Source organism: Neodiprion virginianus, chromosome 1 (genome assembly GCF_021901495.1).
Source record: "Neodiprion virginianus isolate iyNeoVirg1 chromosome 1, iyNeoVirg1.1, whole genome shotgun sequence".
Lineage (NCBI taxonomy): Eukaryota > Metazoa > Arthropoda > Insecta > Hymenoptera > Diprionidae > Neodiprion > Neodiprion virginianus.
In genome coordinates this window covers 28475149-28619327 of record NC_060877.1, presented here as the reverse complement: position 1 = coordinate 28619327, position 144179 = coordinate 28475149, and the positions used below count along the sequence as shown (strand labels likewise).

Sequence of the window (144179 nt, the reverse complement as noted above, 5' to 3'; positions counted from 1 at the left end):
ACCCAGCTTTTGCTACTCGGTTAAAGAGATCGCGCCGGTTTGATTTCGTTACGCAAAGTTAGCGTCTGCAGACGTACCGTTATACCGGTGCTTTTGCACCATCAAAGGTTCAGTTTAACCACGAATCCGGCCTGCAGCTGACGTTCTGATACGCGGAACCGCTGTTAGAACTACTGAATCAGACCAAATGCAATTATGCAACTGCATACACAACCCGGAGTATCGACCGGTTGCTAGAAAGTCTCGTTCAATTACGTCAAATCTTACCTCTCTATCTGCGAACAGATTTTTAACTAGATATGGTAATAGAATGAGGTTTTAATACGCATTCGTGAACTGTATTGGAAACAAGTGTTAGAATCGAACTAATGAACTCAGGGAAGGTCAATTGAGTCCATAATCGGTGGGTTGGAGGAGCATCGATAGGAAAGACGGTTCATATCGAGATGGAAGCTTGTAAACGATACTAATTACAAAATTCAATGCCCATTTTTGACACAGATATGCTTTGTGCAGTACCGTCGTGTAAGTTTTCGCAAGTGCCACTGCAGAATATCCAAACGCTGCAGTTGGGTTGAGTAGCGGGTCTTGCAAGCAACTCGCATTGCCCGGCCATCTCTAAAAAGTACGTCCAGTGGATGCGACATCTCCGAGAAGTCGGTTTGTCAGGCCAGCACCGTTCTGCCAAGAATGCACAGTGGCAGCGTTCTTTGCCCCTCGGTGATATTCTATTATTCTTATCCACTTCCCATTAGCCATTGTTCTTTCAAGATAACTTCTAGAGTCACTGTGAGTACGATTGATGACATTTGGCTGTATTTCTAACTGATTTAGAGTGCATTTGAGGCAAATCCAGTATTCAGGTATCGATCAGTCAGTCGGCTAGTACGCCCTAAGAAGATGACATTAACGTGGGTAAGGCTGTTAAAGGGTTGGAAAGGATGCCGAGTGGTGTTCAGCGGGTGGTGAGACGCACGAGGTGTGAGGAGACAGAAGTATTGGGTATCCATGGCAACGTGACGACATCACAACATCAAAGCAGCCATATTAGTGCGCTCAGCCCACAGTCGAATCTGCAAGGTTGGCCGGCCGACACCCCTTCAGCTATTGATCACCGGCTACCAACAACACACCCTCTTAATTAAACCTTGCAGAAAGTTGACCTCCCTTACCTTTCGACCTCTTTCTGTCCTCGTGCTTTCGAAAATCTCAAGTCCCAGCTCGTGTTCTTCTTCTTTTTCTTCTTCTTTTTCTTTCACAGCAGACACCCCGTTTGATGACCGACCTCTTTAGTTCCGGTCCAGTCAAGTTCAAAGCCGCACTACATTGAAAGGGGTAGACCGCTATCGGAGATCCGTACCGTCGTTCAAATGATGGCAGGTGCCAGAAATTTTTCGTCCAACATGATTGTTGTTGACGGTTCTGACTCAGCTCCACAGCCTGCTCCAACGTCAAAGGTTGGCTTTAATTTATTTGCGTTTCAGCGTACTATCACAAATCAAGTAGACATTTTTCTCTGCTTCGCTGCGAATTTGTCTAACCGAACAGCAATTTAAACCAATAATACAGAATTTAATCGAATTGAACTTGATCGACAAGAACGATTTAAAGTAGACTGCTGGTACATTCCGAGGTGCTTGGTTTCTTGGGACTCTGTCCGTTAATTGCCTCTGCTGAATAATTTCAAACTGTTGAGAAAATTTACTCACGAAACTTGTGCCGTAAGTAATCAATGAATTGTTTCAACATTCCGAAATAATTGCTAGCCAACTACCCTTTCTACCTCAATTACAGACTGTTTATTGACTCTAACGCATGTTTTCGTAGTAGATTCGCGTAGGCGTGATCTTGAACGCCAGGATTCACGGTATTCGGCACCCCCAGTTTCTCCCACTCTGTTCTATATCTTTATGCTCAGGGTTTGCCGCCGCCGCCGCCGCCGCCGCGTTGTTGTCGTCATCAGCGTTAACTCGGGGCGTTTGTGACGTCGTGAATGTGTGCACGAGGTTATGTTTTCCTTACTAGTGGATTTAGTTGTCTACTCCCCGTTCAGCAGGCACTTGCTCTTGTGTTTGGCAAGTAATTAGCTAAAGCAAACGGACTTTATTTATAAGCTGTCGACAAGCTCTGAAGTTCAAAAGCAGTCACGAGCTGCGATCAGTCATTCGTCAAATGTATTTTCATGTCCATTACTTTACATACCGATCTGATGTCACAAGACGCGTTCGTGTAATTAATGATAAGAAATGCGCTGAGGGCTGGTAAAAAGTTCGTTCGAGAACTCCGTCGCAAAGGTATAGCTACCCATTTTTTAACTGTTCGGAATTGAATTTACCGTAGAACGAGTTTGATAAGGAGTTTGGAATGGTGCTTGGAACGAAAATCAGACAGACATGAATATTAACGCTTCCAAACGAACATCGGGAAATATTTCACCAAGATAAGGGATTCGGTATTAAAGGATTTAAAGAGTTGTTTTCTGTCCGTGATTCTGAAAAATTATGGTGTTTGGGTTTTTCTCTTTTACACGATCAGGGTGCGTTACGTATAATTAGAAACGATTGATATCAAGCTTTGTTCCGACGCTTTTCCTCGGTCACCGTCATTAGTTAAAAGTTCATGAGACACCACGTGCGCTGTCGCGAAACAAAGATGGTGGAATCCACTCACAAGATAGGTGATTACTTTTATAAGATTGCTGTTTTCTGCACCGGAGCCCCGAAGCGAAGTGCTTGACGGATTGTCTGTCAAACGGCGAAAGAAGCTTCGCTAGCTCGGGTGGCTTCAACTGCCTATAGAAGACGCGATAGTTTTCCCTGTGGAAAAAATTGGCTGACATATGACGTTTACTTGTCTGTCTCTCCACCGGGGACAATTAAAACGGAGAGCTTTATGCGTCGAGTGACGTTTGCTCTTTCATATTATTGTGCAAAGCTAGCAAAGCGGACCTGCAGCTTCAACTTTAGCTCAACTTTTCAGCGACTCTTTAGAAGGTTGGCTCAAATGTAAAGGCGAAACGGGGCTCCGTTGATATTTCAGCAAATTTCATGAGACAATTATGGTTTAATGCATCGTAAAATTACTCGACGGAATCTTCTTTTTTTCCAACGTCTATTGAGATCGTTATAAAGAAAGAAGCAGTAAAACTATCCTCGTAAATGAAATTTTCATTACTGGAACGTCTTGAGCTTTATGTGAAGTGGCGATGATAAAGGACTCGAATTCCATTATCCAATTGATGAGGAAGGTTATTAATATACGAATGTCCTTAGCGACTTTTCAAGTCCGAGGACATTAAGAGATGAAAATTCTCGAACAATGAAGCACCGATTCGAGGAGATATTATCTTGTAGTTCAAGAGGTTATTTACGTACGATTATACCGGTGGAAGAAACGGTTCGCACAAGAATCGAGACTCGTTATCTCCGGCTATTTTTTAACCATCCTGATATTATTCGAGTCGGGACTAAAGCGGCCCTCGAGAAAGTAATTAATAATATCGTCACACCGGTAACGAAGTTTTATTTCGTTCAAGTTTCTTTTATTCGTTTCATTTTTCTTCTCTTGTTTAAATAAAATATCATGGGACTTCATTCTTCATGTCCACCGTACTTAACTTGGAAATACGAGGAAACTCATTTAAATGAATTAATATAAAAGTTGCCAATGGACAAAAGTTTACTCGGAGGTTATTCAATTCAAGCACATCTTCGCTTAAAGCGCTGTTTCACCTTTCTGCTCAAAGCTTGCAGTACGCTAAAGGGAGGTGCACGATACAAGCTCGACGGTATAGTTCGCTAGTTTTAGCTACGAAATTCACCAACTTTTTACGTATTCAGAAGCTCACTTTGTCGACCACGAAGAGTGTAATGCGTAGACCACGGTCAACAGGTTGTTGGCAGTTGATGCGCAACTCGATACTTTGTCGACTATTTATATTACTAAACAAGAATGGTTCACTTTATATAGAAAACTTTGAGATCAATCATCGATTCAACTCACCACGATGACCCTATAACTCGTCGTTCTTGTACGAAAGTTCAATCAGCGCTTTAGGTATAGACGACACGATCCCGTCACAGCATTCATTCTGGAAAAAAAATTGCCTCGTTGTAGAGATGATTTGCTAAAACAAACAGGACTTGAGAGTTTCCAGGCTTCAAACTCCGTAAACAATGGTTTATTTTTCAGGTAAAATGAATTTTGAATCAGCATTGTTTGCATTAACTTGAGAGTTTCAGCTGTTTCCGACACGTAACTTCGACGCGAAACCTTTTGTTGCTAATACAATGAAGCAAGCTCTGCCTTCGTTATGATAATTGGTTCTGTGAAAGTTATAGCTTAAATTTTTGTATTTAATTTGTTCGTCAAGCAGTGAGCATATCTTTAATTCACTCGGCAGCTGCGATCCACTGCAAGGCTGGAATTTTCAAACCTAATTGGATATTTGTTCCGGATCACAGAAGTTGACGCGACTTTAGTTGTTTGGATATTTGCCGTTCTCCAAATATCGAAAAATTCCCCCCTAAACCCGCCCACCACCCTCTCGGTTAAACCAAGTTCAAACTTGCTTCGAATAACTTTGCATAACAGGAGGAGGTTCTGCTGACAACCCTCCGAGAATGAAAATTTAATGCTAGGCATTGTTAAGCGTGTGAGTTTAGAACTTCTGTAAAAGTTATTGGTACCCTTGAGGAGAAAGAAGAGGGTGGGCGGCGGAATACACGTTCAAGGGGGTTTTAATATTCAGATCCACATAAAAAATAGCCAAGGAATCTGGTTCAGGGGGAATAGAAGTTGAATGGTCAACTGGCAGAGTAGGCATGATATCAATTCTCGCGCTGGCACAATTTTAATTTCCAAAAATTCCAGTCGTACGAAAATTTCCATTTATCGAATGCTAGGAATCAGATGATCCGGTTGTTCCAACAGCTATAAGGGAACGTCCATTTATTACGTCACACATTTTGCGAGGGGGGAGGGGCTCAAAATTTCCTGCTCAGTCTTACTTGAGGGAGACGGGAACTCTGAAGACACTTCACGTAACATTTCTATTTCATTTTTAATCGGAATACACTCTGTGATTCTTATAAGTTTTGTCGATAGCACTATCATTAACGCTAGGGTGGATGCTGCAGAATTAAGATTTTTATGATCACTTTAAGTATTTCAATTATGTAGTATTCAATCTTAGATGAGATTTTCAGATTTTCAGGGCAAGATTTCTTACTGCAAGGGCAAGGGGGGGGGGGGGGGGGTCAAAAATGGGCAAAAATCGTCTTACGTAATAAATGGACAGACCCTAAAGTTCGAGAAGAGAGACTCTCTTGAATAGTCATTATAATTTTGAATTTGGCAGAACTCATGCGTTAATAATGGAAAAAATTGATACTTTCGATTAAACGTTAGTGATTCACTGTCAGATCTGAGGTGGAAAGCGTAACCTTTTACGTACAGGCGAACGAGCTCGAGGCGCTTCCACAATTTCTGGAAATAAATAACCATTGCGGTTGGTACGCGTTAATCCAGAGAAATGTGTGGTTCACGGCTCTATACTTCGATACTCAGAGTTATTGGCGCCATTGCTCTCCCCGCCTTCGATGAAAGTTTGCTGCCGCCCCCAGCCTCCAAATGGTTGATCTGGTGAAATTCTACTTGCGCAAATTGATATTCGCGATTTCTGTGCAAACTGACTGAATGCAGACAGAATTAGTCGTTTCTCGGTGGATATTCGGTGACTAAGATTAGTAAAAAATCGTGCCGCACAAAAACTCCGCAGCAACGAATCGGTCGATATTTATTTTCTCTCAAAGCTCATCTACGGTCATATTTTTTCCACTAATTTGAACAATTGTCAAGGAACTTCACAACGGAAAACAAAGCTTAGGTCATACCCATAAATAGAAAATACCGCGGAGTAAGAGCCATTAACTCACGTGCGCATAAATAGGTAATTTTTGTCCGTGTTCCAGCACGTTTCGTATCTTTATTTATCCCCCACCCCCCCTTCATGATTCAACCCGACGCAAAAAATGGGGCGGATTTTGCAGCAAGTATTGCAACTCGACTAGTCGGCTGCATGCGGTGCGTGATTGCAGTTGAATTGTCGATCCTATCGTTGCTAATTCCAAGCACGAGGGGCCGGTGCAATGGGATGAGGGACTTTGGACGCTCTACCCTGCATTACGAATGGAACATGGTTCGATCTGAATGAATGCGCCAGTGGAGTTATTCAGATTTAGATGCTGATTTTGAAACGATCATGTAAAAACATTAGCAGTCAACACGATTATCGAAATGAAATAAATTAACCAGTTCAAGAAAATGTTTATTCGGCTTTTACATATCTATGGTGTAAATGCAATATTCTAAGCGAACACTTTTAATTGATAAAATTATAGTTCCAAAATTGGTCCGACGTAAATATAATCGTTCCTTCGTGTGATTGATTTATATTTGCATGAGGTTTGAGTGAGCGGAAAGGTTCTCTGAAGATTTGATTCAATATTTAAGATTAATGTTTTAGGATAATTTGCTTTGTGACGAGAACTTATAGTTCCAGCAAGGCGCGAAGGAAGCCTTTGACTCTGAGGCTGTGAGGGACTAATTTGACTAGTAAGTGTTGCAGCCAAAGGTAGAGTAAAATTAGCGGCAACGATGACTCGTTCACTCTTGGGGTTACGAACGTGGAGATAATATTTGTCTAGATTATTTTCTATTAAACAGTTCAACCTAACCGAATTATGTAAAATCTCTTCAAAAACTCATAATATAACCTAACTGCTGTGAATTTGAAACCAACTTAACTTTAATAAATCTTCATTCGACAATAGATATAACTGTAACTCAAATGAAGTGAAAACGTTGCGGAGGTGGAATATTTATATCAACTCTTAAAAATGCCATCATAACATTTGCTCCGGTTTAACAATAATAAATAATTAGCTACGAAAATGAAATTGAAGATACTCATCAACGTTTGATGGTACGCGGAAGATATAAGACCATATTGAAGTGGCATCGACGACCATCTTTGATCATCGTGAATAATTTTCATCTAACTCCGCATCGAATCAACAATATTCAATAATAGTTAAATTGATCGACAATTTTGTTTCCATATTTTTTTCTTTGTAACGAAAGCAAGAACGATCGAAACGCCACCTTCTCGTCTCAACATGACTTATAAAAATAAAATATATAATTTTTTTCCAAGAGCGATTGTTTCTAACTTGTGCGTCCGAATATATGTTTTAATGTTTATTTAATTAAATATGACAAGAAAACGTACCAATATTGTGCAATACTCTGAAAATTCTGTTCTATAATTTTACTTCTATAGTCATGGAAACGAACTAATAATTAACGATGAAAAAAAACAAATTGTTGACAAAAGATTTACTTTCACAAGTGTATCTTGTGAATATCATTTAAACTTTCCTATTTGCACCATGGCAAAATAAAAACAATAAAAATGTCTCAGATATTAGAATAGTTAATAGAATTTCACAGTTTACAATCATCCCAAATGGACTTTAATTCCCGGTCTGAAAACTAGGTCGCCGTTATGAAGATAGTTTACCTCGTTAGTAAAATTTCACAACTCGTTAACGTTTAATTTTCTGCTCAAGCTAGGCCAATCTTGTATCAGCCCTTTGATGTCTGTTCCACGGAAGAGGCAAGCCGTTACTTTATTCCGATGAAAAATGTCGCTTCTTTTTCACACAACGTCTGACATTTAATAGAGCGACCTGAGTTTTCGGGTTTAGTTCGGGAAGATACCGACGTCATAGGAACAAGAAGGATAGACGAAGCAATTGAGACGAAGCGTATGGGTGTTATCTAGGAGAGGCAATAGCTCAGGCTACCGCAGTGGGAATGATAAGATAAGATTCGGCCCCAAGTGTAGATAAGCCAACGTCGGCGGTATCTCATCCCACCGAGGCTAACAACCCGTAAGAAATGACCCTTTATTCTTAACATGAACGCGGGTCGGGCTCGACTTCACACTCTGGTGGACTGAAATATTGATATACCGAAGAGTCAAGCCGCGCAGCGGCTGTTCGGTCACGTTTCTTCCTCCGAAACACGCGCAGATTCATCAGCGTCTGCAGTGATACGTTATTGCTTCAACGCACCGAAATACACCAACAAGTGAAAGCTCCGATCGAACGAAGAAGGTCGAGTGTCACCGATCCAAACCCACGAGCACCAGTGGTAGCAATTTTATGAATTAATTGAGCAGCTCTAATACCCGGATAAGTGGGCTAATCTGTAATGGGATGTACAGCTCCGGCATGCAGAGTCTTAGACCTCGTTCGGAGCCTCGGGCACGTAGTAAACTTCAATTTAACTTAAGCTGGTAGCGTAAGACGCGTTCTCTACGTAAGGGCGTACACAGATCCGTCAACTCTGCTGCAGTTATGTTGGCACAAGCCGAGGGCATTACTGCCTTTACATACTACGGGTTTAGGGTCTAAGTACCCTGGGCAAACTTTGGTTTGACTCCTGCCAAGCCAAACGAATAAATTATAACTGTACAATCAGGAAGTGCGGAGCTTGACGCTTGCAGACGGAAATGGGCGGTTATCGATCTGTGAGAGTACAAGCACGACGCAACAACCCGACGGTTCAACAGGATATTCGCATGTTTGCACCGACGGTGGCATGCGACTCGTCAAGCTTTGTTCTTCGCGGAACCCAAGTGCAGAACATTATTCAACGGCGATGGGGAGCACAATGGGCAATATACACGGAGAATAATATTGTTCAAAGTTCAAAGGGGCGGGTTAACATTCCACAGCTTGTGTTACACCTCGCGTATGGAGGAATAATAAAAAATTAATGACCAGCAGGCGGCTTCCACCTCCCTTTCGACAGCCAATGTTCAACTCCATTTGAAGTTCTCTGACGTACGTGTATTCACCTTGGTTCATGACGAGGCACGCCAGAGTTTTTACACCCCTGTGATAAACCGGTGAACGAGAGGAATCCGGAGAAATTAATTCGGGCAGTCAGTTGAAGAACACTTTTCACTTCCAACGTTTATGCAAAGTTGGAGTGATTACGACTTTTAAACGATCTTTTTCATTGCGTTTTATCAACGAACTGCGAATCACCGGACCTCTATTTCTGATGAAAGGAAACGGTGTCTGCATAACTGACAGAGAAGGGAAAAAAAGAACGACGATCACTTGATAGGTTACATTACTGCTCAAGCACTTGATAAGCACTTGATAAGCACAACTGTAGTTTTTGTAATGGTAAAGCTTTAAGGTCTTTTAGTATGAACGCCGTGAAAATACCCTGGAACTCAGGCTTCAACTCTCTTTGATTAGCGCAGTAAACCACAACATATAGTCCGCGAGACTTTAAACGGGGTGCTTGGACTCAAACTTCATCACCGAGAAGCGACAGTCCATGGAATTTTAAGTAATCCAATCGATCTTTGGTCCCAAACGTACCATCGTCTATTCTTCTTTTCTTCCTCCTCTGCACTTAGCCGGTATCACGGATCGCAATGCTAGGCTCTCCACTTGAAAAATAATCGGGATGAAGGAAGCGCTCGATCTGGTTAACGATCATCGGTAATTGGTGGCTATTGTCATCCTTTGTCAATAGCCCGGAAGTTAACGACTCGTCGCTAAAACTGATCGAAAATTTTCAACTTAGTCAGAACGATTAATCGGGACGCGAAGTAATTGAGAAATTTAATGATTACAGCCAGATTGAGATGGTATATTTCGATGAACTTCGTGAGCTATTACAGCGGATGAAATATGTAGACCGTAAAGTTTGTAAATCTGCTTTCCAGCTATCGACCGGGGAGTGCTTCCAGGTTAAAAAATTCATCGTGCTGGCTACGCGACACGGAGCTATTATGCGACGGTTATATACCGACGACTCCGCAATCTGGGACATCGTTGTAGACTGGCTGACAGAAGGTTCTAAGTCTGAAGAGAATCTGCTGACAGATAGTCGTTGGCCCGGAGAGAATGATCACTCAGCTTTACATCTTTCGGATACTTTGTCAGTCCGATAGAGCGGTAAAAGTTATCGCGACCAGCATGAGATTTACCCGGGATTTCTTGCTATGATGGTTGATCACGACGATCGATCCGATAGCCGGCTTTCGAAACACTGACAAAGCTGTCCAGATTGAAAAATCGTCTTTCCGGTTTGTTGGTTGATAGAGCGACTCCGTATCTTCGTGTTCAAATTGTTAGCATAATTAAACATCCGTGGTCCTGCTGAACCGAAACTTTGTTTTGCCTTGTTATCTAATTCGGCCGTCTTACCTCATTCAGGGTTGAAGATTCCTGAGCCATTCTTACGGGGTTGCGAACGACGGGGTTCAATGCGAGAAACATCGATATTGCAAGGGTGGGAATAATCGGATCAAATTTTCGCGGACCGCAAGTCGCTTTCAGTCGCCTTTACCGTAGCCTCAACACTCGTGCGTATAACAAATCATTCCGAACGTTGGAAGCTTCGATCCTTCGATCCTTCGATCGTTTCACGGGAAACTCCTTATATTCTACGTTCAGAGATTGGGGTGGGCCGCGAGTAATGCGGGGTGCAAAATCCTTCTTAACGTATTTCCTCGCGTGTGGCTTAAGTTTCTGCGAAACGCTACGTACCCCGGGCGTAATCAATCTCAATTTACGGAAAAGACACAGGGCGCTTTGGAACCTACACCAGATGCATTATTCACCCCCGCGAAGTAGAGACGCTTACGCAACGGTGCAGCCACGGGGTTCTGTCCTCTACGTGTCGACCTCTGCTTCCTCCCCGGCGACGCAGAGGATGCTAAATTGCCGCCATTGTACTTTTAAACGCGGACTAAGCAATTATTCAACGATGACAAACGCCTGCCCCGTTCCCCGGGGGCATCGGGGATTCGGGTGTCATCGTTCCTTCTCCACCCCAACGCCCGACATCTATTAGCTTCGCGGAGGTTCAAGCGTTCGACTCTCATTCCATTTTTTACATTTATCGATTCATTATTCACACCTTTTCGGTCAGAGAGGTTATAAGAATGGTGAAGACAATGGCTGTCGCTCGATTAAAGTTGGCGGTGTCTTCTTGAGCAAACGGGTCTCAGAGCGCATCGAAGCCCATCATCCACCAAACAAGAATCCCTCGGATGAAGCTGTGTGCCGTCTTAATTGCTCGGTGTGTTCTAGAGATTGGATGAGCAAACTTGCCACTCGGGGCTCCATCACGCCGCCGTGGCGGGTTCTTCATTCTCGTTTTCGTTGCCGAGCTATTTTCTGCCAGCCCGATACCCTCGTACATGGTATTGGATTAAGCGATTTGCCTTATGACGGAGGAAAGGCAACAAGAAATAAAGCGGCAGCGTCGGGGTCGTGAAGAGAAGAATAAAGAATCTAAAATATCTGAATATAATATAAAACACAAATATTGTATGCGATAAAATGAGTCATAATAAAGGATAAATTGAGTCGCATCTCGGATGCCGCGGCACGGAAGGGAAGCGGTGTTTATTGAAAATCATTACCCCCCCTGGAATATACGAGTCCGTTGCACGCCATTGAAATTTCACGCCAGCGCTTCGAACCGTCGAAATCTGAACCCGACTGATTTAGACTTTGTTTAAGACATCGAGTTATAAATTCGGTTCGGCAGGAGACTATTTTCCGGAGAGCCCGATTCGGTTGTGATTTCTTCATTTCCTTAGGCGGACAAAAACTGTTCGATTAGAAAGTCAAACGAAGACTTTCCTGCCGCTTTACGCGCACCATGTTTCTCGTTTCGAATGTATTGTCGTAATAAGGAATCGAGGAACCCCTGCCTGTTCCGGGAGGACAATGCGCAATAATAAATCGCGTCGCGAACAAATTGCATCGGGAGGAATGGCGGAATAGCGAGAGGACAGAAAGAGCCACTCCGCCAGATGTATAGAGTGCGCCTGGAAACCAGGACGCGACTATGCAGCTTTTCCGAACTAATTTCACGCTGTAGGTAAAAATAACAGAGTTCTTATTTTCCGCAGGTTCGTACGTTTAAATAATTTGCGTCGTCTTTGCGTACAGTTTAAAACTAATTCGAAATAATACGCGCCTCGCACCTCGTGCAACGATCGCATTCTGATCGTAATATACTCCGCGTTAATTATGTTTGCTTTCTGTAAACGGAAACCACCCTCCCTTGATCTATAATTACGTGTCGCTAAGATCTATTACGCTCACGAACAAGAACCAAAGTTTTACCTTCAAGACACATCCTCAGACACTCGGGACGTACATTTGTCGGTGAAATACCCACGCGAGGCTGTGCAGATAAAGAAAAAAATAATTTCTGCACGAGTAAATACACACAAAAGGTTCTGTTTTGCTCTGAAAATAGAGGTTGTATATTTTTGGGTAAAAAAACGTTAGGGTCTCGAATAAAAGAATTAAACCAAAATATATTATTCAGGCAGCAACAATTAGCTCAAAGCCCAAAGCCTTAAGAATTCGTTCGGCGAATAAGACCGAAGTGGGATGAAATTTAACAAAAGGAAACCGCAACGCAGATTACATCCGAAGAAATTCGAATGTCCTAAAAGCAGAAAAACTTGCGAGGCGAACTCCCAAATCTTACAATGAGCGGCAGGCGCCTCCCTTAGAATGAAACATCTTCGTTTTACCAACTGTTGCGCGATTTGAGGTAAATTTTCCTCGATGATTTCGCAGAGGTGACGACCCGCAATGTCACACACGTGGGTGCCTGGAACCTGGGTGCGAGCAGCCAGGTGGGTGGATTGCTTATTTACGTGAGAACGGGGGGGCTGAAAGAGGGGATGAAAGATGAATTTAACACCGAGAATATAACAGGTCATGTAAACCGCAGCTATTTTAACGGACAAAGGATGCTGGTGGTTGTGCGTTCCAACACAGGCGATGCGTAACGGCAAAGTGACAAATTACTCGAGTTTATCCGCAGCCTTTATCGCCAGAGCTCACAGAGGGCTGGGAGAACTCACAGCCATCCATCATACCGGTGCTAACAATACTTACAATGTGCTTCTGCCATCGTATGCTTATACGTACATACCTATATTCGCCTACTATTTATCTTTCTCTCTGCCCACCAATTTCACCTCAACGCCCAACCAAGCTGCAGTTTCGGACCATCCTGTTTTTGAACTTGAAGAACAATATTGTCATTCAGCTTGGCTTCGAGCGAAGGCATTTTACTCTTTGGACTATGATATCAACCACGCCTGTGTCTTGTTAAGGGGAAGTTTTGTCGGACAATCACCCTATCCGATTTGTTTTACCTGTACTGAAAAAGCAGGAGTAAAATTTTCGAAAACCTTCGAAGCATCGTTGTCTGTGATCCTGTTTTATAACTCATGTACGGATGTGGCTAGTGAAACACTGTTATGCGTTCCAATCAAGACTGCGCGCTTTTCAATGTTGCGGGTACCTCCACTCGGATACTACCATACTTGAACAACTATTTGCCCCGAAGGACCCTGCGAAGACTTTGACCAATTGGTCACAAGATGTAAAACAAATATCCTGACCACAGTCTCATAAGTTACGTATCATGGGCTAGCGACGGTGTGTGATTAACGATTTCGATTTCACTTGGAAATGAAAAAGATAACTGGTGTGCGCCTATGTACATAAATGATGAAAATCGAGGTGCTTCACATCTTCTTGCTTTACTGTCAACACCATCTCCAAATTCCGGGGCGCCAGGCGCCACAGCGTGCTTTGTCGGGTCAAGAAGAACAGTAGGTTTCCCGTGTCAAGGGGTCAGATGTATACGAGCTAGTATATAATTACGTCCGCTGAACCCTCGTTGTCAACTTTGATCACAGTCAGCGGGTCTCCAAGTGAAACCTTGAGATTCAAACTATCCCGGAACGTCGACGAGCTGTTTGCCGAAACACGCTTCAGGAAATGGCAATTCGGAACTGCCGGACAATTATGTACCCGCGTTCTTGCCGCGGTACTCAACGTCAGACGGCTTCGGCCCGTTTCGTTTGTTTCAAACAGGATAATGTTGTTTTCGAATTTCAGCACGCAAACGTGCCGTGAGTTCGTACAGATGGTTATATTAATGTATCATTCACCGTCGACAACGGGCACAAATACGTCACAATTCGACATGTAACGCTGTCCTGATAGTGAATAGGAATTGTCCAAGATGAAGTACATGCTGATGAAGCATAAGGGCTGGAAGATCAATTAAGCCCGGCCATTCCCAAGCTGTCGAGTAACGATAACTTTTCCCAGAGTTCGCTCAATCTCGACAATTGACGCGACGTAACGCGAAATTTTTAGGGTACAAAAATAACCCTCTCCTTTCGTATACCGTGGGTCTGTTCGAATTGTCATCCGAGACGTGTTGGGCCGAAAAGTGTCGCTTCGTCGTGTAGAAGTTATTTGCGGAATAATAAACAGTGACAGAGCAGTGAATTGGGCGCAATTAACTTGATCCATTTTCAAATAATCGTGTATGCGATATACTCTTGAACGTAGCTTCATTAGACGACGATACTGAATTGAACATGCAACGGGATGTGGCGTACATGTACATATATGCATATGCCGAGCTGATTTGAGAACCCAGATCTAACCAATTCTGAAAACTAGTCAAGTGCTTGTAGTAATATTAGAAAAATTAACCACCGAAAAAGTCACACTTTTTCTTGTGAGAAAAAGACAAAGCAAATAGCTTGTCTGATCTAAGAAACGAATATTCACATTATCGAGACTAATTTTCCTCACCGCGAGGAAGTGTTCTTTGAAAATATTGTAACCTCGAGGAAAACTTCAAAGACGTAGAGCGACTCTGCTGTAGTGAAAAGTAGCGATCTCGAATGCTTTAATTCCGTAGTATACGTAGCTATGATAAAGGTATCATAAAAGAAGTAGAAATCAATCGGAGATTCGAGCCACTCGGGTGGATGTTCCGGACGTGAAGAAAGAAAGGTGACACTGTTCGTGAGAGCTTTTATTCTCACAACCGAAGGTTCTTGAAGCTCCATTATCAGCACGCTTCATCGATTGTTGGTTGTACGAGAGAGGAGGAAAAACAACGGGCCACAATCCGGGAGCGTTCAGAGCCTTTTAAGATAAGTCTACAACCTCTGGTTCCTCGCTCTCATCTTAAGGGTATTACCCGGAGTTGCGAGAGGTATTAACTTTTATTTGGGAAGTTGGTTTATTTCTGCGTTTTACGGCAACCTTCAGCAGCGAAGAAGGAAGGTGTATAACATACCCGGGTCCGTCCAGGATCTAGAATAATCTGAATTTTATCACAGCGATCGCGTCGCCATCGATTTTTCACCATTCGCGGTCTTTACGGAAACGTTGCTGCGACTCTACACCAGAAATTCGAAGGACCAAATCCTTCCTAAATTATAGCAATTAGAGTCGAGAGTGGTTCTGATATTCTCTCCCACTCTCTGACTCGGGGAGTATTGCGCCGATTTCTGTATGGATTAAGAGGGTGCCGAGGCACGGGCACAGGCAGTGCCCAGATCCATAGAGGATAGGCTTCCGCGAGAGTTGGCTTTTCGCCAGAGTAGTCCAATATTGTAGCGGTAGACAGTCTGGGATACAGCCACGTAGCACGGCACCGAACATCGCGGTGTATACATCACGTATATCGGAAGTATATACGTGCTGTGTTATGTGTCTAGATGACGTAGCATACTGTCTTACTTAGTCAGCGCCGTCTGCACACCAGTGCAACAGGATCGAGTCTACGAGCCGGCCACGAGCATCGCCCGCTCATCGTCAGTCCCTTAATTTACTACTTGGAGAAGTACGATGAACTTTTTCCAGACACATGATCGGCGTTATATCTGCCGGTAATCAAGTCCTTGTGCCGTAAATCGAAATATGTCACACCGCTGCAGCCGGTTTGCCAAATGCTGATTGGCGATTGGATTGCGACAACTGGGTCAATGCGAAATGGAGAGACAGGCATTATATCGCGGCTGAATGTGTATGTATACATGTAGGTATGTAGCTTGCGGCAACAGAGCTCTCGGGGATTCTGCACGGTGCTATTTTATTCTCTACACATATCCCGAAGAATTCATGAAAATGAACCCCCGCGGCTTTCAGGTCCCGTAATGAGTAGGTAGATAGGTGCCTACTCTCCTGCCTACCTTTGTGATTTTTCATTCTCTGCGGAGAGATTGAACGCTCCAATGAACCTGGACACGTACATATGTGAGGAGTGCTATTGAAAATTCTATGGAGGTTAGGGCACGTTCTAGGTTTTGGAGGAAAATATTCCCAGGCCTTTGTAAAAGCTTGAGCTCGATGGGTGGTTTCTGGTAACGATCAAAATACGCTTCGTTCGAGCGATAATAAAAATGAAAAGAATTGCCGGAAGAATGATTCTCTGATGCAAGATTATCTACTTTTTTTCCAAGAGAGTGTGAGATAGAGAAAAAGAGAGAGAAGAAACGGTCAGTATGAGATATTTTCCGGGCATTTCAGAGCAATTTGAGAAAGCTTGTAACTTTCCTTCCCCGACTTCCTAAACTCGATTTCTTCTCGAGCGACGGTCTCATTCCGTCACTTTTGCACTTTCCCAAAAGTTCTCTCACCCCGCGGGTATCGAGGGAGGTCCAACGAAATGCGACAAGGCCTATGAAAGCACCGCCACGTTTTAGGCGATAAATTTTCAGGGAACAAAATTATTCGACCGAGATCACTCGGCGATACGTGAAGGACTATGTACGTATATGTATAGTCGAACGGCTGAGGCTGTAGAATTTTAAATCAGTTCCGTTGCTCTGTGCGTTACACCAATCAAATCTCAGTTCTTGGATGAATAAAAAGAAAAAATGTGACCGTTCGTCCCAACGATATAGGTACTGCATAAATATTATCCGACCATTGTTTCTTCTCTACTTTTGAACACATATGATACCGCACGTGTTTTGAGTGGGGCGTTTTTAATGATTATCAAGTCCATAAACTTTGATGTTGGGAACTGCAGAAAACTCATTCACGCCGGAATGCGTAATAATTTTCAATGGACTTTGCGACAACGGATAGAGAATCGCGAATATTGTACGACTGTAATTATAACAGCCATTGGTCGCTAAAAGTTGAGATTCTTGTCTGCAATTTTCTTTTCTTTTTTTCTTCGCCGAATGTAGAATATGAATTTGCAATCGATCATAGATTTCGTTATACGGTCCGCCATGACGGTTATTGCATCAACTAATTTCCAACGGCCGTCCGTCGATTCATCTTGGAAAGACAGAAATTCAATTCATCGAAAAAGAGTGCGAATTAAATTCCCGTTACTCAGAAGTTGCTTCGAGGTTAATAATAAAAAACTTTATTGCATGCTTGCAGAAAAATCATGCCGGTAAATCGTTTTACAATTTTTCGATCGTAAATTTGACCCCTTCTTTCTTTCACCAATCGTGAGAGTTAATCTACTGCAACAATATCTCCCAGGGATGACCCATTTCCGGTCGTATGTCAAACGGCTCTTCCATCGTCCCAACATCGTAGATTTGACATTTGGCCAAGGTTGTGGTCGAGGGATTCGCTGCAATCTGTCGCTCATCGATTTCTGGGACATAAGAGGCGCGGCTGAAAGGCAGGCAGTTGTCCCAGTGTTCAATCGAAGCGAAAATTTCGCCGAGGAAACCCTTTAGATTGAGTTGAAAATTCGCGTTGAAGCGATGAAATAAGACCGTCCGACGTTCTCCGCGGGGATAAATAATTTTCAATCCCAGTCTCGAGGGAGTAAATTGAGCTCAGACGTCAGAGGGTTAATTGCACGAAGCGAGATCCCTCGAGCGGTATTTTGCCGGTCGCATCCGGGGCAAGTCATCGAGAACTTATGCTCCTAGTCTCTTCTCATTTACCCGTCAATCAAGATGGAGAATCGGGCGGACGGGTGCGAAAGAAAAAATATAGAATAAAAAAATATCCTCCTCAACATTTTGTCGTCGGTGAAAGCTCGCGGTGATGGAAAGGCGCCCTACCTTATCGATCCATCATCCGACGTCTGTCTTATCGTGAATAATATATGTCGGCCTAAACCTATAAGCCTTGAAATATCAAAGCCTAACCTTCCCTAAAATCGGGGGTTGCCTTCACATCTGAAAGCTTTAACTAATCGGGTCTCCGATGGAAGCGAGCGAAATTAATTATTTTGAACCGACATGTATCATGCCGCGAGACCCTTTTCAATTTCTGAATCATCTCTGCAATCATCTCGTGAAATCTCATTCGTTCGGACAAACAGCTGCGTACGTCTCACTGAGATTACATAGAGACGGACATAACTTTTCTCTTGCACTTCTAAAATACTTCATTTCAATATCATTTTTTATACCGTCTGTTATCGGTATTCGTATTCTCAGGACAAAAATGCAAAATATAACTTTAGTGGAAAGTATTTCTGTGAAAATTTGAAAAACAATGTGACTTCGAATTTCCTAACCGCCTTAAATCTTTACCCAAAATAAGCATAATAATCTGTAACTGCTCTTTGATTGTACCAATTTTTCGAACCAATGCGAGAGAGTTTTAATTTCGTATTGAAAGATATTCAATATCGTCTGGTCATTTTTCTTAGGTATTTATTCCGGTTATGTTTTGTGTAATAGCTCGATAAACATTATTTGAATATTTCTCGATAGATTTTACAATTTTCGAATAAAACATTCATAGAAAGAAATAAAATCGGAACTGTGTTCACGAGACTAAAATCAGAGATCAGAGTAACCTTTAGCAAATATGTTTTTGGCAGCGTGTTTTTCCACCTGAAGACAAGTCCTCTGATTTTAGCGAAAATGTGATTACGGTGAATAAAATAAAATCCGTACGCGCAAAACAACGAGAGTTTAATGCTTGCGGCGGGGTTTCTAACACTTTTATTGCATGTGTGCGTGTCTGTGTGTACACAGCTAATGGGTACAACCATCCTGTATTTGGCAGGGTGTGCGTCGGGAACAATTAGTTAGGGAACGTAAAGTTGATGGTTCAGGTAATAGGTGCATAAAAACCCCCAGGTGCTAGAGATAAAAGAAGCGTATATAGAACAGGGTCAAAGCTCGGATAGAGTTATGCAGTGATCCGATCGAATCAAGCCGCAACATTGATCCTTACAGGATTTGAAGCTTCCGGGTATTTCATAAATTCATTTACTTCTCATCTTTGGGCTTCTGCAAGCTCAATGGAGGAGTTATTGCCCTTTGTTCAAACTTCGTTTTGTCATTGATGAATTGACAGACGTTTGTTAGTATATTTATTTCTGAATTATATACTCTGGCAATGCTCAGACACAGCTTTTCGATGAATGCTCTCATTTTCTCTGATTCCCGCCCGTGATCAAATTTGATGGCCGACTTTAATTAAGGCGAAAAGCAGTTTCGAATAGAGTCTAATCACCGTTGCCTAAGATCCCAGATTACGATAAAACCGTTGTAAGGATTATAACCGTTCAGAAACTGTATTGAAATTGTTTGGCAGCAGCGCGGCGTCCGAATCGAATCTGGCCTGAGAACTTACACGCAAATAGCTCGAGGTATAATTTTTTTTCAGCTATAGGACAAAGTTTCAGTTAATTATCATCTCTGTATAATTTTTCTTCCAAAAAATTATAACGTGCTTGAAAATTTCCGAGAAAGTTGTACTTCTGCTCCTTTACATTACGGCGCGAAATTGGTTGAGCCGTTTTCTTGCCCGGGAAAACGAGGCCAATTGTTGCTGGTAATAATTTTTCACTGTGAAACGTGAATTTCGTCCTCACGCAATTATTGAAATAAATTAAATGCGAAATCGGGCAAGTTCGCCAGGGGACCGATACATCGTTTTTAAGGGGTGGATAACGCGGGCGGTTCAACCGCCCGTTTAGGAGGCCGAAGTAATCGCAAACAAACTCAACTTTCTAACTGCCAGCACGGGACTTTGCCGCTGAAGGAATTTTGCACGCAACATGATCTCAAAAGTCAAACGATTAATCAGACCCGTGATTTATCGTCGCATTTTGTCAGATTTTCGAAACTACCGGGACCCTAAGAGATTACGTTTCTCTTTCCCCCAGGATCTTATTGCTCGAGTCGCTGATCACTTTCGCCTCGTGACTTATCTCCGAAGACCAACAACTCTGACAGTATCTTTTCAGAAGGTTGGTTGTGTCAAAAATTAATACATTTTATTAATTTTTTACGGGATAGATCTACATTCGTTAACTATCAATGTATTGTATTCGTAAGTTAAGGCGATCGTTTCAAAAATACAAGAATATAAAATACTGGAATTTGAAAAAAAATCTCACACATCGATTGTTGAAAATCTAGTAGATTCATTCGATTTCACTACACGATGACACATTTCATTCAGAAGATTATTTTTCTACAACATGACTAAGAAATTTTTTGTTGTTTTTGTATTGCCAATTGTTGATCATAACAAATGATGGTGCAATTTTGTAATAATTAATATTTAACGATTCCAGCTGGGTAGTCGAAGTGTTTCAGTTAATGAGTAGGAAAAAGTATTCCGACTAAAATGTACAATAAAATCTAACGAATTTACTGTATTTTTAATAATTTTGAAGTTATTTGAATTGAATGGTCGATATCTATTCGGTGTTTTTTGTTTTTATTATATTTTAATGAGATCTTGGTGGCTAGCGACTATATAAAATAATTTGATTAATACCCAGTGTAGAATTTATAAAAAGTATCGATTTTTGTTCAACCAGCCTCCTTAAATTAACTGTTATCAGATAACAGCTGCATACGTATCACGGTCACGTGAATAACGATGTTTCGTCTTATTTTTTGCGTACGTTTTCTTTTTCTTTTCACGCATAGAATAATATATAATATAAATATTAAAACCCACCCAGCTCTGGATCACGGAATCATGCAGAGAATACTGACAATTTTTGAATACCGCTCCAAGGATGTAATTTAAAAATATGATACATATTTACGTATTCTATAGACATCCGTAGCCCTATGTACTGGCCTTTCAATATCCCCCCCCCCCCCCCCCCTGTCTATTTCGATGAACTGATCAAATATCACGTTCGGTACACGCGACAGGAATTTTTCCGTCCGTCAATATCGCGGAGCGTATTAAAGCTACCCATACTACAGCCTCTAGCAGTCCTGAATCGATCTTCAAAAATTCGGGTAATATAATATCTGCTACCTTTTTAAACGGCTAATCTCTTTCCAATGCGTTAACGGTTCGCCAGATTTCATAACGTATTCAATAGACTAATCGCACTTTTCACAGGGTCTTTATAAGCGAGAACTGGTAGAAGGGAGAGATTTATTCGAACCGAAAACCAGATAACATGGAATAACATTGCTGATCGAAAAACGCGACTTTCACAGTCATTCGACTCTGCCTTTTTCACCGATCACGGTCGCGTTGCTATTCAGTGATCCTTGAACATCTCCACTTTTCACAGAAGGAAAAGGATGAGGAGCAAAAACAGGAATGGTGAATTAAAGGTACGCATAGTTTCGTTTTGCCGAGATGCAAGAACCATATTTAGGGAACACAAATTGTGAGAGTAATTAGTTATAAGTTTCAACTTTTCAATCCAGTAAAGGCAAGGAATTGGGCACATCGATTTACCTGAAAAGTTAAGTTACCCATTCGAAATTGGTATTAGTATTTCGTATTGCTCAGAATATAGACGGCAACAGTATAGAAAATCACATTTTTGGGGAAATTAATAATGTAAACAAATCTAAAAATAAGGTTTTAGTAGGCTGGTTGAACGGGAAACTGAAATATTTATAAATAAAAATCTCGGTTGAGAATACAATAGATCTTTAAAAATGAAGAAGATCTGAATCAAAAAGACTTTTTAACCGAAATATACAATACATTATAGAAGGAACAGTTGACACAAAAAAGTCAAAGTACAAAGTCATAAAGTTATAAAAAAATTGTAAAACCCTGATTGAACTGCAACAGCAATGAGAACTCGCGATTATATTTCTATTACTAAGGCTTCCACATTTTGTCCGTTCTCGTTCGTAATCCATCCGTGCAGATCAATAATTTTCAATAGGGTAAAAGACTTGTAAATTATTATTTTCTAACTATCGCGAAATTCATTATCCGTATATCGCGCTGTTACGCTTATACCAATACAACGTAAATCCAATTCGTTTCGTCGATAAAGAATAAGAATCACAGACTGTGGAGTACGGGAAGAGCGGGAAGCGATATAAATTTATTGACAAGCGGTCCGTATCCGGGTTCGAAGTAGACATTGAAAAACGTTCGAGGATCGTCAGAGTCCGCAAAGTGTTATATCTGTTGTAAAGTTTTTCGAGTGAACGCCGCTCCGCAGAAACAATCCCCCCCATTCCATTTCCGTTCACCAAAAAAAGATTAGTTCAGAATTACGTACTAAGCTGCGACTTGATGTCACGGTTTCGGGACACCGATACAGCCGAGCTTTGCCAAAGTGGAGAAGCATCTGGTTCCGGACTCACCGTCAGCCATCCCACCCCGAACTCTGACTCCGTATCGAGCCTTGGGGAGGAGATCGGTCTCCGCGCGAAATCCTCCCCTCCCCCACCCCCTCCTCCCCAACAACAGACCCTCACCCCTCACTCTCAGGCCGATGTGGTGTAGGTGCACCGGAAGCTTGCGAAGGCTGCGGTACCACCCTTACAGACCTTCCTGCAAATTCAAATGGACGGGGGTGGCTATACGGGTGGATGCAATCCGGTTGGGAATAAATTCCGCGGTTCGCCTCATCGGGAGATTATTCCACAATTCTAGAATGAAGATAACGAGAAAATAGTAGAAGTAGTATTAACGATTTTTATCTATATTTTTCTACTGTTTAGAATTATTCTGATACGAAATATTTGACGCGCAGTAAAATATCTCACTGTTACATCAAAGATGCGAGAGGTAAGATTTATTGGTGTGCTTTAGGCTAGTATCGGGTTATTGGATCGTGTAGCGGATTTTCACACTTCGATTCTTTTTCTTCTTAATTGTTGTATATTTTTGTGTTCGGTAAATCAAATTCCCAAAATGTATAAAGTGTTTTCGGAGAAATTCATTTCTCGGATTGTATCTGACGATGAGATGTTTCCAGTGATCATTTATCAAATATGGCGATCAAATAGGACGAAAGATACTTCTTTTTATGTAAAAAGAATGTGATTGTGACAATAATTTGGGATATTGAATGACACGACAACTGTTTGAATGAGCAGAGTATTTCTTTCAAAATATAGTTCCATTCAGCTAATCGTGTATAAAATGTGTATAGCATTCACTATACAGACAATGTATTTTTTTTTTTTTTTTGTTTTTTGTTCGTTGGCAATGCAGCGATGGATTATTTGCATCGTTCGACAAGCGGTTTGTGACTAATTTATTATTTTGGCTCAGTAGGATGAAGCATTCGTCAGCCATGTGAACACAAATTAACGGGGAGCTCGTTTTTTTACGCAGGTGAACAAAGTCCACTTACAAGAAAAATTAGTTTGGTCTCCCCCTTTGATTTTGTTGCGATTCATGTATATTGCAGAACGTCGAAGTCTCAAAAATACGGATTGTGTTTTATCGGCGGAAAAAGGATTTAACGAGGTGAAAATGACTCCCGAAGATGAGCACCGAATGGAATGGTTTCTCAATTTTGGATAGAAGCGCTTAACGTATTTGAATGAAAAAAGCGCTGAAACGTTTCATTCGTCAATATAAACATTCGAGCGTTGGTTTCATTAAAATACACAAAACTCATCAAGAAATTATCCCGTTGGGTGACCATTTTTGGGTGTTTTACCTCTTCAAACCGTTTCTCCGCCGATATGATAAAACGAATATGTGAGTATCAGTATTCAATGTTTTACAATATACGTGACTTACATCGACGTCGGATAGGGACACCAAACTAATTTTCCTGGTTAAAATTAAAATTGACGATGAGATGCTCCGCGATCTCTGGGCTTGTGGATCTCCGGATATTACGCGGGTAATACAGAAATGTACTTCCTCTCATAAGTTTTCCAGTTAACTGAGTATCCTGGCATACACCGGTTATACATAATCGACCGGACGTTCTCCTTGCCTCTCGCGATCTCAATATTTCGCCTCGTTTCTCTCCGCGCTATCCGTAGGTAAACTCGATGACGTCAGTTTTACTAAGTTCAGTAAGCTTCGGGTACTAGAAAATGGGTCCGTTGCAAAAATTGATGTCAAAATTGATTAAAATCGGACCGCGTCGACCACGAAAGAATAATTTTTGTGGGCGATTTGGAAGTGCCACGTTCACAGTGTTGGATTGACATCAAATTATAGTTTACAGCAGTCCCGACCGCATTTTTTTCACAGTCTACGCATGAAAATATGGCCACCCAATCATGGCGAGGGGCATTGATCGCGGGATTCTGCTGAGAGTCGATCACTCGAGAGAGGTTATCCAACCCTTCGAGAGGACTCAACACGTTCGTTTATTAACTACCCTCCCAATAGATCCTGGCGTGAGCCGTTTAAGCCTAATTGATACGCGTTGTTAAAGTGCGTAAATGGGGTTGGAGCTTCCCGTGGTCAGTCATGTATCAGACTGATCGCTTGTTGACCTTCGAAAAAGTTTCGATTACACTTCAACAAATTTCAATTTCAATATTTCGAAAGTCTTTACAAAGGTACTGGAGTGTTCATCACGGCAGAAATTCAAGTTCGTCGCGTTCGATTAAAAAGAGTCGAGTTTTATTCAGAGGGATAAAAATTATTCTCTTCGTTCAAATGAATGAGAATGTCAGTGATGGTCCCGTTTCATTGTAATAAATTTATTGTAATCTTAGATCCGAAACAATTAAATTGCAATTGTTGGAATATTGTCGCGTTATTAACAGATGTCTACGTGTGAAAAAATTTTAATATTCATACAGCAACGTCAATTATTAATCGTTTGGATGAAAACTGCTGGATAACTTGACAAGTTTCAGCCTTATGTGAAATGTTAAAATTGTGTTACTTCTGTTTGTCTAACCGACGGCAAATAAAAAATAAAGTGGTAAAAATTTTGTTCTCTCAATCTACTCTAAGCTCAGTTTCTCCCTCTGGTTGCCTTTGAAAATATTAATTACCGAATAAAATTTTCTAAGGTATCTATCCGACAAAAAATCTAGAACGAAAAATCAACGGGACGTATAATGAAAGCTTGAAATTATCATCATCCAACACAGAATTTCTGCTATCAATTCGCAACCAGCTTATACAAAAGCAATAATTGAAAAGTTATTTAAGAAACGAATATGGAAAAGCACACGAGTGTCTTTACAATCAGAACAATCCTTCCGTAGGAGGTAAACAAAATCCACAATTTGCATGTAATGCCCCCCCCCGTTATTGTGCTCTTATTACTTTCGTCGAGAATCGCGGCGTGGCTCGTTTCGCATATCGCATGTTCGGCCCGTTTCTCTCTATTTCTCTCGGTGAGGTCCGTGCAACGCCTCGACCACTCTTGTTTGTAATCTTCGTACTCTTGACAAATGACCTGTCCAGCCGCGTTATACCACGCGAATCCTCTGCCTTGATTGTTTTCTCCAATTCCGTTCTGCCCGCCCGAGGCAGTCGGTAGCTCCCGGTAAACCCCTCCACATGTAGTCGAGCTGCACGAATTCCCGGATAAAAGTGAGCCCAAACATGTACATGTACGCTGGTTATATCCGCGTATTTCTCGCCGGCTTGCAGCGTTGGCTTGCGAGCACAACGGAGGGTGAAATAAGTGTAAAGCTCACCCCTCGACATCAGAGCCGAAAATTTCATACGTCAAACTTCGTTGGCAAACAATGAAAAGTTTTAAATTACGCCAAAGCAAAGAGTGTGCAAAATAAGGCTAATAATAATGATCAAGCTACACAGAGAGAAACGAATTTAGTATACCAAAGTATACCGGTATACATAATAGCACGGATTGCAAAAATTGGGATATCAAAAAATAGTGTGACACAAGTTGGAAGATTCATTTGTTCCGTGTGGAAATTTCAACCAACAATCAATCTGCAATCGAATTCTCTATCAGATTTGATTGCAGGTAAAAAATAAAAAAACCAAAGTTTTTCACATTTATGACTTTTGAATGATAATGACTTTTCATTTTTATACAGGTACTTGCTTAAAGGATAAACGAAAATCAATTGCAACAAGGACGAACCGTTATTCGTATAAGATCTGCACGTTACGTCAATCGCTGGGGTATGTACGAAGTTGAGGTATATATCAAGTTGCGTGGCAACGAAAGATATGCACGGCAGGATTAATCGAAAAGTTTTGTAAAATGATTGCTCAGCGCAGTCGTCGAGTAAGCGATGCGCCAGGGTGTAATCGAGCCATAGGTGGGGAACCGTTCGCATTACACCACGTCATTCGGTTCCCTGAGTGGCCTCATTGCGTCATTCGCAATAATTTTTTATTCAATGCGGCTCGAAGTTTGCAACTCTACTCTTGTGTACACAGGCTGCATCCGCAATTATTTCTACACGAACGAAAGGGTTTTATCGTCCAACTTGACTGTACTCTAGAGCCACGAATTACCAGTGGAAAATTGCGAGTCCAGCGATCAGTTCACATATATACTTTGAAAGAACTTTTTCCCTTCCTGATATCCGGACGGATAGTAAAGTTAGTTAATTTCATATGAATTATGAGCTGCAGAAATATACATTGCTGCAAATTGAGCAGAGTATAAAATTTCCTGAAATACGTCAATGCTTATCGTATTTCTCCGGACGATGGATATAATTTTACGGCGTACAGTTTATGATGAATTTCAGTCAATTGTTCAGTCATTACAAATTTAATTTTTTATTCCCGTTCCGATTTCGATTACTAATTCCGGAAAAATTCAACAGTTTGTTGATAGTATTTTAATTGCAGAATCTAATCTTATGGTGAAAGCAGATTCAGATGAATACTCACTGGTTACGAGAATGAGTATAGCTTTGAGTTTTCACAAAACGATACAAATCTTGAATCTCAAGTCAAAATTTTGTTCCGACTTTGTTTAGAAATTTTAAAAGTTACGCTGTGAACCTTACACAAATTTTTTAATGACATGAATACATGCTGCGCGAAATCAGAGACGTAGTGAAAACGAGGTTAAGAAATTTCGTTACTTCGATATTTCTTTTTTTCGAATAGGTACGATATTACTCGGTATGTGTGAAGCAGTTTCTTCATTTTTCCAATCATAACGTATTGATATGAAAATTTTAGAGCCGCTTTTGAAGATGCCGGGGAAAAAGCTTGAAGAAAAAATTATTCCAAAGTCTTTAATGGCGCCAGGTGTTTCAATTTTCATTTCATCTTCAGGAGTGAATTTGAAATGCACCGATGTGTTGGATTCTGAGTACCTCGATCAATTCCCAATTTCGAGGAAAAGTCCACGAGATGCTTCCCGACAATGATACGAATCCCTTAATTAACGCGTTTTAATTTTCAAGTGGAGTGTAAACTGAAAGTTGATTCAACGAAATCGTTTCAAGTTCTAAGTTCCCATGCTTTTCTCCTCATCAGTTGGCAATTCGACGAGTCTTGAGCAATGAATGTTGAGTTCCTAAAGGAGCGGTTTTGTTTTCACGGAGCATAAGGGGGAATGAAAGGATTAAGTTTCACGAGGAAAGTATGAGGAAAACTTTCTCAAGTGAAGAAGAAATTCTACAGTAACTCAGAAATTTGCCAGATGACGTTTTGTTATCTGTTGAAAGAAACTTGTCGACTGTTATTCGTTGTTCGCTATTACACGTGCACTACGTCGCATTGCCTTCTGAGTGTGAGTTCACATTTAATCACTTGTCAAACTTGACCTGGAATTGTTTGATTTGCGAACGATTATTCAAATACAAAAATTACTATTCCATACATTGAATAATAACCAAAATCGTCATTTATTACTGATGCAGTTTGCTTTTGTCTTTTTTACATTGATAAATAACACCTGTCAACACGAATTTTGAATCCGGGTTCCAGACGTCAAATTGTGATTCCTTCCACGTAACTGATAACAGAAAAAAATAATTTTATCAGATAAAGTTTGATTTTATAGAAACCAAAACGATATTTCGAATTTAAAAAAAAATTACATATTCTTACATCATCGGTCGATAGAGTAAATCGGCGATTCTAGGATACAATGCGATAGAGGAATAATAGCTAAAGCTTCAGATTTTACTTCCGGTACGTCAACCTTCGCAGTCGGCTCAAGTTTTTCGGCATGAGAATGAATCTTAGAAAGGTAAACAAGCCTTCGGTGTCATCACGATGCATTGCGTCAACAGAACACTTCATCCTAAATCCTTCGCCGAGTTTACGTCTAGGTAAAGTTATAAGCGAAACTCTCGGCTGTGTAATAAAATTCATCGAGTCACGCGGCGCTATAAATATTTATCGGGCTCAATACGATCTTCGGGACCCGGCTGCCGGCGATACGTGGATTTTTATTGATGCGGGAGATCAGCCAGACCGACGAGAAAAACCTTGGAATTCATGCCAAAGTCTAGTCAAGATCAGACGGTCTCGTGGTATCCGCAACAATATTTCAGACCAAGAGCATCTCTTTTAAGGGTTGTTTCTGAAAATTTTAGATTTTATTTCTTTTCAATAACTGAAAAGTAATCAGTTCTCTTCGTCTGTTGGGTTATTGAGTCACTCGGACTGAGAATATATTATCTTCTTAATACCACGGATACAAAAACAATTTGACGCGGAGAATGCCGGAGAAGCAATGTAAACATAAACTGTTACGATGAGGTGACGATATTCGTTAGGGTGTTTCTGACCATCAGTCTCTTGGAGATATCCGAAGAGTCGAGACGGTAATTCCTTGCGCGATAAAAGTGAAATAAAATGAAATTAATGCCAATTCACTGTCTTTCTATAAATATTATTTATCTTCCTATACCGGACATCGTTGATTACGGATGTCTCTATTTTCCTCCGGCATTGGCTTCTGACGCGGTTGTTGCTTGCAGTTATGAGAAGACGTGAACTCTAATTATGTAACGAGAAATTGCCGGTAATAATTCTTGTAAAATATTTGGCATCGACGCGTGGACTTGTCTATCTCATCCAAAATAGCCTTCAGTAAAAATGATTACCGACGGTAATACCATTTCAATGAACTTCTGTAGGTATTGTTACTTTCTTGATTAATCAAGTGGCGCGTTGATTACCGGGACCACTGTCAGTGCGAATAAACGTTAAACACTCGGGAGCCGAGTGTCGGGAAATGAATTCTGTGGGACGAGCAAACACTTGGTGCAGTAGATAAAGCCCCGGTCAGGTCAGCCGCGCAGCACGGCGCATCGAGTCGTCTGCTGCAGTGGGTAAGTTCGAAAAGCTTCTTTGACGGTGGTGGACTCGTTAGTTACCAGCGGAAGTGTAAAGTAATGAGTTCTATAAGTCAGGAATTGAGAAAGTTCATGACAAGATATATACCGCTATCCAAATACTCGGACTTTTCTCGCACAATGTGTCAATTTTGATATGAAAACTTTTGCCGGCAGTAATTGTGACCGCCTTTCAACTTGGTCATCGGGTCTTCACTTGAAAAAATATCGGAATTCTGTCACGTGAAAGTATGAATGGTGTAAGGTACAATTCGGTGCTGAAATATCGTATTTTGAGAAAAGAAAAGCGCAACTGCAAAGCAGAGCTGCGCTAATACTGGTATAATTACAGATGTATCGGTTCTTCTTTTTCTCTGGGCATTCAATTTGAGCTAATGGCCGTTCTATCATGACCGTGGAGTTTGGAGTTCGTTTCACGCAGCGTGCGTCTATCTCACAAAAAGTTGTATTCAGAGGCTGAACCGTGGGATCAACTAATCATTCCGGAAATATGACACAACTCATTATTGGCATTGCGAGAACTGACAATATATTTCTTCAGAGCAAGCTCCCCAGTCTAAAAAAATCCATCAACACTCGCATCTCGAAAATCTCACCCGAGCTATCGACTATTTGTTTTATGATCGTCTCAATGCTCGACTTTCGTTGAGAGTACGTATTAATCTCAAAACTCACCATTCAACTCATAGTTAATGTTTGACTGAGAAAGCTCCTTCTAAAATCGGCTGATAGCTGTAGTTTCCGCAGATTTGGTATTTTGGTCTTGCAAGATACGACGGGACGGGCAGATGGATTGATCTCTTCTTGTCGTTCATGTTTTACCATCTGCTGTTTCCGAATTACGTCAAAACCGTCCGAGACGGTTTTTCTTAATGACTTATGATTTCCAGAAAATTCTTTCCGAAAAATACACAACCTTTCCATTTTACAACTTTTTTTTATGGAAAACGAGATCTAAAATACTTAATCCTAAACGGCAAGTGGAAGAAATCTGGAAATATTAGAAACTGTATGTTTGGTGGAGTAGAAGTAGGAAATAATTCGGCGACCGGTTCGGTGGAGGTCGCGGTCAAACCTTGTTAACGTTCATTTGGACCACCCCGCATGTAGGTATAGCGATTTTAATGATTACGTGTTCAGAGTTCTTTCTTCTTTTGTGAGATCATTTGCAACAGCTTGAGATTGCGATCCAATCTCTTTAGCTTCCTCGTAAAAAGTTCTTTTCCACGTAGGAGCGAACAAGCTTGATCAAAATAGATCAGTTTTTGTCAGCTATTTGGTAAGCCGTTATAATGCATGAGTCATTGATGTTGATATTTACTAGGCGGCAGCTTTCCAATACTGTTTGTTTTATCTTTGTTTGTAGCGTCGTTGTATTTTACTTCATGTAAAACGAGCTTAGTAATTTCATTTCCCTGATTTCTGCCAGTACATTATCGATGCTAGTTTTCTGTGATTTAGATCAAATTGAATCGAATCGAATTTTTTCACAAGTATATCTCGTGAGGTCATACCTGATATATAAAAAATTAGCCGAAAAAATTAATGAAGATAAAAGGCCTTGGTAGATACGTCATTTCAGCACTAAAATATATTTTCATTCATCACATCTGTAAATGGTACAATGTTGCATTTAAGGTTCTTGTTTAGCTCTCGTAGACGACGTAAAAATATTCTACAGATGAAAATGCTCCATTTTTAGAAAAATTTTCAAACAATTTCGTGAAAATTATAATATTAGTATTCTTCCATAGAATATAATTATATAATATAAATATTCTTCTCGTAAAAACAAAGATATGCACATCCGCATATCAGTTATTAGACGGCTATGCTTGTCTTACGGGGCTTCCCATCCGAAGCAAAGAATTTCAGATGTAAACAATTCACCTACACATTATATTCTTACTGGTGCTTGAAGAGACAAAAATTCTTGGCATATTATGGATAGTGTTTGGTAAATAATAATTACTTCGGAGTAATAATTTCTGAAACACGAATAGCGAATGATGACGATTGAAGTTGGCGGCGATTCCGTTCAACAAACCACAAAGCTACGTAATCCATAATAAGTCTTCGTATAAAAATATTGACCGACGTGCTATGTCAGAAAATGTGAAAGAAACGAACTTTTTCGTGAAACGCATGGAGAACGGCTTATTTCTCAAAATGTGTAACGAACAACCGATATCTAGGGAAAAACGTTTTATACAGTGACGCGAACGAACCTCTATCGTACCTTTTTACTTTGAGGGTCCGTTTTTTCTTCAAACACTCGGGTGATTTCAAACTTTGAAGAGTATGCAATTCTGACATAAAACTTCACCCAACTGACGGCCACAATTATCAGAGAACCGGTCGCATCAGTCCGGATATAAAATTTATGAAGCACAACCCTAACCCTTGCATCTTTGGAGGGTCTGTTACTCGCGACTCGCAGAGCAAGGCTTGCCTCACTCATACCCAGGCAACACGCAAGTTTCATTCCACACGCTCGTAGTTCCATCGGCCAGTCGCAGACGAACCTCAGCGAGAAGAGGATCATATCCTTTCGGTTTATCGGATTTTTAGAAAGTATCATCTGCGGAAACAGAAATGTCGAACAGCAGTAGGGCGAAAAGAATACTGGATCGCGATAAGTTCAGCGATCAGTTTGTTACTGCAATTCGCGCCTTACGTTGCCTTATGATTTATATGGGAATTTGGCCAGAAAAAAAAAATGAGAAGCTGTATAATTTATTGTGGTACTTCCATTCGACAATTTTTTTATTTCTACTCTCCGGTTTAGTGTGTGGCCTCGTCATAATTAGACACGACATGAATAAAGTTCTTTCCAATTTGAGCGTTACAAGTGGGTTAATATATTTCATTGGAAAGTGGTTCACCTTTTCTTGGCACAAAGTACTAATAAAGAAACTAACGTATTCTATGGATGAAGATTGGATCAACTTGGCAAATAAGACTTTGATTCAGGCTAGCGTACCAGATTCAGTACAAATAATGATGAAACACTACGGATCCTTAAATATTTACGTTTACATCATCTTGTTTGTGTTATTTATCGTCGATACAAATTTAATCGTCGATTATCTTGCAGCTACAAATCATCACGACAATCTTACAGATCTGGATAACATGTTACCATTGACTCACAGCTGGTATCCTGGTATCGATTACGATCGAGATTACATCATTCGGGTGATTATGAAATGAATAATTTTACTCAAAACTCAAATGAGATTGGATCTGATTTGTATTTGTCGCTTTGAATGCAATCTGAAGCTGTCAATCGTTCGAGATTCTGCCATTGGAGGCACCAGCAATAAGTAGTGGAAACAGAGCGACAATAGTGGATTGCAAAATTATTCGTCTGACAACGATCATTTACGAATTATTATTTCGCCAGAAGGTCCCAAAACACGATTTACCTGAGATAAACGCGGAGGCTTTCCCTCTCGGATGAGCTTTTGAAATAAAAAGTTGTCACTAACCTCTAGTTGATCTTAAGGATTCATGCTATGCGAAGATCTGTGTGCTCGACGGTGACTGGATATGATATAAATTGACAATATTTACGCATAATTATTCTGGTTGCGACAACTAAATTATTGTCTCTATCTGAACGAATGACATGTCTGCTAGTACTTTAGAATCGGCCGCTAAGCTTTCGAACTGTTATCTACAACGGGGTTTTGTAAAGGGGTTTTCAAGAGAACGAAGGATAATTCACGAAGGCCTAATAGGTGCCGGTAATATACTATTTGAAAAAATTCACCACTGCCAAACAGGCGCCGGTGAATATACTAAAGTAGAAATGGAGATAGTTTAATAGACTTTCCAGTTTGATTTACTCAAGCTTCTGAAGGTAACTTATTTGGTTAACTCGCAATATATAAATTATACACAATGATCAAGTTTATTCAAATTTAAAGTGAGTTGAGATTATAATGATTGGATATTAATATAAAATGATGGTATTCAAGCAAGAAGAGAATTACGACATTTCTTCAGAGTTATTTAATTCGTCAAGATTTGAAAAGATTCTGTGAAATACTCTAATCGAAGGCTTACTTACGACGAACTGTTTTCGTTCAAAGATTTTGTTGAACTGCTCTAGTTGGATGAAATTGTATAACTGCTCTGTTTCTGCATACTGTAACGCTGTTCTGAGCTCATTCTTTAGCGCGTGGTTTTCTAGCGTGCTCCGTAGTTAGTTCCTTCCGGTTTTATGGGAGGAGGACCAATACGAAAGATTTACGTATGTCAAGATGGTATTTTGGGCCTTCATGGTTAGATGAATAGCTGAAGCCGTAAAAGGCATTGTAAAAGAGAAAATACTTTGACCGTTAGCTTGCAATATTTAAAGGATACCAGTCGTTCTCTGATGTGGTCCATCTGGTACGCACGTGCACGTAAGTCTGTTTGGGATCAGACTGCCGTTAATATTATGTGACTATAGGATTTGCATAAACAAGAATAAACGTTTCTCAAAATGGTTGGAAGATAAAAGAAACCGAAACTTAAAGTGAAATATAAGAATGAGATAAAACGAAATTATAAAAGTTACAAGTATGAGAAAGGAATGTATCAATCCACGGAATTGAATAGGTGATGCAAAAATGAGGCTAATATTCAGAAGCGTTAGGCATCCAGGATGTGACACGTTGATGCCCACGATTCTCTCGGAACAATCGGTTTATACGATGATTCATTATTTGAACCACAAATAATTACTGACGAATGTCGGTTTTAGACCAAACATACAAGTAAAGGAACAGGACTCAGAAAGTTTGGATTTGGTACCTTGTTTCGCTTGCAAAACGGCGAAGTCAAAATGAATGAAAATAAGGTCTCGGAAAATAGCTTTGAAGCTTTGAAATCACATCGATCCGAATTTATGATTGATCAAGCTTGATCCAATACTTATTATTAGTCATTAATACCGAGTTCAATTGAAAAAATACCTCACGATGCATTGAGTTTAGCATTTCGTGTTGTCCAGATTTCGATTGTCCGTCAAGACTAGTTGTTAGAATTCGGTATCAGAAAATTCAAGATTTCTGTTAAATTTGATCGATCAAAATCTTGGGTACATGTAACAATTGAAGTCACTGTGAAAAATTAGTTACAGATCGATGAATCATATCGCTTGCACCGTTATTTATTACGCAAAGAAAGATAACTTGAGGAACGATATCGTGGTGTAAGAAATAGACAACAGAAATATATAGAATTTAAAAAAAAAAAAGAAATTAGACTGATTTGTCAATGAGTAATGGAATAATATATTAATTTTCATGTAAAATTTACAATTAAGATTCAGGCCATTTTCCGAAGGTGCTTCCCGTTAGATAAATGACAGTTGAGTGACGATTCATTCATGTAATGGTATTGTATGATTCAAGTTTTTGGCCGCTGCTCAAATACTGTGTACGACATCATCATTTGTCGTAAGCACTGCAGTAGATGGATTCTTCGTTATTACGGTTCTACACACTACCGGTCAACTCGAGATTTTGGGGTACGTATAGACGCGCGAAAATGTGGTAGGCCTTTACGTATTGGCGGGTGTTTTACTTCCCTGATAATTTTACATTTTCCAGACTTTTTATTGAAAGAATGAAATATGATTCACCGGATTCCGAATGCCACAAAACGAATGTCAAAGAGATGGTGAAGCGTCACCAAATGCTACTGAGGTAGGTTCTTACTTCTTCGTTTTGAGGAATTTCATACTATTGGATCTTGTGAAATAAACTCACTTTCAATTCCAGCGTGGCAGAGGACATACAAGAATGTTTCGGTGCGATTACCTTTATGCGTGTGTCTATCTCTTTCGTAGGCATCTGTTCCAGCGCGCACACATTTCTTGGGGTAGGTAATAAATTTTTTCATTACGAATACGTTGCAATACTCAAAGTGTATCGGTAATTCGAAAATTTACAAGTATGTGATCAGTTTTACTTGGCTCCCATTTTGATATACGATTGTACAACGAGGTGTACAACAATGTCAGTATTTCTAAATTTTAGACCCCTTCAATTTACTTTTTACGAAAAACCTCGTTGAGTGGCAGCACACAATTTCGATCGACACGCACTCAAATTCTATAAACCAAAATTCAGCTATATTCGATAAGTAAATCAAAAATCCATTCGAGATTCAAACCAAATTTCGATCACTAGACTATACAACAAACATCTTTTATTATAAAAATGCGAAACTGTCACCAACTAGAGAAAATCGTTATTTATTGAAAGTAACAAAGTTGTACAGTGAGAATGTTGATTTTCTGAATCTCGATTATCCGAATCATCAATTATTGGAATGATAGGAATAACAGTAATAATTTTTGGTGGTTATACCCTCAAGCAATTACCGTAGTAGATCATTTTTTCAATTTTCATGAAAACCAAAAGATCGTATTTACCAGTACATACGACCTTTTGCTTTTAGTCGATGAATTTATACTTGAGCCGAAGAAAGGTGAAAAGAGCTTATTTTTGCCAAATACGACCTTACGGAATTAGTCAACTCAGGTTTTTATGGCTGAATCAATAGCAAAAGATCGTATTTACCAGTATGTATGAACTTTTCTCTCAATTTCACTGCGAGTCAATTTCAACCTTTCTGACCATACTTTCATATTTTAAGTCTAGATAATATTAGAAAGAAGTGTTCACCCTTTTACCTTTTTCTGCAACAAAGGGTCGTGAGATGGCGCTTACATCCTTATACCAAACATGCGATGTGTTCTTTTGTCTGCTGCGGAGACCAGAGTTATTTTCATTCATAAATCACTATGGGTCAAATATTTTTTTTCCGACTGCAGTGAGTGCAAAAATCAATGAAATAGTGCATCAACGCGCTTCCGGTGTACCGTTGGGCCTATTGGTCCAATCGTAATATTTGGAGGGCATTCATATCGTGAGGTACCTGATACATCAAAATAGCCGTTAAATGGAACTTCTGGCGCTAGATCGCTCACCTATAATTAGCGGAATAGTCTTTGTTTAACTATTAATTTGGACAATTATTTTCAATCGTGCTTATAGTGGTTTCGAAATTGAAACCAGAGAAAAAATCAATCTTGGGCTCGATCGCAAATCATCAAATTTGAACCGGACATCTCAGTAGAGCACAATTCCTCTTCTTTATATTTGTCGTTGCGAATAATAACTCTATTCCGAGGTTCGGAATGATTTATTCTCCAGAAATATTGTTGGGAATCTTGCCCACCATCTTTCGTAAACCGTTTGTTACTCCTTTTAATTACTTACATCTCCAACTAACAATAAACAGTAACTGATCTAGACCCAATCGATGGACAATTTCTGACGTATCTCTACCAAAATTACAGTTTCTGAGTGATGCGTAAGTTTATACAGTATTTGATATAGATTTTTCAACTGCAGTGCTATCTGTTATAGGAATTACAAAAAAGTGAACAAAGTCACGTGATTGCGCTGAAATACGGGTTCGTCTGTTTCACAGCGCTGGCGAATGTGTTCGTCTACTGTTTGGTTAGCGATACTTTGACGAGTCAAGTGAGTATAACAAAGTCTGCAGAATCAAAGACTTCGGAAGAAAATTTCGCAATTCTTATGTCTGTTTTGAATTTATTATTCCGAATGAACTCGTCACGTGTGGCAAAATCGTTTGTCTAATTACGCGCTATTATATAAAGAGACGCTCACTGACCGGAAATTCAGTAAAAGCGTAGTTGAGATTGAATGGTTTGGAAGCGATTTCCGCTATTTACTGGGATACCCTTCGAAATTACTTGCTACCTACTTTTACATGCTTGATTCCGTCAATATTATAGCTATGCATGGGAAAACAGATGCACAGAATTGGTACAAAAATCACGTCCCTTCTAAGTGCTCCGCGTTTTCAACTGACGTAAGCCTTTTCATTCAAGGGTCTTGCTATCAGAACGCATGTCTACAATTCAGAATGGTACAACGCTACGTCATCTGTAAATCTCTCGTTATCAATAGTTACGATAAAATCATCCCAACCGATAATAATTAGTGCAGCCAAAATCTTTCCTCTTACGTTGCAAAATTTCACAGTGGTGAGTATTTTAATACTGACATTCTGCGCGTGTTTATATCAATGTACGCTATCTGTAAACGACAATGTGTTTGGTTTGATTTTTTCGGTGGCAAATTATCTCACATATTATGATTAATACGCATACCTACCAACATGCTTACAGATGATAAAATCGATCGCATCATATATTTCTGCACTGCGAGCAATGAGCGTGTCTCACATCTAGAAATATTCGAGTAAACCGATGGATCCATACCTACGTGACACAAAGTAAGCGATGAGAACATACATTCATCGGGTGAGTCTTGAGATACAGTTACAAATGAAATATGCAGTGCGAATAATTCATGCGAACCTAATATAATACATTTTGTTGAAATTCTAACCGGATATTTACCGGCTTGCTAAATGCTCACAACGATTTTTCTTTTAGAAAATGATTTATCGGTTGACGGTTTATTTCATTGATAGAACAATACAAATATCCAGATTTTTCCTCATACACAAACCTGGTAGAAAACACATTTATCGTATTTCAAGTTTCTTTACGATGACAGGTAATTTCTTTGGTGTCCAAAGTAGAAACAGTAAATTACGTCACACAGTCTTTTCTCATGAATATTCATCGATGTTTACTCTTATTCAACATATGTTTTGTATTTCTGCACAGATAATCGAAAATGTTTAGCGCAACCTCCGTCGTTGATAGAAGAAAATTGCACCACAGGCTGCAAAATGCACGTCTACAAAAATGTTTCAAACTGACTGACCAAGCAACGAAAATACGTGTACACGACTTCGGCTAATGAGTATAAATGTTCATTTTTAGTAGTCAAAAATAAAAATTTTACGATTTCACGCACATAAAATTTGCAAATATGCATCTACGTGAGGATTAATAAGTGTTCATTTGTATCCAAGAATACAACTTCGTTGGGAGTCAATTTTTTTGCTCAACTCCCTTTGTTTCTCTAACTCATTATTCTATTTCTAAATTCGGTCGGTATTCATCTTATCTGTCCAAGATATAACCAAGAGTTCACGCAGCAACACGACTACGTAGTGCATTTCAGTGTCGTGGACCATGACCTACAACGATAACGGTCCTTGCTGACAGGAATGCGACATCGGTTCTCGAAGATACTCTCTACTGCGATAACAATCCGAAACGGTATTATTAACAATAAGTCACGGAACCAGAGGCTGCGAACTACCATGTACGCCGTCTCCGGGACATTCTGGACAAGTGATCTCTCGGCTGACGAGAAGATTTTACATCCCTGTACGCCGGCCGCCGGAGTGGTACGAGAGGTTCCGGTAGGCGGTAGATGCTGGACCAGGTCCTTCTGAGGCACGTCAGGGACGGTCACATCGGGCAATCGGTAGATGAAGTTATCCGAAGAAGAAAACGGTAGTCATCGGTAGCTGTTGGTTCCTCGGATGCCGGGATCGCTGTTATTCTGGCACGTTGTTTGCTTGCGCCATAGCACGAAATTACAGAATTCCCAAAGAAAGAATCAGTGACTAGTATTTATGGCCTATCGAGTATCGAATTCGCTCGGATTACCCCGCCAGGAACGCGTTTTTCGGGAGTTTCCGTCAGCCACGTGCCATCGTTGCGGGCCATTCTAAAATTTCACGTTACAGCGTGCTTATCCACGACGCATAACGCGGCCCACGTTCGACCCGGAAATATCGGGCTTTTACCTCCTTGTTACAAAATATGCCATTCACGATTTGCAATGCTTCGAGCTTATTCATTCACACACTTGCAGCAAGTTGCATCGACCGGACGACTGCTCGTGCCGAGATCGAACTTTATCGTGACCAATTCTCGAATTCGGTGATGTCGACCTTATTATCCAGTACATGAAATTTGCGAACAGCTCGCATGCCAGCAAGGGCTGTTGCCCGCCACCGTATAACCCGTCAATACTGATAGAATTTAAAATCACTATTTCAAAGAACATTGGTTAACAACAGTCGTGCACGAAACATCGTAACGAGTACTACGTAATATGGAATTTTTACAGTCAGCGCGTGCCGTCACTTATGAATGAATGGATGCAACGTGGTTTCCATCGGAGTTCCATTCTATGTATAACTGTATAGTTATGTAGAAAATATTAGAACGAAATTCATGGTGGATCACTTTACGGGGGATAGTATGACGTCGGTGGCTCCAATTTTGGACCATTGATTCGCGATATTTTGACCAAAGGAAAGAGAATTTCAAGTATACAAAATGTGTTGTTTCGGCTTCCTGAAGGAGATATAAGCGCCATTAATGGGTCTTCTTTTTTTTTTCTTAAAGGTTAGAATAAGTTCAGCCTCCGTATAAGGTACCTTACCTGATTGTCCGTATCTGTGATTTTCGATATCTCGAAAAATTATCGAAACATCAACTTTTACCTCTGTTTAATCTTTGTTTATTTAGACTTGAAAACCCAAATTTCATCATTAAGATTTGGCGTCACGGAAATCGTAATCATGCGATTCTATGTAGCCAAGTAGGAAAAACAGAAACAAATTCTTGCGACAGTCGTGACGGAACCCTGCTCAATTTCATTTGAAGTCGTTCGTGCACAAATTCTTTATATGACTACTTTCCAATCTGCACATGATTCGTAGCATCACGTATGTGCAAAGTCAGTTTGGTTTGGCATGTCGAAAAGCAATGACCCTTATGGACAATGTTTTGTAAACAATAATTACTTCGGAGTAATAATTTCTGAAACACGAATAGCGAATGATGACGATTGAAGTTGGCGGCGATTCCGTTCAACAAACCACAAAGCTAGGTAATCCATAATAAGTCTTCGTATAAAAATATTGACCGATGTGCTATGTCAGAAAATGTGAAAGAAACGAACTTTTTCGTGAAACGCATGGAGAACGGTTTATTTCTCAAAATGTGTAACGAACAACCGATATCTAGGGAAAAACGTTTTATGCAGTGACGCGAACGAACCTCTATCGTGTCTTTTTACTTTGAGGGTCCGTTTTTTCTTCAACAACTCGGGTGATTTCAAACTTTGAAGAGTATGCAATTCTGACATAAAACTTCCAACTGACGGCCACAATTATCAGAGAACCGGTCGCATCAGTCCGGATATAAAATTTATGAAGCACAACCCTAACCCTTGCATCTTTGGAGGGTCTGTTACTCGCGACTCGCAGAGCAAGGCTTGCCTCACTCATACCCAGGCAACACGCAAGTTTCATTCCACACGCTCGTAGTTCCATCGGCCAGTCGCAGACGAACCTCAGCGAGAAGAGGATCATATCCTTTCGGTTTATCGGATTTTTAGAAAGTATCATCTGCGGAAACAGAAATGTCGAACAGCAGTAGGGCGAAAAGAATACTGGATTGCGATAAGTTCAGCGATCAGTTTGTTACTGCAATTCGCGCCTTACGTTGCCTTATGATTTGTATGGGAATTTGGCCAGACAAAAAACATGACAAATTGTACTATTTATTGCGGTGCTTCCATTCGGTAGGTTTAGTATTTCTACTTTCGGGTGAAGTGTGTTGGCTCACCAATGTTAAGGATGATATCGATGAATTCTTTGCTACCTTAGGCGTGGCATGTGCGTTATTTTACGTTCTCGGAAAGTGGCTTACATTTTCTTGGCAAAAAGTACTAATCAGAAAACTGACGAAATTTATGGATGAAGATTGGATCAACTTGGAAAACAACGCTTTGATTCCTAAAAGCGTACCAGATTCGAAACGAATAATGATGAAACATTACCGAACATTAAATATTTACGTCTGCACCATCGTACTTGTGTATATATTTACAGCCGGGGAGTTCGTCATTGATTTTCTCGTAGCCACAAACCATCGTGACAATGATACAAATTTGGGTAACCTCTTACCATTGACTCACAGCTGGTATCCTCTCGATTACGACCGAGGTTATACCGTTCAGGTATTTATGAAATGAATATTCTGACTCCAAATTCAAATGTATTTAGATCGAATACGCGCACTCGAGGAAATATGTCGCTTTGAATATATACTGAAGCTGTGATAGTAAAAACAAGGACCAAGAAAAATCACTCGAAACATTGAGGATTTTTCCGCTAGAGGTACTGAGTAGTGAAAACAGCGCAAGGACGATTAGTTGTAAAATCATTCGTCTCGCAGCAATTTATTTACAAATGGTCGTTCCGAAAAAAAATCCATATGATTTATTAAATTGTTGAAATTCTTGAAAAGATTATAGCCACAAAAAATCTCAGATCCGTCAGAGCACAATTGAAGGTGCAACCAAGACGTGATACATTGCACATGAAACTACCCAATATTTCAAAGATTTGAAAAAATATCGGTGTGGAAATGGTTTCGCGGCAAAAATTATCATCGACCGTGCACGTTTCGTCAGGTGCGAAAAATATGCGTTTGTTGATTGTTTCGAGAAAATCGTGTTTCAATCGGTTTAATAGACATTAGAGTAATCATTATTTAAGCTAAGAATAATTACTAACTAATGCCGATATCAGACGGAAACTTCAAGTACAAGAACAGGACTCAGAACATATGAGAATGTGAAATCTTGCTCCGTTCACAAAATGCCGCAGCCAAAATGAAAGAAGTTAGGGCCTTGTAAGAACAGCTTTCAAGTTTTGCAAGCTTCATCAAACACTCAGTCATCAATACCGAGATCCAATAATGAGAACATACGTACAAGGCTGAAATTCAGCATTTCATGGTCTCTCTCGATTTCGATAATTCGTCACAAGCTTAGTGATTGGAACTCGATATCAGTGATTTCAAATTTTTCGTCAAACTTGATCGATCGAAGATTTAGGTACATCCAGCAATTATAGTCATCGCGAAAAATTAGTCATTCAGTGCGTGAGAAAGGACAACTTAAGAAACAAGATTGAGGTATAACAAATAGCCTACGGAAATGTTTCGAGTGAAAAAAGCTAAGCCGATTTGTCAACGAGTAACAAAACAAATTCTTACATTTTTCGTACAAGATCCGCAATTAAAATCCCGACTATTTTCCGGAGGCGCGTCCCGTTAGCTATACGACAATTGAGAGACAATCCATTCGTGCAATGATCTTATTCTAAACTAAAATTTGAATGATTCAAGCTGCTGGCCGCTGCTCAAATGATAAGTATGGTATCAGCATTGGTCGGAAGCACTGTAGTCGACGGTTTCTTCGTTATTACGGTTCTGCACACTGCCGGTCAACTGGAGATTCTGGGGTACGTACAGATGCGCAATAACTTGTCCAGCGTTTACGGATTGGCAAGTATTTTACCCCTCTAATTATTGGTAATTTTTCAGAGATTTTATTGAACGAACCAAGTATGATCCAATGGACTACGAATGTGACAAGACGAAAGTCAAAGAGATGGCGAAGCGTCACCAGGTGTTGTTAAGGTAGGTTTTTACTTACATCGTTTTCAGAAGAACATTTCGAGGCAATTTATACTATCGAGTCTTATTGTTAGTAAAGGTAACTCTTTTTAAATTCCAGCGTGGCAGACGACATACAAGAATGTTTCAGTGCAACTATCTTGCTGTGCGTGACTGTCTCGTTAATCAGTACTTGTTTCCACGCGCACGCATTTCTCAGGGTACGTAATAAATTTTTCCAATACGAGCTTTCTTGGAATGCTAGAAGCGTATGAGCAATTTTGAAATTTGAATGTAAGCGATCAAGTGGCGAAATTTTGATTTAACTGTTATTTTGGTGTATTATCCGGTGGACAACGATGTGAATATTTCCAAAATTTCCAAAATTTTCTTGATTTAATCGCTTACGAGAAACCCATTTGTGTGTCAGCACACAATTTTTATTTCATTTGAATTACCATATATTCGGACTATGGCTCATACATATTGCCGACAGCAGTAAGGGCAAAAACCAATGGAATAATTAATCAACGCGTTTCTCATGAATCGTTGGACTTAGTGGTCTAATCGAATCTTAACCACTGTTTTCCTTGAACTGATTGTCACTAATATTTTAAGAAGAATTCAAACTAACAATAAATAGTAGCCAATCGAAACCTAATCGATCGACAACTCCTCGGGCATCGTTAGAAAATTTCAGTTTGTGTATTTCAGCTTTTAATTGATGCGTGAGTTTATACAATAATTCATCTGCCTTTTAAAACTGGAATGCTACCTCTTATAGGAATTAGAAAGAGGTGGAGATAATCAACTGATTGCGCTAAAGTACGGATTTTCCTGTCTGGTAGGGCTGATGAATATTTTCATCTACAGTTTTGTTGGCGACAGTTTGACTAGTCAAGTAAGTATAACGAAGTATGCAGAATCAAAGAATCAAAGACTTGGGAACAGAAAAATTTCGTTATTCTCATCTCTGTTTTTAGCTTATTAATTCAAATGAATTCGTTACGTGTGGCAAAATTATATATTTAATAACTCACTACGAAGACAAGTTTTCTGGCCTGAAATTCAATAGAAGTATAGTTGGAATGTTTTGGCAGTGATTTATGCTATGTACTAGAATGCGCTTCAAAGTTATTTGTGGTACTTTTACACTTTCGACCCCGACAAGTATTATGCACGAATATACAAACTCAAAGAATTGTTATAAAAATTTTCAATTTCAACTGTGGCGGGCTTATGTTTTTCAAGGGTCTTGTCATCGGGACGGTTACTTACAATTCAGAATGGTACAACGCTACTTCATTTGTCAAAGGCCCGCTGTCAATAATAACGGCCAAAGCATGGCAACCGATTATAATCAGCGCAGCAGAAATTTTCCCCCTCACGATGCAAAATTTCACAGTGGTGAGTAAATAAGTAAGTTTATTGATTTGTTCAGACAGACATTGTATATAAATAAGTGTCGATTTGACATAAATATACAAACATCTATTCGTCATTCCCTTGGTACGTATGAAACTTAAATTATTTTAAACTTTTGCGCGTTTTCTGCCTGAGATACATAACATATTATATAGTTAAATAAATCGGTAATTTTGTCTGTCGTACTTCGTTGTAAAATTCTTAGCCATGAGCTTTTGTACTGCTGGGATTAGTTAAATCAAGTATGCGCTCATTGCCTTCGCTATATTTTGGACATTATAAAAGAACATGCGTGAGATTTTCGCTGAGCGACTGGAAGCGCATGATTCACAATAATCGCTGTTATTTAGTTTCGGCTTGTAGTCTGTAATCTTTATCGAAGGAAGATATTGCAAACCAGTCGACATTGAGCTAGAACTCTTATAATATGGATAGGAGAATTTAGATGTAAGCAGCTGTGCTCAGTGAAGGCCACTAGTGGACAGAATTCTGGACTGGAGGAGTTTTTTACTCTACAACTGTCCATAAGCTTTATTTATTTTTATTCTTTTTATTAATCAGCGATAAGTATGTCTGCTTTTGTATTCGCGATATTATAAATATTCGATCGGTCTGCCCGATATTCAATCTTACCATCAGTTTAATCATCAGTTTTGTGCATATTTTCGGAAGTCTTTCATCCTTCCTGTTGACTATTTTTGTAATCCAGTTAAGAGCCTTCTCCAGGATATTTGCCAAAATGGGATACTACTCTATTTCGTTGCAAATAGCATAGTTAGCGCAGTGTTGTCTTGGGAGCACCATATTGATTTATGATAAGATGTTGTGTTTCGTTTGTGTATCCAAGTCCCCAGATCTCCACACTGTGTGAAAAAACGCTCTCCACCAATGCCCTGGATAAGGAGTTTACAGTTTCCCAGTCGTTAGAGTTCACTGAGCGTAAAGTATATAGTTTAGAGTTTATCACCGCTTGAGGTAAACTTTCGATTTTTTTTTTTGGTCAACTCAGCCAAGAATAACTGAGGGCTCGTTAATTAAACACTCAGGTAATCGTATTCTTTAACTATGTCTATCTTTTCATTTTCGTAATTGAATGGTCATTTTTGGAGTTTTGCAAACCGGAGTTCTTTGTGCGCTATCACGATTTTGGATTTTTGTTTATTCATATTGAGACCATTGGCGTCGCAAGATTATTAATATATTTCCAAGGTCAATCTGGGAACTGCCTGAACTGAAGAATGAGATAACTTTTCGGCCAGGTTGACTCAGATGAATTTGAGTAATCGTGTTCGGGATGAAGAAAAAATTGTGTTTTAGCTGTATTTTGCGTATTATAAGTTCGAAAGAAAACAAATCTGAAATCAGTCGCAAATTTTCCCGGGGAACACGATCCTGTTATTAGTTTTCCAATATTTCTACGTGGAAACTCGGAAAATCGGAAAACACGTGTATCAAAATTGTCGAGACCAGCATTTGGTGATTAGTCGGAAGATAGATAAACGCAAGGGATTAAGCTGTGTCTGTAAATTCATTGTCGAATCGTATTATTAGCAGCAAATTTATTTTTCGATCAAATGTGACCGATCGGAACTTCAGGTATACAATGCGTGCTATGTGTGGACGCCAATGTGTTCGCTTCTGTTTCCTCGGTACCAAATGATCTCGTATAATTTAATCAGAACGCATACCTATATGCTTACAGATGGTTAAATCGATCGCATCATATCTTTCTGCACTACGAGCAATGAGCATGTCCAAAGATGGTCGAGTCAACCGATAAATTCGTGCAAGAGTAGAAAACACGTTTATCGTATTTCAAGCTTCTGTACGATGACAGGTAATTTCTTTAATTTCCAAAGTAGAAACAGTAAATTACATCGCACAGTCCTTTCTCCTGAATATTCATCGATATTCATAGTTATTCAGCATATGTTTTATATGTCTGCACAGATATTCGAAAACGTTTAGCGCAACCTCCGTCGCTGGTAGAAGAAAATCGCATCATGGGCTGCGATGTACGCGTCTTCAAGAATGTTTCAAACTAACTGACCAAGCAATGAAAACAGGTGATGCGACTTCAGCTAGTGACTATGAATACTTATTGTTAGTAGTCAAGAATTAGACTGCACAATGTTGTGAACACTAAATTTGCAAGCATGTATTTCTGTGGAGATGAATAAACGTTCATTTGTATTCAAGAATATAACTTCGTAACGAATTGACTTTCTTGCTCAAATTTTTTTTTTTTCTTAATACGTAGTAAAAGAGCAACTCGTGTCTATTGGACTATTCAGGTCGCAAGTTACAATGGAACCTTAGGTTTTTTTCAACAATTACGGGGTGTAGACGATATTTATTGCAAAACAAAGATGCCTGCTTAAAAAACTTGAAAAAGTGTTGGGAAAATACGAAATTCTGTTGTCATTGCGATCGAAAATAAGAGGATTCACTTGTTTGTGTGAAATGTATTTTTTCTCTTTCCAGGCATCACTTTTATCGAGACACATGGTTGCACTTTTGCAAGGATTTCGTTCCATATGCATTTCGAGGTGATTTAAGGATTGAAATTCTATTCAAGTCTTATTGAAGGTCGCTTCAACGTGTCCCGCAAAAACCGTATCACCGTTTTATAGCCATCATTTTTTTTCGCGAAAATTTTTGGCTAGAGAAATATAATATCCCTTGAAAGCACCTCCGGTCCAAAAACCTTGCGCCAAGTACATTAAAGTGGAAACTGCCAACAGAAATTCATTTTGCAACTTAGAAACCACTGAAATGACAAAGTACACAGTGTTATAGTCTAAGTTTAAAAAATGTTTAAAATCAAACCTTCATAGGTGGATACTTTTCTTTAAAAAAGCTTTCTTTACACAAAGTATCGTATGAATTGTAGAGGTCACGTAGATTTTTTCCGCGTTGCCAATTTGCAATATTCGTCCTCGTCTCGTATACGATTCATATTGCAAACTTACATTCAACGTAAAAGGATCTACTTTGCTTCTTTTTCGGATAAAAGAGAAATCTGAACTTGAAAATGAACTTATACGAACTTGCTGTCCGAACAATAATGTTTTTGTCAAAACGCGTAATTTTGTCCGAACACGTAATTTCACTGTCGATTTTGAATGACACGATGAATAGTAATATTTGAAATCCGTCCGTGACCGAAGAAAGTCGAGATTAATTCTGAAGTTGCTTCAACGATTAAACGTATAATCTCATAAATACTAATTTTAGGTGGAGATTGTCAGTGGAAAGAGTTGTGTAGAATTCGTCAATCCGATTCCTTCTGCATGGAAGATGACTCCGTACAAAAACAGCCATTTATGGTGGAAACGTACCCCTAATTCGTACATATACACGCCGCTCCATGCGGTGACGTGGTCATCCTTTCATCAAGTAATTTTTAACTTGTGAGACGATTTTTTTTTAAGCTCAATAGCTTAGGTAGCCTCAAACTTGGAACTCTCGAATGCACATTCCCAATTAGTTGAACAAAGTGTACAATTCTGGTACGAAACTTTACCCTACCGATGACTACAATTCTCGGAAAACCAGTCGCATCAATGCAGATATAAAATTTATGAAATCCAACCCTAAGCGTTGCATCTTTGGAGGGGCTGTTACTCGCCACTCGCAGACCAAGGCTTGCCTCACTCATACCTGCACAATTTTCATCCTCACGCTCTGAGTTCCGTTGGCCTGTCGCAGACGAAGCTCAGTCACAGAAAGACCATTGACGTTCGGTTAATCGGGTTTTCAAAAATGACATTAGCGATAACCGCAATGGTAAACGACAATCAGGCGGTAATAATACAGGGCAGTGATGAGTTCTGCGATCAGTTTATCACTGCGATTGGTGCGTTACGTTATCTCATGATTTATATGGGAATTTGGCCAAAAAGAAAACATGAGAAATTGTACAAGTTATTGTGGTACTTGCATTTGGCAACTCTCTCATTCCTAATCTGCGGTTTACTGTGTGGCCTCGCCGATGTTAGTCACGATATGGATAAAACCATTTCTAACTTGAGCATGACAAGCGCCGTAACTTGTATTATTAGCAAGTGGTTGATATTTTCTTGGCGCAGAGTACTGATCAAGAAACTGGTACATTTTATGGATAAGGACTGGATCAACTTGGAAAACAATACTATGATTTATAAAAACGTACGAGATTCAAGAAGAATAATGACGAAATACTACCAAGCCTTAAACATTTTTATCCTCACCATATTATTTATGGCTGTTGTTGCTATTGGGAATTTTATGACCGATTCGTTTGCCGTCATGAATCATCGCGGCAATGATACAGATCAGAATCGTACTTTGATTGTTCCCTACAGCTGGTATCATCACAATGGCGACCGCGGTTACACTAATCAGGTAATTATCAAACGAATACTTTCAATCAAAACTGTAATGAAATTAGGTCGGATACGTCTTCGAAAGAATATCTCGCTTCGAATGCATGCTAACGCTGTCCTCGTAAGAATGAGGACCAAGAATTCGATCACTTGAAACATTTTATCCCCGACTCAACGATAATGTTTACTGATCTGGTAAGCGGGAGAAAATTTGCATACCGAAAAATGTTAGGTTGTACAGTGAGACAATACACTCCCGATGGTATAATTTCCTTTTCCACGGTCCATTTTTAATTCACCGCTTTGTGAAGCTCCGAAATTTTCAATGCAAACCTGGAATCAATAAGTAGCACCGAGTCGCCGATTCTGAAACCAAACCTCACCCCTCCAGCCAATAATGTTACCCAGCACATAAAATTCATGCACAGCACCCTTATTGCGCGTATCTCTGCGGGAGCCATCACTTGCCACTGATCGGCTCGATTTGCGTTGTCCGTGTCGATAGAATTTGGAATCCCCATGTGCAGGAACATGCGTCAGTCGTGAACAAAGCATCGTAGCCACTGAATTACTTTTTTTGGTCGTTCAAGCTTGTAATAGTCGGAAAGTATGCAATGCAATATGTCAAGGGATACCTTCGCCCGAACGGGGAAGAAGAACAATGAGCATATACATTAAATAGAGGAAGATGGAAAACGTTCAAGTTGAATCTAATGATTAAGGGGAATTTATGTGTTTTTTCGTAACTGGATTCAAGAAACTAAGGCGCAAAACTTGGAAAATCTAACACGTTCTCATCGTTCTACAGCGAATGAGCTTGTGAAGAGGAGATAATGAACGCTTACTGTCGTTGGAAGTTAGGTTCAATTTAAATTTTTTTGTAACAATTAAATGTATATTTGGATGCTTTTTATTTTGCGAGCAAATCATCAGTTAGAGAAGTTGTACTTACGCATGCACAATGAAATCAGCCCCATGCGCTCGCGCAAAGTTGGGGAAACAACAACGCCTAACAGAATCGAAAGTGTTCAGCTTTACCCACCAGATGCAAGTTTTTCCACACCACGACCAAAGTCTCCCCTCCATGAAATCATTCCCTCCGCCAAAGCCTACTTTTTATTCAACGCTTCGCGTCGTCTCCAACTTTTCAATACCCATTGGCAATTATTTGATCCGAGTGTGCGATTCTGACGTTCAACTTTGCCGTGATACTCCCGATTCCTTGTGCGCCAGACACGCCGCAGAATATCCAAAATTCATGAACTTCGCCCATAGCGCATGCATCTCTGCGGGGAATATCCATTGCCATAGCCTGATCGCAGTGTGCTTTCTTCGTATTGACAGTATTTCTAATCCCCACTCTGACCGCTTTGGTCAGTCGTCAGCAAAACTCCGCAGCAAGTGCATCAATTTTCGTCTTTTAACGACAAAATTTTCTATCGTAGAACAGCGCAGAACTCAATATCGAACGAGGCCGAAGTCATGATCACACCGAGCGACCATATTTTGAGCAATCAATTCACCAGGGCAATTCATAGTTTGCGTTACGTCATGATTTATTTAGGTATTTGGCCAGGAGAAAGACATCAGAATTGGCACCTTCTGTTGTGGTTTTTTCATTCGACAAGTTTAATATATCTAACCACCGGTTCGGTTGGCGGTCTCATCGTACTCAGACATAACGCGAACAAAATTATCAACAACTTGGGTATGTCGAGTCCAACAATACTCATTGTCTGTAAATGGTTCACGTTTACTTGGCGTAAAAAACTGTGCAAGAGGCTCATGCATTTCATGGATGACGATTGGGTTAACTTGGAAAAAGATACTCTCATCAATAAAAGTGTACCGGATTCCAAACGAATAATCATCAACTTCTACAAGACGACGAATTTTTTCGTCTGCACTTTCATAATTTTGGCATCTGTTGCCACCGTGAATTTCCTGGGACAATCTTTTCTTTCTCTCAATCGACGCGATGATAAACCGAACAAGGACAACATATTCCCGATGCCTTACAGTTGGTATCCTGTCAATTACGACGGATTGAGTTATATTATCCAGGTAAATATGAAACGCAAATTTTGACCAAACTTTAGGATGAAAATAGATTTGGTTCATACTTTTGAAAGTAATAAGAAATAACTTTGTGTGGTTCGTTAAATTTTCAATACTTCAAGTTCCTAGTGTTCGCTCAAATAAGTAGTATGCTATCAACGTTTCTCGCGACAACCGCAATCGATGGCTTCCTCGTTGCTACGATTCTACATCTCAGCAGTCAACTAAAGATTCTGAGGTACGAAGTGCATGTGTGAACATTGAACATAGATAACATCTGTCCATTTGAAAGAGTCGGATCCCACTAATAGTCTCGTACACTTCCAGACTTTTCGTAGAGGGAATCGTCTATGAACCGTGCCATCCTCAAAATTACAAAAAGAAAGTGAGAGAAATGGTGAAACGTCATCAAGTGCTGTTGAGGTAAGTTGAATTGCGTTGGCTATTGTTTTAAAAAAGCCCTTTGTTCACTCACCTCTCAGAAAATGTCTCTTCAATTTTAGTGTGGCAGCCACGTTGCAGGAATATTACAGTCTCATTGCTCTGCAGCATGTAATGGCGTGTGTGCTTGCTCTTTGCTTCCTTGAATGTTCATTTCTCATGGTATGTACGCAGCAAATTTTTTCAATTCTGATAGCAGCCCGTAGTCATATTTCCTTCTTGCCGATCTATTTCGCACAACTTACGAGACCAGTAATGAAAAGCGTGCTGTATTCGATTTTCATTCCACGAAATGATATCCTTACAATTTTCCGAATCGGATGTTTTAACATGACCGTCCGTTTGACATTCGATGATTTATGGAGAACACTTCTGAAATATTACATGAAATTGACTGAAAACTAATTATACTTATTCATTTTCGGTGCACTGTAAAGTTTAGCTTTGTGACTTATCTGGACTGTTATTAAAATCTACTATTCTCATGGTCCCTGAGTGATTCAGAAACGCCAAATACCACGACTCACTCACATAAACCAAAAATGTTTTCACATAATTGTATTCGAAAATTTACATTGGCTTCGATCATACACAGAATGAATCGCGTGGGTATAGTTTAAGGTGCGCGACAGATAAATCTTTCTCGTTTCCAGTCAATGTAGCATGGCAGTTTAAGCTTGTTCGTCATAAATGATCGAATGCCCAAGACACGGACTGGCTTAGTGCTACCATTGTACAGAGATCACAAAAACTGCCCCGTAAAAATTGACTACAGTATCCTTCTAGGGTAATTTTCAATGCGTCAAGCACAAGTGACATTATTTTCAATGTAATCTTTATGGCGTATTTTGATAGACAATCATCAGATTGCAAATTAGATAGCAATTTTCATTCCTAATGCTGTACCAGAATAATAGTATTATTTATTCAAACTTTCACTAGAAAATTGTGACATATGGAGCTTTTTTAAGAAGAGCAATTTATGATGCTAGAATGTCTCGACTAATATCATAAATATCTATGTGTCTGTAAATAATAAACTTGCCAACTCAGTGTGATAGTTCCAAACAAACGGGCAGAACTCCTCTCGTGAAACTTTGTTGAAAATTATAATTTTATGCCACTGGAAAAAGCCACAGGAGTTTCACTAACAATTCCTCAACACCTAAATGTGGTTTAGGAATTACAAGAAAACGAAGCGAGCAGAACGAGTCTCTTAACGTTCGGACTTTTCGCTATCGGATCGCTGGAGACTGCCTTCATCTACTGTTTTGCCGGTGATTCGTTAACTAACGAAGTGAGTAAGAATATTTAAATCACGATGTGCATTTTTATAATTTGCACAAAAATTCCACTCCCGTTAGGTGCACGGATATTGCGGGATAATCAAAACTGAGAACGATTTTGGAACAAACTGTGGATTTATTGAAATCAGAGCCTAATCAAAATGTAATACAGTACAATTTCGTTCACTCGAACGTCCGTCATCCGAACCCCTATGTCACCTAATCTACCTTTTGTTTCGTCAGAACGTTGTATAATCCGAGAAAGGATCTGAAATTTCGGAATACAAATGTGCGCTGTCAAAAAAAAAAAAAAAATTAATAATTAAAAATCGGTTCACGTGTATGAGCATTATTTCGTTGAAATTAACGATATTTTTGTCAACTCTATACGTAAATGGAGTACAAATATAATGCGACGTGTGAAAGCAACAAAGTATGGTTATACCATTAACACAAAAATATATTCACTGCTCTGTTACACGTATAAATAATAAACCTAGCAAAAAATCAATTCCTAGAAAATATCAAAGTGGTGTAACTCCTTGATTCGGATCATAGAGGTTCCGTAATACACAATATGATTTTCAATGCATGGCAATATTACAGAAGAGAAATTAATATTGGTATGATTTCTCTCGTTCCGCCAATTTTTTTTTTTTTTTTTTGTTGTAACATAATTTGAATATAAATCTGCAAACTTGCAACGATCGGCTGACAGGAATTAAATGCTTGCCGTTTATGAACGAATGTATGATAAGGCTCAAGTTAGTGACATTCACGTAACGGAACGTTGAAACAAGAATTAGTAATTTGCAGCTTTAGAATAACTGAATGAATTGAATTTACGAAATCTCAGTTTTTAATGCTCTCTTACGATCGACCGAATCTCAGGATATTCTAAAGATGCGAAGCAACGGGTTTTTGTAAAAACGCATCATTACAGTAACAATCTTGAACTTGATTATGTATTCGCCTGAAATTAATGCTACTCATCATGTTTAAGGGATTCGCTATCGGATTGGCTATCTACAGATGTGAATGGTACAGTTTTACACGATCGGCGAATCTCTCATTATCAATAGCAATGATCAGAGCACAGAAGCCGATAGAGATTAGCGCCGCCCAGATTTTCCCTCTCACGTTAGAAAACTTTACAGTCGTGAGTACTTGAATTTAAAAATTAATTCGGCCTTTATGTCTGCGTATACTCTTTACGTCTGAATGCCAATTAGAAGTTCTATTACGGCTCTTAAACGTCAAATAACTCTATGACTGGTAATTGTTTCGTTTACAGATTGTCAAAGCCGCTGCATCGTATCTCTCTACTTTACGAGCTTACAGTATGGTGGAAGCCTGAAGATAATTAAGTCAGCCAAACGGTGATGGGAAAAAGAAAAACTCGTGGGAACATTCATTGAGCAGGCTACAGAATACATTAAGTAGAACATGAAATCCAAATAATGACGTGCTTATGTCGAGACTCGTTCGAGTGGTAATCATTCGCATCTCATGAGATTTGTGCGTGACGATTCCTTTGTGCAATCAAATCGGTATTTTATTTAACGATTTAAGCAGAAAATGAGTGATTGAGGCATATTCTACACTTTACTCGCAGGTATATGAATTATAAACGTAGTAGATAATATTTTCTCGATTTTGTAATTTCGTTATTGTATTACCTGAAAAGATTTCGCAGATGTTTCTGCAAATAATATATCTATTGAACGTCAATTCAATCTTATAATTTGAAACGTTCGGCGAAATAATTGTCCGTAACCTTGTTCGAACCGTAAGTATAAGGTACAAAATCCGATTTACTTCACTCGTCGTTTCAAGAACGTTATACGTGGTCTCTGTAACAAGCTGCCATAATACAGTCGAAATTGTGAAAACACGTAGAATGTTCTTCAGCCACCGATAATTTCACTCAAGTCTTCGGAAATGCCTGCCTATCCGCCAATTCATCAGCAATCCGTCGGGCTGCAGTAGTCAAAGCTCTGGTCAAGTCAGCCGGACGCTAGAAATAACTCGTGCCTCGCAAATTCTTAACAGGCCGCATAGTGCTCAACTACTTACCAACACCGGATTATTCTCTTAATTGACTATATGAAATGAGCGACGACAAGATCATTTGCCGAGATGTAGTGTTTATTAACTACACTTATGCGTATTTAGTACACCTTGAAGAACATATTTCCAAAACTGACCTAACTCTTGATGTATTCGTACTAGCTGCTGATCATGTGGTGTAAGTACTGTGCCATTTAGTCTGATGTACGACGTTGTTGCAATGGATGAAAGCATTTTTTGTCGCACGGTAGATGTAATCAGACCCTTCGACGTAGTTTTATTGTACACATGACATCATCAAGGAGCTCAATCACCCTCCTCGGAATTACCACAAATTAATAACGCTCGATAGCCAGCTACTGAATAGGCAATGGTTTTGTGGCATTCTTTGGTATCCTGTAGCAAGTGGCGAGAGTCAGTGCGGCATTTAATGGGATTGAACTTCAACGTTCTTCGCAGCTGCACATGTCGCAAAATGAAGCAGCAACGGGACAGTCGTTAAGTTCCAAGGTGTTCATAAACGTTTTCTAAAAACTTCTACATACATAAATGCATTTCATGGCTTTCTTTATTGCTGGTGTCAGTTTTCCCAAGCACCGTAATGTTTACTGGTAATATTAAATTACACTCGGTAAAATGTTCTTACCGTTTACAGATGCGCAGCGGTTTTTAGAGGGATCCTGAAACACCGGTGACCATTTACATTTCCTCGGAACGGGATCAACGTACCCTGTGAACGCAGCTTAATCCACACACCGGACCATCATGGCGATTGTTGACACTCACGTGACCAATCCTGGCACGGATTCACCTATCATAAACTCAGGGTGATCGATTGCGGCACTGACTAACTTGAAGGACACCACTTGAACCAATTCGTAACCAACCACTCGCCGAACAACCCGTTGAATATTTCGGACACACCGGGCACGAGCTTTTCGCCATGACAACGATACCGCGTACAGCTTGCGATCAGCTGGTTCTTGAGGCAATGGGTGGCTGTTCCGGTATGCGGTGCTTCCATCTCTGAAACAGTGGTCGAAATCTTCAGGATCGTCGAGGGTGCGCTGGCCAGTATTAAATTGAGGGTGGCATCGGGGGCTGACGGAAGGTAAGGATTTCGCGAATCACTTTATCCCTGTTGACGGTACGCGGTAGAAATCGATGCGTGCTATCTGCTGCCGAGCGAAATGTGCCGTCAGGGTTTGGAAAATTCTCAATAGAGAGCATAGATGGTTATTTCAGTTTCTTACTTTTCGAGCGATGAGTGGGAAAATACCGATAGCGGGAATTTTCGCTCCTTGTCATTCGAAGACAAGATATTTGGCATTTGCTATTTGCCTGACATCATTCTCTATAAATTTGAACTTTACAGCTGATCAGACTAAATATTAAATTCAAATTGGATACTTAAGAGTCCGCATGTATGTGCGCCGGAAAAATCTTCTCCGTTCTTCGCGTATCTTGATGTTATATATTCGTTATCCTCGTAGTTCTGTGGAAAAACTTTTAAGTGTGGTCTTCGACCGTGCGAAGGATCATGTGATAAATTGGTATTCAAGCCTCGTAGTTTGATCGATGGAAAAACGATGTACGTGGTCTATGAGATTGAAATAATACTCGAAGGAAAGAGATCGAGATTAAATTGAATATTTTACTGTATCAAGGATATTTATTACATTAAACGCAAATGTACCACAGTTTTGAAAATAATGATTTATCATTTTGGAGTGTATCCGCGATTTGATTATCATCGCTGCAAACTCATTTATAACTCATATCTCGGAAAGTGTTAAATTCAATTAATAAAGACAGGATGGAAAATATTCAGTTTCATCGGCACATTACTATCAGAGAAAATTTTGTCTAATGGAAACTTGGGGTTTCAGTGACTTGTTCATTTAAGCTTTTATTCGGAATCGTCCATTTCACGGGTAGACGATCATCATGCGTTAACGTATGACTGTGCATTTATTGATTCACCCAATCCTATTGTGAGAAAGTTGCCTCTGGCAAAAAACGCACCGTGCAACTGAATCAAACCTGTATCCAGACAGGGGAAGGATATTTCCTGGATATTGCGACTCCGTCATATGCGTGATACATTTTTTATTCAACGGTCTGTCAAGTTTGAAACATTTCATTCTGGACTTGCAATTAGTTGTATCAACTGTGCACTTCTATCGTTCGAGTTTGTCGTGATATCTTCAAGTTTGGCGGACAAGGCACACTGCAGGATTTAAAATGCATGAACTTTTTACCCGGTATTCATTCAGTACGTTCGCGGAGGAAATAAAATTTAGCATGGACTGAAATCGATCTGCATGGACCACATCGATAGAATTTATAATTTGGTCAAAGTCGTTGATAACCTAGACTCAGTAATAACGATGAAACGTGTCTTTCAAATTTGTTTAGTTGATTACCCGTAAAAATATGACGGTGAAGCTTTCACCTACAGTGAAAAAGCATTCAAATGACATTGAAAAAATTTTGTCGTCAAGTAAAAGATTGTCGGATAGCAAAGATATAATGGAAATGTACTCTTGTATTGCAATAGTCTTCTTTCATACATACTCATACAAAATATGCAGTACGTTATTAAAGTAAAGTCGTTCGAAATTTTTTGAGAAAATGAAAACCTTGTGGAATAATTTTCATATTTCCTGTTAAGAACTATGACTATCAGATGAATCCTTATTTTTTTCCCAATCTTGAATGATTCAGTTTCTCTGATATACGATTTATTTGTGCTTCTGGCGATTCTGCTCTTGCACATTTTACAGAGCATTTTTATGCACACAATACTGAATGGTAGGAATTTCGGCCACTGACAGACCTCTGGTTCTACTAGCTCTAAAGAAACAGTAAATATGTCTGCAACCAAATTCTTCACGTTATCATTGAAAAATAATACTACCTTCAGTGATCCTCTATTATATGTGGATAATATGTACTCTGCGTTATTATATTATATCCACTATCCGAAATGAGAAGTATTCTTCCTCTCCCCTACAACTATCACAAGTTGTGATTACAGCTAATATAATCGAGTGCGTTTCGTCTCTTCGGTTTGCGACTAGTCTGAATCGGTGAATATTACAATAAAACTGCACCAAGAATAAAGTAAGACGTGTGAACAAACGAGAGTAGAAATCTAATCAAAAGAAGGTCGAGTATATTTTCGGAGGAAAATAAAAGAACAGAAGTTAAAGGCCCCAGTAACTTGAATGTATTAATGATGCAAGATTGAAAATACAAATTTTGATCAACAAGTTGCGACAGTCATTTTTTCTACGAATCACAAATGCTGATAGAAACGTACAGCTGTAATAATATGGCAAGTAAATTATACCGCTCTAAAATATAATTGCAATCATGAATAAAAAAATATTGCGCAGGTTACCTCAAGAATAACAATCTATTAATCGCTGTATGATTGGATTCTCAGTTATGCAAGAAACCACCTGTATTTTTACAGTTAAATTATGCGCTATTCGTCCGAATCGAGATACTTTGAGAAATTTAGTGTCCATTATTCGGCTATTATTTGTCATCGTTTATGGTCACGCAACCTCGTTTATCTAATTAAATTTAATCGCATCGGTATATTTGTGACTCGATTCATTGTCAGTGACGGCCATAAAGCGAAACTTTTGTGACAGAGATGTCGTCTCATACCAACAATGAAAGTCCGAGCTGCAGCCAAAAATCTGGGACCAAAATGCTCAAAGGAAAAGACGACTTCCAATCGAATTTTTCGAGCCATTTTAGAGACATAAAAAACCTCCGCCAGGTACACAAGATACCATGGATCAAGGAAACGAGTTTTAACACTGCAATGGGGGGCGTGAGGCACGGATTAAGTCTGATTGCATCTTGGCCAATGATGATGGAAACTTGGAGAATGACGGTGATTTGGTTGTTTTACGCTGCCGGATTTTTTGTGTGCGTGTGCGGTTGTTTGGGCGGGGCGATTACGGCTAGGAAGGACCTCCAGCGTTTGGTCGCGGCGCTTGGTCAAGCCATCCCAGTCACGGTGATAGCCATCAAATACGGGCTATTCAAGACGCAAGTGAAGCCGCTGAACCAGATCCTGAAAAGCATGGAATCGGACTGGGAAAGTGAAAACCTGAATTCACGAAGGGACGATCCGGAGGCGATACGACGCCGTGAGATAATGACGAATCATGCCCGAGTACCCAGAATTTTTTTCAACGTTTATACGACGGTCGTGACGATTTGTTGGATTTTGTTCACGATCGCGCCAGCAACGAAGAGAATATCGTCACGTGATCAATCCGCACCGAATGCCAACAAACTCCCTCTCAATTCGTGGTACCCTTTTCCCTTCAGTCACAGCCCCATTTATCAGGTGAGTTTCTGAGTCGAGAATGATGTAGAGTTTTTTTATCGTGGGTCATTTCGATGCCAGATCATGTACGTGTTCGAGGTATTCTTGGGGAATGTAATGGTCATCGCACACACCGGCATAGACAGTTTGCTAGTTACCATAATTTTTCATCTCTGCGGACAGCTGGAGATACTGCGGTAAGGATGGAATTCAATTCACATTACAGGCTCAGTGAGAATCCTTCCGAGGAATTCTACGAGTTTATTAAATGCATGTTTATACGATGGGAAATTTTAAGTAAAATAAACTTCAGGACTTTCAGAACATAATTGTCTTTATATGATTATTAAGCCACACTAACGAGTTGCACACAAACATCGAATTCTCTTTAAATATTATGAAGTGAGATCTGCTCATACTTTATTTTCGCTCTTTTGTTGATCCTACTGCAAGGAGTTGCATTGAGGAGTTTCGAACTGAGGAACGGAGTGAGGAAATGATGTGGGCCGACGTGAAGTTCATAGTTAAACGACACGAATGGATAATAAAGTGAGTGACATACGATAAAGTGACTCAGAGGAGACGAAGTATTATATTTTAATTTAAATGTTTTCCAGTTCAGCTCGTAGTCTGGAGAAATCCTTCAATAAAATTTTATTCAGCCAGCTACTTGCAGGCACACTGCACATTTGCTTGGCAGGCTTCAGTGTCCTACAGGTACGCTAAAATTTGAAATCGCCTACTCAAAAAGTTCAATCCTAATTCTGCCGTCACTACAATTGGAAAAATATCATTTACAGGCAATGGAATCCAACAACACGTCAGTTTTTGTGAAGTTCGGCCTTTTACTTACAATGGCTCTGCAGCAACTATTCATTTATAGTTTGGCTGGGGATTACCTAACGTCCCAGGTGAACAGTCTTAGATTATAGAACGATGCCCAGAATCGGACAAATCTTAATTACTTCTGATGCGATTTCTGGCATAAGTTGGTGAGCACTTTTTCAGTGATCATTCGTTTGATACAGGGTACTTTGATCCGAGTAGCTGCCTATAAAGCCACCTGGTACAAACTACCACCATCTGTGAGCAGATCATTTTTATTGATCATGATCAGAGCAACGAAACCGATTACACTTACTGCGGGAAAATTCTCGGTCATGTCATTACCCAATTTCACCTCGGTGAGTTTTTGTTTCAAATATTTGGTGGAACGGATTTTAGAATGAAACGACTATTGACGATATTTTAGTTTTAATAAAATTTCCAGCTTATCAAATCGGCGGTGTCGTATCTCTCGGTTCTGAGAGCGATGAATACGGACAATTCTAACTAGTTAGTCAGGACTGTTGAAGCAGTTTAAGATACTTGAATTCTACTTTATTGACGTAGTTAACTTTGTGCTATTGATAAATATTAGGAAATTTGTTAAAGGGCTATAGTTTACTGTATTCATGTCACAAACAATTCTATATTTAATTCTATATTAAACAAAATCATGCAATTGATACATGTCGCGCTCTAAGTAATTTTACTGATCATTTCGAGCACTCTTATTCAATTTGCTAAATACACACTGCAAGGTACTGCATTCAAATAATAGTAGCATGAACATTTGATGGTAACCATCGTCATTCAAACTTGTTCCCTAATCCATGACCAATGATCGATAAAAAAACAACTGTTTGTTGATATTTTTTTCCCAAGATTTATTCTCAAGTGTAGCTGTAAGGAGAGAGATCGTTTGATGAATTTAGCACGGTTCAGTTTTACTTCGACTTCAAAACGCAACGAATATCAAAATTCACTTCAAACATAGTGTTTCTTTTCAGACACTCGGAGTTTTGTTGAATATAACAGTATTGCTGCTGTGCTTGATAGGAAACAGATTTTAATAACACTCACAAAATGGCAATATGCGTTACTTTTGATTTCATCAAGTTCTAAAGGTTTTCTAAAGTTAATTCGTTTTACCACCATACGGTCACATCGCCATTTCACATTATCTTTCAACCAAATTAGCAAGGCGTACGATATCGTGATTGACTGGCAAGAAACAGCAACAATTAGTCTATCGATCAATAAAAATTTTCCCTATTATTGGCGAAATTTCGACCCAAGATGCTACCATAATTAATAGCAGGACCAAACCGAACCTTGTACGTTAGTCAACAAACGAATCTGTATAGCAAGTGAACACCTTTTATCAGTTTAGGAAGTTCTTGAAAGTGAAAAAGTTTATATGAAATGGAGAACCTTGCCCAGATACAGCAACCCAAACGGAACTGAAAACTTAGAAGCTGATGGTGAGTATTAAGATTAACGATACAGTTAATCTTTCTTTATTCTATCTAACCCTGGTAAAAAAATAAAAAAGCTGAACACGTTTTAACAGTTGCATATTACGAATAATTTTGAGGAAAAAAGGTGATAAGCATTTGCTACGTTTCGATTTTCTTATAACAATTGAATTCGCATTTCCCTGCCTACTTTTTTGCGAGCAAAATATCGGCTAGAAAAGTTAAGCATAGATACAAATAAATCAGCTCTATCTGTTGTTACAAAGTTAGTTGAACGTAAAAACTACACATCGTGACAAAATCGAACGTACACAGCTTTACCCAGGCATACGCAAAGCGTTCTACATCAAGACGGAGTCTCCCCTCCATGAAATCATTCCCTCCGCAACAGTCCACTTTTTATTCAAAGCTTTGCGTGTAGTTTCCAACTTTGCAATACCCATCGGCAATTATTTGAATCAAGTTTATGGTTCTGTTGTCCAACTTCGCCTTCATACTTTGAATTCTGTGTACGCCAGAGATATCTTCCAATATTTAAGATTCATGAACTTTGCCCACAGCGCATGCATCTCTACAGGGAACGTCCCTTGCCATTACCTGATCGCATAGTGCTTTGTCTGTATTGACAGAATTTCTAATCGCGAACCTGACTGCGTGGTTCAATCGTGAACGAATCTCCGAAGCTAATAGATCGGTATCTTCTTTGGCCGATGAAATTTTCAATAGTGAAGAGTGCAAAACGCAATGTTGGAACAGTCCAAAGTCATGATTGCACAGGAGAACCATAATTTTACCAATCAATTCACCACAGCGATTTGTGGCCTGCGTTACGTTATGATTTATTTGGGAGTTTGGCCAGGACAAAAATATCAAAACTTGTATCGTTTCATTTGGTTTTTTCACTTGGCAAGTTTGATATTTCTAGCTTCCGGTTCAGTAGGTGGCATCGTCGTACTAAGACACGACATAAATAAACTCATCAACAACTTAAGTATGTCAAGTCCAATGATACTCATTTTCTGTAAGTGGCTTACATTTTCGTTGCGTCAGAAACTGTGCAAAAAGCTTATGCATTCCATGGACGAAGATTGGGTCAACTTGAGAAAAGATACTTTTATTTATAAAAGTGTGCCGGATTCTAAACGTGTAATCACCAATCATTATCAAGCTTCGACTGTTTTCGTCTACACCTTTTTGATCGTAGCTACTATTGCAACTATTAATTTTGCGACTGATTCTTTTCTCTCTCTAAGCAATCGCGGTAATAATACTGATCAGGATAATCTCTTGCCAATGCCATACAGCTGGTATCCTGTAGATTACAACAGATCGGGTTATATTGTTCAGGTAAATATGAAATGTTAAATTCTTATCAAACGCTTGTACCTACAAACGTAGATATGACACGTAATGCTTAAAGCAGTAAAAAATAGCTCTCCATCATTCATCGGACCTTGAATAATTCAAGTTCTTGGTGGTCGCTCAAATAATCAGTATGGTGACAACATTTCTGGCAACAACTGCAGTAGACGGCTTCTTCGTTGCTGCGATTCTACACGTGAGCAGTCAACTCAAGATTCTAACGTAAGCTATGCATGCATGAATACAAATAACATGTGGTAATTAAAAAGAATTCGATTCCGCTAATACTTTCGTACTTTTCCAGATATTTCGTCGAAGGAATCGCTTATAGACCGTCACATCCCGAACATTACAGGATAGAGATTAGAGAAATGGTGAAACGCCATCAGGTGCTGTTGAAGTAAATTTCATTGCCTCGTTTCCTGATTATTTCGAAAAAAAACCTCATTCCCTTATCGCGCAAGTAATATACTTTTACTTCTAGCGTAGCTGCCACGCTGCAAGAATTTTACAGGCTCATTGCTCTGCAGCATGTAATGGCGTGTGTGCTTGCTCTTTGCTTCCTCGAGTGTTCATTTCTCATGGTAGGTATGCAGAAATCTTTTTCCAGTCTGACGGTACTTCATGGTGACGCCACAAGTATTTTGTAGTAAATGCAGTTACATAATTATAATGAATCGGATAAAAACTTTTGTTGTTTATGCTATCAAGGTAACCGTGAAATCATTTTCAATTTTTATAAAAGAAATCGTGACGTATGGTGAGTTTGTAGATCTTAAATCTTAGACCCCACTAATTGATCCTTTTAATACCAAAATGTTCAGGAACTACAAGAAAATGGAGCGAGCAAAACAATTTTGTTAAAGTTTGGACTTTTCGCTATCGGATCGTTGGAGACTGCCTTTATCTACTGTTTTGCCGGTAATTCGTTGATAAATCAAGTAAGCAAGAATAACTGTAACATTATTTCTATTTCTGCAAATCACAAGAAAATCCTGTGTCACATGGGCAAACATTTAGCTCAGGACTGTGGCTACAAAATCCAAACCGCGAATGAATGAGTATTCACAATCAGGATATAAGACATATTGCAAACAGTGCTACGTCAAATACGATTTACGATTTTTATCTGTTTTCCACAATATCGCACTGTAGCAGAAATAATACCTATCACCTTGACTTGCTGAGCTTCTTTTATTTTTAAAAAAGAATGCAAATCTGCAGACTACCTACAAAAAGTTAACATTAGTTTAACGCTTGCTGCGCGTAACGGCTGTATTTGCGTTCAATCAATGCATCTTTTCGCATTCAAGGGCTATGCTCTCGGATTGGCGATCTACAGTTCCAAATGGTACAATTTCGAAAGATCGATAAATCTTTCATTGTCAATAGTAATGATCAGAGCACAGAAGCCGATAGAGATTAGCGCAGCCAACATTTTTCCTCTCACGTTAGAAAATTTCACAGTCGTAAGTAATCTCATTGCATTATCAATTTGTCATTTATATCTCTGCCTACTCCGGCTGACTCTCAATCAGATATTCTATTTTGTTTCCTGAACGCTCAACAATTTTATAGTCGTTATTTGTCTATGCTTACAGATAGTCAAGGTAGCTGCATCATATCTCTCTACTCTACGAGCTTACAGTATGGCGGAAGCTTAAAAAAATTTCATTACAGCCATTCAACGAGTGCAGGACAAAACAAAACTGACGGGAACACCGATTGACCAAGCTGCAGAATAAATTAAGTAGAATATGAAGTGCAAAATAAACTCGAGCATCTCTTGAGACTTGTTTGCATTGTAATTATTTGAATCTAATGCGCTGTGCGGTTGGCGATTCCTTTCTCTATGTGCTTGAATTCCCATTCAGTTTGTCGATTCACGTACAAATTGAGTCAAGGAAGTATATTTTACATTTTAGCCATAGGTACGAGAACACCAACGTACTAAAAAAAGTATTTCCCAATATCGTTATTGTGAAATCCAAAAAAGATTTAGCACATGTTATTGTAACCAATACAGATATTAAACGTGAACTCGTTATTTCAATTTGCATTCATTCGACTAGAATTGAATCTCACGCATATTGCAATCAAAACCCACAATATGAAAATAAAAAGTGTGGCGTAATAGGTATCCACAAATGTGTTCCAACTGCAACTACATGATGCGATTTGCTTCGCTCGTCGTTTCGAGAAAATCATACACCGTCCCTGTAATTACATAATACAGTGGAAATTGTAAAAAACTGTTAGAATGTTATCCGACGACCAACAGTTTACACCCGAGTCTTCGGAAATACGCAACTTTTAATTCATAAGCAAATCGTCCTCGCAGTCAAAGTGTCAAGTTAGCCCACCAGTAGGATCGACTCACGCCTCACATTTGCCGATAGGTCACATAATAATTACAGTAACCAGATTATTTTACTGAAGAAATCCATTGCCAATGTACAGTGTATTTGAACTTTCACTTCGAAATCTGTGAAAACGATATTGAGATTTTTGATTAAGCATGTAAGCATTTCGCTTGTCTAATGGTATAAGATCGTAAACACCATTACGTATATTTTTATATATATATATATATATTTTCTGTGTTTTTTGGCCAAATAAATTGTTCACATTACCCGCTACAGAAAAAATTAACAGCGCGGTCACTAGTCGATATGTGACAATAGTCAAATACGTAAATTACGTAAAGAAATTGGAGAAGTTTCGATCCTGGCGTCAGTTCACTCTTTCGGTCTACATGGTAGAGTGATCATGTCTAGGTATATAATATCTCCGATTTAATTATTCGTCAACGTAAGGCATTTCTAAAATGTTAGTCAAAATTATCGCGAAATAAACTGGAGTGATTCACTATTTTTAGTATGCTTTGTAAAAATGAAGGATCTGTCTTAAATCGAAAAGACGTACGTTTATAAGTTTAATGGTATTGAACCAAAAAAACTATCAAGATGGTAATAGATAATTTTTAAATTTGCCACGTGATCATACATTGCATTTAATATGTATCAAAATTCATCAAAAATTGGTGAAATACACATTTTGACATGTCCTGGTTCATGTCAATAAATAGTAAAAATATTTTAGAGTTTTTTGATGTTTATATATGATCTAATTTATGAAACGATTTATATAATCGATCATTTCAATAAAATCTCTTGTTTTTTGAATCCTGTCTTTAAAATTTATAGATTAGCGTGGCCCATTCTTCTTTGATGTGAAATATTCTGATCCACGAGCATTATTCCCAATTTAAATTTCAGTCACAAAGTATCCGAGGTTTCAATAACTCATTCTTTCTTCAGACCTACCTCTAGAACAGTCCGTTTGGTCGGAAAATTACATAACACAAAAACCAGACCGTACTATGAAATTATAACCATTCACCCAGCTAAGAGAAGGTTATTTTCTGGACATTGCAACTCCACCACATACATGGTACATTTTTTATCATTCAATGCTCGATCAAGTTTCAAAGTTTTCAGCGTACATTTGGAATTAGTTGTATCAACTGTGCACTTCTGTCGTTCGAGTTTGTCGTGATACCTTCAAGTTGGATGGACAGGACACAATGCAGAATTTAAAATGCACGAACTTTTTACTCGGTATTCATACAATGCGTCTGCACGGGAAACGCCGCGTGCTATCGATTGAAATTGATTCGCGCTGACTGCATCGATTGAATTTGTAATTCATTCTGAGTTGGGTGGGTTAGTCAAAACCGAAGCTTCGCAGTGAGAGGATCATCCCTGCCAATAGCTGAAAATTTCATATTCTTCCTTTTGCAGAAGGAGAATCCATGTTTATTATTCGTCACACAGTGACTGTCGAAAACCGAAGTATGCTCCAAACGATTAAAACCACAAAGCACACATGGTGAATAAAGTGGCGGTGAATAGACGAAAATTGGGACAAGAATAAAGTAAAAGGTAAGAGTAGATAAGATCAGTAGTGATGTAATTAAAAGAATTTAAAATATGATTTGGGGCGAAAACAGAGGGAAAGAACGCTGAAGTGCCTGTGATTTGAATACGTTAAGTATCTATAAGTTACAAATATTACCTTTTATCAATTTTCCCAACAATTGTTTTTCGAGCAAATTATAAAAATTTATAGAGCCGTACAATAGCGATACGATAAACTTGCACTGCTGTTGTAGCGCTGCCATAAAGTGCTATTTAATTTGATGTCTAAAAGAATAATACACAATTTAGTTAAAGAATAATTAAGCTATCATTCAGTGTCGCTGAATTTTTAATCATGTGGGCAACCGGCTGTATTTTTACAGTTAAATTATGCGCGATTCGTTCGAGTCTAGAAGTTCAGATACATATAGCATCCATTACTCACCTATTATTTGTCATTATTTTCGATCACGCGAACTCGTTTATCTGCTCAAATTTAAGCACAACGGTATCCCTGCTGGTCCACTTATTGTTACTGTTAAAAATCAAGGGCGAAATACTTAAAAGAAAATTACAATTCAACTTGCCTAGCCATTTTTGAGAAATGAAAATTGTCCGGCAGATCCAATCGGACTAGAAAAATGGGAATCTAAATTCATCTAAGAATCATGCCCGAGTACCCAGGATTCTTTTCAAATTTACTGACGATTGTGATGATTTATTGGATATAGTTTACGATCACACCAACAACCAGGCGAATATCGTCACGTGATCAATCGCCTCGTATCCTTTTCCCTTCAATTACAGCCTCCAAGTACCAGGTGAGTTTTTTTTTTTATCAAGGTTCATTTCAGTGCCAGATTAATTACGTGTTCGAAGTATTCTTTTGGACTGTAACGGTCATCGAACACACCGGCATAGACAGTTTGGCAGTAACCGTAATTTTTCATCTTTGCGAACAGCTGAAGATACCGCGGTAAGTATGGAATTTATTTCACATCGTAGCTTCAGTGCCAATTCTACCAAGGGATTCCGCAATTCGATGTCAAATCTTCAGTTCTTAGACCAGCAATGAGGGTATCAAATGCACGGGGATGACCGGTTCATTCACAATGGCACTGCAGCTGAGTTATAGTCTGGCTGAGAATTATTTTACGTCGCAGCTGAATATTTTTTTCATGATACCCTGAATCGAGCGAAAAATTGATTACTCTTAATGTGATTTTATGATTAAAGTGGCGAGTACTTTTTCGTAGGGCGCTCTGATCCAAAGGGCTGTAAATCATCTGTAAATCCACTTGGGACAGGCTAACACCGCTTGGGAGTAGGTAATTTCTTTTGGTTCTTTTCAGAACAACTAAATCGATTATACTCATTATTGAAAAATTTTCCGACGTGCCATTGTTCAATTCCATCTTGATGAGTTTTAAATTCGAATATTTGATGTAGTAAAATCTAAGAGGGAACAGCAATTGCCGATATTTCACGTTTGGTGATATTACCAAGTGATCAAATCGGCCGTTATCATATCTCTCGGTTCTAAAGGCAATGAATACAGACTAGTTAAACTAACTATTCAAGAGTGTTAAAGAATTCCAAAATACTTGAATTCTGCTTCAATCGCGAAAATAGTTTTATACTCCACGTAAAATTTTGGAAAATTACTTATCAGTGTAGTTGTCTGTGCTCAAATAAACGTATATATAATAAATGTACTTAAATAAACGATAAAATTCGTATCACAAACAATTACATGATCAAGTCAACTTCTATTTCGATCGTCGTTACACAAAAAACATTATCAAGTTAGTCATAGTATGCAAATTAATCATTTCTCTGAGTGAAGTATGCCACCGCAAAGTACATTCAATATCTGTCCCTAATCCGAAACCGGCAATCGATGCGGCAGCTAAGGCTTGTTGACATTTTTTGCCCAAATTCACACTCGGGCGTAGTAGTGGGGGCGGGAACTATTTACAAGACTTACAAGGCACAGTTCAGTCTTAATTCACCTTCGGAACGCGTCGGATGTCAAAATTCACTTCGTACAAAGTATTCGTGTTCGAGACGGTCGGCAATTGATCGTAGCAGCAGCGTTATCGTGATTCATGGAAAACCGATTATAAAGCGACTGGTTTATAGAGTGAGAGACAATCAAGCTACCAATTGTGGTACAGAATTTGATTTTCTAGAATGGTGTTAAAAGTCGAACACTGTGTGAATCTCGTCAACCGCTTTCTCGCCAATACGCCAAAACGAAGAGTGGGCAATTCAATGCGTGCCTGTGAGAATACGCCTAAGCAACAACAAGCACACTAACTTTCACATGTTTGCAGAACGCGAAAACAGACGCAAGAAACAGTGTAGAATAGAAACATGCTTCCGGATGCATTAGCGTCCGACAAAGCTGCACCCATCTAGGGATTCGCGATTCAATGTATTGTGGAGGCAAGAAGCCTCCCATAATATAACGTTTTCTCCATAAGTGTATCCTCTCATAATTTATCACCACCAACAGTACATAAATGCGACTCGGTTTCGCGACTTTGGTCCTTACGCACGTACGTTTTTATTGTTCTTGCTCACCATAGCGAAAAGCTTATATCATCAATTCAGTGCAGTGAATGTAGTGATGATGAATCGCTGGCGAATTCGGTGGGATTTACCGGAACGAGAGGAAACATGAATCAACGACTAGAGGTGAGTGTATACAATGTGTATTCATGTATTTTATTGCGTACTTCCATTATTATATTAATAATCAGATTATACAATCGTATTCTAAAAGTTAGTTTTGATGAAAATAGAAAGAGATAGAGGAAAAAAATTGTGAAAAAAAGTGGCACCTCTACAAAAAGGTAACGCTACGATTAACATGTAATTAATATATATGTTATAAGTAAGAATGTACAAAATAGTACCTACGCACTTAATTATATGCAAACGCGTCTCAAAATAATTCCTACCTTACCGTAGCAATTCTTTCATAAAGAATAATAATTCGATTTTTTATTCAAAAATGTTTAACCTTCGCATTACAATTACGGTCGCCGTGTTCACGCTGAGTCGCATCGTCTCGGGGATGATCAGTTTTCAGTATCCCGAATGTTTTCCTACATCCGTAATGGACTTTGGCATGAACGCGATGTAAGGCTGATCACACTCCGAAGACGTTGCCCGCAAGCATGCGATTCAAGATCGCTTTGATGTGTGATCAGGCTCACAGACGATTAATTCAATATTTACTACAGTTTTGGCACTTGGATATATAAGATTTTCGATTGCACTATAAATCGGTATGCATCTCTATACCTACGTAACGCGTTATCATCGGCGATAGGCCCTTGATTGGACCGTTGCAGATCAAAACACCGACGAGGGTAGCCCCCCAGGCACCAATCATTTTTCGCAATTAAAAAGTTGCATTTTGTTGCTCTGTATAACCATTTTCTTTCAATGTAATAATCGTATTGCGGTGCAAGATAATTATTTCGCAAGAGATAGAAATCGAACGGCAAAAAGAAAAAAGAAAAGAAGAAGAATGAAGTTGGATCAACGTTACCTTTTTCCAAAAGTTGAGATACGGTAACTTCGCATTCGTTCGGGAATTTCAAATCTGTCCGAGGTTTCGTTTTCATTCGTTCGATGTTCCGCGTTTGACGAAAGGGTAAATGACTATTTTCATGTTCTGCTTCATTGTGATGCTTTGACAGACCACTTTCACCGGGAAAGCGGTGCAAAACTGCGTGGGCAGCATGGCAAGGAACTCTTGTTTCAGAGTCGGCTGATAAAACGTGCGTATATATGATTGTCGGTCCGGTTACTGTAGTTGCGATTTGAGTTTTGTTGCATTGTATAAAAAATTGAACAGCGGGACTGATGGAAACAATAGTACAATTAACTTAGGAGTATGAAACTTAAATGAATAGCTTAACGATATAGTGAACTAAACTTAATCATACGGATGACGATGGATATGGTGTGGTTTTGCCGCCCTCCACGAGCGTGTGAATAATTGTGCTGCGCTTATGACGCTAAAGCTAATTTTCGTTTCTTGTATTCTGTTTTTATATAAATAGTACATTTGAGAAAATGGGGTTTTCCGATCTGGTCGAACACTAGATGTATGTCACAGGCAACTGAGATTAGATTAAACGAGCGTTGGAATGGCTAGCTATGCGGATAAATCTAGCGGGAATATTGCTTTTTTATTTCCATCGCAAGAATTCCGAGTTTACTGGATCAATAAAAGCAAATCTGTAGGATAGCTCTAGCCTTGAAACACTTGAACAACAGTTTTGAGTATATATAATATATATCATACAACATATATACTAATCAATATAATACGGAAAAATTCCACGTCAACTTTGATTGTTTCGTAAATTTTCAAATAACCGTTAATACAAAGCTCGTATAGATTAAAAAGAATAGTATTTACATAATTTTTACTCAAACACCATTCCAATTTCATGTGACAGGAAAGCAATGATACATTCCTGGACTGGTTGTTGCAAATATATAGTATCAAAACAAAAACAAAAGGAAGAAGAAACTAATCTCTCGTCTATAAAAACTGGCCGGCGTCTTTACACTAAACCAAAATCCGTGTGAACTGGCAGATCGCAGTTATTTGGCTTTTCCGCAGCCGCCATGTTCACCTCGACCAAGGTGTCGACGCTGTTGATTGAGCAGCCCTTGAGAATTTTCTGGGCAGCTAAACTGGTGAACTGTACCTGGAGGTCGCTCAAGCTCGGATACGGATAGAGGTCACCGCGACTCGGTGATTTCTTTAAATTGGGTTCAGAACCCTGAGGTACGCGCTGTTTGGAAGACTCCAAATTTTCGATATAAACGTTGTTGAACGAACCTCCAAAACCGTCGAAGGACTTTGTGGGTGACGGAGGGTTCGAGGCCAGATTGCTCTTGGAGCCCGGTCGCAGTAAATTTCTGTAGCTGAGTGCGTCCTTTGACAGAGAGAGACTCAATTTCCTAGAGTTGTTCATCGCGTCGTTCGTGTTCTTAGAAGTCGGTATTGTGGAGGGCGGGTTTTCGTTTGGGTGAACCAGTGAGATTTTTTCAATATGAGGTGAACCGTCGATTAAATGGGCCTGGCTGTTGTTAAGATGATTCGTTAGCTTTAGTTTGTTCGGAGGATCCTCGTCGACCTTCGGCTTGTTTTCCTTGTCGGATTCAGATGCTAACCTGACCTCCTTGTAGCCATAGAGGGAGGTTGGTCTCTCCAGTTTGATCGGCTTGTAACGCTGCTCGTCCACCTTCATCGACTTCAACTGCAAGTCCTCGTCGATTTTGGTTTTGTATAATTTCTCCTCCCCCATTTTGACGATTGTCGGCTTGTAGAACTTCTCGCCGACCGTTTCCTTCTCCTGCTTATCCTTCGCTGACGTTGACTCTTTGCCGGCGTTACTCTTGTTCAGTCCGTTCTCGAAGGTGATGACAGACCTCATCGGCGAGTTGTTTTGATGCACGTAGATCTTGGTACCAGGCGCCCCCGATATCGTGGTCGTTGTACTGGCATTCGAAGCCAACGTCACACTGCTCTGTACCCTTTCCTGGGGTGGACTTGTTGGGCTCAGATTCGTCGATAGCTGAAGTGTAATCGAATTCTGCGCCTCCTGCAACGGCGTGAGAGCTCCCTGCTGGATGATCTTGAGAGGTGACGACTTTGCCGGGAGTGTGGAACTTTTCATTGGCGAAGATGAAAGCTTGCCGCTCGATGTTGACTTTCCACTAGAGTGCGTCGAGTGACTCGACGAAGTCTTCTGGAGTACCTGAAACCATCACGTATGGCATAATCAATCGCTGAACGCGTGATCATCGCATCAACGCATTCGTCATCAGCGATCGCGCGTATTCCTTACCTTATGCTGTGGAGAACTATTTGAGGACTTCGTGCCACTTCCAGTTGAGTCGTGGCTGGGTCGTCGGGAGCTGTGACGAGTGCTAGATCTACCAAGAGTACCAGTTTTCCCAGGACTTCCATTTGAGGCTCTGACGGAACCGGAACTTCCTCCACTTCTGCTTGGCGACGAGTTCGCCGAATGTTTTCCCGTCTGTGTTTGGCCTCGGTTCTGATAAATGTCCTGCGCTCCACTCGGTGGCAGGACCGACGCTCTCGACGTGCATCGACTCAGGCTGGAACACTTCGATCTGGGCAAAGTCGAACAAGGTGATCGATGACGCCTCGAACTTCTGGGCGTCGAGTTTGCGAGCAGGCTGGACGAGTCACCGCTAGCTTGGCGCCGGTGGCGCCTTGGAAGCGTCGCTGATCGGGCGGAGCTGGAGTCATCCCAGACTTGAAAACTGGCCTGAGACTGGTCCAAGCCTTCCATCATCTATGAATACAAATTTAATTGTTGTATAAGAAAACAACACCCGTATAAATGCATGACCAGTGAACTGGCCTGCTCTGATATTTACCGAAGGACTAGCTGCCCTGGTTTGGGTAGCGACGCTGTGCAGATGAACAACACGAGGGTTGAACCACTCTGTCGGTGGATACTGGGCACTGAAAGTCCCCATGAGCGGACTGCCCTTCCTGCGTGAGCTGCGTCGAAAGAGTCTCGACAGTAGTCCAATTTTCTCTGAAAATATGTTTGAGAAGCCTTAAAAAGAGAGCCGATCGTGTAGGAAAGTTAAGCGCCGAAGGATACTGGGAAGGGTTTGCTATCAGCTAAGGTGACTAGAAGCTCCGCGACCAACCAAGGTGTCATACAGGTTCAAAGGCAATTATACACAGGGCAATATAATGTAGAAAACTTGAAAAGCCAGTTTGGTATACGTTAAAAAATTGCAGAGTTTCACCACCCGTCACCAAATCAAACCCTTCCCAATGGGACTCACTCGTTGGACTGTGAGGGGTGCTGTCTGTGCTGGCGTACTCAGCACTCGAGGAGGTGTCGCTTCTGTCCGGTCTTCGCGGCAAGGATCGAGAACTGCCACTCCTGTGAAGGCGTCTGGCGGACCCCCAGAGACGTAGAGAATGCCTTCGCTCCAAGCGTCCAGGAACTGATCGACACCTGGCGAAGAGGACCTTGTCGTTAGGATTTCCTGAAAAAAAGAGGAGCGGTCAAGATCACTCGTCACTACGGACACCGCATTTTCGATTGACCCATTCACAGTGCAGCTATAAGAGGTTACGTTTTCACATTAGTAAGTACGAATGCATTATCTATAATTGCTGAGGGGCTGACCATTCTGAAACAAAATATACATACACCTGACATCGAGTCTTCGTGAATTCTAATTGCCACGTATTTCCAAATGAATTTACGTAAGTTTAAGTCCGTCTACGTAACTGCTTGACTTCATGAGAATTTTCACCAAGTACACACTTGGCTTCTATTATGATTAATACCTCACAGTTATTCGAGAAGGTGGATATCATTCGCGGATATCAGCCTCTGGGTGCCGCATCAACCCAGCGGCGGTAACTAACGGTAGAAGATGTCGTGACCAATAGCTAATGTACATCGTTGTGCTAAACGCTTTCCAAGCACACGGGTATCCGAGACTCGGGCACAGGCATCGAGCGAGACACACGTGAGATCAAGAGAGCACGGAACAATCGTGTCAGCGAACGTGAGCTCGGCACTGCCGATTCAAACGTAGATGCAGGAAAATCATGGAAATCTAGGACCTTTCGTACGGAGTATCGTATTGGTTAACGTCACTCTGTTCAATTTGCCGCCTCATAGTCAGTTAGGGTTTATACCTACCGCAGACTTTCATGGCTAGCCAGTAAATTCGTTGCTTCCAAGGCATGACCCAGATGTCACGTCGTTTCTTTGTGGAAACAAAAACGATGGTGAACGTAACGAAGTTTTATTTTTGGTGATTCAAGAAATATACGAGCAGCGTTTCAGGATTTCAGGACAGATCAATAACCTGAGAAAATGCAGTGTAAATACATAGTTCACATCATGCTCTTACGAAATTATATCTAAAAACGGGGAAACGAATCTTAATCAAACGGTGCTTGTGTGTTTTTTTTTTTTTTTGTTTTAATTGAGGTCATGTTCACAGAGGATTGTTTTATTTATTGTGTTTTTACAGTTTTTCATTGAACTCGTAAAAATTTACGACACTGATCATGTTGCAAAAATGTTGTGACTAGGGCAATCATCCTTGAAGTTCTGAGTTTTGGGAAAACAATGTTTTTTGAATTGGGCATTTCTCTGGCAGACTATGTATATTGATGACGGACTTAACAAAATATTTCGATAAAGTTTGAGATTTCCTAAATATTTTCTCCGTTAAAACAAAATTCTAACAACACTGCAAAGCTGCTATACGTGATATGCGTTCCAATTTCATCTAGTTTGTAAAGTTTCTCCAAAGAACCCCGCAGAATCCTTATGGGAATTGGCTCTTGATCGAATTGGCTGAAATTTTAAGTATGTTGTGAAATACAGGCCTCGGAAAAGGGGTGCGCGGATTTTTTGTTATCTCTGGATTACCCGATTTTTACGAATTACAAAACTTCAAGGGGACTAAAATTTATACTAAACGACATACTAAAATTTCAGCCAATTCAACCGAGAGCCGATTCACATAAGGATTCTGCAGGGTCCTCCGTTGATTAGTTTTTACTCCATACGGACTTATCGCTATTCTGCGCTGCCTTTCAACTAAAGCAGTTAGTCGAAAGTGTACAATAACGCGAACGGGATCGTTCAAGTTGGTAAAAAACCGCAACAATTCAAAGAACCTATCCACGAATCTTGTGTAACTCCCGCTTTGCACTGAGATGAAAAAAACAACTCCTCGTCATAATGGGCAAATCTCGACATTGGACATTCCTATTAAAAGCACGACCAATCCAGACCTTGAATGGACCGAGGTATAATCTCAGTCTCTCTCTTATGTGTTAACAACCGCGTATTACGAACAAGTTCCATGGTCTGCGTACGTGCCCGTGAACAAGCGTTCGTCCTATCCTATCCATGCATAAGAAGCTGTCCGCATTGCGGTATGAAGATAGGCGCTCGAAGCGTGTGACGCTACGGGCGCTTTCTCGAGTAAAGTGGTGACTGTAGAGTATGCATGAGTGCACAAGTCGGGGCAAGGTTTCAGAGTTACTCGGGAAGGAGATACTTTTTCGTCCGCAAGTTGGGTATTTTCGCTTTCTTGTGTTTAATGCGCATCACAGCGCTCGGAAGAGAGTACATACAACAACAAATGGGCACGGAGATAAGAATTTAACAGGTGAACGTACGTCAACAGGAAGTTGTCATGGACGTACATACTCGTGGCAAAATTCATATATGGCTTTATTGTTCAAGATACATTTCAAATTTAGAAACAACTTGTTCTCTTTCCGCATCTACCGATCCAGATTTTCGTTTGCTCGAAATCACATGTAGTGTCCAACAGTTTTCAGCCATTTTATAGCCGCCCACGTAACCAGGATACCATTACAAATGCTCGATTCTGCAACTTCAGGCGCAGAACTGCGGGGTTCAAATACCCGCCAAGGATACCACGTTATACTCCTTCGTGTTCAGATATAGATATAAACTGTTTAAGGTCGTGAACTCTTGTTTATTCGGCTGATTGTGGCCAAACATCTGACTGCAGTCCCACTCGTGGGATATTTCGTAATTTCGCTGCGTTTCTCTTCTACCGTACGTGACTTTTGTACCCGACCATTTACACTAATTTTCGTATGTTGATCTTACCGCATCTAACCTTCAAATCATCGTCAGCTCCTCAAAGGACAATCTTTTCCTATCTGCTTATTGAATGATAAGTAATGCCATGTTCGCAAATTCTTCTCACCGGCCGTGAGGAATTTTTTTTTTTTTTAACGATGTAACGACGCGCCGTTTCATATGGCAAGTAAAAATGCCGCAAACCGGTTATGCCGTTTAAAATAGCCAATGTTTCAGCGCTTTGCTACAACGGCAGCCCGACTTGGGCTACGTCTACCATGATCAACTAGCGCGATGTTGAACTAGAAATTTTCATTCACCTATGCGAAACGGAAAATCCGACATAATCAAACTGAAGTAGGTACATATATATTTATATCTGAATAAAGCTTTATAACTGCACGCAAAAGGAGAACTTGGGAGAAGAGGCGAAATTACGTAATTTTAGAAAGTCCGCATACCTCCACAGATTACGTCTGCCAAATTCGTCTGCACGGCCTGGTGGGTGACGTCACCGTCTCTCAAGGTCAGCATCTCGCCGTGAACCAGAGCCATAGCTTCGTCGTTGCTCATTAGCATCCCGCCTTGTCCTCTGGAACCGTGAACTTCCCTGGAGTTCCTCCTGGAACTCCCGGAGTCCCGCCTGAGCCGCCTGGTCTCGGGGGTGACGACAAAGTAGCCCTGAGAAGTGTGGTAAATTTTCCTCTCCTGCATCAGCTTGGCCAGCGCGTCGTAGACGAGATCGCGTCCAGGTCTTTGCATCGCCGGGAACGCGTTTCTCAGGGCTGTCCTAAGGGTGTCCAGGGTGGCCGCCTGCCGCTGAGACGTCAACTCGAGGATGGCCCAGCAAAGGGCTTCGGGAAGGGGCGTGAATTGGCCCTGTGACACGGGCGCGACTAAACAGTCCTCGATATCACCTGGAACAGAAGATGAAGAGAAGGTTTCATTATTAATACGGAACCTGGGGCGAGATTTTTGCTCGGTCGGTTTCCACCGCACGTTTCGTCCGTCTGCAGGAACTTGGCCTCATCCCTTCCGGAGCACGTGTCGAGACTCCCGGGCTTCCCTGCCAACTTCTGATGACATTACAGAGCCACACGAGGAGAGTCCGGAGACTCGACTAGGAAGTCTGAACACGTTTGAGACTCTGAGCGAATCAATACGTAGCGAAAACACTGCGGTGTGCAGGATGTATGAAACACGACGTATTTATACACCTAAGCCATATCAGCTGCGGGGCGAATTCCGAATGGTTCTGTTCAATGAAAATCAAGTTTCCTTCGAGAATCAGTTGGACAATTAGCTCAGATGTCTTCGGACATTTGTATCTACCTTTCGTGCGTAGAATTTTGATCCCCGCAACTGTTGTTGGATTAATTATTAATAACTCAAGGACAATGAGACGTTGGCGTTTTGGCATCGCGTGACGAATGGGTGAAATTCGTTTTTTCCATGTCTCTTACGATTATGTTGTATACATGTTGCATACGCATGTCGGATACGTAGGAGAGCAGCCGTGCGACTCTAGGCCTAACAAACCGCGCTGCAAGAAGACGGTGTGTGGCTGGGTATAATCCGGGCAGCGAAATCGTTAAATAAAACAAGACTACAAGCGCGCAATTACCAGGCCACAAGAGTTCCTACCAGGGCTCGCCTTCTTCCTAGCTCCTTAACATACGTAGTGAGTTGAAACGCAGCTTCTGGGAACACCGAGCTGCCAGCATGGACTTGTGCTTGCAGTCGACAGGCGCCGGTAGAACGCGGCTGTTGCGGCGTATGCGCGCCACCAGGACGTCTTAATTAATTATTACAGATCACGATTTATGGCGTGCGAATTGTTTCTGGGGTATAAGCCTGCCAGCGCATGCCACCGTTACGTTTTATACTTTCTAAGGACGTGCTAACAAGATCTCTGGGAACTTGTTACACCGCGCTGGTTACTCCGCAGCCTCGGCAATATCGCAAATCCATTAGATCTGACAAATGGTGCACCGCCGCAAGTGCAATAATTGGTTAGCTCTTGTCGTCGCGTTGCGCGGCGAGGCAGCCATTTGCATTCCCGAAAGAACTCGAGCCCTCCGAATACCAGCGTGACTGTCAGCTCGGCAAATGTTCGCCGCGTGCCGGAAAACGCTCGCGTGACAGTCAGCAAAAATTTGCTATGTGCCAACGTTGAGGTATTTCACACGGTGAGAAAGAGGAGAGAAGAGAAGGACACCGCAATCGTGGCTGCAAATTATCCGCGAGAATTCGTTCAAAGGCCAATCGTTTCTATTGGCTAACGTCGACTACGGGCAATTTTTCTCCGCGAACGAGGTTCCCAGAGGTTCGGTTCATCTCGCCAACGGCCACCCGACTTGCGTTCGAAATCGATAGTCGCTCTTTGGACGCATATCAAACGGTGAATTGGGGTGCGACTCACATCATGGCAACCGCGTGGCGCGGAGCGAACTGCGCCACCATCATGAAAAACACGTTCTCGTAACAGAGACCGTCAACCCCGCAAAGCCGAAATTGTTAAAACTCAGAACGTCGGCCACCCTTCGCAGTCTCTCCCTCAACTACGAACAGGTTTTAACTCCGACAATCCTGCGACGGTAGAATTTCCAATGCTTGAGGCTTAAGCATGCTTACCATTAATAGGTGCACTTATGTCCCGTCAGGATCGTACGTTATTCCGCGGAAAACACGAGTCACGAAATATTGATTTCGTCATGCATCAGCGCAAACTTGTTACAAGTACAATATAAGTTGAGGGATTTTTATTTTTATTTATTTGTTTATTATTTTTTTTTTTTTGGAATGGGGGATTCGTGACTTTAACCCTCTGGATCGAGCTCGTCACGTTCATTCTGTTCGCTGTGCTATAAAAGACCTGCTACATAGTGCATATATCAGTCTGATCCACCCTTTAATTCTTTCCTTTTCACCCCTCGGGGCCGGTCGCGTTAACAAAGCCCGTCCAACAATCAGGTGGTCGATTCGTGTCCGGGAACGAAGCGCAGGGATCGACCCCTGGTATTTGGTCGACAGTATTACGACTGGACAAGTAATAAGTTCGGGTCGGAATCCAAGAATTGGATTCACTTGGGAGTGTTTTTTTATATCGAGCATTGTACGGCCGAGGGTCTTTGCACCCTTGCAATAAAAAAAAATTGATGCAAAAAATCTCATATCGGTGGAACGTAAATATACCCTGCGCCCGCAAAAGTAGAAGGAATTGCGATTATAATAAAGCGGTGTGGCGTGTCCCTCTGCACGCATCGCTCGTCGACGTGTCTTGAATTCTTATGCACTTTGTTCCGACTTAACTAGACGCTCGGAACTGTGGAGTCTGGATATTTCCAAGCACCAATATTCAAGAGAAGAGAAGTTAAAATAAAACGAATTACAATACGGGTATATAAATCCTCTATGGATACTCGAACTGCAATTAGTTTTTTGAAAGGCTGCGAACTGGGCAGGATGAGGTCCGCAAAGTCGAACCTCGTCAATCCTGGATTTCTGTAAGTAGAGATATGGAATGCATCTAATTGATTCCCGACCAAGAGGTGCTCAGCTATCCCTGGGGAAATATTAAAACGATATCCATAATTGAGCCTGCCCAGACCCTCAGCTTCGTCATTTCTTCGAGGGATCGGATTCCCAGTAAATGGTATTCGGCAGCGACACCTTGCCGCCGTTCAAGGTCGTCGGAATAACCGTGGCGCCAGAGGTGAAAGAGGCGGATCAGAGGCAGTTAACCAGAGAAACGAATGGGAGGAAATACTGCAGGGTAGCGAACGAGCTAACGAACGTACAAACATAGGGAGAGACGGACGCAGTTCTTTCCCACGAGAATCGGTACGGTGCACGGTATGCATGCACGCATGCATGCATGCATATGTGTACGCACATATGCGCAAGTAGGCATCGTGGCACCAAGGGAGTGGCTCGCCCACGCAGGCCGTTAGACAGCGTAAAAATAAGGAAACTAAAACAGGTGCTTTGTGCCTTTGCCTCTGACCAAGTCTATCGCGCGTGTAGCTCTTCGAGAGATTTTCTAAACCGAACAACCAAATCGAACCAAACCGCGCGCGGTATCGCGTGTCGGGTTGTAGAGCCGGGCAATATCTTGGTGCTAAGTTATGATGTCAAAGGCGTAATACGCCTGCTGAATGAAATCGACGAAGTAGTAAAGACGGGTGAAAAGGTGGACCGAGGGCCTGAATTGAGGAGAAAACGGAGCGCAGGTTGAGCACATTTTCATGGTTGGAACGTCACTCGAGTTTTGTATGAGTTACGACTTCCAGTGGTGCAACTCTCCTCGATTATACCCTGAACCGCGTTATACATCGCCAGATCACGTCAGTTTTCCTTTTGTTCTTCCCTACGCGCAGCTGTTTATCGTCTCAACTGACCTGATTTATCGCCCTCAAGTACAACCTTTGGGTGTCAGGCTCTTGGGAACATTTCATAACCATCTCGCCGAACGTCCGCTGGTTGTTCGAATCAATTGTTAGGCGTTGGCGTAATTGCCACGACGCTCTTATACTTCCAACCGTCCAGCTCGTCTCTTGGTAAATTATCCTTGACACGGTGTCATAAATTTAATAAAAACAAGATTCACTCCATTTTTGCGTGTACTGATCATCCCACGCACTTTTCAACGTTATCTTCTGTTCCCGCGGTCATTCATAAATTCATCATTTCCGGGTGCTGATCTAGATTTCGAATGGTCACGATTCAGATTGACCGTGTACAGTTCTTCGAGTATTGTTGATTTGACGAATCAAAACTCCAAATGGTCAAATGGATCGTTATTGCAGATGTTTTCAAATTATTTTTGACAGATTTGTCCGATGCATTGAAACGATTTTCCCCAGGAACTTCCGAAAATCGGTACCATTGGTAATTCAAACCATTCAACACGTATACAAAAGAGATTCGGAACAATGATTGACCTGAATTTGATTCATTAGCAAATTCGAGCGGCACCGACGTTGCAGCATCTCGCGGTAGGCGGCCAAATATAAAAAACTGCGGCAAAAGTTGAACCCAATGGAATTTCGCTCGAAAGCCTTCCCACCCTCAGAAATTGACTCGGTACCTGGTTACAGATGGGAAAAATGGTGCCCGGCTAATGCAGGAGTACGTCTGCAGGTCCGCTGCGGACGGCTTCAGACTCGGTCGTGACTGTAAATCACTTTTCCTTTCGTAGTCCCGTCGCCGTATAACTGACAACAACCGGCCTTCGACATAGTTTTATGGATGCCACAACAGCACCGACCCACCTAAGAGAACAGTGTGTATGTAATCACGTAATGCGGTGCCGGTTGCAGCGGGGTACGGCTGACGTGAAATCACGAAGAACTCGCGCCCGCCGAGAGCAACTGTCCGTCAGATTGTTCTGGTGCCTTATAATGTGCAGAGCCGGAATTCCGACGTTGCAAAACAGTCTATATACCATTCGTGGATCTGGCGCGTCGATCCAAACTCGCGCTAAAACCGTTTTCTAATCCTGCGGTGACGCGCCGATCGTGATCGTCGTTGTACAGATCGGGTTGACCGTATCTAAAGAGACACTTTACTGTCATGATTAAGGCCGACAGCCACCGATTGATAATGTCAATAATTTGTACCGCGGATTCAGCAACTTTTCAGGGAGTTATATCCCGGAAACTTTTCTTCTTGAGTCACTCTTGAACGACACGGCTGACGATGAAACAGATGAGCTTTTGCTAAACATTGCGGCGTTGAAGAGGAAAGTCGAATTTTCAAACACCACACGAATCAACGCAAAAGGTCTTGTTTTTTATCTTCATAAGTAGGTATAATAGTTAGCTTCTTGATGCAGATTTTTTCGCACAGAATGTCAATTTCGCTGTCACAAATCTATAGGGCGTAGATACGTGTATTATACGCGTATATGTTTTTTCGAGCATTGAATTTAGAGTGGCAAAAAAGTGACTCCGATGCGTTATTTGACGAAATTTTATTGAAACCAAACAAGCTGGAGTTCGCAAACGAAGCTCACTAAACAGCCTGAGAAGTTAGCCGCGTTTTGAGCTTGATCATTTCGAACCTCTACCAGATTTTATTCTCCAGCCAACACTGCTGTTTACCTTAAACTGTAGTAATCAAACTATCTGCGATGTAAGACTCATTTCTTAAAAAACAATAATTAATGTCCATTGTATTACGATTGTCCAGTGCATGTAGTAGCTGCGTTCTACAAAACGGTAGCTCATATGAACCAGCAGCATCGTACATCCGAGCTTCTCTGAAGCTCAAAGGTCTCCCTTGTGTGCAAAGTACAGTGTTCCCAGTAACGTCCCATACAAGTAGAACAAACAATTTGAAGAAGAATTATCTAAGATCGAATCCTGCAAGTTCAATATTCTGCGACAGTGAAAACACTCGAGTCGCCACGAAAGAAAAACCAAAGACTCCATGGTGCGAGTCATTAATAGTGGCAACGAACGTGACTTTCCGGATTGAAAGTTCCCGCAAGTAAAACCATGCCGGGTTAGATTTACGCTCACAACTAAATAGATAAATATACGCACGGTGAGTTACGCTAGCGTCGATTCCGGAACGACGACACATACACGCAGACTCCGGTGGGAGGAGACCGTGTAACGTTTCAATCTAGCCCAGATCTCATACTTTCGTTGGACTGCTGCTTCCATCGAGGCAAAAAGCCTGCTCAACGCGGCAACGATAAAAGGCCACCATAATCCTTGGATAGTAAACCACATGCGCTAACGAGCTAGTCCGAAATCGAAACTAGGAACATTGTTGCCATTTCCGCGCTTTTCCTCTCTCGTACTTTCTCGCGTACTTTGCCTAACTTGCACGAAAACTTTTCACAGATTTAAGTGTTCGCACCGGCTCAATCCCTCGGGCATTGAATTATTCAGGGAGAAGTTTACTCGTGTCGCGAGGACACTTTTTCCTCCCCATTCTAACGAAAAATTATCCAACTCAACCATTACCAAGTGTATAACAAGTACTTCACTGGATTACCATTCGAATCCTGCCATGAAAAAAACTCTTTGCTAAGAAAATTTCCTTGCGTTTTTTGAATCCGTTTGCAGGTAACTCAGAAATTTCGGGACAAGACGTGTTCTTATTTCCCCGATTTGATCCCACTCTAGAAGCGTTGACGGGGTAACAGAGCTGCAGCGATGAGCAGAAAAATCCTTGACACACCTGCGCCACATACGATCCGAACGATAAAATAACACGTTCAGCAAGTAGCCAGTCATTTTCCGAGATAGAAGCGCAAAGCCGAAGCCGAGAGATGGATATTTTTCTTAAACGAGTATAAATTCCATACGATTAGCGACGCTAGCTTTGGACTCAGCAGCGTTTATCGGTTAACTCATTACACGCTCTAATCACATATATTGCATGATAGTTATACCTAGCTCGGTTTACGAGATGAAGTTTTGAGTGTGCATATCCAGTTCTCCTCTTGCGGAGGATATGAAAGTGCGCAATCAAAATGATGTTGCAACTGTTAACGCGAACGAACGTGAGGAGTCAAAAGTTCATATTAAAATACCCCTGGAAAAGTCAACCGACCTGTGATGATTTTAAACAACCGCGCGATGCGCGCTGTTCTCCACACGCTGTTTAAGATTTCTCCGCATATCCGAGCCACAATGCATGCGCAGTCTTCGGACAAAATCGTGCAGACAAATATCTACTCGGTAGAAATGTGCGCTGCGGTAGTTATGAGGCCCTGCTGATAGTAAAGACGAAGCAAAAAATGCGCGTAAGAGTTGGCCGACCACGATGGCGCACATGCGATGACGGGAAAGTCGAGTCGAGGAACAAGACGACCGGGAGGTTGACATTTTTTCATCCTTTCGTTACGCGATCATCGATACGGGGACAATGGAAGGACAGAGTGCCACGGTATAACTGAGCGATGAATAACTGCACGGTGCAGAGTGAATCTTAGTATCAACTTCCTGCGGGCGACGCGACGACTGCACGGTCCGACCTTTCGATCCGCAGAGAGTCTGAAACAGTCGGCGTGGTTTTATGCAAATCCGAGACGTGCTCTAGGATGTAAAGCAGCGTCTGTCATCTCGGCGAATGCCAACGCTGCAGCTTGAGCGGGAGCCGTCTTATGCACCCTTCCCTTGGGTACCTGTTACATGACGATATTGGCGAATCGCGCATCAATCGGTTCTGCATACCGGACGTTTATCGTTGTTATTCGCTTTTTCCTCAATTCTCGGGATCGAGAGAAAAATGAAGACGTAAGAATTTCCGGAGAAATTTATAACGCCCCGCGCAGCTCCGTTCTCATTCGCTGGGATGATTTTTTGTTCGGAAAGCCTGTTTCTCCATTGACTGACATTTCGTGACTGTGCAAGAACCACGGTACGACGGAGCTTCGGATGACTGAACGGATTACGAAAATCGTACAATCATCGCGAGTAAAATGTTCATTTTCAATTCCAACATGACGTAAAAGACAACAGCGAGACTCTTGATCGCCAATCGACGTCGGATACGAGAGAGAGAGAGAAAAAGAGAGAGAGTGATATGGGAATTTGTCACAGTATCTTCGCTTTGTTACTCGACGTGGGCGAATCAACCAGATCCCTCTCACCTTTCCCTTCGCTTCTACGTTTACATCTACCGCATGCTTATACGCGTTTTCTGTAGGCGGAACGAGCCGCTTGGGCAAAGGTTTAAACCGATAGAAAGGTTGTTTCTAATAATAGTTTACTGCCACTTGTCCGAGCAGGTGTCACCGTTGGTTACAAACCGATTTATACGCCATGCGTCAGGATATTTGTTACGTGATAAGAACAATAACGCTACACAGTCGCTTGAAAGTAACGCTCGGTTGATTTTCCATAAATTTTCGTGAAAAATGACGGAGTGATTGAGAAATATATTGTCGATATAAATCATCAATTTGCACTTCGCGCATATACTTATTGGGTTCGGTGCATGGATATAATTATGGCGATTCGCAAAGAAAAAGAGTTTCCGGGTCAATGATTTCAACGAATAGGGTATAAAATGATAACGCCCGAATTTGCTTACCAAGTATCCTGTAGTCTGAGAGTTTCGTTACGCTCTTGAATCCAGAGACGTTTGTTTGTCGAATAAATTTTCTTACGCGGTTAACTCGGAATTATATAGAAGTCTTCGATACCGTTACACACGATGCGTGCGTGCGTGTGTAATTGGCAGGGTATCGTGTTCCTTACATAAGCTATTTGCATTTGATTTGGTATCAGTGGTAGTAACAAAATGCCTTCAAGTTATCACGGACAAGTGGGACCGGCCGTTAGTATTGATTGCGGACGGTATACCGGCACGCATAAATCCCATCGTGAGACTCCACTGTATTACATGGTATATACATTTCTGTATTACATATAATCTGTATCGAGTAAACAGGCAGAGATAGATTATATTGTGCAGGGCAACAAGGCGTACTTAAGACTCGTGCGCGGTTAAACAGTAAATGGTGAAACACATATATCGGTTCCGGACAGGTGATATAGGTGGCGGGTAACCACACCTTATTCGTGAGCCGGTACATCTGATTTCAGTAAGACAATCGTAAAAATAATAAGCGACGAGCGGTGTCTGCAGAACGTTTCGCGCGCTGTGCACCAGTCGCAATGTAGGAACTGGCGATTGCGCAATTTAATGTCGAAACTGTGAAATCCCATTGCTAAACATCGCCGTGGACGTACTTTGCATTCTTCATTCGTTAAGAATATTCACCGATCAGCTGCCGATCTGTTGTTGATTTTCATGCGTTCACAGATTTCTAATCCTTCGTTATACACGTGGTCCACTCGACGAGTGACAGCAAATAGTGGACTTGTGACGGCGAGCAAATGCATTTGAATGTTTCTACGGGCAGTCCGATGCTGTATCGGTAGAAACTTGAAAGGTAACTCTAAACTCATCCCATGTACAGTGCACATGTCTGCCGTATACAGCGCGTACATACATTATACACGCAATCGACAGGCAAAACAGAGAGAATGATTTATTGCGGATGAATGAGTTGAAAGTAATGAGCACAGTTTTTACCGCTCGTTGTCCTTTGTTTTTGTCGGTAACAGGTATCGAGAGCATGAAATCTTCGTCTTCACAGGCGAAATTCACTCGCATACACGTTCTGCAGCTGCTGCTGCTGCAGCTCAGTGATCTCGAATTTTGTCCAAAAATTGTTAATCTTTTCACGGTCACGCTGTCGGGCAGTTATTCTTTAACACGACAATATTGCAGCGTGATATTGCGATGCGGTCATGGAAGAGATATTTCGTTTTATTCGCAGGATGGCAAGTGCAGCCGGTAGGTGAAAGAAATAAGGAAAATGGAGAAATCGACACGGAAATGAGGACATCGCATCTTCAAGCTTTCCACTTGAATTTGCATCGTGCAAAAGTATGAGGGACGTACGGGAATTCGGTAACTTAAGAGAAGGTAAAAAACAGATCGAGGGTGATCGGCGGGCAGGTGAAACGATGACCGCTGTTCGTATTATGCACAATTCCTAGAGCACGCTTTCGTAATTGGCGAGCTGTTGGGTTCAATGAACGAATTTCTGGGCGAACAGGTGATGCACCGAGCGACGGATGAGCGCAGGATTCATTTGCGATAATTCCGTGAGATGTTACATCGCGAATCATGATCGCTGTTCAAAGATATGAATGCATTAATTTTCCGCCTCCGCGTAATAAATTACACCAGTAGCGTTCGCTTCGTAGATGATACATAGGTACTTACATCCGCGAGTCACTGTCGAATGCAAATTTGATATAAATCACTGTCCAAGTCAATCCTGGAGTCTATGGTATAACCTTTGAGTAATCGTGACGAATGTTTACCGCCGAGTACAGTCGTGTCGTGACCACCGGTTCAAATTACAATTCCAACTTTAATCCCGTTTCTAATCGTGAGATCGGGTCCGGTTCGTCATGAGAAAAATTTACCGCGTAAGCCACCCAAAGAGACGCTCACATCCAATCGACACGGTTTCTAATGTAAAATATTTACTGGGTACAGTATGACCTTGAAATTTTCATCCTACAATTTTACTCGCTTTATAAATACCACATTGGACTGATCGAAACGCCGGCTGATGCAAGTTCAAGTCCAACATTAATCCTCAACAACTTTGTCCTCATACGTAATTCATCACGGCCATGTTATAATTACCAAAAAAATACCGACGATCCGTTTTTCGACATTCTTCTGTGGGCTGGAAGAGCTTATTTGTCACCATTAAGACTGTCGCATACTTATGAGAGTCACGAGTTGTTTTCAGACCTGTGACTACGCGAAATAATTTTACACACCGAATGACGAGAGATGTCGAACAAAAGGAACTAGAATGCTTTATAGCTTTTCGACTTGCCTACCTTATGTATTTTTAAATCATATCTCTCAGCACGTCGGCTGCAGTACAATTAATAAAGCAGTTCGCTATCCGTTTCGTGCGACATTGTGCAATTAATCACCGTTTCCAAAATTCGTTCACGACAACAGAGCACTGGTACAGTAAAATAATAATCAGGTCTCTGATGGTCTTAAATTCGGGCCTGTATTCGCGTAGAAATTATTACCATGAACTAGACGAGGTACGAAAAAAAAACGAAATATGTACAGAAAAGAAGAAAAAAACAGTTTTTGTTGCGGATGAAACGAGCCAGACTTACGTAAAATAACAGTTTTCGGTCGCAAAGGTCGTTTTTAACGGTCGTCGAAGCGGCTAAATGCGAAAAATAATACATATGCGGTATGTGGATAAAAAATTAGCAAAACAAGAAAGCCATAATTGCAAGCGATACAGCGTTTGTTACGACAAGTATAGGCGTGTATTTTTATTATTATTATTTTTTGCTGCGAAAGGTGTGTTTTTTTCCCAAGAGTTCGCTCTCAGTGCCGCGATTATGCCAATCCCTGTATGCGTGGAATTATTTATGAGGCGGCATCGCGTGGGCTGGACAAGCAAAGAGAAGTGTAACATTACTCTGTTTCACAGTATCGAAGTTGTCGAGAGAGTTAGGAGGTATAAATGTATAAAGAGTTAGAAACAACCGGGCACCGGCTACCTACACAGTGTCCATTCACACCTGGGCCGCATTCGTAAAGTCCATTGATATTTTCAGTTAAAAATTTACCGTCACCCCCGACCGTAAGGCAAGGCGTATATGTATCCTCTATATATATATATATATATATATATATATATATATATATATATATATATATATATATATATATATATATATATGTGCATATGTATGTACACATATAGAAGTTGTCGCCAAGTGAGAGAGCTGGGAATTCTTATACATTTATCCCGAAACTGGTTTCAGCGATAAATCGAGGACCGGACACGTCACCAAGCAACGATACTTTACACCGTTTCGCGCTGCAGACGCGTATTACTTGCGTAAAAGTCATTTTACAGTTACAAGCGCTTTTGCAGAAGAACAGATGATGCTCCTAGGGCGTTTCGGACGCGATATAGCAATAATGGCGAATTGTTAGGTCTCTTCGTTCTTGTTTCTCCTGCGTGACTATGCCGATCACTGATCCACGGTATACGTTAGGTATAGGATGTAACGTTTGCTATTTAACTTTTACTCCGACGAATCATTGCGGACATTTGCCACTTTCGAGATCCTAATTTTGCAACTCGAATGGAGTGTAACAACAAGTAAAAGTGACTCAGAGACCGCATTAGATAGTCGCCCGATACTCCCGAAAGAAATTGTATTATTACGAAAGGTGGGCTCCGATAGTCACCCGTGGACTGGAAATAATAGGTACTCAGATTCTAATTATTCGCAATTATACAGTTGTAGTGCGCAGCCTGTTATAAGGAAGCAATTTCTTCTCAAAATATAAACTCTCAATTGCGTATAGCGTTATTCTATTTATTTTTGATAATGAAAGTAGGTACAAGCGTGCCGCTCTGTGAGGTGCAATTAGGTACCACCGGTCGAAAAATGAAAGTCTGATATAAATTTGCGGACAGGCGCATCGCGTTAGCAACGGTGCTTTAACATTAGCTACGTATAATTGAATTCATGCTAGAATTAGTAACAGACTAGCTCAGTCCGCGCCTTGACGAGGATTTGATCTGCAAACTCTTTGCTCAGTCATATTCGTGTGGAAACAGACAAGTCAGCGATAGCGAATAATGCAGCAGGAATCATGGTTGCAAACCTGCAGTTCTGTAAATTTGCAGTTTCAGATAAGATTTTCGGATGTATTAATGCCAATGTTGACTGGCAAATGAAGTCGTCAATCCGTAATTAAGTGGACGTCATCCAGTGCGAAAGAGAAAGTGTAGAGGAGAAAGAAGTAGAGGAAAGCTCGGCTACAGTGTTACGGGATGCTGAAAAGTATAAACTTCAGCGCCATTCCTGCGTTTTGGCATTAAAAATTGAGACAAGTTGGATAGCTGAGTATCAACATCAGCGAAGCGAACGCGAAGGTTGAGTTGAGCGCAAAACAAGATTATGGTACGTGACCGTGGGCACGTTCATTTTCATTTCATTAAACCGCATTCGGCAAGATAATTGGCCACCCGTACATTTTGACCAATAAAACCGGAGAATTAACCCTGTGCCGAAAATAGAACCATGGAACTGTGATACTCGTATATTCACGGTAGCTGCTGACCGCAAAAATGCTTATTATTAAATTCATTCGCAAGACATAGACGCAAGGCACCGATTTGACTCATTGGAGGATGAAATGAGTTTGTGAGCATAGCGTTATTATCTCACACCGTATTACGAGACCTTGCAATGATTGAACCTCAGCTCATATTTTCCAGCCTGTTTTTACGATAATTGTCCTCCACCATGGTCGCGGGATGACAATAATACGCCATTTTTTCTGTCTCTCGTATGTGCAATTTTTCTGATAACACCTTCTCAGCCGAACGTGTAATGACGTTAGCCGGACTGAAAAGCTATCGTGGCTGCGACTAGTGTAAGGCGTGCATTTACATGTTATCTAGTGTTGCCCAAATTCAGTCTTGGTCTTGCAGTCTTGGTCTTGTTCTTGCGTTTTTGCAAGACCAAGACCAAGAACAAGACCGCGTATTTTTAGCAAGACCAAGACCAAGACTGACCGTGCAAGACTTGAGCAAGAACAAGACATAGCCTGCAAGACTCTTGCGTCTTGCAGCTAGGACTTAGCGCTATTTCACTGAGTATTTCACGCTTAGAAATTCTATGAGACGCAAAAAACTGTATCAAAGAATAGGTATGAAAAACTGGACCTATCTATTAAAATCAAACTGAGTGCATGCATAGTTATGTTTTAACCATCGGCACTTTGATAATGCGGCTTCAAAGGTTTTGTACTTACTTCTCAAAGAAATTTGCCGCTTTTCGGAAGTACATGGTTACGATACACGCGCCGGCGGCTTCTTTTGAAATCTAAAACAATCGTTGCCGCCACGCCGAAATCATAACATTTGACACTATTTGATTGCCGCCATAGGGCGTAGGCGTAGGTATACTCGTGCAAAATAATTTCGAATTTTAAGAGTACCTACAGGTGTTCCAAAGAATAAATAAGTTTCAGAGTGCTTAGAATGAAAATGAATACATTATACTGATCACGCAAGTAGTATTATGATTGGGATAAAATGGTAAGGATAGGTAGTAGATGTCAAATTAATTCATTCTAGTAAGTATATATTATAATATTGATTTTTTATTCAAATTATTTTTTGTATTTTATTTTTTGTTCAAATAAATGATAAATCGTAAAACTCTTTTATTAAATTTCTTATAAGTTGAGGGTTCAATCTCTTTTTAGACAGATAAGTATTGTTCTTTAAAATACAGTCAAGTTATTGTAATTAATTTGTTTTTTTACATGTTTTAGCAAATGTAAGCTTATAAATCATAAATGTTTATTAAGAAACAGTTACTTCCATGGAAAACGACATATAGGTCAGTTAATTTTTCGAATTTCTTATTAAATCTTCAGTTATTTGTTAATCTGCTTGATCTTTACTATGGCTATGTTAATTCAAGCTCACAATGTTCCAATTCTAATACGTTTTTTTAAGATTTAAAGTAAACTTTAATAAATAGTAATAGACTAATAGGTAATTGCAAGACTTGCAAGACTCTTGCTGCAAGACCAAGACCAAGACCAAGACTGGGAGCGCAAGACCAAGACCAAGACCAAGACCAGGTGTATTGGCGCAAGACCAAGACCAAGACTGGCTAAGTCTCGTCTTGTTCTTGCATTTGGGCAACACTAATGTTATCTTGAAAGGAGTAATAATACGGCTATTCATCAATCACACTACGCGCCACCGCCTCCTTGTCATACTTTCCTGGGGTATTAGCCTACATACGATGCGCGATGGACGCATGCAGGGCGGTGTAAAATTGTACCTTTTAATCGTGGAAATCTAGAACTAAGCTGCTAGGGTCCTATACTAACTGAGCGATCAATCGGATATCGAGCAAGATCTCGCTATTATGGTATGCATGTACATTGTACATATACAAAGATGCATATTTTTCACAAGAGATATAATATCGAACTTTCTTGTTATGCTTTAGACGCGTAGACGCGTGTGTATGTATTTTAGCGTTAATGACCTAGACGGTGTGAGCTTTCAATTAGGAATCCGCGGTAATTGGCTAACGTCAATTCCCTCACCTGCGACCGGCGATAATCTCACCTATCACGCAATCCGTTCACGATGTACAGTGCACTCCAAGAAAGTAATAAATTTTATCCGTGATTCAGCAAGTTGCCGACAGTGAAGCGAGCCGTTATTTATGTACATAACACCGGGACGAGAAAACAAACCTGTTGATGGCGTTTGCAGCAACAACAAGGATCGAAAAAGTATAAATAAACAAAAAAATAAAATAAGTACCAATATGTACCCACAATCGAATTTCAATCGATTCAATTGTCCTCTACCGCTGATAACAGTTTTTTTTTCTTCTTCGAAGAAAAGATACTTCGTTCGATTACAGGAATTATTTTGACTAGAGCGAGGTAATATTTCATCGAACAAAATTTATTTGTCCTTATAACAAATTGCCGTGAGATCATAACCCGCGATGCGGAAGCGCTTCGATTCAAGGCTCTACGGTTATTCATCCATCTCATTTCTTATTGTTCATTGTAGTTTGAATAGCGCAACACGAATAGAAGCGTGAAAAAATAGAAACAAAAATTGAAAATGTATGGTAAGAAGCAAAAAAAAAAAAAAAATGGAAAGAAATAAAAAAATGCGGTACACGCCGAGTTCGGGCCATGTGAAATAGTAATTCGACATCGGAGATGAGGTAATAGTTTTCTTAATGCCCTGACATAACAATGAGATCACAGCCCACGCAAGAAATTAGCAAATACGCACGGAAACGGTCGAGAGAAGGTGTGCCGAACAGGCAAGGTACATACGCTAAATTATATTTATCACCTGCAAGGAGAAGGCAGGTAGACTGGTTGGTTTGTATATTTGTTCCCGTCGTCTTGCGACCGGTCCCAGTTTGTCAAACGAGCCAACGACACGTACGAGGTTTTTTTCTTTTTTTTTACTCTTTGCCGAAGAGTGGTCCAGTATCTTCGATATACGCTCGGCTCTGATCTCTGAAGATTACGGGGCGCTGATATCCTCCTGAAATTTATGCTAATGCAAAATTTAATCCTTGACGTAAGCTGCAACCAGTTCGCGTACGAGAGTCTCTTCGTTTTCGTATTTATCGTTACAAACTCTATTTTCTCATTATTTTGTCAGTTGTGAAACGTATCTTGAAAAAAACACCTTCAGACGAAGTTGAAGCCGGTCGTTTTTTTAAAAATGTTTTCGATCAATTTCACGGGTAATTTCGCGAGGCAGAAATCGGTGGTTAGAACCAATATCGAAGTATGTATTATGTGCCTCGACCAAGGATAGGAATCCCGAAAACGCGTCCGTATTTTTTCATTTCACGAGTGATTACGGAACTGGTTTTATGGGTCACAATCGGAATTACGATGGCGCCCGCCAAAGAGAAACTCTCGGTGACTTAGTGACCAAAATGACGGGCATTAATCAAACAACACGAAAAAGATATGAAGTATGTATAGATTTTGTGATCGAGCTTGTTCCAGATCCTTGATCACGTCGTTAAATCACGGACGCAAAGGCCAGGCCTAATCCGTCGAATTCGTAACCGATGAAAATTACGTAATAGTTGAGCCATCGGAATCACTGACCTCAATGCCATGATCGGAAACAGCGTCCGAGCGTACTGAATAATAAGAAGAATGAAGAACGAAACGAGACAGTTTGTAACAATACGAGATAGAGGCATGTTCCGAGTTTGATTGATGAGAATATCGTGAGATAGTGGCTCGAGGGGGCATCCACCTTAATTCACTTCGCTGCACTTCAGTTAACTTCAGTTTGGACAGTGAAAGGCATGAAAAGCATAACGTCCTGCAGGTTCACGTATAACGAAACAAACCCTCCACCAACCCGTTGCTGAAACGGTGAGTCCAGCCGAGGTGAATAGGCTACACTTCCTTTTTATCCCCAGCACGGCTAAGCCGCGAAAGAAATAAAAACACCTTAGTGTATTCTCAGCGTGCGACTCCCAGAGATAATAGATAATGTAATCTACACGGAGGCAGAGATTATGCATCCTCGAGATTCACGACAGAGATTTCGCGGTGATCTATGGACATCGGGAACGACGCGGCGACGTAGCGAAGCTCCGGAGAGGAAAAGAAACAACAATCGCATTGCCTAGGCGTCGAGGAAGGACTGCGTTCACACCAAGTGCAGGTCTTCACCCACGTTGAGGAATTGCTTCGGCGATTTCCTCTGAGCATTGTGTGTCCGCGCGCAGCTCGAAGCTTCGAGCAATCGTACGGGTGCTGTTTCGACCGGCGAAATACGGTCCAATTGAACAATTGTCGTCACATGACAGTGGTGGGCACGAAGAGGAATGGGACTGATGGATACGTGACGTCAGACTTTCGCCGGATATTTTCGTGGGAGAGAATTAATACCGCGGAGTGACTCAGTAGAACTTGACTCCAGCTTCTGGCACGACTGTAATACCTTGAAGATGGACAGAAAGGAATTCCCCGTGATTTACGTAAGCAGTGGATGTAGAGATACGATCCGACTCTCTAAGGAATATTGTAATCCTCGGGGCTAAGAAAGATAACGTGCCCACATAATGTATACCTTACGTACAGCTACTCTCGAGTATCGTGTTTTTACCAACGGCAAATGTCATTAGCAAACCTAATTGGCTGATTGGGTGCAGCACTGCTTCTCCGGTGTTTTATGTCGTTCGAAAGGAAAAACACGCAAACCGCGCGAAATTCACCCGCCTTCACTCACTTTCGGCCAAGTCACGCACTCTCGCACCGGAGGAGAGGCTCCAACCTTCCGGCGTTGAATTAAATCTTGGAAAGTTTTCCCACACAAACTCAATCTCCGCACATTTATGCTGTATTCTAATTGATCGAACGTACGTCGGAGAGATCTTCTCACTTATGATCGCAACCGTCAAGAATTGAGCACTCTGTTCTCATTTCAAAAAGCCTATGATGACACTCGAAACTTCTCCAATTTTTTCAACGCACATTCTCCGATTCTATAGAGAGTAGGGAACTGCATAGTATCGATAACGATGCAGTCGAAACCAGGCTACGGATTGACGCGCCCATCGCTTCGACTTTATCTGGTGCAGTCCACATCCAGCCCCAGTTCCCAGGAGGGACTCTGATCGTTTACCGTAACTCTGCACGACTCTGCGTTCTCTCCGGATCAGCCATGGTTAGTCATAATCCGTTGGGTACAATTCAATGATTGTCAAATCAGTTTGGCGATTGAAACCCCGGTTTTGCAACCAGCTTGGATCTGGTACCCATCAGAATTGGTGACAGAGAGCGCGGCAAAACGTCACGTTAAAGTCGCACGTACGTATAATTATCTCGACAGATCTGCGATATCAAAACTGTTATCTTTGGATCTCGATACTTCCTAGTTGTCACATCGAATTACAGTTTTGCTATTCGCCGATCCGAGGTCTACCGCGATATGTCTTGAGAGGATAAAAAGTCCGCGAGGTGCGGACCGTCGATTCGAGGCATGTTAATTGCGGACCGTGGCCAGACCAGCATTGTTTCATCTGAAAAGTTTGTCCTCTGACTTCATCCCATTCGTACGGGACTGGCGAATCAAAGGTCAGAGGTGTCACGCCGTCGGTTAAAGGTGATTTGGCAAAACTGCGATGTTGCAAAGCGACTGCCATTAACTATTGGCGTGGAGGCAGGCTCAGTCATAGGAATGCTCGCCTATCTTGTATGATCTAAGAAATCACGTTAAACTACTGTGAAGCCCACACGCGTGTCGCGCATGACTTGAAGAGTGCATAAGGAAGGAGAAAACCAAATTCCGAGGCTGTTATAGGAGTGTCTCGATTCGGTTTCATAAGCTTAATTCATGAGCTCTCCAGCTATCTCTGTCTTGCTATTATACTCACAATTTTACACAGCTCAGGAAGACGTGTGTGCGTGTGCGTTTACAACGTGAGTATTTCGCTCAGATTGAGACTGCCACCGCCTACCGAGGCGCTCGACTATAACTGCAGCTCGGTTTAATGATCGGTCTTTAGAAAGGCGTGTATGAACTACCGGTCTTAAATAATCATTGATTTAGTTAATAATTTCATTCGACGCGGTAGACCGCCTCGGCTTGTTTAATCAATGGGTTTAGCACGATTCAGAAACACAATTAGCGCCGCTGCCTCAACGCACGAAGGCATCAATGGAATTTCAACCCAGCTTTTATCCCGTTTAAAAATTCAATGAAACGACTTAAAAGGTTCTTGTTACATATTACACCGCCTATCATTGCTCTGCATATATACACCGTGAATATTGGCTAAGTCGGATTCAGAGAACAGAGTAGAAAACGTGGTTTTCAATCATCTGCTGCTCCAGTATGGGTCATCGACTCTTTGTTGAACAAGTAGTCACATCTTTTTCCTCGATGAATTGACAATCATTTCCCACAGTCAACTCTATCAACTTTTGAGTATTTCAAATCAGTGAATCAAGATAAAGACCGTAGATCCCTGAAAATTATACACCTTAGTGAACCGAGTAAAATTCAAGGGACTAACCGTTGGACCGAGGTCGAGGAGAATACATAACATATCTCAACTTTCTTTGACCTTTTTCTTTTATCATCGTCACACAGACAAGGCTCTCCATTTCATACAAACAGCCGGAACACTCGAGTTCGACGTTGAAGCATTCACGTCGTATCCAACTCCAGATACAATCGCCGGGGAACTAGGCGAAGAATGGTGACTCTTCAAGCGCCCTCGAGTAGTACAGGCACTCGAGCAGGATCTTTCCAACCCCGATCCTCGATTGTTTTTACCTACGAAGTTCTCGTCCTCTTTATCCCGGTCTATCGAGTAAATGAAAAAATTGCGAGAGGTATGTTTAGCTCGCGTTTTATAAATCCGCTTTGCTGGTTTTAATACAGAAATTGCAGAATTGTCAAGCATCCGCGGAGTGTCGTGAGAGAGTGACCTTATGCTTGGCTACACCGTGTGGATTGCCCTAGGCCCCGCTCACAGTGTCCCACTCAGAGGCCTCACCGCACATTTGATAGAGGATCTCAGATCTGACCTAGGTAATTATTATTAGCTGGCTGGATGCACGCGTTCGCCTATGTAACGAGGGCAGGACACTTTCAAACGCGAGATGGTGCGCCGAAGGAGAGACCGTACTTCCACAACGTCGCTCCTAAGTCGTGAACAACGTCTGCGAACCGGGCTCAAAGGTCAGTGTCAGAACTCGTGTTGAACAATGCAAAGTGGATTTACACTTGGTGCGGACAAATGCACGTTGGTATACCTATTTCCATACGGCACTCACCTTTCCTGCCCAAGTCGTCGAGAACATGACCCCGTGACTCGACTGCTATAAACATTACTTGTGAGTCAACTGTCGATGCGGTAGTGAGAAATGTTTGGAAGCCTTGAACCTTCGCTCAAGCATATTACGTCTTTGGTCATTTGGACCGATGATGAAACCTCTTGAATTGAACGCCGGTACCGTGAGTTGAAAACTGACGATTGTCGATCTTTGCCAATACGCGGACTGAAAAGTAACGACAATGTATTTCATGGCGTCCGGTGATGTGCGCGGGTTTTTCTGCTTCCTGCATTGAAGTTCTTGTAATCTTTCCAGGCAATCATCTCGGTGGCCGAGCTTTAATGTTTCATGGCGAAATCACGCGGAGTACACACCACGATGGCAAAGAATGGATCGTTGCGAGATCGATCGAAACACGATATCCGTACCGAAAGAGAATTACACTCGTTGATCGCACACATGGGCTTACGAACTCTGCATGCGTGTAGGTATTATACATTGTACGTACGTGCCATATTAATATCTTGGGAATTCATCAATTTCCGAGTCAGCGAAGCGGATAGAAAGTATAAAACGGCATTTCTGGTCACACTCGAGCTCCTCTCGCTGGCCAATAAGAGACCAGGTGTATGCGATACGTCAAATACAGGCTCATACGCGATCACCGTACAAAGAGATTATTCCGAAGCGTGTCTCCGTTTGGCACGCGCCAGCCCTAGCCGCGTCTCTCAATGTAGACGTTGCATAATACAAACGCCCTCGGAATGCCGCTACTGTCTTGTCGCGATTGATTCATTGCCTGTCTAGTAAAACAGATTAAATTCCTACCGGCTGTGGTCCTGCTACCGATGCGAAACGTGTGAAGGGTGCGTCCATTGGTCTGCAGATATACCGACGGATGCGTGTTTCGCGGACGCGTTGTCGCGAAATTGAAATAGACGGATTCAGCGAAAAGATCGTTCTTCTCGTTCGTCGGCATTAACATTTGTCTACAAATTTGTCAGCTGTTATAAGCAGACGGTGAACTCGAGCTTTCGCGGAAAGGAAAAGGAACGATAGCGGCAGAAAAGGGTGATAAGTGAAAAAAAAAAAAAAAAAAAAATACCGAGCAAGCCGACGGATAAACGCAGAATAAACGCTCTGTGCAATTGTGCGAATACCTTGGCCAACTCGGTGAAGCTACAAATCCGTTGTCCATATATATGCAAATTATCTCAACCAACAAGTCGGCAGCGGTCGGCCTCGCCTCTTCGGCGATTGAACCTTAAGCTCGTTTTACACCTGCCTACTTTTGTCACGCTTTTCTCGTTTCGCTGCTGCAAATGAATTGCCAATGGCGTTTTGAAAAATATCCATAAAGCACTTTTCCCGAAAATTCAAAGACAATCAACGACATGATTTGGAAAGTTTTTCTTTTCCGTGAAATACCTACGGTAGTTTTTTTTCTCGTTGATTCTTGTTTTCTGTTTTTTTTTTTTGCAAAAATATTCACATCTCTGGTTCTTTTGGCAGCAGAAATTTTCTTCAACAATTAAATGTACCCTACACGGGCGTAATTTTCTATACCGAAAAGAAAATAATGTTTACACAAATCGTTTCGAGTAGTTGTGAAAGAAATTGACGATGAATTTTTAAGGTCTTTGCAAATAAAAAATAAACTGAATTTTGCAAAAATTGACTTTTAGAATACCGGTAAATGTAGAATTTTTCTTCCGACACTGCCACAGCTGTGTCAACTAAACTATCCATTGCGCACGTGCAGGTACAGACTTTACATTCTTCCAAATAGAGGTTCCAAGAAATTAGCATACATACTCGGTATTTCTACAAGCCGTTGCGTATTCCCGTTTCGCGACCAAGGATTCGCACATAAAGTCCCGGCTGACGCCCAAGAATTGCAGCCGCGTTTCTCTGGGCTCTCCGATAAGAAATAGGTACCCGGTTAACATTGTGTCAGCATCTTGGGCCTTATCGGTGCCGAGGCGAGGTGATAATACGCAAGCTAAGCGGTGCGCCGGATGGCCACCAGCGATAACTCGACGAGCCAGCTGCAGCCTCTCGTTCCAGGGGAAGATGTATATATATATGTATGTGTATATATATATATATATATATATATATATATATATATGTATAAGATCGAAGGCGGCATTGCGTCGAGAAACGAATCCGATTGCCGATCGGTTTCACGCTCATCATTCAACGCAGTGATTTCGATCCCTGCAATCAGCGTATAATCGCAGAGAGAAAAGAGGCGCAGATTCACACGAAGCTGTAACGCGACTTTGCCCACCTGCACGGATTGGCCATAAAATATGAACACTCGTAATGCCAGCGGGTCTTGTGACTGCAACAAAGTCGAGAGAGGCTAGCCTGTGTACTATTAGCGTTGTTGCTGATGTTGGGGGCGGGGCTTTGGTGTCATAAAAATTTCAGGAGTCAAGTTACTGCTATTACGGTTTCTACTTCGACCCCGAGTGCATCAGTAAACAGAACAATTTATTGCTGATTATGCCACTCCGTTCTTCTTTCCTTCTTCTCCCTATTTACCTTGAAGACTTTGATGTTTGCGAATATGTTGGATAGTTTTCTCATGGGTACCGTTAACGTGAGACGTGGATCAATGAAAACCCAACGTAAATGTTTAATATTTTTTGCAGACCTTGTCAAGAAATCGAATAGTCACAAGATTCTTACCAGTCAACTAAACATAATCAACCTATTTTTGAGTTGTAATTGATGTTACCAAGAAAAGAAATTTCACACTCGAGACTTTAGTTTTGAAAATATAGTTGCCATGTTTTCCAACCATCTCACGCGGAACAAAGAAAATTGCACACGATGTATAGTATTTATGGTTGATATGAAAAAGAAAAAGAAACGACTCCAATAACAAGTGGGATCGTCAATTTAAAAAATTTCAACAATTTACATTCCTTCCAGAATAATATTCTGGCAAGTTTTCAGTTTCCGAGGAATACGAAAACAGTACGAAATCCCTGCAAGTACGTCGTTCCCACCGCGAAGTGCTTCGCCTGCTGAATGCACGTGCGTTCTCATATACATGAGGTAGATTTGATCGACCGGAATGAAATGAACTTACCAAGGCAAGTTATGGCGTGATCAGCGGGCGGCCGTAGAACGTTGCGGGCCCAAGCAGCTCGTAGTACTTCGAGAGCGCAGGGAGGCCCTCCCACGACGAGCACCCCCGGGGATACGTGGCCCTTGTACCGAAGCTGACGCGCCGCGTCGACCAGGGCTGCGTTCCACCAGCACTTGGAATTCGCTTCCAAGAAGCTCTGCAATCCACAAAAAGGAAAATCAATTAACATCAAAACGAGCACGACACTTTGCGTTCAGAGGTTCAATTTTTTTAAATTTTTTCATTGATTACACTGGTCAGTGTATTTTTTTATTTTTATTGATTACGCAAACAGTGGTTTTGTTGCCCTTGATATTGGTGTGGTTTTCGTAAGATTTAATGTCAACGATCCTAGGATCAAGTGAGGTTCTTCGAAATTAGCTCTAGTTATTTATTTGATCGACATTTTCATTTATGACTGAAAAAAGCGATATTTAGATGGAAAGATCGATTTTTTTGAAATATCTATCGTTTATCAAAAAAATACCACACAGCTTAACAAGAAATAAAATTTTTTCATTCCCCTGATTTTTTCCCTGAATTTTGATGTTTGAGAACGGAGAATTTACGAGTAAAATTATGATTATATTAGAAACCATCCCCCTTCTTACAATATTACAATAACATAAAAATTACAGCCAATCTAATGGTCGTGATTTTATTCGTAAATTCTACGTTCTCAAACATCAAAATTCGCGGAAAAAATCGGGGCAACAAAAAAAGTCTTGTTCATCCGGAAATTCTATTGCACGTAAGTCACCATTCTCGGGAGGATTTGTTTAGCCAAGCTGCTTGTATGAATATTACATTCGCAAGCTTGAAAAATAACGTATGTTCGCTGTTTCAAACGATCACTGTATAATGATTTACTTATGTTACTTACTATAAATTAACGTAGTCTTTTGCCAAACTGTGTTTCAAGATTTTGGATTTCTTAATAGTTTTGAATACCTGTACGTTGTAAAGTACGTAAGCCATTACAATCAAGTACATATCTAAGTAAAAACCGCGAACTTGAAAAAAAGGATCGACAACTGCCTGAATTTTAGATCTTTCGATCTCTGACCACACGAAAAAAAAAGTAATTTAACCAAACGTGCACTGAATAAGTTGCGCACAATATTGCAAAACTGGTCAAAGCTCTCGAATTCGTTTTGAAAAATATTCAAACCTTCGAATCTGGATGGCGAGTTACACGCAGTGTTTTTCGTCGAAATTCAACAGACTTTTACATTTATCTGATTTATTACGTTAATCGTGTTTCGTGAAAGAATGAAGGCTAAAATATCTTTAAAGCAAATCGTACTGTGATATATTCGTCAAAATATTCTATTCTCGTTGAGAAAGGTGATTCGCAACTTGAAAAATATTGAGAAGCAAACTGGGCAATGAAAATCAAATTACGTGTTCGAAAGCGCCTATGCAGCAGGTCTTAGCCAAATTGCGAGTCACGAATCACGGTTGTATTATTCCAGGCAGCGAAACAAATTCCAAGTTTTTTTTACTTCTTTTTTTCTCCTCTTCCTCGTCGAAATGTCGGGGATATTTTCGCCACACGCCTTGAGTCGGTTACAAAAAGAGAATCACCGAGACGGCCGAGAAGTCTAGCCTGAGTTATCGAATGAAATATGTCGGCGCCAGTAAGTGTTTAGTGCCCGAGGGTGAGGAAGCTTACTTAGCTTCATGAGCTATTCGACTTTCCCCGCGAGATTTTCAACCCCTCGATGTGGGGCGAAGCTCGGCCAGACAATAGACCATAAACGAACGCCCTTCCATGCAGCCCAGCCTCGATAAAAGTTGTCGATCCCTTGGGCGGGTGGTTCCCTCAAGTAGGCACTGAATTAGCGAGAATTTCCTATTGATTGCCAGATTTATCGCCACTGTCCGTAACACGGGCTACCAATTTTTCACACTCTTCTTTTCCCGTACGCTGGGGAATTTCCCAAATTCTTCTCGCAGTTCTTGATTCCACGATTCGAAGGTGATTGGAAGACATCAGTTTACAAATTCTGTTATTCGAGTTCCACGAATCTTTCACGGTGATTAGAAATTGACGGAATTTATGGGAATCGTACCGCCCTGCGCGCGATCTGATTAACGTCGAAGTTGTCGCTCGATCGTTCGTCGATGTGAACCCCAACGATAGGGGATCTGCTACAAGGTAGAGTGGTCGGTAGAATAGTTAATTGATTTACGGCGGCGGTGCCGCAGAGACAGACTACTCGGATTAATTTTCCACTTGTTGATTAAACCTTTGTTTAATTAGCGCGTACACGAGGAACGCGTGACTACGTCACGATCCTGGTCGATACGTGACAGCAAGAATTTACCGTGGATTAAATCTCACCGGCTTTATGCGATACCGGTCGGGCACTTCTCATTCCATGACTCGTACTGAGCTGGGTAGTGAAGAATAAAAAAACAAAAAAAAAAAAAAGAAATAGAAAGTAGTAAATACGCGGCTGAATTTTAGCAGCACAGCTGATGAGGTAATCAATATTTTTGATATTTCCGTTAGCAAGCGAGGAATGTTTGCGGTTACTTTTTTATTTGAATTGTATATTGTTTTTAGTCTTCAGACTCTTCGGTCAAGTTTCAGAATACGCGAAACATTATACACCGAAGTTGAAAACGTTCCAAGGAAAAGTATTAAAAATATATTCACAGCTGGAACGGAACGTGAAACATGAAAAAACCCGGTACCATCACTAAAGAATTGTTTGAACGAAATTCTGTCTTAAGAAAACAGTCAGCACTTAGAGAATCCTAAGTCGAAGTCTAAAATGAGTAAATGGAAGTGAAAAAAAAAATAATCGAGTGCCTCCGTTAGTGTCATGTCTGTGCTTTGGAAGAATGTTTACATGTTTTCAACAATTTTGGGTGTTTTTCAAAAACCCCATTTGAAAAAATCGTGTTACCGGCAGTACTGCCAGCTCGAATAGACCCTGTGCCTTAACTTTCCCTCTTCTCGCATTCGTTCGAGGCATTTTCAATTCAACGGGCACTTACGTCGCACCTCGGCGGCTCCAGTCAAGCTGTAATTTCGCGTCGGCTGCTATGGACGGGACATTTTTCACCCTAACTCCGAGTGCAAAGTAGAGTTTTGACCTTGCGTAGTTGTCGATAATATTTCATCATCGTGAAGCTATTCATCCGCCGTAAGAGCTACCAAAGCAAATAACTTGTGCAGTGAAAAGCAAATCCATCGACATTTCAGTGACCCAGAATTGACGAAATCCGTCGAGCAAAAGCAGAAAGATGTATTCCGCATCATGCATTCCGACTCGCTTACTCGGATCAGTGACCTGACCCGAAGTAAGAATCTCCTGCTCTGTTCACCGACATAACACTAAACTCATCGGCATTCTGGTCACGTCACGTTAGTCTGTTCTAAAATTAAAGTGAGGAAAAAATATACCGATTTCAAAGCGATGAATACTGCAATGGAGGCATTGTGGTGATTCGAAATATTGGATGTCGATATTGCGCGTTGGAATGCTCCTGGTGAACGACTGAATCGGGATCAGCGATCGAACAGCCTTAGAATCGATGCTAAACTAGACGTCCGGTACACACAGCTGACACTTGTTCCAAGTGTATCGTCTCGGTTGCGAACGGACACGAATATCACGAGTACAACAAACAGTGTGTAGTAGAACTCCGTTCTGGGCAAATGATCACCGATAATTACTTCAATCTAATTTATTATCGTAAATTGGACGCTTTTGTCCGTTGCGAGTCCGTGTAGAAAGGTCGAATGCAGACGGATGGATTCAAGGTACTTGAGGATATAATTATTCCGATCAGCACTTGCGGGTTGAAAAAAAATTAACACCGCGATTTCGAATCGAGACAATATCGCTGCGGTTATATCCTTTAGTCGTTCGTCTTCTTCGAAAATAATGCACAGCGTTGAGAAGGTGAACATCGAAACTCCACGAAGAGACGCAGTCGAAGGCTTGGAGGTTTAGTCTTAGTAAGAAATATCTACCTACTCACGCGTGCCGTGAATCTATTCCGTTGTATTTTTTATCCATCTCTTTTTTCCACTCCTTTTCGTTTTTCGCACTCGGTGACAGGCGACAGACGCCGCGATGGAATAACATGAATATAAAACCGCTGTCATCTGCGTTTTTCCATTCACGTAGGCTACCCGCACGTTCCGATAACAAGAACGAATCTTTGTTCCGTCACGCGCCAGACGTGAACAACTCGGCTTGGAAGATCCTCAACGGTAAACACATCAAATAATGGTTGCGTCGCAGAATTCATCGCTAACATTATCGAAAACTGCAAAGGTACAGCCTTTCCTTCATGTCCGAAAAATGCGATGCGCGAAAGCGAAAAGCAGAGCCGGGTCGTTGAAGTAAGTGTAAAATTCCAAACAGCCTCAGACATGTGTGTACAAATGAAGTGAAAAAACAAAGTGGTCCTTGTGAAACGGCCGTAATATACAACCCAGCATCAATTCCGTTTTGCCTAATTTTACCAAGCGTTGATGCTAATCATCCATTACCAAAACTTCCGTATCTCTATCGACCATCCAAACAATTGGATATCAATTAAGGACCACCGCGTGAGTGAATTCGGGAAGAATGAACCACTGTAGTCTCGTGCTTCATGCTCAGTGAAGCGTCGTCACTGCAGACCATGGAAAGGCGATATTTTTAACTGGAATACCTGCTCGAGCACTGCGCGTCGTTTCACCTTCTCCCAATCACACCGAGCATCCCCCTTTTACATTTTCAGTTTTTTTCGAGCCTCGTTGACTTCAGACTGCTTATGACACGGAGGAGTGGGAACTCCGACCCAAGTTGAACCGCAGGACGCGATTTCACTTTCCGTTGTGCCTCGCTCAATTTTGCTTGTAACGTTACGAGTGCGCTGTCGAGTCTACAATTGTAATGCAGAAGTTCTGCATCACGAACGTGTCTTGATGAACCCAGGCTTGCATGGTGATATGAAATATCCTAACTTTCGATCTATCGTCTCGAAGAGATGAGTCTAATTACGAGTCACAGTTTATACGCATTGTACTCTGGGTTTGCGACGTCCCGCAGATCCCGTAACCCCGGTTTGCTTTTCTCCCAGGTGCAAATCAAGTGAATCGTAGAGCTTTATATACGCGGGTTACTTTCCCAAGTACTTATGGCTAATTTATACAATTAGACGTCCAGTTTAATCGACGCTCGAGAACGTCCTGTGAGTGTTGTTTCATTCGATGAAACATCGGCTGGAGACACGACAATCGGATATTGGCGCCACGGTTGAAGGAAGTTTCCTCTTAAGGAAGACCATGGCCAACGAGTAGGAGACGCGTATGGAAGTAATAATGACCTCTCTAACGGATCTTCCAGAGCCGTGAGTAAAACTCGGACGGGCTTTCGGGTCAGGGATGCAGCAACTGTTTTGGCTGTCCGCAAGATTGGAAATTCGCAAAGTCGAAATTCGTGACGTTGGTAGTAACCAGACATGAAAAAGATAAAGAATTTTGCAGTTTCAGAATCAGTTTTTAAAGGCTACAGTTTTAAAAAAATTTGCATCACTTGATCCTGAAAACTTCAACCTTGAGTGTGAGTCAAATATATTTTTGTAAATGGGATGAATAGGGAATCAAAAACCTTAGGAGCTTTTGTAGTTTTCATAATTTCTTTAGAAGAATTCAAACAATTGCGGTAAAAAAAAAAAAAAAAAAAACTACGGAAAATATTCGTATCGCTGTATCTTCTTTTTATAATTAATCGTGACACCAATCCCAGGCGTAAAAATTTATCAAGGACAGAAATTCAGCCGCCTTGGTAAACAAGTGCAGGTATCATTTAGAGTGAAATGAAAAAAGAAACTTCTACTGTCCCTGCAGTCGGAAATATCCATTGTCTTTCACACCTACGACCTAGACTTGGGTTATACTGGTTTAACCCTTTGAGTGCCGGGAGCCGATATATCGGCTCCTGCTACACTCGCGAGAAGTGCCAGAGCCGATATATCGGCCCGCGCCTCGTAGCGCTTCACCATTCGTATTGCGGGAGAACTCTATCTCAAAATAAATTTGTAATACGTTATAAATGATCTAATTTCACTATGAATATTTATGACAACATAATTTTGTTTCAGCAATGTTATATTACCGATAACAATTACATATTTCGAAAGAGATAATCCGCCTGGCGCCTACCGTGTACCTTCAAGTTATGTTTTATTTTTGTTATGTAATATTGTTTATCTTGTTACAAAATACATATATTGGAAATACAAAGTATATGCTTCATTATAATTGACCCATATAAAATTGTGGTGAAAAGATGGCTGTTTGTATGTGCAAACACGTTTTGTACGAGAGAACTCAACTTTTACTTCAGTTATAAACATATATACCTTTGTTTTTTCTATAATTCTCAAATGAGTACAAAAAAACTAGTGTCATTGTTTCGTTCTGTATTTCATCTATAATACGCAGCTTTTTGAATCATGTAAATATCGTTTCTCGTTTGGTTTTTATAAGCATTTTCCCGAACCCTTGTAAAACTGTGAAATTCGGCCGGTTTTTCTCGCATAGGCACCTCCATTTCGCCCGGCACTAAAAGGGTTAAACAACCTGATATATTTAGTTTTCCACTCTACCGGTGTCAAGAAAATGAGAAAGTGTAAGAAACGGGTTTATCAGATGCTTTTGATAAAATGGGAGCATTCATGTCGTGAGACAGTGAAATTAGCCAGAAATTGGACTTTCCATGTCTCTTCATTGGGTGATCCACAAAACTTGTTCCGATGGCATTTTCGGAGAGTGAACCCGAGCTCACGAGTGAAGTTCTGAAATCGCACAGACTGAATCCAAGTCGTTGTTATCACCTCGATGAATATTTTCAACGGTCCGCTTTCATGCGAGATTTACGTCGTAGGAGTATAAAAGAGTCACCGAGCGTAAAAGTAATTATCGAATGTGACAAAACAAAATGGTGACCAGAGAAACGAGTAAGCCACGCTTAATCTGGCGCTAGTAAGTGAGGATAGTTGTTTCGAAAAAATTTGCATTCAAGATCTCGTTCGAGATAATATTATAAGACAGTCAGCGTCCGCGTTAACGGCCTGTAATATACGCTTTCACGTAGAAATTGTAACCTAGCCACTTGATTTACTGACGAAGCGGCGGACGGTCATTTCCTTGCCGCGAAGTGATTGATATCGCACAGATATCTGTGACGTCGCACAGTTCTGCTGCAATATCCGCAGCTCGCGGTTTTCTTTCATTTCGGGCTTTTTTCACCCACGCACTGTTAAATTCTTCAAAGGATCTGTCAAGCGTACAGTCCGGTTGAAAAATTGGTAAATCAAAAAAATGTTAGAACAAGCGGGCTCGTAATGTAAACTGACAATGAAATTGATTGATTCGAACTCCATTGAAAAACTTTTCCTCAACACGCAGGCAAAATGATTATAAGTTTGAATAAACAAGTTATTAAGTAAACATTCTGTTCGTAAATGAAGCGCAAGAATAGAGACACATGTATAATGCGAGTAGTTACAACCTGTATTGTTTTTGCATGCAACGTTTTTTGTGCAGAGTAACTGACGATTTGTTGTACAGAATTCCCCATTTTATGATTACCATCATTATTTTCATGGCAAAACTGCACTAGATAAGCTTACAATTTCTCATAAAATGTTTTTCTCTCTATGCATGGGAAATCATCACGATACGATAATATAATTTCTTGAAAATTAATATATAATGTTTTTCGAATTAAAGCTCGTCGATTACAAATTTTCTTCATCATACGGAGATAATGTCGCGATAATATTTATCTTGATTCATTTCAATTCCTGTTTTCGAACGCTTGCTTTGCTTATTTTAATTTTTTTTCTCTGGTGGCACTAAATAATTTTAAATGTGTCATATTATTCAACCTGTGAATTAGACGGGAATTCGTGAATTTTGACCCGACCGATCCGGTTTGTGAAATTTTTCCGCGCATCTTGTGAAATATTCGAAAAATCCAAAGGAAAGAATGGAATTGAGAAAAGAGATTCCGAACCGCAACCGCCGACGGTTACCTAAATATCTATATACCCCGTGATAAACATTCGCCAGATATGCTTCTGCCCTTATTGTACCGAACGTATGAAACGCTTCGTCCGCCGTCTGCGTAGCGCGTTGCGAGCATAAATCATGATAACATAATTTATATGCTAATGCGCAAATGGCACCATCGGTACGTAGAATCGTCCCTCCGAAGGGCGAGGCGGTTGTAACGCGGCGTTCTATGAGATCGTAAAAGGCAACTTTTCACAGTCTCGCGGAACGCGCAAGCGTGGTTAAGCGTAAGTTATAGGAAATCTTGAAGGGTTATTTTTCCGTCGAACAACGGATAAAAAGTAAAGAGGCACACGGTGTATCTGTTAAGCGGATTACGGTCGTAAAACAAGAAGGAAATTTAAGTAGGTACGCTTGGAAGCCTCGCTCCTCGACTGCACCTGAGTTGAACGGTAGTGATTATATACCCGTCAATTTTCTACCGACGAGTATAATACACGTCTTGTGTATTCCTTGCCACGGGGATAGAATTTTTGGTGGATTCAATCGGGCGGCGCTGATTAATGAATCTTATCACGACCGTAGCTCTTCACACTCTACCTTTTAATCTCCAGTTTGATCTTTGTTTATTAGAACTTCAAAGACCGGCTTTGAGGTACTCGCCGGTTAATGTACGAACACCGTAGATGGTTAACGGACAATAAAACTAAAATAGCGCCAAGTGAAAGCGCTCTACACTAGGGACTTAAGCAACGCCCGAGTAGCGGATAAATGGTTCGCGACGCCCGGCGTCTCTCGATGTATTCATACATTTTTCCGCTTTGTTCGTTGCCGTGGATTCACGATTATACCGGAATAAAGAAACAGCTCGATAATACACTTTAACACTGACGGATAATGAGAGAATAATTCAAGATAATCGCTAAATGCGGCAGGCATTTGCAGCCTCTGACGTTGCCCAATCGCCTCGGAGAACAATGGGCCGTGGATTAATGAAGATTATTAGGCTGATCGTTGTTCCGATTTCTACCGGTAACATTATTCTCTTAACGGAGAAAAGTTTTACCCGAATTATGTAATGAAAAAACGCTACATTGCGGGGAATTTTTCAAATCGGTTACAGAAGAATCTTCTCATTCTCTTTCATCTTTTTCCGTGTAAAAGTCAAAATGATTACGAAAAATCGAACGCATCTCGAGTTTTATTCATGTTTATTGCGATTGTTTTCTGGTGACTTATGCAAGTAATTTGGTATTTTAAACGAAATTAGAAAATCAAATTCTATTTCAGTTGGCATAGTGTATCGTTTTTAATATCCTACGTGAAGAACTTGAACAAGCTGCTTTGACTGACGGTGAATAAATTCACAGATCCGGCTGTTGAACCTTCCCACGACTTTTCTCACCTCAGCAAAGTTGATTTACGATCTTTTTTAATTTATGGTGATCAGTAAAAAACTGCAAATTTCCCGACAAAGATAAATGATTGCATGTATATTTTTTATACGCCTACGCAAACTCGACCACAGATATCGATCTTGCAATAATAACGCTGCGTGAAAGTGGAACGTCGATAAAATTACTGCGCAGCTTGACTCGGGAAATTTTTCAAAATCACGTACAATAAAGAATTCAGGACTTGATATATCACTCAGAATAACGTCAACGACAAAACTATACAGTCGTTAAAGAGAATCTCATACTTTCCTTGCTAGTGCAAAATCAGTTTCGGCTATATGAAAAGAATCGTGCAAAAATATGTAAATTTTATCAAATGTGTAGTTCCAGTAAGGGAGAGATCTGTATCCCTGTTAAAATCGAGAATATCTCCGCATTGTCCGCATCCCCGGAGAAAACAATAGGGGATCTGCATTATTCGAGGGTGTGAAATGCCGATCGCGAGGATTTTTGCCTGCGTACAAGTAAATCATTTACTGCGAGACGTGGCGCAGCTAGTCTGGTTAAATATATTTTCAAATCAGGTGAAATTTGTTACGTCGCTGCAATGCGTGTAATCCATTCTCTCGCGTTGGCTGCGTCAGACGGCTATCATGCGTCGTTTAAATTAGTTTCATTTGTGTAGTTTTTAAACGATGCCATTTACCGAGTTATACGATGTACGCGAATCGTCACAGCGATTCCTTCCCATGATAACGTCCAATATATAAGGGAAGAAGCAAGTACGCTTTGTCTTTCGAATTGAAGCGACGACACTGTCATTTCCGGCCAATTAACCCTTCGCTAATTAACGCAACGCCGCCGCCGTCATCGTTCGTCGTTTCAACACGCGGCGCGAAAAATTATCAACTGCTCGAATTTTCACTAAATAAGACGCTGAGCGCGGTTTGAACGTTGAATGTATACTGAACGATAACGCGCAATGGACTATTATCGACAATTGTGGTGAATTATTTATTTCTAGACCTGATTAAATCGAAATGAAATATTTCAGCTACTGGACCGAAACTCGAATCGTGACGCTGCAAGAAAAGTTTTTCGGGCGAGATTTAACGTCTCTAGATATGTAGTAATTTGATTTGGTAGACGGCATGGGATCCTGTAGACAGGAAAAAGCGGGTGGGCGGAAGGACAGATCGCGGATTGGGGAAAGCCGGGTGATTTTGGAAAATGCGTTGGCGCTAGCATCCTTCTCGTTAGCGGGATATCGATTCGCCGGATATCTGATTGCAGTTCAGCGAAGCAAACCGCACACCCCATGCAATACGCCGTAGCAAAGCCCCTCTTTCTTCCTTCCTTCCTCATACCCTCCTCATACGCCGAAATGCAAGCTCACTCCCCTTGAACAAACTTTGCTCTCTCGCCTCGAGGCCCAAAGGGGGAATCCACCGTCTGATAACGTTTTATTACATTTGCACAACGTAGCGAAGTGCCCCCATCGATCCCGTATTTCGCATCACCGACCGGAAGAAACGCAGGAATCAACGCGGGAATATCATTCCACCTGACCACCGAAATTCGAGAACTAACTTGATCGAAGCTTTTTCGAGAATTCCGAAAGGCAGTGACGAGCTACGGATCTTCCGTCAAAAAATCGGAACTTTCTAACTATAGGTACCTTCGACGGCGAGTGATCAACCTGTCGCGAAATTACTCCGGCTCAATTTGCATTGCAAATTTTCCCGCAGACTGGTAATCTCGATCAAGACTAGAGTCAGCCCCAGACGCACTCGCGTGTATCGCCTGTATCGCCTATAACCGAGATAAAAAAAAAAAAAAATTCTTACCCAGACAAGACTGTATGTACAGAGGCAATCTATGTGTGCGCAGAAAGCTGCGGAGGCAGGTAATTGCTATCTTTATTGAAGGAAAACATTATCAGGAGATCCTTTCTTACTGCAGAAATAGGTACGCGATACTACATGGGTACGTAACGAATAACCGAAGAACATAAGCCTAGGTTACGTAACTGAGAGCAGGTGACGGGAATTAGTTTGTGGAATTGTATACAGACTCGCTTCAAGGTCGACAAAAGAAGTCGTTTCAGGAATAGGCGATGTAACGATATCGATTGCTCGCAACTTTTTGTTACTTAATACAGCCAAGTTTCATACAAAACACGTACATTATTCACGGGTACGGTTTTAGTCGATGATTTTATCCAGAAATATATTGACTAGGTCACCAGGTCGAAGGCGAGAGGCTTTGTTAAATATTCAGATGCTCAGCGTCGCCTTGAAGAGGGGTTGTACTCTCTTCAACCCCTATTTTGCTTTGAGAGATCGGCAAAGATTTTGAACATTGTGCTTCTCTTGCATAGGGGTCAAACTCCAAGGAGTGCTTTTCGAGTTGAAGGCACTTGTGAAATTTGCCAGTCTTCCTACGTTCAGTGGGATATCATTCTGCATAGTTTACGTAAGGTCTACAAGCTTAAAAATCAACATTGCGCATAAAATGAGTAGTTTCAGAAGCTTTGAGCAGGGTTACATCGAAGAGGAATTAATCGCGTCCGAGAGTCGCTGTTTCCTGCTCCCATAACCTACATGGAAATACCACGTCTACATTATCGAGAGGCGTTATCTTTGGTCTATCTCTCGTGTACTTGACCGTCTGCTGGACAGTTCTATTGCCCGTTTGTTCATCCACCCTCACTGCAATTATCTATAATTTACCAGAGATTTGAAACCGTAAAAGCGAGTCGGACTTGGACTAACCTGGAACAGATTGTACCCCTTGTCGTACATCCACATCTCGTCAGCCGGATGATCATTGTGCCTGTCTCTGTGACTCTCGTGATGCGCCGCGTTGAGAACTGGAGAAGGTGGTCCCCTGGACAGCTGGATTGCAAGACTCCTCTGGAGGAGCAGGAGACACCGAGCCGGTCCTGGACCACCATGAGTCGAACCATCCCCCAGCATCGAGGCCATCCTTGCGCCTCGAGCTAGCGGGTCCAGGGATTAGGAGGCGGCATAATGGGTCCTGGAACAAAAGTGAAATCGGAAATTATAATCGGGATAAGTTGTCGGGACAGCGACGCGCCTGTCTACGAAGTCGATTTCCCACCACGAGCCACTCCGGCGAGGAGAAAGCTTTCTCGAAAAACTTTGGTAATTCTCTTTATCTTTGGGGAGTAAAGTGGCGCGTCGGTTCCTGCGAGCCATCAGGCGGTGACAGGTTCGACGTTATATTGTATCAAGGCCGTCCTAACCCCGCCTTGTTCATCATCTAATCGAGTTATCCGCCTGCAGGCGTCTGAGTTTCCCTTCCTCGAACTGCGCGCAAGAATAACCCTCCTAATGGCTTCTTTGTCGGGATTATAACCCTTGCGTCATCTCGAGTGTCGAATTATTTCGATTTGGGACAATCGAGGCGTTTCACGAAGACCATTCCGCAATCGACGAACCTTGTGCCTGATCTGTACGACCGGAAGTGTCGCTCTGTCGGCGTGTGGAAAAACGGTTTCCTGTCGACTGACTCACTCGACGACTGGCCAGTGGTGACGGTCAGTGTCCGTGACACTGTGCCGATCGAATTACTCTCCGCAACCTTTTCAAGGCTGCACGAGAATAGCTCAAACATGGAACTGGGACCACGTCGGGTGGCACCGCGGTTCATGAAACAATAACCAGGCAGCATTTGCGCGAAGCCGATTTACAATTACGGGCATGTCCATTCCGCAGTCCCGATGGAATACAAGTTCCTTCATCGTGCTGGGGAGAAGGCAATTTGAATGCATTGCGTGCAACTATTGAATTCCTCGCAACGCGTCACTCGTAAGGTACGGATAGCGAAATCCAGAGATTCGTTTTCACCTCTGAGTGCGACTGGAACCTGGCTTATCTTCAGCGTCAGCAAGAACTTGTAACGACAGTATAATGATAACCTGGACAATGCTGAGTGGGTGCAGAAGGACTCCGTGAGTTAGCAAAGCGTCTGTTCCGCCGGAGCGATTATCTCGCAGCCTCGACGAAACGACATGGAATGATCGAATTCACTGGCACCGTGAGAAGGACGAGGTTCTTCTTGGTCGTCAACCGTCAGGATTATCTCCGGGCACCGCTATGCTTACCAAATTATGCGGGAACGATCGAAAGAGGGAACAACGCCGTGCCGAGGAACAAGTGGGGAGATAAGAGCTGCATGCGCAGGTGAAAAAGTAGGACACCGAACACCCAGCGCGCTGATAAACAGCTTGGCGTTTGTATATCTTGGGAAAGGTGGAGTTCGGTCCACGTTCACACCACGGAGCGAGAACACAGGTCGTATTTTTTCCTCTCCTCGTTAGTTGCTAGTCGTATAGAGTGGTTCAGAGATAGAGATAGAGCAGGTTATGCACCTCGGTTTACACCGATTCACGTGTATCTTGAGCACCAGCTACGGCACAGGAATCACCCGCTTTCGAGTCTGACAGATTCGGGTTTGAATCGTATACACAGAAAACCAAACGCAATGACGTGAGTTTGATCTCTGATCGTCAATGATGTAATCAGACCGTACAGTTTCATTTCAGAATGAACCGAAGGAACGAGAAATGAAATATTCGTTTTTTATACTCACACTGATTCGCGGCCATGGCGGCAGGCAGGCGGTGCCTAATGAGAAGAAAGATGCGTACTCGCCTGACAGCCACGTCAATTAAGTTGTCGAGGCTAGAGCTGGCTGGAAGCCGCTAAATGGGATGTGTGAGTTCGCTCGCGGGCCAACCTAGGTACACACAAGTTCGTACGAGGGAGAGGGATACCGGCCGTAATAAGATCCCAGGAAAGCCAGAGGAAGGCGAACAGGAAGAAGAAGAAGAAGAAGAAGATTTCCAAATCACTACAATCTCGGTGTGTCTCTTATATTTGGTACCTGTCAATATGACCAGAGTAAATAATAACTCAACTCATAAGCGTCTCATATAATACATTCTGGTTGTTTGTTATCTAGTTTTTCAATACCTTATGTACACAGCTACCATGAGAAAATGGTTTTGACCATGAGACCCTTGTTACGAAATGCAGATCTGTGTCAGAAAACCGTATCGCTTATTGAACTCATTTCAACTGCGGATTCAACGGGTGGTCAAAAGTGATCAATAAATGGCTAAGCAGGTGGTTCAACGGATTCAGTGACGTCCGGTAAAACAGAAGCTTCGGCCAGCACCCATTTATTAGTGATTGTTAGTTATTACCAGCGTTAAGACTCCAGAAAACTTTAAAAGCGAGGAGTACAGTTTGCGTGTTACCCGTGATGTGACGGAAAAATTGCGGCGTTGACAATGAATATCTCAATCAAACCGAAACAGAAGAATGTGACGACTGGTCAGTCATTAGTTCTCCGTAGATGGAAGCATGGCGGGTATTCCGGGAGTCGATTGACGATTGTGCTGTCAAATTGGTAGCCGAATATACATTGGGTTGAACGAAAAAGAAGAAAAAAGGAGGACCGAGTGATTTATAAGCCCTGAGTCTGCACGTGCGCACACCATTGTTATTAGCGTAATCTACCATCCTTTACGATAATCACGAAAATGACCCGTAGGATTGACTGCGAACCTTTTAAGCCAGTGGGCGTCTCCTAATGCTGAGGGGATGATTTTTACACGGTGGAAATTCGCTTTGGAGATAAATCAAACACCTTGCTTCGTAAAACGAAGTGCAGTGGACCTTTCTAACCAACAGTAAAGCGAACCACAGCTACCTGCGACGTTCCAGATAGGAGATGATAAGCTCCACGGTGTGTGTATGCAGAAATTTCATTTTCATGGGAAGATGAAAGAGCGACAGAGCTGAGGGTACGAATGACCCATGGTTGGAAGTGACGCCGAGCTTTCAACCACGAGGCACAAAGTACCAGTATGCTTGATGTACATGCCGGATGATTTATCGAAAAGTGCGATCTGGGAAGCTGTAATAAGTGACTTGGTTATAGCGGACGCAAGCCAACAACCTTGCAATGGAAGTCAGAGAGACGCCTCGGTGGTCTCGTACCCTGCAGTCCGAGCATCGTTTGTTGCCCATGCTTATTTCACCAGCAACAAACTATACCTCGGGGGAAAAATAACGCTGATAATAGTTTCGGTCTGGCTGAAGCGACGGCGTGAAACGACGTGAGCTATCGTTTGAAAGTTATGTTTATACGAGTCTAACGACGAAGATGGACACAGTGTAGCATTGGGGTTTCGAAGCGAGGTACGCACTGCTGTCAATCGTAAATTCTCTGTTACCTAAGGAAAATGGTTTTAATTAAACGATTGGCAACCTTGTGGCCTGCAGCCTCACATCATAATGATACTTGTATGTTGGTATTATTCAACGAGATTTTTTAACGCTGAATCAAACTTACAGTTCAACCATAAACAGTTTTAATTCGGAGTCTGTACGCGATTTCTTTCATTCGTTCCATCTTGAGATAATTATTGTAGGAAGTCGAATTAACTCTATCGTCTCATCTTTTTAAACCCTTTTAAACAGACCGTGTACTTTTGGCGAATATTCTTGTACATCATATGCGAAATGTGCACAATTTTCTAATCACCTAGACACGGAGGCCATGCATTCAACAGTCAGCGCGGTAAACTGCAGTCAATAAAACGGTGTATAGGAATAAATATATCGACGGTAAACGTTTTCCATTGCACGTGACAACTTAACGCTTTGACGTATGAATAATCGCCGCAATTTCAAGTCAAGTGCAGCAGCGTTGTGAGAAAGGTTAAACTACGTACATTTTGCTTTCAGGGATGAATAAACCTATCGTTAGCATAACGACGGTCAAGTTATTCTCGGTGAGGTCGCGCGATGGGAATTAAGGGGGAAAAAGGAATGGGAAGAAAATCGTGGTCTGACCATAGATCAGAATATTATCCGCGATCAAGTTTCCCCCACGAGTTTAGTTGAAAATTAATGACCTCAAAGTGAAGACAATTTCTGTGCCACGTTGCACGGACAAGTGCCTCGCAGTGATCGTTCCATGGCTGCGACTTCCTCATCAATCAAATGGGTATATAGACTCGTCGGTAAAAATTTCCTTCGGATTCGTATAATTTATCTATAATTATACGCCTTGCTCGAGTACGCTTACAGGTTGTCATTAAGCCGTGTTTAATAATCGATGCGTTGATCTACGTGCGGTGAGACACACGTGAATTCTGTTCATATAGGATGATCCAAAAATTGACCAACTGATTTAGTCCATCATTCAGAATTATTGGCTCAGATGCATTCATTCGCCTCAATAACGCAATCGAATCTGTTGTCAAAAATTCGTACGAAACTTTTCGAAGTTCTCAATAAAAAAACGATCATCGAAGCCGTGTCTACATTTATCGATCAAATTTGAACCACGTTATATACCGATATTTACGCGTCGATGATTATCGAAGGTGCGCATAAGAAGCGGATTAAAAATCGTGGTGATTTACGTACAATTTAATATAATACTTGTGCAAGGCGGACACGAAAGAAAAACGGAGTTGCCAATTTATTTTCACTTTCATTATACAGCTAAAGCACTACAGCTACAGCACTTACAAATCGAATTGAAAGTGAATTTTATACGTTGGCAATGCGCGACTCGGAAGTTTCTCTTCGTAGGGTCACCTTCTGTGCTTCTACGTGTCCACTGCAACGAACGGAAATCCAGAAGTGTTTTTACTTCACCTCTTTTTTTTTCTCATTTCTGAAAACGTTCCGATCGTACGCGGCGGAATGATGTCGAACTAAAATGCTGATCTCAATTTGATCTCAAACTTTCATAACACAAAATCGACTCCACGTGTTCTCCACGCTCAAACAGGCATTCAGAGACCATTTATGACGTACAGGGGCCAGAATCTTTGCACAGAGTCAGAGTACCAGGGTACGAGTTCCAGTAGTTGACTTGGCCGACACACGATTGCCCCATGGACCAGGTACCTCGTCCCCTTTGTCCGGATGCTGCACTGCAGCTAGGTGAAAATCTCTCCGACTGTCAGCAAGGTGATTTGTGGCGATCGAACCAGCACGTTGCACGCCACGTACGACCCTCTACTCGATTCGATGCACAGAGCGAACTGCTCTCAGCAGCTCATATATTATGCGGTACGAACAATGATCACGGCGTCTTGAAATCGTAGGAGAGAATTAACAGTACTTTTTGCCTAGACGAGGGCACCCGCCGACTTGTGAGTCGTAATCACGACGTGTCAAAACCGACGACTCACTGTGCCCGGCGAAATGATTATCACCGCGAGATACGCCGACAAGAGAAAATCGTTACAGTAGACGCCTGGTTTGCAGGGATTATTTTACACACGTGTAGCATCGCGTTACTGGGAATAATAATAGAGCAAATCCTACGGTACATTCATCCTCGGCTATCGTTCTATGAAACGAGCGCCAACTATCCTGTTACCGAAAACTTAGGTCCGTACGTGATGCGATACGGATCACGGGCGATCGTCGTGTGTGCGAAATGAGTGAAGCAGACGATACCTATAATACCCGTAGATAAAAAAACTCCTCGCGGTATGAGCTTGCACCGAGGATGTTCAGCGGTGCTCCGTGACTCTGCAGGTGTGGCCTAAAGTCACTTTGTGCGAGTTTGCTGCTCGAGAAACTAGCTACAAGATCATCGCCTCGGGCAAACTTATGCTGCACGGATGTAGAGCCGCGCGTCCAGGCAGCTTCTCCAGCCCCGTACCCAGAGCCCAGGAATCTTGATGGGTACCAACATCAAGATGCCGCACCGTGTTCACGACGCTCCTTTGCTTCGTATTATCCTCCACTGCGGGATCAATTCGCAAGATTTTATTCGCAAAAATCTACTTCACGTGTGATTTTTACGGTACCGTATATTTTAGGTAAAAAAAAATCATGAATTATGATTGAGGACTGGCAAAGCTCGCTCGCTAGTCAGTGAATGTACCGTATTTACGGCTCAATCCGACAGTCAGGTGTTATCGAAATCTAAAGTAGTTACATCTGGGAAGCAGAAATAAGTCAAAATTCTAGAAAATTTACAGTTGATTTACAACTCCCTTAGGGCGGTATATATTAAAGTTTGGAACAGCTTAAAGGCAACTGCAGCATGATCAGCGATCATCATATTTGAGAAACGTAGGAAATACACAGTCGCTATAAATATTTTCTTTTTATATGAATATCTAACAATTTTCAATTATTAACGAGAAAATCGACCACGCGAACAAAGGTTAAAGCTTCCCAAAACTGATTTCACTCAATGATACATAATGAAGAAATCAACAAAACGGAAATTAGGTTTCAAGTTGAGAATTGTTTAGATTCCTGATTTTAATGGACGTTAATTATCAAGAAACAAAGCTGATGAGATGCAGTTTTTTTGATACCTTAGAAATTTGTAGATTGAACTTGAAATGAGTTGAAATAGTTTAATTATCACAAATATTTTCTTTCAAGTATTTCCCGATCTCGTATGACCGATGAGGTTTTGTTCCGGAGATTTTGCGATCGCAGCAATTGAAATCAGACCAATATATCAATTTAAAACTTTGAGACAGTCAATTAATTTTTCTAAAAAAATATGTCACAATTTCTTCTTGTTCGTGTATATTTGTTAATCGCTGCTGACAAAAAATTGCCAAATTATATATCAGAAAGCTTCGTAAACTCCAGTGTTTTAAACACCAACTACATCTCAACTATGAATCCCATATATCGTTTCGCCATTTGATACGAAATGAGCTGATACTAATCCCGACCAAGATCACTTTCGGCATGAACATCTTCAAAGTTATTATCCTCGGCAGTTAGTTACGCCTGACAATTTCTTCTCTCGTACTCATCACGAAACTCATTAAAAGAAATCATATCATCGGTAACACACAGGAGAGAGAGAGAGAGAGAGAGAGATAGAGCCCGGGGGGTTCGAATCATTTACAGATGTATGTACACAGAGCTCGGTGTTCTATTAGCCCAGAATCCTTCAGCGTTGGTCAGCTGCTCCAGAATCCGAATCCTTTGTCAAGATAACCGATGGCACGTAGGTCCATCGATATTATTACGAGTTAACGCTGAGCCAAGTGTGCGCAATTAGACGAGTGTGTGAACATACTTCATACACAGGAGTATCGAGTGCCGGAGATACAATCATGGACCAGGGCGATTCTCTTCCTCACTTCGCTTCACTCTCACGCATATGAGTTTCATTTGCGTTCCACAGCCTGGTATCCCTCTATCTTAGACCCACTTAACCATCCATTTGGCCGGTCCTTCTCCCCTAGATCAAACTGTAAGATCACTCTCGTGTATGAAATTGGCGTGATTCATTCGACTGCATCACTGAGAGAATAGCGCGTCTAAGAATCGTCCACACTGATCGTACATTGGTGACGTTGTCCGTGGTGAGAAGAAATTCTTTATTCACTGTCGGGTCTTTCACCCAGGGAATTCAATCGAATTCAATTTATTTCGCGTGGGGAATTGATTCGCTCACTGACAATTAATAGAAAGGTTGTGAATTCTGCGTTAGAATGGGTGAAACCTCACCGTTTCGTCTTGGCCTTTGCAGATGGATGGTGTCCACTCTAAACCTGCTTTCCTTGTGTTCCCGAGAGAAAGAGAGAGAGAGAGATTGAGCCGTGATCGTTAAGAATTCTAACGCTTCTAAATTTCGACCGGATATGAACGATTCGCGGTCAACAGTCTAAATAACACAGCTTAGTACACGCGTCAATTAGGGTACTCATGTGGCTGCAAGAGCGGATGAGTGTGCGTTATACGCATATAAGTGAGCATTAGTGCACATGTGATTGAACAACAACGGAATAGAAAGTAAACACAAATTTAACATCGTTGATTGCTGCCTCGTCCAAACGTGCCGGTGTATAACATTGCGACTTATCTTTTTTTATTTTCACTGACAGTACGTTGTGCTTTTTCATTGGTCATTTGTGCCACCCGCTGTTTGTTTCAAACTGATAATCTCTTGTTGGTCTCCGGTAGACAAGAAGCACTGAGAGATTATGTTTGTTGAAATTTAAAACAAGAAAGAAATAAAAAACGTAGATACGCGAACTGATATGACAAAATAAAAAATAGTCGTAGAAAGCGTGCAAGGCACGCAGTGTTAATATTCGTACCTCTGTTATGGCTGTATTGTTAATTAATTACAAATTATTCAAATTTTTTTTCTCCTGTTTTGAAAACGCTTCTCCGTTCGATCGGCAGTCATATCGTTGAAACGTATTGTACGGTTTAATTGCGAAAAACTAGTAAAATGACGCAATCGCATCGTCCAAATTTCACCAAGAATAAAAGAGACTTCAAGTTATAGTTGAGAGACAAAAAACTAACCCGTGAAAAATTCCATTTCAAACTGACCCATACGTGCTTCTTGTTTATCCACGTATCACTTTTTTCGGGCTACTGTAGCAGGTATACGTTCATGGATTTGTGATGTATTCAATAGGCAGATTGATTCTTATAGCTTCGATATGTTGATGGTGATTCAAGATATTCAAATCATCTGCAAATCTGTTCGAATTTTCGACAAACCGTTTCTGACCCTTGAATTTGAGATTCGCAATTCTGGAATCATATTCGTAATAGATTGAAGCGAAAAATTCTATACCAGATGTCACGTCGGGAACTATTCACTAACTTTACCTCTTCTTTAAACAATCTGAGAAAATTTTGATGCCATTTTTTACCCTTCGAAAACAGTTGAAGTTGAAGGAACTTGTTACTGAACTTGAAAGTATCACACGCTGGAGAAAACTCTAACATTCGAGAACCACGTGGTAACATTAACGTAAAATGAAACTGTCTTACCGAAATAACGATTTCAAACGTTGATCGTCATTTCCACTAATCTTTGTTTATAATTAAAAAAAAAAAAAAAAAATCTAACTATTTTTAAAACCATTAGCTAACAGCGAATAAAACTGATCGATGTACCAGCTCTGGATTCAATTAACGTACTGTTTAATAGTTTTACTAAATATCCGCTCTGTTTGATCGCAGATAAAATATGCAATTGATACTCGTTGAAATTGAATTAAACTTTTTACCAAACTGAACGTACAGCGTTCGTTTTATTCCACCGAAGCGTAATTTATCGTTGAACGAGAACGCCTCCTTCGTTTTTCCGCCGCGTTTCTTGAACTCGAGGTATAAACCTGCAACCTGCGCCGGAGAAGAAAGATCTGTAGCATCCGGCGAGCGGTTGTTTCGTCGATTATTCACGGCCAGCTCTTTGTGTGAATAGTAAATAAGCCGGATACAGTCGGGGGTCGTCTGCGCCCATTTGAACCGGGGAAAGTGTAATCAACGGCCTTCTGTCACCTGCAGGCTTCACTCTCCGCGGGTTGTCACATCCCGGAGAGAGAACCACCTTTTTGTCTAATTGTCTCCGATCCATCACGTCCCTCGACCCCGCGAAGCTTTCGGCTGCACGCGAAATCGGCCCGCACGCTTTGCATTCAAATTTAAAAAGAGAATCGAATCGCCACGCACGAACACCGTTGGTCTTGTCGGCACTTTTTACAGACAAATAAGAAAATCTCACTAATGTATGGGACGATACAACAACTTTCGGACAGCTTTTTAGGGCCCACATTTCGATCCGGCTATGCGATTTGAATGTGTATACAGCTGTGCACACCAAGTTGTAAAAATTCTACAAGTTGTAAGACCTTAGGACTTATTCATGCGATTTAAGAAAAATACTTTTAACAAATTTGTATCACGTTTCCGAATTCAACCTTTGGCACTGATTCTAAACTAATAAAAAAAAAATTATTTATCGTGTTTTTTGGGTGAGCAAGAGGCTGCGATTTCCGTATTTTTCACACTTGCTGCAAATCTATATCTTGAAGTCGATTGGCAGCAAAGTTGGTGAATCAACCCCTGTACTAAAATGCTGGAGACACAAATCGCAATTGTCGTCGACTCTCTTTCCGACTTTCATTATAATTCACGGACCAGCGGTTGGATATTTTCAAATACCGATTCACGTTCACATTCATCGTGAATCCGGAGACTTCTGTGCGTGAATTTTTCAGTAGTATAATATATTGGAAACGGGTTGTGCGAAAGATCCCAGTAAGCAAACTTTCTCGCTCCTTCCGGCGTTTCGCGGTTTGTAGATAGAATAATTACAGGCCGAGCGGATATTGGGACGGCATTGTCTAAGACGAAAGGCCGAGGCCGCGGTATTTAATTGTAATTTAATTAGGCTTTGTTACCCGCTGTGTCGGCCCAAGAGGCCTGCGGCTTTTGAACGTACACTGTATCCGGAATGTGGACCAATCCGTGCGGATATTTACCGTAACGAGATCAAGAGGAAGACGGAATTAAGTCTGAGGAAAGGTTACCGCGATGCATCTGTGTAGGAGGATGCATCAATTGCTGCACGCATTGTTTCCGTTTCTTCAGGTAAGTCGCTTTCTAACTGTCGAGATACACGCGAGTGACAGAGCGAACGACGCACGCACGACTCGCCTAAATGCAGGAAGGAAAGTTGCGATGCAGTTAAAAATTCTCAATCCAATATCCACCGGAAGGTCAAGCTGTACCACCTCGGACAATGAAACCGTTTGAACGGCTCGATCATCGGATACACTGTATACTTAATTGCGACCTTACTGCCAGCGATTTGACCCTCGATTCAAACTGCCGCATACCAATGTTTCAACTGTTGCGAATGATCGGCTTGCTTCCTGAATTGGAGAGGAAACAAAACTTTTCACGCTGCACAGTGTGTTAGGAAAATTTTTGACAGACGTTATACTGAATTACCACCGTTTTATTTGAATCTTGTTTCGTAAAAAAAAAAGACGAATCTGCAATTATTGGTACACAGTCAAACAAAAAAAATCATTAGAATTTCTCTCGACATGATTAGAGAAATTCGATTAATCGAATTTACTTTTGCATTTGTTCCTTTGATTTTCACACAATTTCACGACGATATACGGATGAATTAGGCAAATATGTTTTATGTCGTTAGGTGGATAATTATTGGATCGCCGGATTTGCGAATAAGTAAATCCAAGAATTGTATATCGAGTCACGCATTAATGGCACCCGCGGTATTTGCATGGTTGCACTTCTACCGTGGTGAATATCACATATGCCGTGCAACATAGTCACAGTATTAACTTTCGGAACATACTTCCATCGCAATCATGTGAAATGCGATTTTTACTTTTCATCTTCTACGGTCATGTACGAAAAGTATTAGTTTCGGTCGAAAATAACTGTTTCTAATTTCAATAAATCTTTATGTTTACGAGGCTCTATCATCCAAAAGACGGGCTTTTCAATAATATCTGTCTACACAGAAAAACTCTCGCGATAATCTCAAAAATCGGAAATTTACAGGACTTAAACTTCAACTTATTGGCATGAAAAATTTCTGTGTAACATTTTCTTTTTTTCTTAACTTAAATGCTACTGTTGCGGAAAATTTTTTAATTCCGATATCTACTCATAAGTGATTAGATTTTGAATCCGATCAGTACAGCAGTTTTTGAGTTATACGAATGACAGAATTAATACAAAATTGAAAATTTCGCTATGTAAATGTTTTATAAGATCGAATTATCGCATCCGAGCTGAAAGTTCTTAGACTAGCCCATCAAGGTCGGCCAAGTTGACCACTTTTTCTTTTTAAGATCATTATTTGTAATTAATAGCCACGGAGAGTTGAAGCGGAGGGACCTGGTCCAATTCCTCCGATAATTTTGACGACAGAGCACATCGACTGCCGGCAAGAAAAGCTGTACAGCGATTCGCGTTCGCGTTATTAAGTTTCACTTTTATTTGGTGAATATGGTAGATGCGCGAGCAAAATTTATTCGTCGCGGTCGATAACCGTGAAGTTATAATATCCGTAGACGGGGAGTAGAGCCGTAGTGCCGCACACGAAGAATCGTACTAAATCGGATGAAGAATTTTTCAAAATAGCTACCGAAGGATACAAAAGCACGCGTGCAGCACGTACGTACAAGTTAGGTATGAACGCATATACCTACCTATAACGGCACGGTGTACCTGCGATTTGTAGATCATCATTTAATATGGATTATACATTTGCGAGGCAGAAGAGGATCATCGCTCGGCTTGTAATTTCACAGATTTTATCGCCGCGTGCAAGTACCAGAGAGCATCGGACTTCTCCCGTAGACATACCGTGCAATTATTTTGTTGAAACAATTATCCCACGAACCGCTCTTTACGTACAAATCCAATTCATTCCTACTCGTGTGTACCAACACACCGCTAAACTTTCTGCAAGACTGCGACTAATTATATTAGGAAGTTCTGTATCCGGCCTTCGGGTTCCGCGACCCGTTCAACGCGTGCAAATCTCACCGTTATGTATGCGCTGAAAATAACTATACAGCAAGGTCGAATAGTTTGCATTCTCGGCAAAAATATTCATTAAATCATACCCGCGGCACAGGAAAACTGGTATACCGCGAGAGACTCGGGTTATATACGTCTCGAGGTGATATTCAAGCACTCAGTCACCGTGTCGCGGAAATTCTCACTGTGTATAATGCAAATTGCTTTCATGAAATACGGGAATATCAACTTCACCGTCGTGAATTTAACGCGATTGGCTTGTCCAGTGCAAAACATCGCTGTCCCCGTTAAAGAGAACTGAAAGGAGGCTATCATTGCTCATCGGCGGTGAAAAACGATAACCTAAGCCGCGCACATCTTCACGCCTAAAGGAACACCGTCCGTGAGAGAAAAGAGAACTTTTCACACGCGAAACTAATTTAACAAAAAAGAACAAAAAGTTTATAAGGATCTACGAACAGCCTTTCAGGGACAACGTCATCGGAAATTCACTTGTGGGTTTTAATTCTGAGAAGGAACAACATTTGGCGTCTTCTTGTTAACGTTCAACCATGCTAGACTTTGAACCTTGCGACGAGCAAGACTTCTTTGTATGCCAAAGTTGATTGGTTTTCACTATATCGTACGGAAAAAATTGGTCCTCTGGTACTTGAAATTGTGAAAGTCTCAATTCTGAATTTTACAAAAAAAGTTGCCTAGAAGTCCCTTAAGTTCACTACCCTTTTCGATGTTGTGACGATAAAGATTAGGTAGGTACTAAAACCATGAAAAACATGTTACTCACATGTCGGTTCACAACGTCACACTTAAGGTTTGGATTAAACACGAACATGGATTTATCGGCTTTCTTATATTACACCAAAATGTCAAGTTTTCGAAAAATCCCAAGACCGATGAGTGGGGGTCGAAAAAAGAACGGTTCAAATGATTTTTCTGCCTTGTTCCAAAAGTGAAAACAAAAGAACAACTATAGTGCATCTTGGGAAGAAGGACCTAGTACCAAATGCAAAATCAAGGATGTACAAAACGATGTCGCGATTTGAAAAGAAAATTTGATTTTAAATAATGTGGTTCAGAGTTTGGAGCGGACATCATATTGAATTGACACCGTTCGATACCGTCGCAAAGAAGCGAACGTGGGGAACAGGAATACCGAAGTGGTGAATGAAACGGTCGGAGATCTCGGACGGAGGATGGAAGCGTTTCATCGTTGGTTGAGAACCTTCAGGATTCAGGTTCTACCTGGCCACCGGCGTCTTGGTATACCAGAATCCTTCGGTGAGTTCCTCTCGGCGAGTTCCTCGCGAGTGAGACGGTGTCAAGACTCTTGGGTGGCATGCATGTGGTGTGGTCACGCCCTGCGCAAACCTTAACCCAACCTAACTTCACCTAACCCGAGCCAAACCTCATCTGCACCGCTGATCGTGGAAGCCAAGAAGTTCTCTCATGCATGCATGCATCGGGTACAACACGGAAAGAAAGATCGAACCGCAGCTATACCAGTTTCTTTCTCCTTTTTCAACTTGTTACTCGGGAGGAAAAGCCTTCGGATTTAGCCTTCGGGAGTCACCATCGACGATTGGTTTCAACCATTACCCTAGACATCGTCAATTTGTTCACCCTTTGCGAGACAGATCATCGCACTAGAAACCATCTAATTATGCACTGCTTTTCACAGAATACGTAAGTTCTCCATTCCTGGAGTCTAGTAAGCAGTACTAGTAAAGTTTTTAAGTTCAAGAACTTGTTGTTCGAAGTGTTATTGAAGCGCTTCGATAAAATCTTTACTCGAGTCTTGCAAAATATTCATTGCGGTCACAAATAATTACTGTTAAATGTTTACACTGCATTTTTTATTACAGTTGACAAACTTATTTATGATGCTTGTGAGAAACTGTGTACGCTTTCAAAGAAAACAATACCTTAGGTTTTCGGCGATGACAAGAACACTAATATTGTACCGAGATGTGTACCAATAATCACTTGCACACATATCCTGTCTACTGTGAATTATTCCAAGTGAGTCATCTATCTCGGTTCAAAGGTATCCTCGACGATAAAGCCTTACGATTTGATAACGCGTCCTTGTGGAAAAATTAAGGTTTCTAAGGAATATTTCTACGACAACATTGGATAAAACATTCTCGGGACTTTCGAAGTACATACGCAGCAATTAGATGGTTCAATCCGATTTCACTATACGATTCCTTATAGATACGGATTAGAAGAAATCACGTGCACGATGAATACTCGACGTGTACAGAGTGCACGATAGTGATATTGAAAAAGCTTCTCACACTCCCGAAAGCTTTTAAGTTTTATCTGTAAGACCTTTTTCAATGTCCCTTTAACTGGCTTCTGACCGAAATACATGATCCGTCCGAAAGATCGTTAACGATACACGGTGACCCGGGGTCAGCGATGCCGTTTAAAGATTTCAGATTTTCTGAAAAAAAGTACCGAAGTGAAACGCGGGAGTCGGTTACGCGGGGCTTGGATTCACCTGCCACAACTCGTGGGAAGAGTCCGATGACCCGAGGGGCGAGACTAATAAGCCGGCATCGTAATAGCGTGTGATTTTGAGTCATTCGGAACAACGACCGAGTGACAACGAGGCTGCGATCTTCCATCACAGCGCGGTGTCTCTGAACCTTGTACACGTATAATGTACATGAAATTATCCTCCATCCTGCACGGATCTCACGAGCTGCTTTCCGCGCCAACTTGCGTGCAGCACATGCGCCTTTCCTCGATCCTCCCAACGTCTCAATCTCCCGGCAATGTCCTGCACGGCAAACAGAATTCGACCCTCGTCGACCACGCGAGCATCCTGAATATCGAGAAATCGGCACCGCTCGACGTCACGAAGAGCGAAATCCCACGCGCGGTATTTTCGACTGCTGAAAAGGGTCCGCAAGGATATCGGCGAGGTGTGCGTCGCGTTTGGCCCCTGGACCAGAACCCTGTGGGATGTGTCATGGTGTCGACGCCAGTGTTCCACAAGCACCCGAACAAGTCCTGATGCTGGACTGCGTGGGATTCCTTTGGTCGAGACACCAGGAATGCGATAAGGTTTTACTTGTCATTTTCTTACGAGGGTCGAAACCTCGCATGGTTCAGATACGTTCGAACGATTCTGATTGTGAGTTGAGTGGCCGTCCGCCTTTTACATGTTTATCTCAATTATTTTTACACGAATCATTCGGAACTAAGACAACAGAATCTGAATTTTGAAGGGCAGACTCATTTTTCGTATAATAATATCGATTTTTGAAAACAGCTCTTTCTTTCGTCACCTGCCTCGTTTGGCAATCCTGAACCCTGCGCAGTGGGCATGGATAAGTGATTCTGCAATGAAAACTACCGCGAGCTTGTTAACTCCAGTTTAAACTCCGCGATAGATTTCATTGAACTTGTTTTTTCGGTACTTCAAGGTTCGAGGCATTGGCGAGAAATAGAAGTGCAAATGTGGGAACCAATTTGATCCACTTAAAGGGCAGGCGGTAACTCGGTGCGAATAATAATTATGCGTCCATTCTCGACTAGCTGAAGTGAATTACCCGCAAATTGATTGCCACTTACGTTAGTCGAAGTTGAAATTTCGTGCTAACTAAATTGCCGGCATCCTGAGACGGTAGTTTATCACGTGTTGCGAATTTATGTACTCATACTCCTGTGTTCTCCTCATAGACAAGTGACTAATTTAGATTCGAAAATTTGAAAACAATATGCGTACATTATTATCCAGGGAATGGAAATTAATCGCAACAGCGATCAGAACTTGAGGCACAATCAACGTGTCGTGATGTACTGCTCATTTTAATTTGATATTCAGATCTTTCAATGTTATTATAAGTATGTCCGTGGAAGATTGGTAGAATAATATGTTAATAAGAAAGAATACGAATAGATAGACAATCTTGGAACAAGTAAAGTAAAATTATATACCGTGTCCTAATACCACGAGACAAATCATTTCAATTGTTTGAAAAGAGGTCCGATCGTTTCACCAAAATGTTCCGAAAGTTTAACGAATATGTGTAATACGTCTTCATATCCACGGAACAATGGGCGTATCGTGAAATAACAGAAACGTACACATTGTATTAAACCCATCGTGAATAACGTCCGTGAGAAAATGCTGCGCGTATATTACGGGTGTATTGGAATTACCGTATATCGGTGTACCGCGCGTACCCTCGGGAGGTATGGAGCACTTTGCCAGGACCGTTACGAGGCTTCAAGGATATCCTCTGTCGCGTGCAATATTATAGCCGCAAAGGCCAGTGTGAATTACTACGGGCAGTCATAGACACCGAGGATTACCGCCGATCACCGTTTGGTCGGCAAAGTGCCGGACAAAAAGTCCCGACGATCTCGCAAGTGCCTTGCGCCACATCTGTGCGCCGATTTTGTTTCGCAGGATTCTGTAACCGCGGGCATAAGAGGAACGATCGTGTCTCAGCTTCGTTCCAGTTCTTTTTCAACTTCACGCAATCCATTTCGCCGTTTACCATTTAACCATTCGCCGGATTTTGTTAGTAGTTTATCACTTTTAGAATCAAACGTGACTGCGTTGTATACCGAATGCAGAGGTATGGCTGCACAGCCGGGATATAGATAGGCGTTGTAACGGTGATCATGTGTGCAGGACTGGTTATGGTTAATCCTCTCTAGCAGACAATATTGAAGATCATTTCAAACCACATGTCCAAGGATGAACAGCCATGAACGCGGCAGTGGCAGCCAGCCTAGCCAATTAGTTAATCTTTGTTCATCCATCGATGCAGCTCGTTCGAAGCTGCTGCGGCAGTAGCAGCAACAGCAGCAGCAGCAACATCAGAAGCAGCCGTACGATGAGCAATAAATTCTCATTCCCCGGTAATTAATGGTATTCAGAAACTAGCGGCGTGGGCTTAGTTTGCGTCAACGCAGTTGTACATACATACATATATGTATACATGGTTCTTTAATTACATATCTAATTGAATTTCACAATTATTCAATTATCGCAATTAACAAACTCGAACCTATCCAACGAGACAAATGAAACGACATTGTAACGCAAAATGTGGAAACCTATTAGATCGTCTCTGTTATAGTTTCTCTTGCGCTTTACAAAAGGAAAGCAGGAGAATCGCGGCTGCACAACTCGTCTCGCAAAATCGGTACCACTGTCACATTTTTCATGACCTTCGAAATTTAATTACTTGACATTTCGGGTCCTTGTTGCTGTTGTATAAAAGCCGCGGCACGTTACGCTACGACCAATTTTTAGTTGACACTCGCCCTCGATTATCGTCGACATGCCATTATCATATTCATGTTTCTGCCCTATGGGCAAGAATCTCGAACTGATACAGCGTTTATGTTAAATACGGCTGGTCGAAACCCTCGGTGATCTTATAACTTATACTGCTCAGAGTTCGGGTCGCTTTATCGCTTAGCCGCCGCGCCGTCTAAATATATGTACAGTCCATGCCTGTAGGGCTTGGGCCATACCAGGGTTATTTTTACGCCGGAAGTCGAAGGATAAAAAAGATGTTTAGGTTATCTGTCTATTTAGCCAGGCTCGAGCTTAATTACGAAATTATAAAACTGATCCTTATACCGTACGCAGCGGCTCTTTGCCCAATGATTACGCGACATGTGATTATTATACTTTTTGGACACCCTGGGTCTGACACGATGCATCGTTGTCCAATTACCAGAAAAACATCGATGTTCAACGGAAAAGTTGAAAGAACGGATGAAAATCTCACATCTTCTCCGTGGAATTGATATAAATCCGTATATGGAAGAAAAAATATAATATAGATTGAAAAAATAAAAACACACACTTGACTCGATGAATTAACACTTTAACTCGAAGAAATTGATGAGAGTAAACAAAAATCAGAAGAAGGAAAACAAAAATTTACGCATACATGTGGAAGGAAAGCGAGCTTGAGATAGATCCTGAGAAACCTGTTTTCAAACCGAATATCGGTAGGTACGTCAAAGCTATCATTAAGGACCGGAGCCCAAAAACGGGCTGATGCATAAATGGACCGCAGCTGCCTTTGTCGGTGAACGTGTGTAAAAAATGTTACATTATACTTTTACTTTTGAACGAGCAATTTTTCAACGCACAATATCATTTTGCTTCCATGCGTTATTGTGCGTAGTATCTACTTATGGTTTGAGCCAGTGAGAATTTATACACGTATCTTGTACTCGTGACGAAATAATTATACAGCCAATTATACCGATAACTTATGGATAAACTCGATATCGATGAAAAGAAAACCTGTTCCGAATTCTAATCAGGGTATAAATAATAATTCTTAGTCCTTTTTCAATAGTTTAAATAAGAAAACTTCCGTTATGGCCAGCGGTATGCACACATGATCATATAAATGTCGATCTACGGTCGAAATGTGTTTCGTAAATTTATTCACCCCCTCCAAAATGAAATGTCTTTTCTGTTACGGAATACCTATTAATTCGAGATTCCTGACATACGAGACCAACGTGAGTGTAATAATTATTGGTCAATAGTACCTGCGGCTAAGCGGAAAAATATAACTCTCAATGGAGAACATTTATCCCGTGCATTCAAAGTATGAAATATTCCCCATCGTTTGGAGGACAAAGAAAATGAGTCAACTTTAAAAAATGTATTTTTCACTGTAATTTATTGAGGGTTTGAACTCTGTTCCTTTTTCGAATGCGGTAGATATATCTCCAAACACAGGCGCCTAAGATCTTAATCTCGACGTCGCGTCTGCCGCTTCACTATTTCTGAGGTATCTCTACTAAGAAATTCTAGATATACATGTATATAAATTGTATAAATGCATGATCGGAAAGATTTTTAAGATTCGTTTGTATTTTTACGAGCTGCATTCACTTGGAAGATCCTAGGTCAGCAACAATTCACAGAATATTTATTATACAGTAACTCTACCAAAAATTTTAATAAAAACTCATTTGAAGTTTGGACGCATGATTTTTGACGCATCCGTTGGAAATATCTTCAACTGCTGGAAAGTTTTAACAGTCGAACTGTTGGTGAACCGGTGAAGAGAAAAAGATTTGGCAACATTCGTTCTTAATTTCTGCTTCGTCTTTCAGACAATTGGAAATGGTTCCGATCTCGAAGAGTCAAGACCACCATGTTTCCGGCTAACTGATCTAAACTGGTCAGGCCGACACTGAGGCCCAGTCAATCGCTCACGACGATTAGTTTTGGCATCAAACCGAGTATTATACGCTCACGGAAAGAAGTACACAAAAAGAGCAAAGTGCGAAAGAAATACAGGTAGATACCAGAAGCGTGAAATTATACCAGCAACACGACATCAACAAGGTTGGCGGTCAGGGATCGACAACGTGTAAGCGTCAAAAGGTGTAATTTCAAATTTTCTTATTGCCCGCTGCTCTTTGCGCTCATCTCCATCCAACCCGATTTAGAATTCAGAACGTGATCGATTGCACAGAAACTGCGAGTACGACGCAGACTTAGTGTCGCCTCGTATTCGCTTGGAGCACATAGACCAAATGTATATAGGCGGTAAGTGTGAGTGACGTGGCCTATCTGCCATTTTAATTAAAACTTTCAAATCCTCGAAATAATGGCAACTCGTTGCAGCCGATCAACTTCCGATCGGATTGGAACTGGGTGAGTGCATCGACATTGCCGTCTGCTTGTTACGCACTGGCTCAAATTGACCACGTATATGGATCACACCGCGTGCAGCGTGAGCTTTTTCATGACTGACTACACAATTATTTATAATTATTTAGAAAATCCCGTATATATAGGTAGATAAATACATACGTAGACGCTCGCCGCGACACTTGGTCTCGTTTCCATCAGGTTTCTTCAGCGGTTCAGGTCTGCCTTGACCGTATAGAGGCAATAACGCGTTATATCTAGGTACCGCTGCGGGTTACGTAGGACGCGTCTGCAGTTACCGGCTTGTCACATCGTGAAAGGATCGATCGTCGTTTTATAAACTCGCGATACAGCACCATATGTACATAAATACATACGAGCACCGATACGTGGGAGAAATCGGATGTAGGTATGTGATTTGGGAAGTGGTGATCATTTTTAACGGTTTTCTTAGTATACGACTTACGCTGTGCACGAAATCAATTACCAAGGTAAACCAGCTGATTGATTTCACCTTAACTTCCTGGCACGCCTCGGCTTCGCCTATTCACAATTAACACCTCGCCGCCCACGCAATTACACGCGACACTAGATTTGGAAAATATGCAGTTTGTTTACCTTAGGTTATAGACACGAATTGGTCGCTGAGTTTAGTGTCGTACAGATTTAGCTGTATGACTGAACATTCAAAGAAACATTTATGGTTCTATCGATTGGAATGAAATTTCGTATCTTCGGACCTTAACAGACTGCAACGACGACTTCCAGTTACCAGACTGAAGTCTTGCTTTTTCTTAGGTCTGCAACGGCTAGCTCACTTTCTTGAAACCCAGTCGACTTCCCTATTTTTTCATAAATCTAGGAGATATCTGGATCGATGAGTTCCCTCGAGCAACGCCGTGAAAGCGCAGGACAAAGTTGTTATATTTTTCCAGCTTCACGGTGCCGGTGGATCCGGCGCGGCTAATGAATCAAATGAAATTACGGGCTAATTGCGAGGCGCGCAGTAGGAGTAGACCGAGCCATTACGCCCCTACCATAGACGATCATCTCGAGATAGGATGTCCGGGCGTCTCACGGACCGCATCTTCAGGGATTGCCTATCTTGATGTGGGACAAATTAGCCGACTGAACTGAACACCAACTATCAAGTATAACCGTAATTATGCCGTATTTATTCACACTGTGCGGTGGATGTGTACCGTAAGACCAGCTGTAAACGTTTTGTAAATACCAGCAAACGAATAACTTATCATTCTGCGGTGTTTATGAGATGCGGAATTCTATCTGGGTCAGGCAAGATTTTAAAACCAACTCTATCGATCTTAAACTGTACCGCCTGCATCTTCTTTCGGTTATGCGCATGCGATTGAACGCATAGAATCTTCTACAAGGCTATGCATGTATCCGAATTCCTGGTCAAATAAATCACTTGAAATTCATCTTCTCAATGGTAAAAGACGTAACGGTAAATTACCTGATAGCAAAATTTCGCGAATCGATGAAATGTACGACCATCGTCATTAGCGATTTATTTGGCACGTTCGCTTAATGGATTCCATTAATGTTTTGAGTGATATTACCAATCGGTTTGTAACAGCTTCCATTTATCAATACGTTTTTTATATTCCTTGTTTATAAAGCTCGAAAATGTTCAACGTAATTCAGATATTATTCACGATACATTACGTTTCTGCAAAAAGTAGCTTTCCACCCAGTTCAGAATTCACAACTTTCAATAAACTAGATCGAATTCGGAATCATTGCTTCAACATTTTCTTTTCTATCAAACGATTGTTTGTGATTGTTTATAGAAAAGCCACGCCCAACAAATAATTACCTCTATGCAGACGTACTTATAAAAAAAAAAAAAAAAAAAAAACAATTTCATACGACTCATAAGTCTTTCTGCTTAATGAACAAAAACATTTTTATTCAATGAAATAAACGTTGTCTATAGGTAGAAATAGAGTCGTTTGTTTGGTCGCATAAGTACTCAACAAATTTAATTGAAATGATTTTATTCTTAATTACTTAAAAAATTACATTGTTGTCGCAATAAAACATTCTAACAGTTTGTTATTTATTAAAATTGCTTTTCTGATTGAAAAACATTGATAATTTATTTTCAAACAACCTCGATTAGCGTAAATCGCAGAGTCATTTTCACCTAATAATGTGTTTATCCATATTCTCGAAATAGGATGGGATATCGGCATCCCATTAGCGCTCGCAGAGCAGTGACATCGGCACTGTAAAAGCCGAGAACAGCTTGGAGCAGCACGCGACTCCGCACATCTGACTGGTGGCAGCCGCAGCTGATGACGTAGAGTAAATTTTAGATTCACGGCCGACTTCTCACGTTTTTGCGCGGCCCTTTCATCGGCTTCTTCCAGCTAGGTATTCTCAGGTACCGTTGCCTACATTCAGGCGAGATCACGATTTAAGCACGGTTTGATAATCATTTGAATTGAAAAGAAATTACGACGGATCTTTCACCGTGAAGCCCATTTGACATCCTCGAGCGAATAAAATCGCGCAGTGCGAATTCGTGTCGATTGCGATAAGAAGTGCAATTAATGACTGAGTTATAACAGCGCTGTTACCTCAATAATTCTATTACTCTAGTGATTATGTTCAGCAAAGTTGTGTCCTTGCGGCGCAATGAATTAAGATTAATCGTTTTATTCCTCTACCTGTCAGAAGATATAGGTATATGTATAAAACAGTGCGACAAGGCGGTTAGATCCGAATGATTGTATCGTTGCACAATTACACCTCAAACTGTTAATTGAAAGGATCGAATCCGGCTTACGTAACATTTTACGACACTTGGATTTGCTGAATGAGAAAGGGAAAATCGGCTCTACTATCACCCAACGCTCCGTTCACTATATTCACTTGAAAAAAAAAAAACATTATTCTAGACACAATTTGGGTTTCTGGAATGCGAATCAAAATTTCACCTGTGTATGTAGGGACAATTATTTTTCGTAATAAAAAAGAGAATTGTCATATTCCTCGAAGAACCGAAGATTGACTAATTGTACTCGATTCGTTAAAGACTCACCAGTCAAAGTGTTTAATATCCAAGTTGGTAAAGCGACATGTCGCTGCACTCTTCGACAGTGATAAACTCTTCTTACAATAAACGGTCGTACAAGTTTGCCAAAGTTTCGTACTTATACTTGTACGTATGTACGTATATTTACGTGCATTAATCGAATCTAAAACTTGATCACTGTTTAAGCACACGTGAAATTCACTTGTAACTGGGAATGCGAAAATCCACAAGGAAAAATTCCGCCCGATTGGTATTTTCCAAATAGTAAATGTACCTCAAGCCACCCGGAATTCCAGCTCGGTCTCGATTGAAATACAGGAGTGAAACTAGACCCTGAGATGATCGAGGAAACGACACCAGCCAGCGATGGGCAGAATAATCCCCGACTCGTTCCTGGATCTGGTTTTTCCGCGAGGAGACAGCGCGACAGGTGCAGGCGGTTCGATTGTCGGCGTCATACTAAACGCACGAAAGGCCGGAGGAACTGCGAACGACGGCGACAGAGCGGCATTCGAGAGTCGGAGGACTTCGGGTTCGGCGACGGGAACGGCCGCTCAGCGGAGGGAGCCAACAAACTGGCAGCATTGGCTGCCCGCCGGCCCCAACTCGAGTCTCGCCTGTCTCTGAGGACGCCCGGATCCCGTCGACTCTCCCTCCTGCGATCGTGGCCACGGTCCACGATACGTACGCTGGATGCTGGATGCTAGATAGGGACTGTGCCGTGCACTTCATGGCTTACCCCGAAGGACTCTGCGTTTCAATCGCCGGAATCTCCTGACTAACAATTAGGAAAATGGCTGAGATGTACCTTACCGATTTTCTTTTTCTTTTTGACATGTTGTTGTGCATCGTAAAATATTGGACAAGAATGTTTTTGCAGGTGCCAATTCGGCCGTTTAAAAGGTGGGAATCACTCCTAACGTACACCCAGATAATAATGAATGCGACCCTCGAATGGGAAACACTGTACTGCGCATATCGTTCTTTTTTGATGGTGAATAGTGTGCGATTGATTTTATTCCTAAATTCCTAAAAAATTGTTTGTTGGGTCCGAGCCTTGAGGGTGGTTTTTACACCTCAGAATTACCGAATCAGCAATCGAACGAAAAAACGTGTTCAAGTTTTGTGAATTAAGAAAATCCATGAGGTACACCTCGGGTGCTTTCCTTGTAGGTGCACATGGTGTCTGATGAGCCCCTTTTGCTGAATTCTTAGGGATAGTTGATGTATGATCATTGGTTTTCAGACAAATCGAATCTCAAGCTCTGAATACGAGTCAAAGTGTAATACTCTCTCGTTATAAGTCCGATTCTCTACTCGGAGTTAAAAACCCAGCGAAAGATGTGAAGAAGAAATCCCATCTCCAAGAGCCCCGAGACCAGTCTAATAACGCGAGAGGAGTGTAATCAGAGTGTTGAGAACCGGTTGGTCAGCTAGTCTCAACGTTAGCGGAACGCGCGTTACGAACGCGGCATAGCGAAGGGCGGAAGAGGGAGGGAGAGGCAGAGAGAGAGAGAGAGGTGAAGATGTGAAGAGAAAGAGAAGAAGGAAGGACGACAGCTGTTTGAATGGGAAATAGATGCAGGCGGTTCACATGCATGTATCGTACGTCGACGTACAGGGTGAGATTTGGATAGGGGGTGTCGATTTGGGGGTTGCCTGGCGCTTTAGGGTTGCCCCAACGTGGCGGAGCCGCACGGGAATTTGAAGAGGGTTGAAAAAGCGATCGAAGGAATGGCTTCACTCTTGTTTCGAGCATCACGAATTAGGGGAATAGCTGGAACGGATTTTACGGAAGGGGGGGTAAGATAAAGCACAAAGCTATCATGACGGGCGAAATAAAAGACGATCCAAGTGAAAATGCTACTTTCGGCAAGCTATTCGTACCTGACTCTGCTACCTGGCCCAAGCCAATGCTGCGGGGCGATGGGCGCCCGGGAAAAAGGACTTCGCGGCTACTTTTAACCTCGGCACGAAACTATTCAACGCGTCCTTTGAAACCATGACGGCAGGACGTGAGTCGACAAATGTCCTGGCCACGCCTCCCGGATAATCGTTGCCGGTCGGCGATGTTCGAGTTTTCGAAATTTTATCCTTCGATCCGAACTTGTTGTTGAATAGAAAATATCTCTATAATCGGATACGCATTTAAATCGCAATTTAAAAGCGATGAGTCAGTGCGAAAGCCATTTCCTTACGAGGGAAATAAGGTGAGAACCCTGATTCTTGTGTATTCTTACTGTTATAATTATACTCGTTGCTAGATAAAAGGAAAACTGAGTGCCTGATTGAACGATTTTCATGCTATAGAAACAGTTTTCCTAATTAAAATAAAGGTTGACATCATTTAGTGGCATAAAACCGACGGTGAACTCTACAAGATCTTCCGGTTTGAATTATCGTTTTATTTCTTACCTTAGCATACTTGATTTCCCACTTATCGAGCATGCTTTGATATACTCGAGTGCTGTGGTTCGATTACTAAAACAAACCGAGTACCTACTTTGAGCACCACCCGCCATACCGGGGATTCCTTTAAGGTTGGTTACGAATAAGGATACCTTAACTTTGATAAACTCTCCTGATGGTTATGTGAACCGGAGCTCGGTGAGTGAATTTCACTATTTCCTTATACGCAACTGCACTTCCCATACAATCAGTTGTAGGTATGGACCGCGGTGTGCAACTACTGTTTATGCAAAACATTTCAACAATTTCTCACAGCTGCCTTGACGCGTTCTCCTCGACTATCCCGCGTCCAGATCTGGATTACCTTCCCAAGGCAACGTGCGATAGACCAGCAGACTTGCGCTGGGTACTGCTTAGAAATTCCACCTCCAAACAGTCGAACGGCCCTCGAGTCTTGAGACGTACTTATGCAAATCGGGAACGAGAGAGTCTCTCCTTTCAAATGAGGTAAATAATAAGCGCATCACATACGACTTGACTTACGCCCAGGCGAAGCGCGGCCAGCGATATGGGTGCGGGTGTTCCAATATGGGAAGAAAACACGGCCGAGGAATCGAAGGGAAACTGCTCGGTGAACCTGCAAGTCGGATGTGTGGCATGTCTCGCTCGTTAAAGGGGAAATCTGCATTTCCCTCTTCCGAGAACTTTTCTTTTTTACTCCCCTTTTCTGGATCTAATTTATTCACCCGGTGCCCGTAACTGAACGCCTCGTTGCCACGATCATCGCACGCCTACGAAAAGTAAGACAACTACGATGGCCCAGAAGTGGGCCACCTCTTCCTGCTCTACGACTCAATTTATGCGAAGGGGAACCACGAAGTGAATTAATACTTAGCCCTGTTATAGAAAAACCTTAAAATTTGTGGAGGTACGACTACTCGTCATCTAAATTCTTACTTGGAACAAAGATCGGACGAACACACAAGCTTGTAAACAAATTGCAGCATTGACTTGATAAAATGGATTGCCATGCATATGTAGAAGGGCCTGTTGGGGACAAATGCAGCTAAGGATGACATCACCGGCGCCCACGTAAGACTTTATTGGATGCGGTAAGCCATTAATAGCGGCAATTCTGTTTGGCACGAGCAGGGTGACCCTTACAAGGTAACAGTGGTTGGCATGCTCTGCGGAAATGCACAACCTGGTATCTGAAAATATCCGTAGCGTTTCCTTATCGATTAATGAGTTAAAAGAACTGTGTCACTGAGAATTGACGCGAGTGCGGTAAAGTCGATTTTTTCATCGATGAATGCTACAACCACCTGAGATAATTCTACCAAAAATGAAAATGTCTACGTTTTCAACACTCCTCTTTAGTTGTATAATGTTTACTCGACGTTACGTATTATTTTGAAAGTATACGCGTAGCGCTAATGAAGCGCTAATCGGTTACATCAAACCAAATACTTTCTGAACGCTGTGCGATAAGTGTTCCTTGCAGCAAGACTACTCAGTACTGCGACTGAGCGAAAATATGGTCAGGTACGCACTTGAGGTGACTTGACCGTAGCTTCCAATCCTGGGCTAATACACATGGGAGATAGATGCAATCACCACAGGTAAAGATGTCAGTCGTACATTGCGTAGTATACAAGTACGTGTACCCTCTTGGGACGGTTTGAATGTCTTCTTTTCCTTGATATCTTCTGAATCGCAGGTACAACTTCAACGTCAAGTCGGTACGAGATCGAATCGGTAATCCACGAAGACGTGATAAAAAGGATGAATTGACATGCTCCCTTTCCACAACCGGGCTTCGTGTGTGTGGGATCAGTCAAAAACCTGGGGAAACGAGTTAAAAAACGACTTTGCCGGGTACCTGGAGAACAGGGAGAGTAGCTCACCAGAACGGTGAAATTGGGAATTGATCGGTTCTGTTACGGACGAGAGTCTAACCGCTGAATATTCGAGAGCTAATAGCCGATTTGGCGAGCCGGTTCGTCTGGAATGCGTCGAATGTGTCAGAAGGCCCAGTGGCTCCCTCCGTCACACACGCCTTCGGATTACACGAATCTTTTGGCAAGACGCAGCTCCAAGATACAGTGTTCCACAGTAATCACGCCTAAAGATAGACGTCAATGGGTGGATGGTACATGTCTATTAATATTAAAGTTCGACACCAAAGTTTGGATGTTCGGATGTTCAGATGTTCAGAAAGTGACGTTACCCAAAATTTTTTTCTTTTGACGACATCGATCTATAGTAATCGTAGACGACGAAAATCAGCTAGCCGAATTCCTCAGTCTGGAATCAACCGCGCAGTAGAGAGGACGTATGAGGATCGCGCTCCGCAAATTTCGAGTACCGGGTTCTCTACCTCCTGATCCTGCACTCCAGGTCCGCTACCTGGTGAAACTCGACGTCCAGGACAAGCGCTCCAGGTCCGTTACCTGGTGAAACTCGACTTCCAGGACAAACGCTCCTTAGTTCTGGCTGTCCAGGTCCTTGACCTGGTGACTTTCGACCTTCAGGACTAATTTTCAAGTTTACAAGTTTGATTATTGAAAATGTGATGTTTTGTACTATCAAACCAATATGCATGCTTCAGACAACATTTTGAATCGAAAAAAAACCGAACGACCTGGATCAACAAATTGTATTTTTGTGAGTGGTTGGCATAGTATACATAGGAATACATGACAATAACGTCGTTCAATTAGAGTTAAAATTGCGGTGCGTAGTGTTTCAAATCTGTCAACACTTAGCTGATTATTCTGTGGTATTTTTTGACGAAATTTATTGTCATAAAATCATAATACGTTATACTTACATGCATTCGTCAACCGGATTTATAGCATTATATAGAAAAAATCTTACGGGCGGATTCGGTTTGCGTTACATGCACAAAAACAGTGTTCATTCTGTATACTGTGAAGCAAATACCACAATTGATTGGGGAATCATCGTGCCCCAGTCTCCCCTACAACTATGTCATCTGGTAAAACACTGACAACGAGTAAGCGAGCGCACGAGCACAAAAACCAGTTACACTAGGCATCCGACCCCGAGCGAGCTTTAGCGAGCGAGTGTTTTAAAACTAGTGTCTATTAATCGACCATATCTTGACTATTATTATCCCTGATCTCAATACGGCGACACGAAACCTTTGCCTCTGTAATTATGCGACTCGTTATCCGGCGTCTTCGCCTGACTGGGGATACCTTACCTCAGAATGGTTCAGAATGTCCCCGACCCGGTCCAACCGCTCCTTCTTTGGTCCGTCGTTCAGCCCCCCGGGTCGCTCCAGGTCCCGCGATCTTCCCACCGACTCCGGGCCAACGTGCCTCGCTACCGATCCTCTTCTTCGGTCGGATCCTCGGCCATCCTCCTGCACGCGCCAACAGCTGATCGACGAGCCTCTAGACGACCCGTTCACCGATCATCCTACGTGCTCGGCACTCACCTACGTGTATGCGTTCCGTTTTAACAGTATTTCTTCCAGAGAGCCCGGGTTTATCCATCATGTAGTGGACCGTGCGTTTATGGATCAGTGGTGTTTTTTTCTATTCAAAATAGATGTTTTGACTCACCCGCTACATTGCCGCCTGTAATTGGGTGGGTAACTTGGAAAGTTGAGTTGCACCGCAGTGTCAGGTACTTTGATAGGTATACTATGTTTTTTACTGGTGTGTAGTGAATGTAGTGAAATGCATATCTGTGATATCCTCAAGATGTTGTGCGACTGTGGAATGACACCAAAAAAATTTAATCACAAATCCATCCACAGGCTTAATTTGTAGATTGGAATTCAAAATGGTCACTTCTTGTACACGTCGCCGGTGGAAATCAATATAGTGGAACAAATCGAACAGTGTATGAATGAAATCCAATATACATCGGTTTGAGAAACGGGAAAATTACGGCTGTCTAATACATTATTGAGAGACCCAGAAGAGAGAGAAACTGAAGTTTATTCAAAACCGGTAACGGCACACTGTACGAAAGATGGAAGATGAGAAGAAGGTACGATGGCACGCACACAAGTAGCGAATCCAGTTGAGTGTACCGTTTAAAGCTGATATGAATGAGAAGAAGTTCTCTAACTCATCGCGTGTCACGACTTAAGAGAGTATTTTAAGTAATGGTTCATTGGACCGATCTGACTAATCCCGTGTAAGGCGGGATGATTCTAGGGTAGACTTTCAAACGTTTTTGCTCATCTACGCTCCGAGCACAGCATGTGAGAGAAAGAGAGAGAGTAAAAAAAAGATTAAAAACAACTTTCAAGCCTGTCTGACAATAATTACTGCAAAGGCAGCGAGCCTCCATCAAATATATATAAAGTCAGAATGAGGCACTGAGTCAACAGCCACGTGTTTTAGTACGGCGGAAGATGAGCCGAGGTGATCAACTCGGCAAAAGACCTGCGGGGAGCAGTTGGCGCTCAAAGATTTCTGTGAGGAATGGCAACAGCAATTTAGGATGAATTGGAACCAGGAGTCGGTGGATTGCTCGGTTATCATCCGACTATTATTCGACTCGGGATGTAGATTTAGCCACGGACCAACTCGATATCAAAGCTCTTTAGCGTGTTGCCACTCATTGTCAGTAGTAAAAGCCGAAGAGACAACGGATCACAAAACTCAATGGAGAATGACTTTGACAGAAGTTAGGCTCGTGGCTCTTCGTCCATATGGTATACAGAATATTACCATTCATTATGTCAGAGTATTTGCTCTCTGACGCAAGCGCCGTAAATAGTATATCGATAATTCAAGTTGCTTATGAAGTTATACAATCCGACCTGTCCGAAGTGATTGTATCAATCCACTCGATAGAGCCTTGCTTGTAAATCATCGCCGCCGTCTTATGGTGTTTATTTAATGCAAATGTTCGATGCTTTAATCCGATAACATGTTCAGGTGTATATTTACCATTCTCCCACGAACCGTATGGCTTGCCAAAAACCGTCAGCCTGCCAAAAATAGGAACAAAGAAAAAAAAAACAAATTGAATTTGCTCATAGAAGATAGAAATCAATACCAACCTGCTTCGCTCGAAGTCACCGAAGTTAGTTCGTAGTACTGAGCAAACATTGCGAAGTTACCAAACCCTACCACCATCTATTCTGACCCCAAAAAGGCTGCTGCACACAAGTTTGTGGCTGTGTAACGAAGAACATGGATGAGTCCAGTGATGTTTGCACAATTGTTCTCAAAGTGTCGGTAGAGGTGCCTCTTCTGCCTATTATGCAACCAGTCGACATTTTTCGCTATCCACGTTTCGTAATCGGACGTAATCGGGTTTCGAATTATTTGCAACTACGACGTTGACCACCGCGTTACATTCTAAGAGAAACTTGGAAAAAATTACGTAAAAAATACAACAATCTTTGAATCAAGGTCCGCTGGCGGTATTCTTACAACCAGTCGGGAATCCAGAAACGACAATGCCAAACCTCTGCTAAGGTAGATGTAATAGCTTATTAGCTAATTTACAGAGCTAATGGATTGAACTTGTTGGTAACGACAGTGTCGGTTTGTTTGACCAAGAACTTATTTTTCGCTCTTTAAACCACGCTTGGATAGTCCGCCGGTAGTTCTCGAATCATCGGTTGGGTGAATACAAAAAATTGCAGAAAACATTTCTGCATGTTTGGTGCGCTCATACCTCACTAGCCGAATGTTTGCCAGGCTGAACACCGCACCTTTGACCATGCAAACACTCAGCGTTGTTTAAAAGTCGGAATTTCCATGCAGGATGGAAGGCGCAGATTACAGGCTTTGCTTTTCTAAGTGGTGTGCTTGGTGTATCTGGAGTGCCAATTTATCACCGGTAGATGATGCAGAGTTACGTAGCGGTAGGTCCGCGCAGGTAAGAATTAGCGATTTCTCAAGCCGCATACACGCTGTGCGACGATCCAGAGTTTCGTGCAATCCGGTAGATAAACAGAGTTATTTAGCCGGTATATTCTTAGCGGTTGGGTTCCGGAACCGAGTTCACGGTTTCCGGATTGCCGCGCGAATGCCTGTTACTCTCTTACGCTGGGATATTTTCACCCGGTATTGTTGTTTTCCCTCGTTATGCCACGATGCGGCATATATACAATAATTCGC

General features: G+C 41.4%; 6 protein-coding genes across 18 annotated transcripts; 5 read left to right on the top strand and 1 right to left on the bottom strand.

The window, feature by feature from the left end:
* The first annotated feature begins 31686 nt into the window (after nt 1–31686).
* On the top strand, nt 31687–38342 carry LOC124296888 (uncharacterized). The gene is made up of 8 exons (XM_046747283.1): nt 31687–32554; nt 34762–34877; nt 34960–35055; nt 35131–35230; nt 36787–36903; nt 37278–37433; nt 37578–37712; nt 38085–38342. Exons 1-7 carry the CDS (start codon nt 31952–31954, stop codon nt 37638–37640), a joined length of 1251 nt encoding a protein of 416 aa, XP_046603239.1. The 5' UTR covers nt 31687–31951; the 3' UTR covers nt 37641–37712; nt 38085–38342.
* Nucleotides 38343–40531: 2189 nt separating this feature from the next.
* On the top strand, nt 40532–48797 carry LOC124296872 (odorant receptor 67c-like). Of its 3 annotated transcripts, XM_046747259.1 has the most exons (7): nt 40536–41349; nt 42525–42640; nt 42723–42818; nt 42916–43015; nt 43579–43695; nt 44046–44201; nt 45816–46139. In XM_046747259.1, the coding sequence occupies exons 1-7, from the start codon at nt 40750–40752 to the stop codon at nt 45927–45929; spliced, it is 1299 nt and encodes a 432-aa protein (XP_046603215.1). In that variant the 5' UTR covers nt 40536–40749; the 3' UTR covers nt 45930–46139. The 3 variants fall into 3 exon arrangements, with proteins under 3 accessions (XP_046603210.1, XP_046603226.1, XP_046603215.1); XM_046747270.1 differs by lacking the exon at nt 43579–43695 and having other exon boundaries at nt 40534–41349; XM_046747254.1 differs by lacking the exons at nt 43579–43695; nt 44046–44201; nt 45816–46139 and adding an exon at nt 48348–48797 and having other exon boundaries at nt 40532–41349.
* Nucleotides 48798–48806: 9 nt separating this feature from the next.
* Nucleotides 48807–54102, top strand: LOC124296918 (odorant receptor 22c-like). 3 transcript variants are annotated; one of them, XM_046747357.1, is made up of 7 exons: nt 49232–50650; nt 50767–50882; nt 50972–51067; nt 51127–51247; nt 52266–52382; nt 53375–53530; nt 53666–54102. In XM_046747357.1, exons 1-7 carry the CDS (start codon nt 50069–50071, stop codon nt 53726–53728), a joined length of 1251 nt encoding a protein of 416 aa, XP_046603313.1. In that variant the 5' UTR covers nt 49232–50068; the 3' UTR covers nt 53729–54102. The 3 variants fall into 3 exon arrangements, with proteins under 3 accessions (XP_046603331.1, XP_046603313.1, XP_046603322.1); XM_046747366.1 differs by having other exon boundaries at nt 49233–50650; nt 51148–51247; XM_046747375.1 differs by lacking the exon at nt 53375–53530 and having other exon boundaries at nt 48807–50650.
* A 4006-nt stretch (nt 54103–58108) lies between these two features.
* Nucleotides 58109–60226, top strand: LOC124310266 (odorant receptor 4-like). Its single transcript, XM_046774079.1, has 7 exons — nt 58109–58816; nt 58877–58992; nt 59249–59344; nt 59413–59512; nt 59596–59706; nt 59824–59979; nt 60066–60226. The coding sequence occupies exons 1-7, from the start codon at nt 58109–58111 to the stop codon at nt 60129–60131; spliced, it is 1353 nt and encodes a 450-aa protein (XP_046630035.1). The 3' UTR covers nt 60132–60226.
* Nucleotides 60227–60951: 725 nt separating this feature from the next.
* On the top strand, nt 60952–64249 carry LOC124296893 (odorant receptor 22c-like). Of its 7 annotated transcripts, XM_046747306.1 has the most exons (8): nt 60952–61101; nt 62021–62442; nt 62564–62679; nt 62762–62857; nt 62942–63041; nt 63282–63398; nt 63771–63926; nt 64059–64249. In XM_046747306.1, the coding sequence occupies exons 1-8, from the start codon at nt 61038–61040 to the stop codon at nt 64119–64121; spliced, it is 1134 nt and encodes a 377-aa protein (XP_046603262.1). In that variant the 5' UTR covers nt 60952–61037; the 3' UTR covers nt 64122–64249. The 7 variants fall into 7 exon arrangements, 6 of the variants coding, with proteins under 6 accessions (XP_046603262.1, XP_046603269.1, XP_046603253.1 ...); XR_006906474.1 differs by lacking the exon at nt 60952–61101 and having other exon boundaries at nt 61740–62442; nt 62947–63041; nt 63282–63378; XM_046747313.1 differs by lacking the exon at nt 60952–61101 and having other exon boundaries at nt 61740–62442; nt 63282–63378.
* A 6169-nt stretch (nt 64250–70418) lies between these two features.
* LOC124296850 (uncharacterized) lies at nt 70419–136221 on the bottom strand. 3 transcript variants are annotated; one of them, XM_046747233.1, is made up of 8 exons: nt 135658–136221; nt 112328–112592; nt 100086–100281; nt 76513–76968; nt 73242–73448; nt 72819–73003; nt 72260–72733; nt 70419–72169 (listed from the first exon to the last, which is right to left on the bottom strand). In XM_046747233.1, the coding sequence occupies exons 2-8, from the start codon at nt 112538–112540 to the stop codon at nt 70967–70969; spliced, it is 2934 nt and encodes a 977-aa protein (XP_046603189.1). In that variant the 5' UTR covers nt 112541–112592; nt 135658–136221; the 3' UTR covers nt 70419–70966. The 3 variants fall into 3 exon arrangements, with proteins under 3 accessions (XP_046603189.1, XP_046603200.1, XP_046603191.1); XM_046747244.1 differs by having other exon boundaries at nt 72819–72982; XM_046747235.1 differs by having other exon boundaries at nt 135926–136221.
* Nucleotides 136222–144179: the final 7958 nt, after the last annotated feature.

Excerpts from the sequence above, each read along its gene's own strand:
- LOC124296888 (XM_046747283.1), top strand. The coding sequence starts at position 31,952 with ATGTCGAACAGCAGTAGGGCGAAAAGAATACTGGATCGCGATAAGTTC. Across the intron at positions 35,056-35,130 it reads CGTCACCAAATGCTACTGAG|CGTGGCAGAGGACATACAAG; the intron begins GTAGGTTCTTAC and ends TTTCAATTCCAG. Across the intron at positions 37,434-37,577 it reads CGTTGCAAAATTTCACAGTG|ATGATAAAATCGATCGCATC; the intron begins GTGAGTATTTTA and ends ACATGCTTACAG.
- LOC124296872 (XM_046747254.1), top strand. The coding sequence starts at position 40,750 with ATGTCGAACAGCAGTAGGGCGAAAAGAATACTGGATTGCGATAAGTTC. Across the intron at positions 41,350-42,524 it reads ACCGAGGTTATACCGTTCAG|CTGCTGGCCGCTGCTCAAAT; the intron begins GTATTTATGAAA and ends GAATGATTCAAG. Across the intron at positions 42,641-42,722 it reads GGTCAACTGGAGATTCTGGG|AGATTTTATTGAACGAACCA; the intron begins GTACGTACAGAT and ends GTAATTTTTCAG.
- LOC124296918 (XM_046747357.1), top strand. The coding sequence starts at position 50,069 with ATGATCACACCGAGCGACCATATTTTGAGCAATCAATTCACCAGGGCA. Across the intron at positions 50,651-50,766 it reads GATTGAGTTATATTATCCAG|TTCCTAGTGTTCGCTCAAAT; the intron begins GTAAATATGAAA and ends CAATACTTCAAG. Across the intron at positions 51,068-51,126 it reads CGTCATCAAGTGCTGTTGAG|AAAATGTCTCTTCAATTTTA; the intron begins GTAAGTTGAATT and ends CTCACCTCTCAG.
- LOC124310266 (XM_046774079.1), top strand. The coding sequence starts at position 58,109 with ATGTCGTCTCATACCAACAATGAAAGTCCGAGCTGCAGCCAAAAATCT. Across the intron at positions 59,345-59,412 it reads CGACACGAATGGATAATAAA|TTCAGCTCGTAGTCTGGAGA; the intron begins GTGAGTGACATA and ends AATGTTTTCCAG. Across the intron at positions 59,707-59,823 it reads GGGATTACCTAACGTCCCAG|GGTACTTTGATCCGAGTAGC; the intron begins GTGAACAGTCTT and ends CGTTTGATACAG.
- LOC124296893 (XM_046747297.1), top strand. The coding sequence starts at position 61,840 with ATGTTGGAACAGTCCAAAGTCATGATTGCACAGGAGAACCATAATTTT. Across the intron at positions 62,858-62,941 it reads CGCCATCAGGTGCTGTTGAA|CGTAGCTGCCACGCTGCAAG; the intron begins GTAAATTTCATT and ends TTTTACTTCTAG. Across the intron at positions 63,042-63,281 it reads TCGAGTGTTCATTTCTCATG|GAACTACAAGAAAATGGAGC; the intron begins GTAGGTATGCAG and ends CAAAATGTTCAG.
- LOC124296850 (XM_046747233.1), bottom strand. The coding sequence starts at position 112,540 with ATGGCCTCGATGCTGGGGGATGGTTCGACTCATGGTGGTCCAGGACCG. Across the intron at positions 100,282-112,327 it reads AGGGGTACAATCTGTTCCAG|AGCTTCTTGGAAGCGAATTC; the intron begins GTTAGTCCAAGT and ends TGTGGATTGCAG. Across the intron at positions 73,004-73,241 it reads CACCCCTCACAGTCCAACGA|GCTTCTCAAACATATTTTCA; the intron begins GTGAGTCCCATT and ends TCTCTTTTTAAG.